General features: G+C 43.4%; 2 protein-coding genes across 2 annotated transcripts in view; both read left to right on the top strand.

Annotated features, from left to right (window-relative positions):
* The window catches only part of RHEBL1 (RHEB like 1), a 13,297-nt gene extending 9,660 nt beyond the window's left edge, over positions 1-3,637 (top strand). Inside the window, exons 5-8 of the mRNA XM_063296549.1 lie at positions 31-87; positions 806-853; positions 2,793-2,877; positions 3,398-3,637. Coding sequence (XP_063152619.1) covers positions 31-87; positions 806-853; positions 2,793-2,877; positions 3,398-3,487 — 280 coding nt within the window. The 3' untranslated portion in view covers positions 3,488-3,637. The remainder of the gene's footprint in view (positions 1-30; positions 88-805; positions 854-2,792; positions 2,878-3,397) is intronic.
* A 47,971-nt stretch (positions 3,638-51,608) lies between these two features.
* KMT2D (lysine methyltransferase 2D) lies at positions 51,609-134,407 on the top strand. The gene is made up of 55 exons (XM_063293532.1): positions 51,609-51,670; positions 57,449-57,456; positions 58,284-58,416; positions 59,331-59,548; positions 60,284-60,393; positions 64,275-64,437; positions 64,867-65,032; positions 65,132-65,246; positions 67,186-67,334; positions 69,699-69,865; positions 70,289-70,420; positions 72,094-72,989; positions 73,170-73,283; positions 74,174-74,284; positions 74,984-75,088; positions 75,980-76,161; positions 76,981-77,145; positions 78,211-78,320; positions 79,021-79,068; positions 79,164-79,403; positions 81,080-81,226; positions 81,331-81,447; positions 82,227-82,363; positions 82,866-83,049; positions 83,339-83,419; positions 86,003-86,119; positions 86,455-86,616; positions 87,460-87,547; positions 87,662-87,897; positions 89,847-89,920; positions 91,445-91,495; positions 95,384-97,120; positions 97,400-97,576; positions 98,009-98,157; positions 100,538-102,660; positions 103,656-103,779; positions 105,560-105,650; positions 106,047-106,110; positions 107,505-107,737; positions 108,279-111,197; positions 112,245-112,388; positions 115,428-115,592; positions 116,793-116,949; positions 117,708-117,789; positions 118,270-118,445; positions 121,049-121,176; positions 122,248-122,374; positions 122,491-122,615; positions 123,222-124,365; positions 126,396-126,532; positions 127,814-127,944; positions 128,981-129,266; positions 130,039-130,112; positions 131,009-131,117; positions 133,028-134,407. Exons 1-55 carry the CDS (start codon positions 51,618-51,620, stop codon positions 133,118-133,120), a joined length of 15,474 nt encoding a protein of 5,157 aa, XP_063149602.1. The 5' UTR covers positions 51,609-51,617; the 3' UTR covers positions 133,121-134,407.
* The last annotated feature ends 9,772 nt before the right edge of the window (positions 134,408-144,179 follow it).

The following is a 144,179-nucleotide window of genomic DNA, read 5'->3' as shown; positions in this document are numbered from 1 at the left end:
CTCTTCTGTTCTTCCTCTTGCCTTTTCCAGTTTTCAGGTGGTAAAGTCCCTGCACAGCAAGTTATATGAAAGCAGAGGGAAGACAAGGTAAACATTAACATGGCGGAGTCCAGGAGGAATGCCGTTCTAGGGGAAGATATTCAAGAATATGAGCATGGAAAGAACTCTTGTCTGAAAGGATGGGGTGGGGAGGGGCTTGAAGGCTTGCCATGTCCCTGTAAACATCTGTAAATGTTAACTTGTTTACCTTACTCCAGGTTCTGTCCCAGAAATAGATTCCAGACTGAACAATAGTGCTAGTAGAATAAATCACTTCTAAATGATGATACTTTTTAGGTTTATATAAAACAAAGCTTTTGCCTGGAATGTAGTGATACCGACGCCGAACTGGATTCCTCTGAGCACTTGCGCGCTGCATTTTTCCTTCTCTAGGGCAGTGTGTCTCAACCTCTGCAAGTTCAAGATCTGTGGACTTCAACTCCCAGAATTCCCCAGCCAGCACGTTGAAGTCCATACATCTTAAACTTGCAGAGGTTGAGAAACACTGCCCTAGGGAGTACGCATAGCACATGTAAAACAACTGAAAGCTTACAACCAGATGTAGGTCTTTCAAGTGTTTTCAGCCTTTGAGATACAAACCTGCAACCTAAAATTCAGAACTGTCCTCCTCATATGCCAGAGTTGTTGCATTGAGTCCGGAGCTGGTGACCCCCTCGGTTTGACGATGGAAGTTACGAGTGAAGTGGGATGACTTCTTTGTTTAGCACACAAAAGCAACCTTTAGAAATGTTCCTTCTTTTGGCAGGATGCCAGTAGTGCTTGTTGGCAATAAAGCTGATCTGTCATTAGAAAGGTAAGACCTTTGTCTATTACTTGAGAAACGGTAGCCCAGGAATAAGAATAGCTTCAATCTCTTTAAAATATCAGTTGTAATCTGACTCGTTTTTCTGTTTCAAGGTTTGAGCTCTAGAATCCAAGTAGGCAACCTTTCTGGCTGGTAGATTTTTGGGATTTTAGGAACATATTTGCAAAATAATTGAAATGGGGGAAATTGTACAGGTAGTCCTCGCTTAACAACCATTTGTTTAGTGATGGTTTGGACTTACAGTGGTGCTAAAAAAACTGACATGGCCAGTCCTCACACTTGCAACCATCGCAGCGTCCCCACAGTCGCATGACCACAATTTGGGCACTTGGCAACCAATTCTTATTTATGACCATCACAGTGTCCCGTGGTCGTGTGATCGCCATTTTCAATCTTCCCCGCCAGCTTCTGACAAGCTAAATCAATGGAGAACCACATGATTTGCTTAACAACCATGTAGTTTGCTTAGTGCCCACAGTGATTTGCTTAATGGCAGCTGCAAAAGTCATAAAATTGGGTTGGATTCATTCAATGACTGCTTTGCTTAGCAACCAAAATTCCAGTCCCAGTTGTAGTCATTAAGTAAGGACTACCTGTAGTTACTTATTCCTAAAAGGGCTTCCTTCTCCCACTCCCTCACCATACTTTATAGTAAAGGTAAAGGTTTCCCTTGACGTAAAGTCCAGTCGTGTCCGACTCTAGGGGGCGGTGCTCATCTCCGTTTCAAAGCCTTGGAGCCGGCGTTGTCCATAAGACACTTCCGGGTCATGTGGCCAGCATGACTCACGGAACGCCGTTACCTTCCCGCCGAAGCGGTACCAATTAATCTACTCACATTTGCATGTTTTCGAACTGCTTGGTGTGCAGAAGCTGGGACGAGCAACGGGAGCTCACCCCGCCGTGCGGTTTCGAACCGCCGACCTTCCGATCGACAGCTCAGCGGTTTAACCCGCAGCGCCACCGCGTCCCCATCCACCATACTTTATACCCTCTGACTTTTTTTTTTTTTTTTTAAACAAGCTTAGAACAAAGTTATGTGGCAGTCATCCACCATTTTTAAAAAATATACCTGTGGGAGATAAAAAGTGCAGGGTATTCTTGTACTAAAGACGCTGAAGCTGGCATTTACAGCATGCCTGCTTCCTATTTAATCAAAAGAATCTTTTAAAAAATTAATAGCATAGGGAGCCGGGTGGGTGTCAAGGGATGCTACACTGCTACCCCCCCAACCCAACCCTGAGGTTTGCTACTTTTATATCTTGCCAGAATTACAGGTAAAGTGAAATGACAATTGTCTTTCAATTGTATGTGACTGCAGGTGACTTCTGGCTACTTCCAGGAGAGGTGGCCATTCCCTTCTTCCAGGACATGCTTTGACTTTCCTATAACCCCAAGAGCCTTTTCTCAGATCGGTTCTTGATAGCATATGGGAAGGTCTCTTTCACACACTTCCTTTTCCTGGGCAGAAAAGTTGTCTCTCTCTGCTTTGCATGAATACCACGGTGTATGTACCAGTCCCTACATCCACATTCCTGCCATTCCAAAGAAGAATTTTATCTTAATTGATCCCTTTTGTAAATAATAAACTGTTATTGGCTCTTGCTCCAGGGATAGGGCTGTGTGTTTTTGAATGTTTATCTACATCAAATCTTGTCTCCGGAGACAACCTCAGTGCATTATTTTTAACTCCGTTCTTAGTTCTTATGGATGTAAGAAGATTTTTGAAAATTAGCATTGAGTGAAAGAATATGATTTGGATGTTTACAAGCTCCTTTATTCTGAGCAGAAAGTATTGCAGGGAAGTCCTGCAGTAGTCTTGATCCATTATGATCTTTATGTTGTGGTTATAATACATCTATAAAAGTTGCCTGCAGTATGATGGTGTTGGTGAGGTTTTGTTTTGCTTTTAATTACTTACCATTTCTAGTCGTCAGGTGAAGACAGATGAAGGCAGGAAACTTGCTGATTCTTGGGGTGCTGTGTTCTTGGAATCCTCAGCAAAAGAAAACCAGGTCTGACTCTGATTTCACCTAAATTAGGAGTGGGGAGTAAGATCTAAAAGTCATAAAAATGCCACTTCAAATGCCCACATAAATCCATTGTCTTTCTGCAGCAGACTACGGATTTTTCACTGGTTTAATTTTGAATGGAATGAGTACGTGGGTTGAGTTCCACCTTGAAGAAAAGAGTAGCTAGGAGTCTTTATCCCAGCATCTGAATATAAGCAGATAACCTTGTTGTTCTTACATTTATTATTAAAGTTTACCAATAGAAGGCAAGCACAGGCATAAAACTAATGCCTCTTAATGGGGAAATGAGTCAGATTTTTCTCTGTCTCCTCAAAATGGGAGGGGAACCTGTTCTTCCTACCATAGTAGCAAAGCTTCAACAGTGCCAGTCATTGTGGTGAGGGGTCAGCATTGATGAGGTATTGTCCACCATCCGGAATGCTGTAAGTTCTCTGCTGCTGCTTAAACACAGTGGTGAAATTTTCCCCTGGAGTGACTCTGATGCCATCTTTCTTCCCTGCAGATGACTCAAGGAATCTTCACAAAGGTCATTGAAGAAATTGATCGTGTGGACAATTCTTACGGTGAACAGCGCAATTGCACCATGATGTGATGCTCCTTTCCCCCACCTGATGCTGCTTAGCCAGTGGGAGGGTGGGGGTAAATCAGCAGATCCATGCCAACTCAGGGCAGGTATTGTGGCTACCTGGAGCTCTGAAGAGCAGGTCTGAAGTAGCTTACGGGTAACTCACATGCAGATACAATTATACCTCACCACTTGTCCTCCATGGGAGGCAGCCGTGTTTTGCACATTAGTTTGCTGGAAGCAATCCATGTATGTATTTTCTGTACATATATATATATGAGTGTGTGTTTGCGTGTGTATAGGTATTGCCAAATGTTTACAGGAGTGGGAGCCACAACAGGATCTATTTATGATTTGTGACATAGGGAGTTGTCTGTGTATTTATAACAAAATTATAATTAATCAGCACACAAGTTTACAAAAGGAACTGTTCACAACTCAATGTAACAGAGGCAGCTGAATGTAACATTTTCCCAGTGGGATCCGCTAAAGGCCAGTTCTTTGTTTGATAGTTTTGCTTTCATGATAGCTGAGCCTTGGTCCCGGATGTGTAAGTCAGTTTTCAGTTGTAGCTCTTGCAACACGTGGCCTTATTTTTATCAGGGTGAGATTTCATGCCGCAGCCAGGATCCAAAGTTGGGTTTTTCTTTGCTAGAAATCACAGTGTGGCTAATGTCTCAGCAGTGCTTAATTGACTTTTCTTTGATTATGCAAATAAACTTCTGTAAGAACAATATTTTTGTGGAGAAGGAGAGAAACTTTTGTTACATTTCAGTGTGCTAAACACTGTTCTAATTGCATTGAGCCTCTGTATATAGCAGCTACCTAGTCTGGCTTAATAGTATAAAAAAAAAAAAAGCAAGGCGTAAAATGCTGATCCAAGCTTAACATTTCCATGTCTTGCTTATAACCATGGCCTCTTTTTGGAGGCCTTTTGAAGTGCTGCAAAGAAGATTGTTGGGCAGTAGCTGTGCTATCGTAAAAGGGGCTTAAGAACTGGGCTGATCACATGTTCAGTTACAGCAGTGTTTCTCAAACTTGGCAGCTTTAAGATGTGTGGGCTCTGACTCCCAGAATTCCCCATGCTGGGTGGGGAATTCTGGGAGTCGGAGTCTCACATCTTAAGGCTGCCAAGTTTGAGAAACACTGAGTTACAGGATAGAATTGTATTTCATCCTTCACACACATTTTTGGTAGGGAAAAAACTGGAAAGGGAGGCAGATTTCATGAATGTGTTTCCATAAAATCCTGTGATGGTGCAGAAGCAAATCTAAGAACAGTTCAGGCTGAAACTCGCTGTTTTTGGCTTCCCTTTTGTGAAGCTGCCTTTTGCCTTGAATTAGGTGTGCTAGCTTAATACTGTGACATACATACATATGTGTGTGTGTTTGTGTAGATAGATATGTATATATAAGAATGAAAAATGAAGCTTTTTAAGTGGTTTCATCTTGTCTGAGAAATGGCCATTCTCTCTGGATTCAGTGCTTGGTCTGAGCCTAAACAACATTGCTGTGATTTTCCTTTTGCATCTTTGGTTCACTTCGTAGGGCACACTCGAGCCATGATGCTCAGAATGAGATTCCAGGCTAAAACTGAGTGCTGAAGGGAATCTGTGTGCATAAAGCTCATGGACTGCAGTGTGCGCCTTTGGGAACAAGCTCTCCGATGATGCACAATAAACTTTAATCTAGAAAAAGTGGGGAGAATTGCTTTGATATTGTGGAATGTATGTGCATTTTAGCCATAGTCTTATCAAAGGCACATCCTTTACTTTGATAGTTCTTCCTGCCAAAAGCTGCCCCCTCAGTTTGTGCTGAGGGGACTTGAATCTTGGGCTACCATCACATGCTTCTGCAGTCCCTACGCAGCTACATTCCAGATGAAATATTTTTTGGTTCTTTGTGCCAGTGCATATGTTTGTTTCTGTGGTGCTATTTTTCAGAAAGGCTTCTGTCTTTTAAAGGTTACTAAATGTTTGCAGAACAATGCTTTTGTGAGGCCACTAGAATGCTTTATGTATGCAGAATAAAATTGGATTCATAGGGAAAGGGATGGGTAGAGATCATTGTTGAAAATCTTGGTTGGTGTGAATAGTCTCCTTGGGATTCATCTTCAGTAGAAAAAAGAAGTGCTTTTTGGATATGAGTGTTGAGCGAGTAGAATTATTGCTCTTGGAATGAATCCATCTGATCCCTGTCCATTCCATAAGGGAGAAACAACTTTAGGGATTTCTTAGCATTTTATTGGGACTTCCAGGAATTACTGTTTCTGTTTGTTGTTGCTCCATTCCTACAGTACTAATTGTTTTTCTAAGATTTTGCTAGGAACCCTAAAGACCTTCACTTCGAATTTCTTCCCTTCCCCTGTTAGGAATAAATGTGACTATTACTGCTAGCCCTGGAGGAGAGGAGATGGGTGCCGCCTTGCCCACATCTTTCTCATCTCCTGGTCCCTTTTCAACAGGCTACAGCCAGGGCTGAAATATCTCACATATCTTATTCTTTGGATCCTGCAGGGTTTTTTCCCCCACTAAACAAGCTGCTTCTCAACAAACCCCTATACTGTATATTATTGGATAGAAAAGTAGCAGCTTGCAATCCGGCTGTCAGTTTAAGTAGGAAGAGAGTCATGATTTCCATGCCAAAATGTCTCAAATCACATTGCAGTAAATTAAAACAAATTGGCAAATTCTCTTCATGGAAAAGGTAGAAGGCAACAGGCCAGATTTAGTATTTCTAATTAAAGCGTCCCTCCAAATGTTGCTCGATTCCCCAAGAGCTGAGTTTTGAACTTCATTGTCCTTGCACTGATGAAGCCTTTCTTTCAAATAATTTGTGGGTCAAGAAAGGAGAGGGGTGGGAGATAAGCAGTGAACTGGGTGGGAGAGAAGAACTGGGCTCTAGCAAGTCCAGGTTCTGCCATTTGGGATGTTGGCTTTGCCAGCCAGCATCTCTCTCAAGGACGTGAGTGCTGGGGGCTTCTGTCCAGCAGTATCACCTCCTTCTGTTGCAAAGCCTAGTCCCGGGGTGCTCTCCCAGCCAAGATGGAGAAGATAGTGCGGGCTGCCCCTACAAGTTCACCTGTTGTGGAGTGCTTTCCTTGCTCGTCCTGAGAGGCGCACAGTAGAGCTCTGTTATGCAAGTTATGTGGTTGCTTGCATCCTTTGGAGGAAGCCCTGAATGGGGTGAAGCCTCTGTGCACTAGAACTAGTGTTACCTAGCTGTCTGCATATGAATGCCAGTTCCCTTGGGGCTGTTTTTTATGATGAAAATGCAGAGTATGTTTCCTATGAAATAACTGTAATACTGTGAATTACAGAGTGTCAACAAACCTGGAATTTATACAGTTGGGAACAGCTGTGGCACATTGGTATCCAATCCCTTTTTAGTAACGTGTAAACTAGTGACTAACAGGAGCACATCATACAAAATTGAATTTGATAAATTCATGTGTTGTTTATTTCAAATCTACTGTTAGTCTGTTTTGTGTCAGTGAAAGGCAGCCTTGTTGGTGTTCTTATAAAATGATTGATAAGGTAGAGGTTTGCTCCTCAAATGACTGCCATGCAGGCCTGGTCAATTCCCCTGCCCAGGCAGTGTTGCTGTAGGATGTGGTTTCACTCTAGCATCTCTTTCTGTGAAGCTGGACCTGCATTTCTGTTTTGCAAATAAGTATGGGGCTTAGGTGCATTGTAAGAAGCATTCTGGAAATAAAGATGATGCTAGAGTCTTGTGCTTTGCTTCATAGCATGCCAGCTTTCCATCTTAGGTTGCCATGCTTTCAGTGTAAATATTCTATTAAAGTGAAGCAAGATTCTCCTTTAAATGGAGATTTCTGTATTAAAATCAAGATCACTGGTGGGGGGGTCGTTAGACAATAGAACAAGGATTGGGAGGGAGTTTCTGTGCTTTGCTTTGTTTCTGTAATTAAGTCCTTGTTCTCCCTTATGGCATCAGCCTCCAAATTCAGGCTGCCTGTACCTTCCGATTGATATATATAAAAGGAGGAGAGACTTTCAAAATGGTTTAAGATTACAAGGATTAAATTCACACACAATAAACCATGATTTAAGAAGCCACACAATTTAACAAGCCACACAATATGGCTTAGCACAATACATGGGCCAGGTGGTCACTGATGCTACCTCAATTTGTGGAAATTGCAAAGGTTTCCTTTACCATCATGAGGACTAGAAACAGAAACTCAAGCTCGCCATTTTGAGAGTTCCAGCTAAGCTATACTTGTTCTGCTATTTCAACAGCTTTATTCCCACCATGACCTGTATGGTCAACGGCTACCTGCCTTTTTTGGCCGTAGCATGCTGGTCCTGTGTCTAATGGAAAATGCTCACACACAAGTGTACCTCTACCTTTTATCAGCTGTGTTGGGAACTTGGCCAATAATCTGCCTTGCTGAGCACCCAAAATTGAAGTAGCTCTGGGCTCGAGGCATCCTTGGTACTTGCCTTGCTTTTTCCTGCTGCCAAGCATAAAACTAATTTGGTACTAATTGCATCAATTATGTTGTTAGCAGCACAGTAGCAGTATTGAGTCACTGCCATCCTGGGTTTTGGCCTGGTTTGGTGGTAAGATAAAAAGCCTTAAAGAATTCCCTGGGAACCAGCCTGAACCCCTCTCCTCTTCCCCCCTCCCGACCCAAAGAGTGTTGGAATAATTGATTGCAGCTGTCCTTTTCAGGTGTGGTGAGCTCCCAGTCTTTAGCTGGCCTCTTCCTTAGGCATTATGCTCTGCTTGCTGTACCCAGTGCTAAAGCAGGAGATAGCTTGTGCTCTCCCATATTCAGATAAATAAGGAAAACAACGCTCACAGCTGTTTTTCTGGGTCAGGAGTGGGCAACTGGTAACCCTCCAGATGGCTGAACTATAATTGCCAGCATTCTTTTCCACGGGCACTGCTGGGAGTTGTACTTTGGCATCTGGAGGTCCTCAGGTTCTGCATCCCTGCCCGGTTTTGGAAGCAAAAGAGGGAAGGGAGAGTCCCTGTGCAGTGTATTAAAAGATATTTCTCAAGGGCTGTTGTGTTCTGTCATCACGCCAAGAACTAGAACTTAGGGCACAGAAATGCAAAATAGGGATAGTTTCATTCTAGAGAGAGCAGCCATAGTAAATTAGGCAGAAGTGGCCCTGGGATGTTAGAGGACAGAGCGGGGTGTGTCACGCCCCTTACTCTGTGTCCCTAGAGGAAAATTTCATTGTCGGATTGGTGTTTGTGTATGGAGAAATTGCTTCAATCCACTCACTGTTCTGGCCCCTTGCTTTCTGGAACCAGGATGCTCTTCTCTTTCTGGCCAACCTCACTGTGGTCCACTTAGAATCCACCCTACATTCTACGATAGGGAATGCTGTTACTTATACTCTGTTGCAAGGATGGAGGGGGTCCATCTGTTGGCAACAAGTGTACAGTTTTTTAGAGGGCAAGTCTGCAAACTTTATACTTGAAAAAGTATAACTGGTGCTCCCAGAAAATAAAAAATGTCCAGAGAGCCATGAATCCCCATTATTTGAACCCGTTCTTAATTTTATCACCTGTCTGGCGTGCATTCCCAAAATCAGATACTCAGCCAACATTGTTTAGGTAAGAATGCTTTGTAAAGAAGTGAATATGCAACTGTGTGTGTCAGATGGAGGGGGAACTGAAGTGATCTGAAATACGGATGTTCAGAATTGCAGATGAAAACACCGGTTAGAACTTCTATGTGAAGCTTGTGAGAAACTCATCGGAAAGTATAATCTAACCCTCCCAGAATCATTTGAAAAACTTCAGTTAGATATTATATACTTAAACATGTTGACTATCTTTCCAATCAGTTAGGTTCATACAGTAATGGTATAGATACGCACATTCAAAAATTTTTGAAACCATAAGAATACATTTTGTTTTAGGTTACAGATATATAAATTAAATATTGAAGTCTATTTCTTATTACCAGTTTTGGATTTGTTTTTTGTGGTAAACCCACATTTCTACTGCGCACAGAGGTCCTAAATTACTCCCCATTTGCAGATAGGCAACCAACTGCCAACCAAGAGAACAGACTAAGTAACTTCTTTTCTTTCCATCTTAGAGTTTTGTCTTTCCATTAACATGTTAATAATAAAATGGAACAAGAACATGGAACCTTCTATTACTGGAAAGTAGCCATGAAAAGAAACAGATCAAGCCAAAACCAAATAGCATTTGGTTGAATACAGGGTGGAAGCCAGACCTCTGACGCGAAGCTTTATAGGTATCCAGAAAGAGGATACTTTTTTGTTTCTACAAAATTTTGCGGTTAAATTATGCTTCTCGTGATTCTCACATTGAAATCATTTGGTAGTATCTTGCTCCACATCAGTATTTATTGTTCTAATGTGTTGCTGTACACTGTAAATAAAACAAAACACATGAGAATATGTGGGTGTGTGTGTTCTGTTTTTTTTTTTTTTTTGACTCGCTACACGAACACTTCTGGAATTTGCAGAAGTAAAACCAAAATGCTTTCCTCTTATTTCTATGAATGGGCTGTTCTCAGATCATGTATCGTAACATCTTTATAGTTCCTCAATAAACTTCAGTAAATGCTTTCCTGAACATTTGAATAGCCACTACAGATCTATCTACAGTAGGCAATTAAATGGCATTAGATATACTTAACAACTTCAAATACATTTCTCAGCAATAACAACCCTCTTCCTCGAGGCTTTTAGTCCTGCCCAACTTTGGAGTATAGGCCTTGACATGTTGCAGGAAGCCTGGTGTGGACTTGACCCAGTGGAAATTGTGTATCTCTGCCCTGTAATTTAGAAGTTCCAGAAATAAGTATATCCTTTTTTACTGGTGTAATCTGGCATCTCAGCCCAAAGATGTCTTACAAGAAAGGCTTGCTGATGGTCATGGAGAAAAATATCACCATTGCCCTCCAGATGTTTTGGAATTCCAAGTTCCATCCACCCCAGGTATACAGGTATTGACATTGAGAGCAAAAGAGACATTGACTCCAAAATATCTGAAGAGAAACAGGTTGCCTGTTTTCTGCTTTTAGAAAGCACAGGGGAAGAAACGGGTTGCACATGGTAATTATGCACATCACAGTCTACTTTGAGTTTGATTTTTAAAAAATCCCTTAGGATTTATGGTATTCTGATACAAATCAAGTATCAGGTAGATCAAGAAAGCTGCTCATCCTAGACAAAACCTGCAAGGGAGTTTGTGCTCTTTTGGTAACCAACGCATGCATTTCTCATCTAGGAAGGAGACAGCTTGTCTTAAAACAGATCTAGGCAGATGCTTCACATCTGAAAATAACATGGTGCCCTCTAGTGACTAAAAGTACCATTTAGTATCAATCTTACCATACTAGGTGTTCGTCTCTGGGTTGGGTTTACTTTACTCTGGTCAGTTGGGAACTGGGAGATAAAAGCAGGGGTGGGGAGACACCAGACTGGAAGGTGGATTATCTTTACTCTGAAATCTTCTCTTACAAGATTAGTCTTTTGAGGTTTTAACAGACCTGTAGCCTTCTTCAGGCACTTGCAAATCAGTCCTTTTGAAATGTGTGATAGGCTTGTATAAATGGCCATCACTTCAGGTATAAATCTAGATCAGCTTTCTTTAACCTGATCCTCCAGATCTAGTAGATTAAAAGCAAAAAATCCTTCCTGACTGGAAATTCTGGAGTTCAGGCCAACACATCATTGTTATAGTAGTAATAAAATAAGCACAATAACTTGCCCATACGCATGCCAGGACTGGACAGAATTCCAGTGCAAATAATTTCACTACAAAATCTAATAAGTTCTCTGCAGATGCCCATTAAAAGCTGGCTTACAGGATATCAACCCAATCATAAGACCACGGTATTGGAAAAAGAGAGATGATAGCAGAATCTCCGTTCCTGCTTAGTGCAGGAATCTAAAACATTGAGAGATGGCTGTTCAGGCTGTACCTGAACTTATCAAATGAAGAGCTCATCACCCCACTTACTAATTGATCCCCCTCTTGAACTGCTCTTATTGTTAGGGAAGCTTTTCTTAACGGTCAGCTGGAACCTGCCTGCCTGCCCGCCCGCAACTTGGCTTGGATTTCTGGGCAGTAGAGAACAGAACTTGACTCCCTCCTGCATGGGACCACCCCTTCAGGTGCTTGCCATATCACATCTGTTCAAAGGCTAAAAGTACATAAACATCTCTCTCTTGTAAAACTTAGTTTCCAACTCCCTGTCTAAAGCAGAATACGGGAACAATTACTTCCTGTGGTTTGGAAACTAGTCAGGATCAGGCTCCAATTTACTTTAAGGGTTACTTCCTTAACTGAATGCTCACATGCAAATCCAGAAAAGGGTTACAAAGTTCTAGGCGCTCTGCCTCTTTGGGTTTTTTTTCCTCAACCCCCCACAGATGTAGGGGGAAGAAGGGTAAAGCAGGTACAGAAAGGGAGGTTTTACACTGATCTGGCCACTGCAGATGTCTGTCTGTCTCTCACACAAAACCCTACAGTCAGCCAGCCAAAATGTTTGCTCCTGTTATAACCAGGGCAACTTTGGACTTCTCTAATCATTTGCCTCTTCACTGTTGGGTAAGTCATTGATTAGGAGTAATTTGAGTCTGAGGTGCCATGTGAAAACAACATTGAAAGATGTGTTCATTTCATTTAATAGGTAAAGCCTCTGTCTCATCTGGTCAACAAAAGCAATCAAATTTCCAAGACCCACATTAGGGTTCTGAGAGAGAGAGACACACACACACACACTATACTTACCTACCGTGGATAAGCTGTCAAATATAGTTGGTTATTTCTTTTCATAGCAAATGGACAGCAGGAGCAGCTAAGCATTTTTGATAGTCTAAATATCTGCCCCATTTAAAAATCTTTTTTCCTATTCCTAATTGCTCTCAGCATTTAAAAAGGCCTATAAAATTTGGCAATTATTTGCTGCTGTTGCAGGACAGATTTCTGAGTAGTTTTGGCCCCAGAATTCAACGGCCTAAATCAGCTGCCTACTTTTTGAAAAGGGCTTTGGGCCAGAGGTGCTTAGCGGTGTTTGGATCTGGAAATAATCCATGTATTAATATTTAAACAGGAGATCTGGGAGAACAGCAGATGTGGGGCTTGCTAATCTTTTTCCAGTGAGAGCACAGAGGAAACTCATCCCATTTGCTAATCCTACTGCTTGTCTGTTGACCTATTGAGCGGCATAGTTCTACGGTGTCCTGTCTGCACGCACGCTGTGAGCAACAGAAATGTCTCCTCCTTACACATTTGCCTTCCTGTTCAAGTTCCTGACAGTTAGCAACCTACACCCATTTGTCCAGGCAACTCATACCTATGGACTCCAAACCCCTACTCATAAAAATTCTCTTGAGTTCTTCACAAAGGGTCTTGAAATTCACCCAGAAAAGAGAAGATTACAGCAATGGTATTTATGCAAATTGGACCATCTAATTCAACTACTGTCAGCATGAACACATGGCTTTGTATGTGTTTGCGTCTTCCCGTCATAGTTCTTATTCAGTCCCCACATTGGATTTGGAAACGACTGATTCTAAGACAGAAATACAGTCAAACTCTTGCTTGTTCTTATGGAAGCTGTCTTTTTGTAGGAGTTGTATTTAAATGCTATTAGAGTATGATGTGCTTATTCAAAATATTTTAAAGGCAGCTTTAAAGGTATGACGGCTTCCAAATCTAAATGCAAGACAATGACAAATAATAAATAGCAAACACCAGTAAAACAAACAGCCCATCCAAGAAACTTGCGCAGTATCAACTATTCAGATAAAACCACCAACACACAGCGAGAAAACAAATAGATCTAGGATTTTAGTAAAGGTCTGGAGTGATGGGGTTTTGATGAGCCCTAGTTGGCAACATACTTTAGATATAGGGAAAAAAGCTAATGCAGCTGCCACAACAGAAACCTCATAAATAAATGCATAAATAGATTTATAAATAAAATATTTATTTTATAAATAAATAGAATAAAATATTTGTTTACTTGTTTTATGGTCCAAGACCAAACCAGTAAACATTAAAACATATACAATAGTTAAAAAGTTCATATAATATAAATTACATAGAAGCCACAAAGTTGTGAGGAAGGTATCAGCCAATTCTTGTAAGCTACAGCTACAGATTTAAAAAAATTGCCATCACCCTTGATACATTTAGAAATTGGTCACTTAAAAGGAAAGCAGTGATCTCATCATGAGGAAAATTAAATGTCGAATTAACGAGTTATAAGTTGTAATCGCCATTGTGCATAGAGTGGACGTTTTAATACAACAAGGGATACAGATTCAACCTCCATATGTAACGATTGCCTATCCTAACATACTCAGACTCACAAGCAGGAGCTTAATAATATCTGGTTTATTAAAGAATAGTATGCAAATACAAAGAAAGCTGAGAATGAGCAAAAGCGCGCCAACTACAAAACCCTCGGTGCAAATGTAATCCCTCCCCTCGCCCAACTGTTTCAAATTCCCCACCCCAGGTGCTGGTAACAAGTTCTGCTGATCTCCTGGGAAGAAAACCTTGAACACACTAGATAACCCAAACACATTCCATTCCCCTGAAGACAGATAACAAACCCAGCAGAAGGAGTCCACTCAGCCCCTCCCAAACAGAACACGCGTCAGCAACTTGACATGCGAAACGTTACGATGTACAATGCACATTGAAACGGTGAACGTGACACCATATTTGAACATATACAAATCTAATTTTCATACAGAAGGTTGAAATAACTTCCAGTTGTAGCCCTGAGGGATAGTGCATCAATTCGGGTCACAGAAAAAGGCCCCTTATGTGGAGCACACGTGATCTTAAAAATATAGCAAGGGAGAGCCCAGGATGACAAAGCAATTCTACTATAATAGAGATGGAAGACTCAGGCCCTGTCAGCCTTGCAAGGTAGTCCAGGTAAGAAGCACACCCAGGAGTACCAGCTCTATCTTTATTGTAAGGTTACATTAACAGAATCTTGCAAGTCTGAAAGTATTGCCCCCAACCCCTTTACTGTCCTGAAAAGTAGGGAGGGTTCCTTCTAAGCCGCTTTTGCCACCCCTCCTTCTTTGGTCTCAAATTTCATTTATCAGGCTGTTGTCTAGGTTGTGACTCTTCTCCTGTCTCCCAAAGTCATTCCCACGTCACATTACCTGATTGAACATCTAAGTCCCAGACCCTCTGCCTGAGTTCTCCTTAAGTTTTATTGAGGCCTAACATAAGTAAAGCTGGTACTGACAGATCACCTGTCCTGACAGTTAGGAATCACGCTGAGACGAGGAATAGGTCTCTAGTGTTTATTACTGCTATATAAGACAGAAAATCCTAACAAACTGAAGAAGCGTGGGAAAAACCCAGACAGATAAACCCCAAAAGTTAAGGCGGGTCTGATCTGTGTCTCTTTGAATGGCTGCTTAATTCCTCAGTACTACGCATGCGTTTTCCACCCTGGATAGAGGCCCCCTCCTGCTCGCCATCAGTACTCATGACACTACCATATATCAGGTCTTGATCAATTTGCCTTCAGAGTTGATACAAATCTATTGTTCAGGGTAAGATGAACCAAGGAGGTCTCCTAAAGGATTTTCTTTGCCCAGGTCCTTAAGTGGCATAGTCTTGCATGGGCCCTGAAAGAAATGCAGCCCAGTTGTAATTATGTTACAGTACATGTTAGAGTCAAGCCTGCCTCTGACTCGGAAAGTTAAACTCTTTCTGAGTCAGAGGAGGAATTGGAAACTTACTGGACTGAAACCGGGAAAATGAAACTCCAGGATGAGTCAGCAGTGCAGGAAGAGTCCAAGGCGCTGATTGGCCAAGATTTGGGGAAGGATTTGAATCCACCAATCAGCGCATGCCAACAACAGGCTGAAAAGCATGCAAAGGAAAAGGCAGCCTGATTAGCTGCAGGAGGGTCCAAGCGTGCCAAGGAGCGGGATAAAAGGCAGCCGTGCGAAGAGCGAGCTGCCAGAGACAACTGATCCTCCCAGCCTCCAGCGTTCACAGAAGAGTCCTTACCCTCATTGGAGACAGCATCTGTTGCCAAAGAGGAATCAGCACCTTTGCTCACCTCTGAAGAAGACCTGAATCCTGCTTTTGCTGCCATCAAGGATCCTTTGCCCGCCGAGCCCAGCAGTCTCAGTTTTGCCTCCAGTCTTGAAACTCCACAATCTTCCAAGTACCTTCTTCATACCTTGAAACTCCTGTGCCGCCGTGTGCCTTCAGTTCCATCCAACTGTGCTTTGTGTGCTCAGCTGAGCCCAGGAATTTCACACCTATCTTGTTCGGGATCTGAAATCCAGCCTAGTCCAGGGTTTCCAGCTGAGTCCAGTCTTGGTTGCATATTCTGAACAGGACAGATTGTCTCCGGCCTGAGGGAGCAACCAGCATGGACCACACGCAATTAGTACAGCAAGTCGCCCTGCTGACTGCCCAACTAAACCAACTACAAAACCAGCAACCTGCCGCAGTCACAGTTGCAGTTCCTCATCACAGATGTCTAGTCGCTGCACCCGAGAAGTTCGATGGAACATTAAAAGACTTCCCAGTTTTCATGGCCCAATGTCAGTTATATTTAAGTCTCCAGAAAATTTTCTGACAGATCACCACAAGGTCGGGTTCATCATTAGTCACCTTTCAGGATCTGTGGCCAAGTGGGCCTCTCCTTTGATTATTCAACCGAGCCCTTTGCTTGACAATTTTGATGGGTTTTGTCAGCAACTAAGAATGATGTTTGAAGACCCAGTGAAGATTCAAACCACCAGTAGGCAGCTGAGCGAACTGAGGCAGGGAAGGCATCCAGTAGTGGAGTACATCAATGATTTTCGTATACTTGCCCAGGACCTTACATGGAACGATGATGCACTATTAGACCAATTCCAACAAAGCCTGTCAGCAGACATCTTGGATGAACTCATGCACAATGACTATCCTTCTTCACTTCCTGCCTTCATGCAGTTATGTTTAAAAATTGGTGGGCACCTCCAACAGAGGAAGGCATTTTGGCATGCTGGAGTTGGCCTACCAATGGGCCTTCATCAAGCCTGGGCCGATGCCTCCGAAGAGCCCATGCAATTAGGGGGAGCTAGATCTAAACTGACCCCCTCAGAAAAGGATTGGAGAAGATGTGAAGGCCTGTGTCTGTACTGTGGTGAGCCTGGTCATCTGGCCAGTAATTGCTCTGCTAAACAGAAAACACAGCTGCCGTCAGGAAATGGGCCCCGACCAACTTAGAGGGGCAGTTAGGCTGGGCTAAATCTGCTTCAAATAAAACTCAGCTGCCCCGACTCCCTTCTTCCAGGCATCTTGTTGTAGAAGTGTCGTTGTACCTACCTCAGACTTCAGATATCCAAGCTCATGTCATGATAGTTTCCAGAGCCACCGTGATTTTCATGAAACTTGAATTCGCTAGACAATGGGGAATTCCTCAGAAACTTGTTCATCCTCCTCTGCTCGTAGAAACTACAGATGGTCGGCTATTGAGTTCCAGTCCTATCTCCAATGCGACCACTGGTCTAATCATGCACACTGGAGATCATTCAGAAGGAATCAAATTTCTCCTTGCTGCTACTGCCCAGTTCCCTATCGTGTTGGGAATGGAATGGCTGAAGGCTCACAAGCCCCACATAGAGTTGGCCAAGACTGCAATGTCATTTCCAAGCCCTTGGTGCTCTTCTCATCTTCCCAGTACCCTGGCGTCCAGTAGAATAGAGCCTCTGAATCCCTTGATTCCGCTGCAACTACAAGATTTTGTGGACGTTTCCAACGAGAAGGAAGCGGATCAGTTGCCGCCTCATTGCCTGTGCGATTGTGCCATCGACCTGGTTGAAGGTGCCAAGGTCCCTATGGGGAGGATCTATTCCTTGTCAGAACCTGAAAGAGCAGCCCTGAGAGAGTTCCTAGATACTAACCTGGAAAGAGGGTTCATCTGGCCTTCCACCTCTCCCTTGGCCACCCCAGTACTCTTTGTCAAAAAAAAATCTGGTGAGCTGCATCTTTGTTGAGACTATTGTTTGAATGAAATAACTGTAAAAAATCGGTACCTGCTGCCCTTAATTTCAGAACTACTGGAAAGGATTAAGGGGGCATGAGTCTTCACTAAGTTGGATCTACGTGGGGCCTACAACCTCATTCGGATAAAGAAGGGTGATGAATGGAAGACTGCATTCTGCACCCAGGATGGGCATTGCAAATATACAGTCATGCCCTTCGGACTGTCAAATGCACCAGGTGTGTTCATGCATTTCATGAATGACTTGTTTTGGGATCTGCTGGATCGGAATTTAATGATCTACCTCGATGACATCTTAATCTTCTCTTCATCCATGTCAGAACATTACCAGCACATACGTGCAGTTTTGCAACGTCTTCGGGTGAATCATTTGTATGCCAAATTAGAGAAATGTCAGTTCACCAAAGATACCATAGACTTCTTAGGATGTCGAATATTCCATGCTGGGTTGGCAATGGAACCAGGAAAAGTCGAGGCCTTGCAATCCTGGCAATCTCCTCGTAGAGCTAAGGACGTTCAGAGGTTGTTGGGGTTTGCAAATTATAGAACCTTCATACCTCAGTTTGCGAAGCTTACAGCTCCACTTTTGGAACTGCTCAGAAAGAGATCCCAGTTTCATTGAGGCGAGGCTGAGGAGCGAGCAACTTAAGGCTGCCTTCCTGACTCAGCCTATCCTTAGACATCCTGATCGCCTATCCAGGTCTACCTACAGCTCAAGAGACTGCACAATTGTATTGTCATGTTCACTGTTTCAATGTGCACTGTACATCGTAACGTTTCACATGCCATGGTGCTGACGTGCGTTGCTGTTGGGAGGGAGCTGCTGTGAAACCTTGTGCCAAGCTCTGTATCTATGTTCATTTCAATGGAATGTGTTTGGATTATGTGCTCTGCTCAAGGACTTTTCCCGCGGGCCATCAGAAGCCGTTAGGAGCACCTGGGATTGTGAGCCTGGGAAGATTCTACGGGGGGAGGGATCTCGTTTGTACCGAGGGTTTTTTAATTTGCATTTGGCGTGCTTTTTCCATTCTCAGCTTTATGTAATGATTGCCTATTCTAAACACCATCAGACTCATAAGCAGGATCACAAAGATATCTGATTTATTAAAGAACAGTATACAGGTTCACAAAGAAAGCTGAGAATGGAAAAAGTATACAATTGGAAATGTATATTTAGAATGGAAAAAATATACAATTGTATATACATATTTCGCCTACATGGACCGACTAAACGGATTATAACCGATCATGGCATGCAATTTACAGCAAAATTTTGGAAGGCGCTTCTCCAGAACCTGAAGATTCAAGGAAATCTTTCCTCCTCTCACCACCCCCAATCAGATGGAGAAACTGAACGGATTAACGTCACCTTAGAGCAATACTTAAGGTGCTACATTAACTACCAGCAGGACAATTGGCTGGAGCTTTTGGCTCTTGCTGAATTCGCTTATAATAGCTCAGTACATTCCTCAACTAAGACCACACCATTTATGGCCACTTATGGTTTCCATCCTTGTTTTATTTCCACTACAGTCATCACAGTCATCGGTTCCTGCTTCTGATCAATTCCTGGAAGAGCTCGAAGCCTGTCATCAGGTATTGCAGAATCAGTTGGAGCAAGCCAAAGACAGTTATAAAAGATTTGCTGATTGCCATTGGAAGGAAGGAAAATTATCACAGGCAGAAGGGTCTTATACTATATGGGAAAAAGAAGTGTTAGCCATTAAAGTTGTGTTCAAGGTGTGGCGACATCACCTAGAGGGAGCACATGTAATAGAAGTGAGGACTGATCACCAGAATTTGGAACACCTAAAAATGGCACGGAACCTGAACCAATGCCAAATTCGTTGGCGGTCAGAGATTACGTTGGGCTATCAACTCAGAATTTACCTTCAGCACGTCCTTCAAAGAAATTAGATCACCGTTTTGTGGGGCCATTTCCCATCGAAGCAATTGTCAATCCTGTGGCCTTTCACCTCACTTTACCCAGATAAATGAAAATACACCCCATTTTTCATTGGTCCTTGCTAGTTCCTGCCTTTGCTCCAAGTCCATTGCGAAGATCCAAGTCAGTTCCGCTGCCTGTATACATTAATGGGGAACCAGAGTATGAAGTTTCATGAATTCTAGATTCTCAAAGGAGAAGAGGTAGACTCCAATACCTCATGGAATGGAAGGGGTATGGTCCCGAGGAGAATTCTTGGGAATTGGCTTCCGACGTACACTCTCCAAGAAAGGTAGCTTAGTTTCATTCACACTACCCCCTGAAACCAGGCCCCAAACCTGTGAGGGAGGAGGGTCCTGAGGGGGGGATAGTGTCAGTCAAGCCTGCCTCTGACTTGGAAAGTGAAACTCTGAGTCAGAGGAGGAATTGGAAACTTACTGGGCTGAAACTAGGAAAACGAAACTCCAGGATGAGTCAGCAGTGTGGGAAGAGTCCAAGGTACTGATTGGCGAAGATTCGGGGAAGGAGTTGAATCCACCAATCAGCGCGCACCAATGATGGGCTGAAAAGCACGTGAAGGAAAAGCAGCCCAATTGACTGCAGGAGGGTCCAAGTGCACCAAGGAGTGGGATAAAAGGGAGCCGCACGAAGAGCGAGCTGCCAGAGACAACTGATCCTCCCAGCCTCCAGCGTTCACAGAAGAGTCCTTACCTGTGTCGGAGACAGCGTCCGTTGCTGAAGAGGAATCAGCGCCTTTGCTCTGCTCTGAAGAGGACCTGAATCCTGCTTTTGCTGCCATCAAGGATCCTTTGCCCATCAAGCCCAGCAGTCTCAGTTTTGCCTCCAGTCTTGAAACTCCACAATCTTCCAAGTGGCTTCTTCATACCTTGAAACTCCTGCACGCTGCATGCCTTCAGTTTCGTCCAACTGTGCTTCATGTGCTCAGCTGTGTCCAGGAATTTCACACCTATCTTGTTCAGGATCTGGAATCCAGCCCAGTCTGGGGCTTTCAGCTGAGTCCAGTCTTGTTCCGAGTTCCCAGCCTTGCTCCAAGTCTCCAGTCCAGAGAATCCAGCCTAGTCTGAGGCCTCCAGCTGAATCCAGTCTTGTTCCTAGTTTCCAGCCTTGCTTCAACTCACCAGACCAGGGAGTCCAGCCTAGTTCAGGGCTCTCAACTGAGTCTAGCTTTGCTCTGAGTTCTAGTCTTGCTTCAAGTCTTCAACCCAGTTCCGAGTGTCATGATCACCGTTGCGATGATTGTGACATTGCAACGGCTCGCATGACAATGCAGGGAAATGGGTCCCTGGCGGATTAAGGGAAAAAGCAACTAGGTAACAAAAGAGAGCAACAGGTGCTGGCAACAAAGGATCAACTCTAGCTGGAGGCACGGAAGAGAAAGATACAATGTTGCAAAGAAAGCAATTGACAAGACCAGACCAAGAGGCGCGCCCGAGCTGTCAAAGAGATTACGAACCTGATCGCCCAGCAATGAACCATCACCAGCCAGGAAAGCAATCGAGGAAACGCCCGGAGCACAGGAGGGGCTCCACGACCCCATACCTACCGACGACGGAACCGGCGGGGCTCGGGGCGCACCCGGAGTAAGGAGGGGTGGAGCGCTGACCGGCGCGGGCTATTTAAATCCCGTTCCGGCGCACTCCACTCACTCTCAGCTTTCTTAAAGGGCACGCATACTGTTACTTGAATAAATCCAGAACCTAAGCCTACGCTAGCGTCTGTGTTTTTACTGGGTAGCAGGCAGAGCCTGACACCGAGTTTCTAGTCAAGTCCAGCCTTATTCCCAGTTCCTAGTCCTGCTTTGAGGTTCCAGTTACTGTTTCCAGTCCAATGCAAGCTTCCAGCTATCCAGTAATCCAGCGCCAGAGCAGCTCCAGTGTTGTTCCAGTTCAAGAACTGTTGCCTTCAGCTTCCTCAGCACATTGCGTTCCAGCCTCCAGTTCCAGTGAGAAGTCCTGTTCCACTGCCTTGTTGTGGCCCAGTTGGGCTCGTTGAACCCAAGTCTTCCTATATCAAAGACTTGTTTATTGTAAATAGTTAATTAATGAAGAATATTTTTGATATTACTCTGCCTGGTTGCATAGTCTGAACAGGACATATAAGAGGTCAAGTGAGGGATGCATGCTGTTGTTTTTAGAAACTTAGCTTGTATGGAGTCAGAAATTGAGATCTTATAGACACACATATGCTCCTGGGTACCATAGAGCAACATACCCAAAACTAGTTTAATGACAGCTAGGATAAAATTATTCCCATGCTGGTTTGCCAATTTTGTAATTGCTAGAGATGCCCTTTAGGCCCTACATGGCCACCGTTATAGCTATTTCCATCTCTTGGTTGCCCCAGCAGGTACAGGATTTGAAACACGAAGACTTGTTTTTAAGCGGTTTATTTCAAAGTGTCCTCTAGCCAGGGTGATTGGCAAGAGGGGGAGGATGAAAGTTGGAGTTGGCAAAAAAGACCTCAACTATGTTGCTAATGTAAAGATTGAACAGCAAGAGGGCAAGATTGCATCCTTGCTTGACCTCTTAACAGGTAGCATTAGGCTCTGTTAGGCCCCATTGCTACTACCCTTGAGCTATATGACAGTGTCTTGGGTATAATTGTATAATCAACGCAAGGAGATGGTGATCTAATCGTTGAGGCTGTTAATTTTCTCATGAGTTTCTCTTGGGATAGAGAATCAAATGCCACATTTAGATCTATTAAGATGATGTCAAAGGCTCCATTTGGGAGATTACAGTATCAGTGGCATAGCATGGATGGGCAGTGGGAGGTGGTCCACCCCAAGTTCAGGTAATAAGGGGGTGCATTGTCTGGTAACTTGGGGATTACAAGGAGGCTTTCTGGAGAGTTGGTGGTGGGTGTGGAGGTGGGTCACTGCTGCCAGCATGTCAATTGTTTGGCAGTTGGTGGTGTGGCACAGCAGCACCAGAGGAGGGGGTGTTAATGATCCACTCTGGGTGTCATATCTAGTGTATTTGCCACTGTATAGCATTTCTCTGCTAGATGGTGTAGAATTATACACTGGTTCATTGTTGAATATGTGGACATGAAACAAGCCTGCTCAGGCCCTAAGATATTCTCAGAATGCATCCAGTCTAAGAGTTGATGAAATGAAAATCTGGCATATAATTTACTAACGACAGAAATAAGTCTAATTAAGTGATAATTGGCAGGGTCACACATATCTCCTGTTTTATGTGAGACATCACATAAGCTAATCATTCATCCTGCAGTAGTAGTTGAGTGACCAGGCTAAAGTTTCCCCTCATTCTCAAGCAACTAGAGGATTTTATGATGCCATACAGCCTGGCATGTAACCAGACTTGATGATGATGGCTATACCCACCCACATGCATACAAATGCACATCCATATTGTATTCTTGACAGCACTATAGCTATGGTTTGCCACTGCCTTCTTCTATAATTTTTTTTCAATTTCCCAGTCTAGCCAACTGTCCTGGAATCTCCTGATGGAACTCCTGACCTAGCTAAGCCCAGCCCCACTTAGTTTTGAGTCCAGACATGGGTAGCCAGGTGCCATCTGAAATTCTTAGGATGTATCTGATCAGGTATGTAATTTACCAGCAATTTACCAGCAACATTTAAACCAGAACAAAACCTTCTAATATGATATTGTACTGTAATATATTTTTTCTTCAGCAAAGGATCATTACCTTGTCGTGGTGCTGGAGCTTGAGCACCTCAATGACGCCATGAGCTAAACTGTGAAGGGCCACCCAAGACGGGAAGGTCATGACAGAGAGGTCAGACTAAGTGCAATCCCTGGGGAAGGTAATGGCAACCCACCCGAGTATTCTTGCCGTGAAAACTAAATGGATCAGTACAACCAGAGATATGTCGGTATACCATCGGAAGATGAGACTCCCAGGTTGGAAGATGGTCAAAATGCTACTGGGGAGGAACAGAGGATGAGTTCAACTAGCCCCAGACGTGATGATGCAGCTAGCTCAAAGCTGAAAGGACGGCTAGCGGCCAACGGTGCTGGTGGTAAACGGTGAATCCGATGTTCTAAGGATCAACACACCACTGGAACCTGGAATGTAAGATCTATGAGCCAGGGCAAACTGGATGTGGTTATCAGTGAGATGTCAAGCTTGAAGATAGACATTTTGGGCATCAGTGAACTGAAATGGACTGGAATGGGCCACTTCACAACAGATGACCACCAGATCTACTACTGTGGACAAGAGGACCACAGAAGAAATGGAGTAGCCTTCATAATTAATAGTAAAGTGGCTAAAGCAGTGCTCGGATACAATCCAAAAAACGATAGAATGATCTCAATTCGAATTCAGGGCAAGCCATCTAACATCACAGTGATCCAAATATATGCTCCAACCACAGATGCTGAAGAAGCTGAAGTAGAGCAGTTCTATGAGGATCTGCAGCACCTACTGAACAATACACCTAAGAGAGACGTTGTTTTCATCACAGGAGACTGGAATGCTAAGATGGGCAGTCAAATGACACCTGGAATTACCGGTAAGCATGGCCTGGGAGAACAAAACAAAGCAGGATATAGGCTGATAGAATTTTGCCAAGACAATTCACTCTGCATAACAAACACTCTCTTCCAACAACCTAAGAGACGGCTTTATACATGGACTTTACCAGATGGACAACACCGAAATCAGATTGACTACATCCTTTGCAGCCAAAGGTGGCGGACATCTATACAGTCGGTAAAAACAAGACCCGGAGCTGACTGTAGTTCAGATCACAAACTTCTTATTGCACAATTTAGGATCCGACTAAAGAGATTAGGGAAGACCCACAGATCAGCTAGATATGAGCTCACTAATATTCCTAAGGAATGTGCAGTGGAGGTGAAGAATCGATTTAAGGGAATGGACTTAGTAGATAGGGTCCCGGAAGGACTATGGACAGAAGTTCGCAACATTGTTCAGGAGGTGGCAACAAAATACATCCCAAAGAAAGAGAAAACCAAGAAGGCAAAATGGCTGTCTGCTGAGACACTAGAAGTAGCCCAAGAAAGAAGGAAAGCAAAAGGCGACAGTGATAGGGAGAGATATGCCCAATTAAATGCAAAATTCCAGAAGAAATAAGGAATTATTTTTAAACAAGCAATGCGCGGAAGTGGAAGAAGACAATAGAATAGGAAGGACAAGAGACCTCTTCCAGAAAATTAGAAACATCGGAGGTAAATTCCAGGCCAAAATGGGTATGATCAAAAACAAAGATGGCAAGGACCTAACAGAAGAAGAAGAGATCAAGAAAAGGTGGCAAGAATATACAGAAGACCTGTATAGGAAGGATAACAGTATCAGGGATAGCTTTGATGATGTGGTCAGTGAGTTAGAGCCAGACATCCTGAAGAGTGAGGTTGAATGGGCCTTGAGAAGCATTGCTAATAACAAGGCAGCAGGTGACGATGGTATCCCAACTGAATTGTTCAAAATCTCGTGAGATGATGCTGTAAAGGTAATACATGCTATATGCCAGCAAATTTGGAAAACATAAGAATGGCCATCAGACTGGAAAAAATCAACTTATATCCCCATACCAAAAAAGGGAAACACAAAAGAATGTTCAAACTATCGAACAGCGGCACTTATTTCACGTGCCCGTAAGGTAATGCTCAAGATCCTGCAAGGCAGACTTCAGCAATTCATGAAGCGAGAATTGCCAGATGTATGAGCTGGGTTTAAAAAAGGCAGAGGAACTAGGGACCAAATTGCCAATATCCGCTGGATAATGGAAAAAATCAGGGAGTTTCAGAAAAACATCTATTTCTGTTTTATTGACTATTCTAAAGCCTTTGACTGTGTGGACCATAACAAATTCTGGCAAGTTCTTAGTCTCCCCAGCCTCAAATAACATTCATTGCTGCTTCAATTCAATTTAACAAATATGCTTGTAATTCTATATTGTGAACCTTGGACAGCAATCCCAACTGATGTGCAACAGATAACTTTCTGAAATGCAACAGTTTTATGGGCCAAGATGTGGGTACAGCTCTAACTCAAGAATCAAGAATCCTGTGGGGTTCTCTCACCAGTTTTTAAGTTCTTATAAAGAGAGTAGTTCAGCCATAATTTCTAGGCATCTCTAATTTTTAATATCCCCAAAATGCCTGAGGCCCTTTAAACAAATCATTGAGCCAAATTTACATCTCATTGCCTCATGCAAAAATGGCTTGGGTTGTTGCAGCTTAATCTGATCCACAAAATCAAGAAGCCAGTCTCACTGAACTGTATAGGACTAAAGTAATGTAAATAATATAAATAATATTCAGGAAGCATGACCTTGTAATGACAACATTGCTAATAGGAACAACAATATAAAATAAAAGTCTTGAGTTCAGCTCAACTCTTGATGCCTCACGGACACATTCCTATAGTTTTCTTGGCAACAACAAGTAAGTGGATTGCCACTGCTGCCTTCCAGGAAATGCATTTATTTTATTAAATACTACCACCATGCTTATCCCCCAATTCTAAAAAACACTCAGATGCAGATCCCACTGATTCTGATCAAAGTTTCTTAATGAAACTCTGACGCTGGCTGTGGCTGAGCAGTCTGGGCTTGGTACAACCATGTAAGAATTTGAAAGCCAGAGGCTGTGATCAAAGATTAGGTAGTGATCTTTTGGAAGCGTATGTGTGTGTAAGGGGGAGGGGGTGCTTCATGGCTAAATATAGCTCAGTTTTGGATACAAGCTGAGTTTGATGAGTTCCTGTTGTCCTTGGGAGGCCAGCTGCCTGTACTCAAACCAAAACCTCAGCATGGATAGCACCTGTAGTACACAAAGTACACTAACCTGCTTGATGAGGGACCAAAATATTGGTGACCTGGGGAGTAAAGAGTCTAACCCTGGTTGTTGTTGAAGCTTGCCACTGTAGGATTAGTTCCAAGAAACATATTCAGTGTAAAGCGGTATTTTTCAATCTTGGCAACTTTAAGATGTGTGGACTTCAACTCCCAGAATTCCCCAGCCAGCCATGCATGCCATGCCATGCCATAAGTTGAAGTCCACACATCTTAAAGTTACCAAGGTTGAGAAACACTGGTGTAAGGTGTCATGCTGTTGCTGGTATAAGGCTTTTATTTAAGGACCCAAGTCATGGACAACAGATAAGCAATAATACAGAGCTATTAAGCATTGCAAAAACATGTTATTTGGTCCAAGTCTATCACCCTAACCACTAAAACTGTCCTGTCTCGTGCATCAGGGAACCTTTTTTGAAGAATAGTCGTTTATCATTGGGGAAAAAAACCCTACACCATTACACCATTCTTCTTTAGGAGAAAGCACACACATATAAAGCAAATGGCTTTACACCCCACTATAAAATGAAATTATAATGAAATAACAGCATAACTACAAATAAAAAATACCAACAGTATGAAATGCAAAGGAAATAATCATTAACAGTAGTGGATTTCCAAAAACAGAGGACCAACCCATTTGAGACAAAACAATAACACTATTTTACCCTGTTCAGTCCTCACATCTGAAAAGTGAGAGTTAGTGGTGACCACTTGGCCAGCCTTTTGCAGTGCACCCCACATGGGGTTACTTTGGAAGGCTCCTCAGAAACTGCCAGTTCAACCTGGTATAAAATGTTTTACAAATGGTATTTAACTCCATCAGGGTAGATAAATCCACCAAGGTAGACAAATCACGTAACAACAAACATTGGAAATACCATAACAAAGAAGGAACATTTTATCATCTGTGGTGGTTATGTAAAAAAACTGAAAAATATTGGAAAGAAATACATCAAAATATACAGAAAATCTTCAAATCAAAATTTAAACCGACACCACAAATATTTCACTAGGTATAATTCCAGAAAGCATAAATGAGAAACATAGTTCATTAAAATAGGTACTGACAACTGCAAGAACAAATATGGCATAATACTGGAAAAGAGGAACCTTGCTGATGGGAGACCAAAATGTGAAAATATGCAGCAATGGCAACATTGACAGTATACAGCTGGGTTCCTCAGCCAGGGTTCTGTGGAGCCCTAGGGTTCTGCAGGAGGTCACTAGGGATTCCCTGGGAGACCATGATTTATTTAAAAAAAATTTAAATTCCGGCAACTTCATATTAAAGAGGCAAGTTTCATTCTTTATTTTTAGTTTAAGAATACTGTTAATGCATATATACAGGCCTACACATGAAACAAATATAATTTTGTAACTTCTGGCCTATATTTGAGCCTGGATGTGCAGGGGTTCCCTGAGGCCTGAAAAATATTTCAAGGGTTCCTCCAGGGTCAAAAGGTTGAGAAAGGCTAGTATGCAGGGTGTACCAAAAGTCAGTGTCATGAGTATGGATGGTGAGCAGGAGGGGGCCCCTATTCAGTGGGGAAAATGCATGCGTAGTTTAGAGGCTTTGAACTGTCCTTCAAAGAAACTCAGAGCAGACGTGCCTTGAGTTTTGGGTTTATCTGTCTGGGTTTCCCACACTTCTTCAGTTTGGTAGGATTTTTCTGTCTATTAGAGCAGTTATTAAACACTAGAGACAATCTCCTTATTTCAGCGTGGTTTTCTGCTTAAGTCAGGTCAGTCAGGCTCCATAGACAATTTATTATAAATTAAATGTTTGAATTAGTTGCCATTTTCTTCTAAACACTTCCTTGTTTGAGCATAACCTTTCAACATTCCTAACTACAGTACAGTAACACTTTATCTGAAAAAAAAAATTAATAAAATGTATAAGGTCTGACTTTTGGTATACTTTGTACATCTGTAATAGGATAGCATCCATAATAGAAGTGTAACCAAATTTAAGCAGGAATGGCTCCCTTATATACTATACATGACACAGCAAGGCAAATTTAGACACTTGAAATACGGTTTCTAGGAAAAAAGTTATGAGACCAATAAAAATAACACATAAAAGGACTTAAATAGATACTAGCAATAATCTCCAAGGTTCAGTGTAAAGCGTAACTATCCAGATGTGTTCAGTTGTTGGGAAAACAAATGGAAGGGGAGAATGACTCATTAGAAAGTTTTCCCATAATGTTTTTATTTATGTTTCTCTGTTTTATTCTACTGTCGCTATCTAGTGTAGACTTTTCTTTCCTCTGTATTACACTATCCTAACAACAAAAGTAAATTAAAAACAAAAGAAACTGCTGGTTCAAAATACAGTGGCTCACTTGTTGACTGGCATTGTTACAAGAATATTATACTCAAGTGCCCCCTACCAACTCCATGATCTCCATAATATTCACATTCCCTTATTCAAGAAATGTATCTCCTGAAATTTATATAATGAGGGTTCTGTGCCAAATGCTACAGTAATCCAATATGAAGATTCCTAAAGCACAAAATTACGTATTTGTGCACATGGTAGTCAGCCTGACTCAGTTTTGTTAGGACTGTATAAGACATTTTGTTTGTGGTTGGAAATAAGCCCTGTGTTTTTGTTACTTAGAACATTTAAGGTTTTTTGTCAAATATATCATTCAAGGTATTTATTATTGCTAAAGATAACCAAAGGGTATCTCTGTATTTATATTCCACCTCAGGATGGCAAACAGAACCATCACATTAACTTATATAAAACCAATTGATCAGAAACATGTACAGTATCCAAAAAATAAAAAAGATAATTCCACAAAGTATAGTTTATCAATGAAGCCTATTATATTTTTTTCAATAATGATTAAAACAAGCCGCAGTTTAGAATGTTGCATGAACAAGGCCAAACATGTCTTTCAACAATTCCTCATTAGAAACGTCATTCCTGAAAATTACAACCCCCCAAATTACTAATGCTTCGTAATATTTACATTTAAAAATTGCCAGAACAAAAAGGTTGAAGCTAATCAATAGTAGTAGGTTTTGAGGGAGAATTCGAATGAGCCATTTACCAAAAGATCCAGAAGACTGGATATGAATTGGGGGGGGGGAACACTTTTGGAGGTCAGTTCCCAGAGACTGTATTAGTCTCTAATATTAACATTTGGAGTGTGCAGTACTTTGGAAATAATTAGGAAAAGAGGCTTTGGAATGAGCAAGAGCCCAAGAAAGGTATCTGGAACTCCTGAAAGCAGCCATGTCTTTTTTTGGGGTTGTATGGCTGCCCTCTGGGAAAGAACACGGCTGCATTAAGGAGTTACAATTAGTGGCCACGTTTAATGCCTGAACACTCTAAAGTACCCTTTTGGAGCCCAGTCCAGAACATTGCAGCGAATACGTGTACACACCACGCACCCCATCTCAAACAGAACTTTATGGCACAGTGCAAAAGCACGTGCTTTCCAAGCAGAAATCTCAGATTGCACCAGAGGGAGAATTGGTCAAATTAGAAACTCTGGAGAGCCTTGACCAGTGACGAAATACTGACCTAGATGGGGCCAATGGTTTGATTCAATTTAATGTAGCTTCCTATGTTGGCATCCTCTTCACAGATCTGGGCAACCAAGATCAATAGTCCGATCGAGGTGGATCAGTTTCCTTTGAAAGATGAACAAATCGATGTCCTTTCAAAAGAGCATAAATCGTTCCAACATCAAACCCCAACCTCCCCAATCCCCCCCAAATATTCCCCGGGAGAGTTGAAAGCTAAGACCGCTGGATGGCGCCGTGGGACCTCACTTAGCAGAAGTCCCGGAGGCAGGCGCCTGAGCGAGGGAGCGCCCCCTCCGGGGCTTGGCAAGAGTCTTTCATCCTCGGCTTGGGCCAAAGCGCCCCGAATCTTCCCTTTTCTTCTTGTTTCTTGAACATCCTTCGCGTCTACAAGGAGAAAAACGCAGCGCTCCCGTCTCTTGCGAGAGGTGCACCTGTCCCAGTCCTCTTCCAGCCTTGGACAGGGTGGAGAGAGGAGGAAGGGACCTCTGAACCCATCCCACGTGCTTTTGTAACCACCCGGCCCAGGCATCGGAGGGTTAAAGTCGGCGAAGTGATTCGCCAACAGAGCGTGCGCTGAGGCTCCGTACGGACACATTTCTCACTTCCCCCAAAGCCATTTCTGCGTGTCCTTCCGCCATCGAGGTTCCAACACAAAATAAGTACTCGGTTTCTTCCTTCTTCAAGGCATCCCACCATCTCGAGAAAAAGGCAAGGGTCTGAAATTGGATCACGCCTAAGCTAGTCCCTTCCTGTCCAAAGGGGAGAAGAAGTATAGTGAGAAACGGGGCAAAAGAGGAGGGACAAGTCCCTAACTCCGGGATCCCACCCTCCCTTTGCATAGGAGGAGGAGGAGGAGGAGGAGGGAGGGGGAGGTTAAGCAAACCCGGAGCTGGCCCAGCAGGACCTACTTTCCTCTCTGAAAATGGCTGCCTCGGTGAACACTTTCTGTTCAATTCCTTAAAGCCCTTCGTTGGGTGGGGGGGGGAGCAGAGGGGGATAAAAATCAGCCACTGATGCTTCTTTGAATCCCGTTCTCTGCTTGAGCTGAGGATTAGAGTGCGAAGGGAGAAGGTGAGAAGTTAAAAAAGGGAAGGAGAGAGCGAAACAGGAAAAGAAAGAGAAGAGGCCTGGAACAGAAGCTAGGGAGGAGATTAACGGGGGGAAAAAGAGGGGGAAATCTCCCCAAGCCGATACAAGGAGTAAAGACTGTGTTGTTGTAGCTTTTCTTGCGATAGAGGCGGTGAGTGCATTTAGTCTTCTTTGGGAAGGTTCAGCGTAGCAAATAATGATGGTGATAAGCTAAGGCTCCGGATTAGTTTGGGTCGTGTGTGTATATTGCTAGGTGAGGAAATGTACAAGGCAGGAGGAAAAGTATGAACGTTCCAGCAGACGGGAAACTCTGAACGTTCTGTTTCCCTCCATTCGCTCCCCCTCCCTCGGGAAAACCTCAGCGTTCCATCCGGAGGGTTTCATTCTTCAGCGTTCCATCCGGCCTCCCAAGCATTCTGTTTGGGCGCCTCTTGCTAGAACAGGGGGAGTGGGAGGTGTACGGAGGGAGGCCGAGGCAGCGGCAAGAAGGGGTTTCTTCCTCGGATACGGCTGTTTGAAGATCAAAGGCAAACCCGGAGCTCCCTTTGTGTGCCGTCCTAGGAAGATCTTGCTGTTCGCTCTTTCTTTTGCCTTATTTTGAAAGTCCGAAGTATCGTGGTGGAAGGAAGCAAAGCACCCTCTCCTTGTGCAAGGGGGCTGGGCAGTCTGTTTTTTCCTGGGTGGAGAAATCGTCGGATATTGGATTTAGCATCCTTTCTAAGTCCATTTTTTATGTGTTTGTGGGTTTTTGTTTTTGTTTTGTTTTTTTCTCTGAGTGGCTATAAGTAAGCATCCAGCATATATTTGGCATCTTTTTTAAAAGGAGGGAACAAATGCAAATCTTTCCTTTTCCCCCCTTTTCGATTTTTTGGATAATGATTTCTGCTGTATCTTGCCTATGGATTTTGGCGGGTGAGAATTTCTGGATCGTCTTGTAGAAGAGAGGTAGGTGAGGGTTTGCATTTTTCTAGCCCCAATGCTAATTTCTTAACTGTATTTGAATATCAATGTTCTTTGTATCTTGAGGCTGTATTTACTTCAGACTTCTAAATCTTGTTGGTTTATGTAGCATTTTGGTGCATGAGAAATCTGTTTAGAAACTGTTCAGGAGGGATGCATGGTAGAAGGCCTTAGATCACAAGCGAACTGAAAATACGTGTACGTACCCTTGAAGCCTAGGCCTCATGTCCCCATTGGCTTATATAAATAAGTGACTATGTGGTGGATGGTGGTGGTGGGAGGTATGGTTCTCCTTGCATCCTTCTTATTGAAATAATAGAGTTGGATATTTTTCAGCAGGAGGATCTGTTAATTTATTTTCCTGACAATTGCATGTCTGCTTGTAGGTTTTGCACAAAGAATTAAGCCATAGGGGACTGTACTTGTGTGGGGTCAAAATGGTTGGTCTCATTGTATTATTCTGGGTATGTGTGTGTGGAATCAAAAAGAAAGCATTTAACACAGAGGTTGAAGTATTCACTCCCCTCCCACTAATTTTACATTTCTGTTTTGTTTGATTGCGGATTTGGATTAAAATGAGAACTTTAGCTTTTAATATATGAATGTTTCTTAACTCAACTACATCTATGTGAGGGGTTTGTTTAAATGGAGGGCTTAACTGCACAGTCCTTTTCAAGAGGATACGGCTGCTCCTGGATGTGGCTGCTTCCTTCTGTCCCTTAGATAGAGCTGCCCTCTTAAAAGCAACTCTATCCAGTTTTACAGAGTGAGCTAGAAGGTGGCTTTTTCCAAAGCAGAGCAGCCAACTGGAAAGGCCTGCTTTACCCAGCAGTCCTTTGGAGACAAGTGCAGCCTGCATGGGATTATGGAGGAGCCCAGAGGGATTTGTTCTGAGAAGAGAAGGTGGGCAGAGAGGAGAATTGTACTGGCATTTTCTCTCTCCCCAAACCAGCAGACTCCAAGGTGGTTGCATGCTTGGATACAAAAAAGGTTGAAGGGGCTTTATCATCTCCAAGCTGTTGAAATTCAGATTCTTCCTGTGGGCTATTCCAAAAACAGAGTTGCATGAATGAGTGAATGACTTTCCTGTTCTATTTTAATGAGAGGCGGGGGGGGGGGCGGTACTGACTTTTGTCCCTCTGGCTGTCAAAGGGGACTTTGTGGGCCACACCTGTTGCATGTATATCTGTTAACTCACAGTTGGACCTATGCTGCCTGGGGCTTAAAAAAATGGAGAACTTTGACTTTCTTGACAATGGGAAGAGAGCAGCTGAACAGCAACTGGTTTTGAGGAGAGTGATGGTATAGATAACTTTCATTAAGATACCTCACATCAAGGAACATATCTCACTTGGGACTACACTGTATGCTTAAAATTCCACTACATACATAAATAGATTTGGGGGTGTTATTACTAGTAGAAATGGCTATATCCTAGACCTTTTGCAGGCACCGGTGTTTCCAGAGAAAAGGCATCATAATGTGTAATTTAAAAATGCAAAAATCTGTAAATATATATGTATATTTACTGTATGTATATGTATATTTACACACACTCTTTGTATGACTGCATTAGAGCAAGATCTGGTGGTGATGTGAATTTTGTGCTCAGAAGGCAGGTCAGGGAATAGAGCTGGGTGGAGCATACTCCTCTAAAGGCTGTGAGTCTTCCTTTGATATCAAGGTTGCATGCTGCTCAGAAACAATGATTGCAGTGACTGGATTTCTGTAGATATCAGATCTCTCCACTGTGACAGTTGTGCCTTAATTACATCCCAATGAGATTCTAATAGTGGGCTCTGTAGAGCTGTCTTTGAAAAGTTTTGGGAAATTTCAGTTGATCCAGATGTTGCAACTAGGTTGGACACTAAGGTTTTGTGTGTTCCATTGAGTATTATTCTGTTTTCAGGGATAATGTGAACCATTAGGTGCGACCTATACATCTCTATGCAACTTGGGACCAAGTTAATTGAAAGACCACACTTCCCTATATACCGGCCCTGCCTTTAACATCTTGATAAAAGGGCCCTTCCTCAGTCGTGGCATCATTAGAAGTACACGTGGGAGAAGACGAAGGACCTTTACAGCGGCTGCTTCTAAGTTTTGGGAGAAGTTCCTCCTCTTATTCTTTCCAGGCCAGGCAAAACCATATTTATACCACTGCCCAAGACAGTTTGCTGAATAGTTGCTTTTTGTTTTATTACAAAAATATTTTAAAATAAAACAAATTTTAATTTGTTTTAATTATTTGACAATGTGATTTGTGGGGTGCTTTCTGTTTTACTTGTTAGCCATGTTGAGCAGCAATAATTTCTGGAAATGTGCATATAAATTAATAATATCCAATAGCTTAACCTCTTTTGGCCAAGAGACCAGGGTTATGATGATAGGGAAACCAGGCAAAAATTGGAAGCCATCTTATCGCACTCTGCTGCTTTTCACTAAATCTTCAAGGAAGCAAAAACAGAATGAAAAAAATGTCTAATTGAAATGCCTCCTGAAGTTTCTTGAACAAAAATATACATTAAAAAAAATTCTGTCCAAAACATGGATGGCTACCTTTGCTTCTGGGATCTTTGGCTGTATCTGAATCCAGACCGTTAAGTGTCATGTATTTCACTGCGCATACACACAATCTAAGGCTGTGAGGTCAGTAGCTGAGGTGAAAAATTAGAATGAAAGCCTAATGCAATGTCAGTGCATTTCTAACATTTATTCCAAGTTTGGATAGATGCTTCAGGCTGTTTGCTAATAGCAGAGCTTGATGTTAATCATTTTATTTCTGCTGTATCTAAAGAGAGTGCTGCAACCAATGTGCATTGGTCCATGAAGCTTGCTATGCAAGGTCCCAGCATCAGGTTCTTGGTTTAAGTCTGTAATTGTTTTAATATTGAGAGTTTCTATGGAGAAAAATGGTTTTTGAAGAGTTCCTTGTCCGTTCCTTCATGCTTGGTAATTGCACGTACCTGTTGCCAAATTATAACGTTTGCATACCAGTCTAAGCCTATCCTATAAGCCGAGCACTACTCTTTTGGAATGGCAGGTTGATATTTTATCTTTCCCATTTAAAAGTTTGGGGGAAAGAATGTTCTGTTACGTTTCCAACATTGTAGAATAACGTATATGTATTTACACAGTACGGAATGAAGACAGAAAGAGATTTGATACGAGCTAATTGATGATGAAGTCAGCAGAACCCTTATCCAGCATTTTATCTACTGACCATACTTGTGTACTTGGGCAGTATATACTAATAGGAAGCGAAGGGGGTTGGATTGCTATGTGTAGGCAGGTATGGGATGCTGGGAGTTGTAGTTCCGCATCTGAAGGGCCACAGGTTCTGTATTACTAGGCTAGACAGGCAAATGTAGCTTGCTGAAATTTGAAAATTGGTGAATTCTGTGATGCCCTCCTAACTTGTTTTGGCAGGAGTAGAGAATTGCAACTTCTCCTCCAGAATCAAAGTTTCTGTAATTACAGATTGACAGTGTGAACTTTATATTACTTGAATATGAAGTGCTGATGTGCTGTAGGTTGTTAATTTTCTTAGATTTTAGATTCTACCTCTCAATTCAGTTAAGCTTCAAAATAATAAAATGACTTTTAAAAACCACAAATTTATATTAAAAATAACAGATTGAAGAAGAGATATTTACATCAAGTTATCACTACAAGGTGGTAGAAAAATAAAATAAAACCCTTTGTTTAATACCAGAAGAGTAAAAACTTGACACCTAGTGTGCTTTTCTGGGAAGAGTTCTACAGGTGGTTGGCACTGCTGAAAAGATCCCCAGGGTATTGCAGAAGGCAAAGGCATCTAGAGCATGGGTTCTGAGTATTACCCTGGCATATTTGGGCAGGTTCATGTATGGGCAGACTTTCCCAGGCAGTCTGAAATTTGCACGTTTAGCCTGGCAGCCATAGAATTGCATGCTGGAGAATGCAGGGAATTCCATACAAGTGGCTGGCAGAGAAGAGATTTAGAAAGTATGGAAAGAAGACAGAGCGGCTTTGCCCCCAATGCAAGTACTAGACATTTCTGAACAGTCTTCAGAGGCAGATCCGTGTACAGATTACTGCATCAATCTAACTGGGAGGATTGCAAAGAATGGGTTTGTTGTTTATTCGTTCAGTCACTTCCGACTCTTCGTGACTTCATGGACCAGCCCACGCCAGAGCTTCCTGTCAGTCGTCAACACCCCCAGCTCCCCCAGGGACGAGTCCGTCGCCTCTAGAATATCATCCATCCACCTTGCCCTTGGTCGGCCCCTCTTCCTTTTGCCTTCCACTCTCCCTAGCATCAGCATCTTCTCCAGGGTGTCCTGTCTTCTCATTATGTGGCCAAAGTATTTCAGTTTTGCCTTTAATATCATTCCCTCAGGTGAGCAGTCTGGCTTTATTTCCTGGAGTATGGACTGGTTTGATCTTCTTGCAGTCCAAGGCACTCTCAGAATTTTCCTCCAACACCACAGTTCCAAAGCATCTATCTTCCTTCTCTCAGCCTTCCCTATGGTCCAGCTCTCGCAGCCATACATTACTACGGGGAACACCATTGCTTTAACTATGCGGACCTTTGTTGTCAGTGTGATGTCTCTGCTCTTAACTATTTGATCGAGATTTGTCATTGCTCTTCTCCCAAGGATTAAGCGTCTTCTGATTTCCTGACTGCAGTCAGCATCTGCAGTAACCTTCGCACCTAGAAATACAAAGTCTTTCACTGCTTCTACATTTTCTCCCTCTATTTGCCAGTTATCAATCAAGCTGGTTGCCATAATCTTGGTCAAGCTGGTAATGGTGGGTAAATTATGGAATGGGTAATGGTGGCTGAATTATCTCTGCCTAAATGGATTTATGGTTTCCATACTATTGATGTTCCTCCCTCCGTATTCAGAACATGAGGAACATTTTTTTTTAATGATGAGAGCCTTTAGTATTTTATGAGATAGTTTGTATGTTTAAAACATAGAGGACTCAAGTCTTCGGTGCTTTAAAACAACCTTTCATATTGTTGGGTCTCTGGGCATGTAGTATTTGGACTACAACTTTCATCCCCTTGAACATAGTAGTTGGAGGTTATGGGGATATTACTTTGACGAGTTCTGGGAGTTGAAGATTAGGAAGTACCGGAGAACTGAATTATAGTTGGTAATATTTGTTGTTGTTGTTGAAAATGTCGTAAGTGGTATGCAATCTAGAAAAAATGTGTACATGTGATGTAAAGCAATTCATGATTTTGGCAGGGTGATTTGAGAAAATGTTCTTTTTAGGCTTGAAATATATATTTCTTCTTGCAATGAAAAGTCTATTATGTTCTTGATGCCTTTTCTAGTATTGACCTAGATACTTTAATGACTGTTGGAGCCAGATCCATCAAACAAGGACCAGCAAAGAATCCTAAAGATTGTATTAATATCTCTATATATTTTGTGAATGTTAAATATGTAATGCTTCTTGCTGTTAAAATTTAATATAAATGAAGCCTGCAGGTGGTGGTTGAGCTTTGCCTTGGCATGATACTGTGTGCCATGGAAGTCATAGTTTTCCTTCTAGACACAAAGAAGTGATGACGTTTTTTTCAACCAGTCATTCTGCATTACCTTGAGGCCTTGTTCTAGTATCTGAAGGAGATTCTACACATGTGTGCGTGCACGGAAACCTTTTCTGACAATCCTAGTAGTTGACATTAGATTGAGGAAAAGCTTGGGGTGATGCAGAACAAGGTGGCAGCTTGGCTTTACTTTTAGGAAAAGAAAGAAGGAATATGCTACTTCATTAAGTTGCTTCAAAGAGTGCATGGCGTGAACCTTTGTTGAAGTGAAGAACTCTTTCAAAGTTTTGCACAGCCATAATGTAAATATCTACCAACATATATGATGCAGCAGCACATTGAGAAAGTAGCAACTGCCTGTGATAAATAATGTTAGACACTCTCACATTGAGGTAATTCCCTGTGGCATTTATTTAGCAACATCATGGAAATGGTTTGCCCTTGTCTTCTTCTGGGAGTTTTTAAAATATTTTTTATAGTTCCTGGTTTAGCCTAAGCCCTGGTGATCTCTCATCCAAGTACTAACCAAGCCTGATCTTGCTTAGCTTCCAAGAGCAGGCAGGGTTGACCAGATGGTGTTACTTGTAGACACAATAATATGATAGTACAGTTCTGGGAAAAATTATTAACTTTTATATTTTCTTGATTTTTGCGTAACTTTATTGTTGGGTGTTAACAGAGCTTTGTTTGAATCTTACTGATATATGAAGGGAGCTTGAGTGAATGGATAACACTAAAGTGTGGTGCTTGTTTTATGCAAGTCATCCAGTATATGATGTGCCAGTCTGAAAAAGTAATTGCCTCCATCTCTACCCCCCCAGTTCAATTAATTCAATAAAGAAGTTAACTAGGGTCAGTTGTGTGATTATTTAACCATCAGGGTTGGTTTGGGTAACCCTTGCCCTATATAAGCCTCATAAATGGTTTTCCTCATTATAGTGATACACACACACACATATAATCATATAATACTTTTTTTATTAAGAATTTTAATTGCAATACTAAAAAGTAATAACTAAACTTAGAAGAGAATGGAAAAAAAGAATATACAGTGCAGGAAAGAAGAAAAAGAAAAGAGAATATAATAAAAAGAAAAATATATAAAGAAGTGGCTTCCAACCTTCATCACAACAAGTATAAACAGATTTAATAACTCTTCACCTCCTATAAGGTTAAACAGATATCTCTTCATCCTATATCTGTCCCTTATCTATAAACAAATCCATAAAACATTAACTTTTCAATCCTGGTGTCAGCAAAAGTCCATAAAGGGTTGTCAGAACATTGCAAAAAAAAAAAAAAGTCTTATTTTAACCTTGATCAAATAAACCAACTTTATATTCCTTTGTTTTACTGCTAACAATCTTTAATTCAATCAAACATAGTAGTAGGATTTGATTTCTCTTCAATTCTTTTTTATCCACACAGATTTCTTCAAGTGCTTAACAAGCCTCTTTTGTAGATCCAATAAGAAAACATTTTCCAAGTCATTCTCTTGGTTGATTATTTGTATTTTACTTTTAATTTTTGAAACTTCAGCCAGTTTCTTTTGTATATCCAGTACAGGTAATCCGTGACATACAACCATTCGTTCAGTGATCATTTGAAATTACAGTGGTGCTGAACGAATGGTGGTTACAACTGGTCTTTGGAGTTCTGGCTGTCCCAGCACCCCCGTGGTCATGTGATCCCATTCTAGGTGCTTGGCAACTGGTTTGCACTTATGACCAGCTGCAGGGCCCTTCGATCACATAATTGCCATTTGCAACCTTCTCTGCCATCTTCCCCAGAAATCAGTGGGAAAGCCAGCAGGGAAGGTTGCAAGTCGCTGGGGTAACTCTCCCCCACCACACATCCATCCCAACCATTGCCGTGGCTCCCTCACACTCCTGCACACCCTCACGTGCCCTCCCTGATCCACCCTGTGCCTCCCTCTCACCATTGCACACCCTCCCTGACTCAAGGAGCAGCCATCTGGAGCACATGTGGGTAATCTCCCATCCTCTCCTTATCCAGAGAGGTTCCAAAGAACCAGTTCTACTCACTGGTTCCTTGGTCTTTGCCCCAGTCATTGGCTCCACTTTAGCAGAGTTGTCTCCAGTTTACCATACCTCTCCCAGAAGCTCCCCATCACAGTGATGTTCTCACTACACAGATTCTAGAGGCATGTCACACCTCACTGTCAAGAAATGTTTGAAGACCTCTTTAAAATAATCATTGAAGTCTATTAATCTGGAGAAGGCTACACAACTATTTCTAATTTTATTTACTTATTTATTTATCACATTTCTTCACTGCCTATCTCGGCAAGCAACTCTAATGCTCTGGGGCTCCACTGATCCACAGTCAAAAACAAAATGGAGATGATTTGGGACAACAGTAAATCGTCTCAACAGTGAATCTTTTCAACAGTGGCAATTCTTTCAAAATTACTCCAAGAGTACAAGATAAAATTGTCCAGATAATCACAAAAAACTCAGAACATCCAGGGAACTGCAGGCCTCTCACCTGGTTAGTGAGTGTTCGTGACTTCACCAGCAAAAAAAGAACTGGGTAAAATTGGGGTTCATAGAGTAGCAAAATGAGATCATTGCTCCCTGAGAAAAAGCATTGATGTTTGTCTCAAGCTTGCGAAAAAGCATCTAGATGACCCTCCAGACTTCTGGACAAATGTTATATAGATAGATATGTTAAAAATGGAATTTAGAGGGCTACATGGATGTTGCTATGTCTAGTAGAAACCAAGCACTGCATTCCACAATGAGAATCTCATACCAATTATGACGTTTGGAAGAGGTAGTAGTCATCGGCTGGATGACTTGGCATCATTGAAAGAAGCATGGATTCTGCTTTGTATCAGAATTTTACAACGGAATATCATGCCATGTTTCCAACAGTGGAAACCGAAGCGTAAGTGGATCCTGTAGCAAGACAATTCCAAACATGCAAGCAAGTCTCTCGTAGACGGTAGGTGAAGAACAATGACGAAGCCAACCCCATAGAAATGTTCTGACAGAACCTGAAACGACTACAACAGTGATAAAATTCTCACATGTTAGTGAGTTGAAGTAGTTTGTCCTGGAGCTACACAGTGATGTGAAAGGCTAGTCACCAGTTATAGGAAGTGTTTGCTTATAGTTACTGCAGCTAAAAGTGATGAACTGGTTACTGAATTTAACAGGTGGGATAACTACTTTTTCACAAAGGCAGATGGCATGTTGGATGACTTTGTTTCTAAAATAAATACCAGATTTGGGCATAAAATAAATACCAGACTTGATCATTATTTGTTCATTCAGACTCCCTTTATACAATATAAGACCTGCATGAAGCACTGATGATATTTAGAGGGGAAAATATCCCAAAATTAAGAAAATCTGAAAAGTGAATATTTAAAAAAAGAACAGCATAAATTACTGTAGATCCATAAACAGTGTTTGATAATGAATTCTATTTTAAATCTCTAAAATAGACAATATTATGATCTACTATAATCACAATTCTGTGGCACAGAAATTGTTTTCGTATAGTTGATTTGTGATTGTAACATGACAGAGAGTCATGTAAGTGAAAATGGTTTAATACTTTTTGGTTAGAAGAAGACACCAGTGTTGAAAAAAAGTCACATTTGCTATTAGTGAAGTTGTAATGTTTAGCCAACTCTCTGGTTTGAATAATTCACTTAAAAGCTTTAACTAAAAATGTCTTTGGGTAGTGGGTCATTTTTATTACCAGGATTGCTGCAAATGTAAAGAGGAAGGTATATTAGAAGGAAATGCTCTTCCTTTCTCTCTCATAAGTGAGAATGCCTCTTCAGGTTGCTACTATAGATGCATGTCATATATCAAAGAAGAATGGGTGTTTTTTTAGAATTATTTTAATGCAAACGTGTTTGATTACAAAACAAAGATGTATTTAATTTATGTGACATTGCTGCGTTAGAAAGTGTGGAGAAATTAGTGATTGGATCACCAGATTTTGAAGGCAGTTTAAAATAGCAGGAATACTGCTAATTATAATAGGAAAAAAGAGGCAGTTTTGAGAATAATATTTTAACTCTAGAGAAGCTGGTACTCTAAATGCCAACATTAATTTTTGTAAAAAAAACCAAACCCTAATATTTTAGAAGGGGACTTAGTTGCAGTGGTTATAGTTTGCAGAGGAAAAATGGTTTTAGTGCCAAGATGCTGCCTTTATTTACTCTTTTAGCAAAGGAGAACTACAGCAGTGTTCCCCACTCTGGTGTCTTTCACACGTATGGTCAGTATCTCTAGCTAACTGGGATTGCGATCGTGTGACATCATTTTGAAAAAGATTGAGCTTCGGACATGCATTTGAACTCTGTGGAATCCTTTCTCTGTTATGGGGAAATTTGTATTGGCTCCTCCCTGCACAAGTAACAGCAAAGGTTTCCACTTTAGCAAATGGTAGAGCCTACCGTTTAATTTATTTGTTACTTATTTATTACAGATGCTTTTATGCTGCTTCAGTCATCAAGACTCTGATAAGCACCTCACAGCAGCAACATAATACATAATAAAACCATAATAATACAAGTTGTAATATTTAATAAACCAATTAAGTAATCATATTACCTTGAATTCTTGAACCTGGATTGCAGAACCAAGCCTGCTAAAATTTTGAATTGGACCATCCCACAGAAGCAAAGAATAGTGCCATATATCACACTGTAGTCCCAGGGTTCCCCAAACAGGTCAGTATCGACTCCCAAAGATTGTTGTGGTTTGTAGTACTATTAGTTAAATTAGTATTTATTAAATTATTTTCATATAATAAATGTTTGGGGGTTGATGAATAATCTGAAACTTCATGAAGGGTTCAGTGAGTTTGGGGACCCCTGCACTACACTGTCCATCGAGCTCAGGAGGGCAAGAAGTGTGGCATCTGGGTTGCTTGTCAGATACAACTCATAATGCCCCTGAGGCCTCCACTTCCCTAGCCCTGCTCTCATCAGTGTTTACCTGGGGCTGGAGTTCTCCTCTGTCCTTCAGCACCAGCTCACATTGACTTTCCTTCCTTCTGTCTGGTTCTACTCTTCGATTCACCCTTTTCTTCCTCCTGTTTCCCTAACTGCTTCACTTGCTCAGCATCTCTCTCACACTTTGCTTTTCTTCATAGTTCTTTTATATTTCTGTTATCCCAAATGCTGCCTGCTCCAACCCTTGCTGAACATTTGCTGAAAGCCTGAAAAGTTTCTATCACTTCTAGAAGAAAAGTTTTTTTTTCCTTTAGTAGAGGGAGCTGTGAGACTGTTTCTCTTGGGTTGAGCTTGATTCCTGGTACGATGGATGGGCCTGTATATTTTCTTGGCAACAATATTTGGCTAATAATAATATGAAAAATAAAGTAAAAAGGATTTGTACCTACTTTTAGAATATGGGCTCCAACTTGCTGCACAAAACCCTGAGCAGCCATCAAGTCACCCAAAATAGTGCAACCCTAAATTAGCCTAAAATGGGCTACTGTAATTGTTAGTCATCTCCAGGATCTCAGGCTGATGGTTGGAGTCATCACATGTTATTGACATTTTGATGGAAATGCCAAAGACTGAATCTAGAACTTTATGTATGCAGGGTATATAATGGGTCACTAAGGGACGCGGTGGCGCTGTGGGTTAAACCGCTGAGCTGCCGATCGGAAGGTCGGCGGTTCGAAACCGCGCGGCGGGGTGAGCTCCCGTTGCTCGTCCCAGCTCCTGCACACCAAGCAGTTCGAAAACATGCAAATGTGAGTAGATTAATTGGTACCGCTTCGGCGGGAAGGTAACGGCGTTCCGTGAGTCATGCTGGCCACATGACCCGGAAGTGTCCTATGGACAACGCCGGCTCCAAGGCTTTGAAACGGAGATGAGCACCGCCCCCTAGAGTCGGACACGACTGGACTTTACGTCAAGGGAAACCTTTACCTTTACCTTTAAGCTGTGGCTCTCTTCGCCCCCCCCCCACCTTCCCATCCCATTTGCCAGCAAATACCCTGCTAGGAATTGGATAGCTACAGGCTGTACTAAAAGTAGCCATTGGAAGCCAAGCCACATCCTGGGACTACAGTTTGCACTGAGCCATGGGGACCAAAAAGACCTAGGCTTCAGCTATCAAAACAGACCTATTGGCTTTGGGCCAATGACCTCTTTCAGTTCCATGTACTTCCCCAGAGGTATTGTGCTGGGGGAAGGTTGGAAGGTATGCTGCTCTGGCCTCCTGGAGAAAAGATGTGATAAAAATGTATGTGCGTATGTATGTATCGTTTATTTGATTTTGGCTTAGCATGTTGTGTTAAGTCAGCCAATTGTAATTAAGTCACAAGTCCTATTTAAAATGCACTGGCTCAGCACAGCGTTTTGCAGTGCTTCTCAGAGTCAGGAGTTGTGTGTTCTAATAATTGTGGACAGACCTCTCTTTGTGTCCATTTTGGTACTGCTATGTTGATCCTGGAATTTTTGTTTGGAGCTAGTAGTGTAAGTGGTGGTTCAGATAGCTAGAGCCCAAACCATTAACCATTTTATGGAATTAGCTCTGTATTTTATGGTCCAACTGAAAGTTGTGAACTTCGAAGCATTGATAAATGTGCGTATTCTGCACCAGCTACATCTTTAAAGCAATCAAAGTAGTGTGGTAAAACCACTTTACTCCTTACCCCCAAGCTGCAGTCCTATTCAGAATAATAAAATAGACACAGTGGCCCTTGTGTGTAGCGTTATGCTGCAAGTAATCTAATTGGGAGAGAGAATTAGTAATTGGAATAGTGATGACCTTTGCTATGATGTGTGACCTTTGACCCAGGAAAAGAATTCAGTTCTGGCTCTCATCTTTTCCCATGCTCCAATTTAAAAGTGTCCTTGAACAACTTGAGGTCCTGACAAGAAATGAGAAACAGGTTTCAGTGAAGATGTTACTTGATTTATTAAAGAGCCTCATGGCAGAAGTGAGCAGCAATCTTTTTATTCCAGTGTATTTTGGGGGGGGGGGGCTACAATGAAATGTAGCCAATGTGATCCCAGTTTTCTGTACTTCTGGGTCCATGGGAATGTGAATGATTAAGTGGAAGTAGTGATCTTCTATTTTTTCAGCCCTGGGTCTTGTCTTTAGCTTTAAACTGCAGTATTCATGCAACCTAAATGTTGTACCATAGATACATGTCTTTGTCCACCTCTCCCTCTTCTCTTAAACTTCAGAAAAAATGGCATCACTGGGATGACCCACTTCAGGTTATTAAGGTATGGGATATAACCATTAATTAAAGGCCAAATACATGGTATCTTTGGATATAGAGTAATGAATCTTAATATAATTGTCACCTACTCGTTTTTCATTTGGAAATTATAAAAGCCAAGCTACACTGATTTGCATGCAGTGCTTGTTCAAAGAATGAAATTATTTACAATACTACTTTTCTATTTCTCTGTAAGCTGCTTACTCCTGCAGCAGTTGGTGGTACCTAGCTGACCTTAGCTGATTTGAAAAATTGAGCAGGGTCAGACCTGCTTAATACTTGGATGGAAGAGCACCAGGAAATGTCAGGGCTGTAGGCTAGACTGGGAAGTCAGAAAAATATCCTGACATAAGTCAAGGATTTTGACACTGCTGCTAAGAAAGAAAACTAGATGTATGTGTCCATGAAGTCATCAGAAGTTGAGTTTGCCTTAAGGGAGATCTGGCTTGATTGACCAGCTTGTGTACACTGGTTGTATTATGTCAAGCCATAATGTTGCTTGTTCGGGCTTAGATTCTCTTTAAATGTGACCCTCACCAGTATGGCATAATCAGCAAGTCATGGTTTTAAAACCTGGTTAAACCCAATCCCAGTTGGGTTCAGGGATTTTGTATGATAAACAATTTACTAAACAGGTCTGGATTTGTGAAGGTCTTTTAGCTAATTCTGAAAATAGTGACATCACAAGATGAGTCTGGATTTGGTTTGGCTTAGCTTTATGTCAAGGTAATGAATTCTAGATTGGTGGAGGTGAACTTTGTTTGCTCCCCTCTTTTTTTTTTTTTTAGTTTGAAAAGTACCCAGTTCAATCTTTCCCTCAAAATGGAGTTTCCATTTGCAGGAGTCGAGGATTCCGCTGCTATGGCGATAGTGCAATTCAGGCCACTCCTGCTTAACGAAAAGCAAGCATCATCCTCTGAAAAAAGGGCTGAAAGAACCAAACATTTTCAGTGGGGCAGGAAAGTGGTATGGTGCAATTTGGACAGAAAAAGGGAAAGGGAGACACGCTTGTCTTTTTATTCATCCTGGCATCAGAAAGCAGGCCTGGCCTAGCTGAAGATTAAGGGAGAGTTGGGTTCTCTTGTGTTACAAGGCCATGCCTGGAACCTAGGCCCTAAAGTAACAGCTTAAGAAAAGCCTCCCCTCTGTTACCACTCTCCACAAGGTTTTAAGCAGCTGCCTTCCAAGTTATATTTCAGGGGTGGCCCAAGTTTAGATTCTCTGAGCTGCAGATACAACTTTGGAAAGTTGACAGTGCACCTAGCCTATACCAATACATGTGGCTTACCCCTTGCTAGGTAAGGTCCCAGAATTTATTTCTTTTAATGCCACTAGCTTTATTTTATTAAGTCACCCACTTCCAATGAGGGAGCATGAGACAAAATCTCTGCATCAATAAATAAACACGAATGAAGAGAATATATTCTTAGGAAACTGTAGGTTAATTCCCCTCTTGCTCTAATGCCCTGTGAAAAATGAAAAAGTTTTTGAGGAGGCAGGCTAAGCTGCCTTTCTTACACGAGGCCTGCAAAACCATGCCTGAACTGAAGTCTGCAGAGCATGGCTGGAGAAAAATGGGGTGGGAACACAGCTTGGGCCTAACACTTTGCAGAGTGACAAAAAGTACCCAGAAGGAGGCAGTACTAACTGGCCTCTTAGCCTCCTCCAGGTATTAGTACCTCCCTTCTTTCCTTCTCTCTGCCTGGCTCTGTATATGCTTTTCCTTGTCTGAATTCATTGCCCTCTCTATGCTATTCATCCTGTTTGGCAGAGCTGTGCACAAATCCAAATTACAAGAGCCCAGTGTGATTCTTAGTGCACATGGGCACTTGTTTGGCTCATGTCAGGCAGTTCATGAGCTCAGGAAAAGTCACATCTTCTTTAAGATGTTACTGACAGATGCTACGTGTGTACCCACACAGTCCCCAAATCCCATTTTTCCAGATCTCTGCACAGTACTATTCTTTGGCATTAGGGTGCTTTTGTGCTTTGCATATTATTTGCACCACTTAAACAGCTACTTTTATTCCTTTTTTGTGTATGTCTTTGTATGTCTGTGTGTGTATGCACTTTTGAGTCGGTCTTGACCCCTGGCAACAACAGAGAAGTCCGTGCAGTTTTCTTAGCAATATTTTCAAAAGTGGTTTGCTGTTGCCGCCTTTTTAGTGCTGAGAATGAGTGTCTGGCCCAATGTCACCCAGCTGGCTTTGTCCTAAGGAAGGACTAGAACTCACAGCCCAGTGCCTTAAACCACTACACCATACTGACTCTTTAGTTATAATTCTACCTTTCCATATATCTCTGACATCTGTTGAGACCCTTAAGGATCCAATGAGGATGATTCAATAAGGACGGAAACTCAGTTAAACTGTCAAGACATATCATTGCGTCTTCTGAGCCGTGATTTCCAATGAGTACTGTTTCTTGGAGTCTGTCACATTTTCTTATAGTCAGATCAAAATGACTGAACAAAAAGCATAGCTGGAGATGGTCCCCAGGTATCTGATTTCTAGTTCTTTCTCTAATCACCTTGGCTTAATGTGCTATGCAGATATCCATTCTGTGATGGACATCCTGCTGGTGCAGCATGGGGGTAGGGATCCCTGGCTTTTTCTATAGTTTTCAGGCTGCCTTTTGTCTTTCATACCCTTTCTCAGCCCTGCCTCTTCTTGGGGGTACCTCAGCTGAGATGTTTTCTGCTGCTTTCTGCATGTTTTAGTTGAGGTCAGTCTGTATAAATGCCAAAGAACCTTGTACAGTTTTGCCTACTTGGGAAGTCCTGTTCCTGATAATGGCTTCTTCCTGTTCCCTTAATAAGCCAGTTCTTCCACTGGGAATCATTGCTATGAAAGATAGCAGTGAAGCAGGTGCCACTTGCCTGGATTATAACAAATGTTATTTGTTATCTCTTGCAGGTAGGCGTAGAGGCTATCCTAAAATGACCAGTTGCTTATGGGTAGTTTTATTGCCTTGTAACTTTCTTTGTTGGGGTTGCAGAATCTACATTAGAGGCAATGATTAGAGAGGAGTAGAGAAGGGTTAAATTGTGAAATGAAATTCAGTGGCCTTGGTCATGTTTGGGAATTCAATAGTAGATTTTCATTCTCCATAAATTCAGTGTAATGTTATGCTGTTACAAGAGATCTTGGGAATTTTTAAAGCAATAAGGATTAGTAAGTTCTTACTATCCTTGTTGCCTGTTTGCTTTTTGGTCTAGCTCTCGGGTCCCCAACTTAATACCAATGTGCTCAGCATTACCTCCCTTGCCTTCCTGTATCACCTGATTTTATTTTTATTTTATTTATTTTATTTTAATTAAATGGGAAAACAGTATTGCTGTAAAGTTTTGAGCATCATCTTTATTTAAATGACCTAAACATTCTTGGAAAATAAAAAAGATGCGTGGCTGTAGCTCAGTATTTTCTTTTAGAAGCATGGCCATCTGCCCCCCTCCCAGAGACAAAGATAAGTTAAGATCGTAGACAGTATTTTAAAGGCTTGGAATGAGGGAGAATGATGGAATGAGGGAGAAGAGACCACTGAATCCAACAGAGAGCAATCCCACAGTTTGCCTTTTGGTAAATGGATATATTGTAATTGGCTGTGTTCTCCATGGCAGTTATTTTGTGAGAATGCCCATGAATTGCTAACAAAATTCTGGATGTGTCTGTTCACTTAAAAATAATTTGTAATTTTCACAAGATGTGTGAACAGAGTTAGTGAATTAACCACAGTTTGTTTTAGGACTGTAATTTATTGTTTGGTGTTGCCTTACTGATTGCAACCATAGTTTGTTTGGGTGATGGGTAAACATAAAATGCAGTTTATGGTTTCCTGGTTTAATTCTAGTTTGCTTTTGTATCCTGCCCAAACCTGAAATGTTAAAAGAATGGAAAATAAATCAGAAATACTACTTTTCTGCAAGACTGAATCTGGTTTGTTTAACGAACTGTGACCTGGTTTAAGTGACAATATCAGCATGAGCATAGGAATAGGAAATCCACAGATAACTTTGCTTAAGCATGTTGCAAGTTTTTTATACAAGATCTTTAAATGGTGCATTAAACAAACTGATTGCTCTAGTAACAGCAGGATGATCTCTGAAGGTCACTTTCAGGTAATTTATGTGAACATGCCTATCAGAGGGTAAATGGAATCCATTTCCACATTTACTTTTTGTTTGCCATAACAAATAGGCATGCTTCTTATTTACTGAAGGGACATTAATTTGAGAGGGGCAGATACCACTTCTTAGTTTATCATTCATATTTATCACAGAATATATTTGGAATTGGCTAGAGATTATAGGAGTTTTAATCCAACACACCTGGAATGTTGTATGTTTCTGCGTTTCCTTCTGACTTTTTAACATTGTCAGTCTTTTGTCTTTGATTTTTCTTTTTGTGGAAATAGTGTGATCTAGACTTGTTTCAGTTGTAATTGCGTGTTTGGGATTTTGGAGTTTTAGCCCTGAAAATTTTGAGTTTCTGCTTTGGAAAACTGTGTCTTTGTATATGTTTTGGATTTATCTCACGTCCTTGTACTGAAAGCTGGAGTTGTTGTAATGCAAAGACAAGCACATCTAATACGATTACTGTAATATTATATATTATCAGTTTAATAATATATAATATTTCAGTAATCCTATTAGATTACTGATTAAAGATAAACTGATATTCTGTGAGGGAAGTTCATCTAGTGGGACCATGAAAAAGAGCATTCTCTGTGGTGGCTCCCTCCCTGTGGAACCTCATTCCCCCGGTGATTAGATTGGCCTCCAGCTTTATACTTTTCTGAAAGACCCTGAAGATGCTTTCTCAGCAGGCCTGATCAAGTGGCTGATCTGATTGTATTTGTAGCTGCTGCAGGGGGTGGGGGGGTCATAGGTTTTTTTATGTTGTGGATTTTATAATTTTGTAAGCTGCCTGGAGTCACTGTGTGTGAGTTGGGTGGCCATGTAAATTTATTGAATGAATGAATGAGTTAAAATCCACCTGAGAAACTGAGTTCCAATAAATTACATTCAGAAGCCTTTTAGCTAGACTGTTTGCTCCCTCCCCACAAGGCCTTTATTACCAACTGCCCTTTAGGAAGATTCCCTAGAATTTTGGGGGGTAAATTTTAAAAAAATTACAGTTGTTTTTTCTCATATTTGTTGCTTGGGAGGATAGGGAGTCTTGTCCTGGAAGACAGGATAGAGATAATTTTAGTAAATAAATGAAATGTCTTGCTAGAGCTTGAGTCAAGATACAGTTTGCAGTTTTACATGTCTCAGTGTTGGTTGCACAGTAATGCAGAATGCCCATTTTCATACAAGGAACTTAATACAAAGTTGTGAAGTCTACTTTTATGGCTGGAGCTCATAAATTAAATTGAGAGAAATCAAGAAAGGAGGGGGAACTTATTTTTTCCATACCACTGACAATCCTTTTGAGCATGAGATTTCTCTCCAATAGCAGTTTTTTAAATATTTGATTTATATTTGATTTTATAATGCACTTTAAAAAGTCCAAAAGTTGTGATATTAAAGGCAAAGGTTACAAGAGTCTCAAGTTTTCATTTGCATTTGACATGTAGTAGCAAGAATATCAAACTAAATATACTGTGTTATACACAGTGGATGTTTGTGTTTATGCTTGATTCAAAATCTTGCAATTACATTTAAGATATCATTTTAAAAATGCTAAGAATCTCTGTACACTAAGAATGGACATATTACTTCTATGAAACTATCATAGTGTTTAGAATTTAACACTAAATTCAAAATTCCATAAATACATTTAGTTGCATAAAGATCTTACTTGTGCCTAGATATCCCAAACTTTATACCAGACTTTCCCACCCTGGACACCTCCAGATATGTGGACTTCAAAGGAAGAGTGCCCAGGTTGGAGAAGGCTGCTTTATACTAAACTGTGATAGAGACTTAGTTGTATTTCTTTCAGTATAAATATTCAAAATTAAGCTTTGCCATAAGTAATATTGAAGGGAGAGGGATATTTTCTTAATATTTATGTTGATTAGGATAAAATAACTCTAATGTATTTGTAGTCCAGCATTTGTACCTAACACAGTTGCATACCAGGGCAAGTGCTAATTATTAAAACGAGAACATTCTCTTACATAGTTCTTAATCTCTGGCAACTCTGATCCAATTGTTCTTTGGTTCAGAACAGACATTTGCTTCTTTTGAATTATTAGGAAAAAACCCCACAAAAGTCCTGGAAATTTGTACTGTGTTTCAGGGACTGGGTGAATGTATGTCCCCTGGTTTACTGCATGAGTTAGGGATCTGCTTGCAAATTTGATACATAAGAAATTCACAGTTTGTTTTATTTCCAGTATGATTCTACTTGCCTTTGTGTAGAAAAGTTTGGTAATATGTATGCAGGCATGCTTGGGTGTTACTGATCAGGATTTCCAATAGCAGAGAGGCCAGTGCCCTGATCCTCCTTTTTGTTGTTCTCCCACAGCTGTTGTTCTTCGTTACGCTGCCTATGTTGTTGTCCAGCCTTCCCCAACCTGATACCCTCTAGATGTGTTGAACTACAACACCTGAACATCGAAGCCAGCATGGCAGCGAATGAAGAGGGTTGTAGTTATCACATCTAACAGACTGCAGGTCAAGGAAGGCTGCCCTAGCTCCAATTCTCGTGCCTATCCTCTTTTTGTATCCTCACATCATCATTCAGATAGTAGACTTCCATAATCATGGAAAACAAGTGGCTATAAAAGTGACAGACATAGCTAAGTGCCTGGGTTAACACAGTCCTATTATATGTATCTTTATATTATATTTGTACCTTACCGCAGCCAAACAACTCTCATCGATTAACACAGTATAAAGAAAAATAATAGCACAATAGCAGCACAAAATATGTAATTTTGAAATTGAGAAAGAAGCTAAGTGAAAAAAGGGCAGCTTCTTAATGGAGCTGGGGGAAAAGAATGAAATAAGCTGTTTTCTCTGTTCTCTAGGTCTCTTTGAGACAGGATGGATGATCAGAAACCACCTGGTGAGGACAAATGCTCTGGTACACCAGGTAGGTATGCCCATTTTGGACATTGCTATTGATGAGTGGTTTTAGGCAGATATATTACGTAATGCAGCATGAAAGTGGGTGGTAAATAGTAGTATTTACAAAACATGCAAGCTGCCACTATAGAACAAATGACATCCTCCTCCAAATTCCATGTACAATGGCTAGTCAGAATTTTTTTTCGACGCTGATGAAATGGCAGTAGCCTGTACCATACCTGAGGACAGCAGGCTAGTTTAGGGAGGATAGGGCAGGCTATGGGGCCAGGATCTGCTGTCTGGCAGAAGTGACTGCTTCACTCTAATAGCTGGGCTTGCTTTGCTGTCACCAATAATTTGTGCTTATGAAGAGGGTGCATTTACATATCTCTTGGACTACAGGTAATCCACTTTCTAGCATAGCCAAATAGATGGGAGATGACACAATGGGGGGCATGTTTTAGGCTGAAGAAGATAAAGAATCTGCCTTATACTTCAACACTGAAAAAATGACAGATGAAAATGGTATATGCTTTAGTCTTAGTAAGAGTATACTGTGGTGAATAACAGCTATTCTCAATTATTTGTCATACTGATCGACCTTGTTGGCAGAGTGCTAGAAAAGAATTTGGCCCAGGAGAGATCAGAAAAGTCACACACCAGGCATTTCTATAAAAATAATTTTATTTACAGAAAATAAACATATTTAAAGGCTGTTTGCTGAGAGGAGAGATTTCTCTCAGCTGCATATTCTCTGCAAGCCTACACAGAAGGGAAACTGAAACTAAAACAAGTTCAGGCAAGTTCCTCCCTTAGGCAATGCAACCATTAACACGTGAAAAGGGGACAATTACATTCGACCTCTTCACCCGGCCAGAATGATCAGTTACCATAGTAACCTTAATCTGTAGTAGAAAACATATTAACACTCCCCTTTTTATACTACAGAATAAGATGCAAACCAATTTGCTTTGTTAACTCTTTGTGTCTTGGTACAGCAAGAGGTTTGGTTAAAATATCAGCAATCATGTCTTTTGATTCACAATATTTCAACATTATTTCTCCTTTGCTTATCATATCTTTGATATATTGATATCTAATATTGATATGTTTTGTCCTATTTTTGCAGGCTTCAGATTTTGCCATAGCAATGCAAGCTTGATTATCCTCATAAACAGTTATAGGCTGGTTTACTTCCTTGCCTATGTCTTTTAACAAATGTTTAAACCATATAACCTCATTACAGGTTTGTGTTAGAGAATAAAACTCTGCTTCTGCAGTGGAAAGAGCAACAAGTGTTTGCTTTCTAGAATGCCAGCCTAAGCTAGACCCAGCAAATTGAATTAAAATCCCAGAAGTGGATTTCCTGTCACTGACATCTGCTCCCCAGTCAGAATCACAAAAGCCTGCAATTTCTCTGTTCCAGAGGCATTTAGCTTCAGGCAATAATTCTTTGTTCCTTGCAAATACCTCATTAACCTCTTCAGTGCTGCTTTTCCAGTAGATGTAGGCTTCTCTACCTGTCTACTTAAAATGGCCACAGAATTTGAGATATCTGGGCGAGAGTGATTTGCAATGTACAGTAAACTTCCAATTGCAGATCTATATTTCTCTGCCTCAGTTAATTGAGTTTCTCCTATATCTTTCTGAAAATCTGTTATCATCGGAGTAGAGACTGGTTTACAGTCTTGCATGTTAAAATCCTCTAGGAGCTTTTGAATTTTACTACATTGGTTTAACAGAAAGCTACCATCCTTCTCCCTGTGTATTTCCAAACCTAGGTAATTTGTTATAGTTCCAAGGCTTTTTAATGTGAAATGGCTTTTCATGCAGGCTTCAAAATCAAGCCTTTGTTTTTCTGTTGGTGTGAACAGCAGCAAATCATCAACATAAATGCACAGATACATACAGCCTTGTTTGTCTTTCTTCATATATACACATGGATCTGCTTTTCCTTTTTCAAAACCAAAATTCTGCAGTTTTTCATCTAATTTTTGGTTCCAGGATCTAGCAGCTTGTTTTAACCCATAGATTGACTTCTGCAGTTCACAGACTAGATTCTCCCCTTTTTCATAGCCAGGGGGTTGCTGCATGTATAATTTGTGGTCTGAATCACCATAGAGAAATGCAGTTTGAATGTCATAGTGGTGAACTGACATTCTTTGGAGTGCAGCCATTTTTAACAGTAATCTAATTGATTCACCTTTAGTAACTGGTGCAAAAGTCTTGTCAAAGTCTAAATCTTTCCTTTGAGTGAACCCTTTTGCAACTAACCTTGCTTTATATTTCTGGATTTTGCCATCAGCATCCCTTTTCAATTTGAAAACTCACCTGCAACCTAGACAGCGTTCATTGGGAGGTAGATTTACCAGTTTCCATGTTTTATTTTCTTTCAAGGATGCTAACTCCTGTTGCATGGCAGAATGCTAATTTTGTGCAATCTCGGGTGGTAAAGCATTCACTTGTTCTAAAGACTCAGGTTCTGTGAATATGTGAAAAGCCTTTACTGTTCCAGCCTGAAAACGTGATGGAGGAACGCCTTTATTACTTTTCTGAGATCCGCGAGGTAATACAGGGCTTAAATTTTGACTCCTATCACTTTCCTGAGAAGCATCTGTCTCATCAGACAGATCTTCAGTTTGCTTTTCTGGTTTAATGTCCTCATCAGGCAAAAGATCACCATCAGCAAGTCCTTGCTGTTATCTTGTGGTGGTCAGATCAACTGGAGAGCTAGAATTTAATATCCCCCAGTTTTGTTCAGCAAAAGAAGCGCTTTTGCTAATTATTAATTTCTCTCCCATTATGAACCTGTAGCTCCTTTGGCTTTGTTCATAGCCAACAAAGATGGCTTTCTTTGTTGTGGGGCCTCCTTTCCTTCTCTGCTGTTTTGGAATATGAACCCAAGCAGTGCTACCAAACACTCTAAGATGGTTTACCTTTGGTTTCATACCATAAAACAAATGGAATGGAGTGTCCTTAATCACAGAGTTATACAATCTGTTTTGTACATAACAGGCAGTAGATATTGCCTCTCCCCAATACTTAAAAGATAAATGTGAATCTTTAAGCATGCATTCCACCGCATTTTGCAAGGTTCTGCCCTTTCTTTCAGCAATACCATTTTGCTGAGGGGTGTAAAGGTTAGAAAGAATTTGTTCTATCCCCTTTTCGGCTAGGAACCTTTTGAATTTGTGAGAAAGGTACTCTCCTCCTCTATCACATTGGAGTGCAGATACAGGCCTAGGGAATTTTCTATTTGCCCATGTCACAAAACCTTTAAATTTCTCAAATGCCTCATCTTTATGTTTTAAGATGTAGATAAATGTGTATCTTGAGAAATCATCAATGATGGTCATTGCATACCTTGCTTGTCCAAGACTTGGAGCAAAAGGACCAATAATGTCAGAGTGTACAATTTCCAAAGGTCTAGTTGTAACTCTGTCACTGTGCTTACTCACAGGAGCTTTTAGTGTTTTGCATTCTTTGCAAACTACACAATCTAAGTATTTGTCACAGGGTTTTATCTTTAGGTCAGCACACAGCTGTGGCATTTGTGCTATATACTTGAAATTAGCATGACCCAATCTCCTATGCATCAGGTCATGATATGGAGTGTTGCCAACTGCAGCCTTGCAGCTTGGCTTCCTTGCATTTTGCACAATGTACAAGGAGTCTTTTAATATTCCAGTAGCACACAATTTTCCATTTTTACGTATCTCACAACCATTTTTCTTAAATGTTATGACATACCCTGTTGCAGCCAATTGTGCCACAGATAAAAGGTTTGATTGTAAATTTGGCACATACAACACACCTTTTACAGTTTCTCCCAAGCAGGATAAATACAAGTCACCTTGTCCCATAATTTTGGTGACAGACCCATCAGCCAAAGATACACTTTGTCTTTCAGTTTTAGACAGTGACACAAAAGGGCTTTTACAATTACATAAATGGCAATTGGCCCCAGAACCTAACACCCATACATCAGAATTACCCTTCTCAGCAACCTGTGCAATTTGGGTTGTCTGAAGAGCCTTCTTCTGTGTTGCCCTTGTGTTCTTCTTCTCTGTCTTTCTACTCTTGGGTCTCAAGGCACAGTCTTTCTGCAAATGTCCAGCTGAACCACAAGTGAAGCATCGCTGGCTGGCTAGCGCTGTGGCCTCAGCTTCCTTTCCCTTCTTTTCCCTTGTTTTCTGGTACTTCAGCTTTCCAGAAGAGATGGGGGGGGATCTTTCCTCTCTCTTCTCCCATTCAGCGAGTAAGCGCTGTGTAACATACGATGGGGTGAGGTCTGCTTCAGGCATAGCCTCCAGGGTACAAATCAGCGTGTCCCACATTTCATTCAGTGAGGACAGGAGGATATAGGATTTTGTGAGAGGTGTAAATTCCATTCCTCTCTCCTGCAACTCAATAAACAGCTGCTGAATATAATGCAGGTGCTCAGGAAGGCTATTTCCTTCTGCAAGGTAGGCTTTGTACAGCTTTTTTGTCAGGGTAGCTCTACTCCATGCTGTTGCCTTTACATACAAGTCTCTCAAAGTGTCCCAAAGTTGCTTTGCAGACTGCATACCTCGCACGTGGACTAGCTGATTGTCCTCAACTCCCAGGATAATGGTGGCTCTAGCCCGCTCATCCTGTCTCAGCCATTCAGCACTGGGATTTTGGGGGGTTTGCTCACCAATTGACAGCCAAAGATTCTCTCTGCGAAGATACATCTCCATCTTCAGGGCCCAATTCAAATAGTTGGTCTCTGATAGGTGCTCCAGAGGTAGCCATGGCTTCTTCCTTCTTTTGCAAGTTACCTCAGCTGGCTTTTTTGTCCTGTAGACTGGCAATTGCTGGGGAAAATCTCCAGGTGGCTCCAAAGAAAATCTTCACAGGTCTTTGCTACCTGCCTTTAAATTGTGCATGAGGTGTGGAGCTGATCTCTCTATTCTCTCTGGATTTTACTGGGCTGCTTACTGGGCCCATAACCTGTTGGCAGATTGCTAGGAAAGCCTTTGGCCCAGGAGAGATCAGAAAAGACACACACCAGGCATTTCTATAAAAATAATTTTATTTACAGAAAACAAACATATTTAAAGGCTGTTTGCTGAGGGGAGAGATTTCTCTCAGCTGCATATTCTCTGCAAGCCTACACAGAAGGGAAACTGAAACTAAAACAAGTTCAGGCAAGTTCCTCCCTTAGGCAATGCAACCATTAACACGTGAAAAGGGGACAATTAAATTCAACCTCTTCACCTGGCCAAAATGATTAGTTACCATAGTAACCTTAATCTGTAGTAGAAAACATATTAAGAGACCTGGCCATATGAATAGAATTCAGTTTTTTTAATCTCCAGTCCAGTACTGATGATTAGGTTCTTAATATGCTTTAGTACAGGGGCAGGTTGTTTAGGCTATTTACTATTTGTTGTCTTTTTCAAGGGGCATTCAGCTTATCAGAGGTTTAGCATACTTTATTTCTCCTTTAATTTCCACTGGAAAATTCCAGAAATCCAGCTTTATTTGATAACCTGCTGCTGAATTTCAGCAATATGTTCTTGGAGGCTCCAGGATGGTGAAAAGGGGCTTTGGGTGATGCATATGAGCTTGAGATTGTCTGTCTCTACTTCAACAGATGGGTGCTTTTCATGTTAGAATTTTGAGCGATTGCTCTTCCCTTTCAAAATTAAAATGTCAAAAGGTTTAGATGTTCCAAGTCAGTAGCCCTTTGATCTTAGTCACTTTCTCCTCATTTCTAAGCAAAGCTTTGTGTAGACTGTAGGGCTTTATTTCATCATGCTAAGTGACTTCTTCATGGGAAGGATTGAGGGTGGTGGAGGCTTAATTGACAGAAAAACTTCACCCTTGAGAGAATGGGCTTTTATGAGATAGGATTGAATGGAACAGGAATATAAAGAACAATATATGTTACTGATTCTGTGGTCTCATTTTCCTAGCTAAAAAGCAATAGTTTTGGCTTTTCATCTTATGACACCCTTCTTCAGCCTGGTGCCTTTCAAATACTGCAACTTCTACAATTTCCTACAAGCATGGTGACCATATGAGAATGTTAGGAGTTGCAGTCCCAATACATCCAGAAGCTGCCCAGTTGGGGAAGGCTGTCTTATGGAATGGTTCCAGTACTTCGTTTAAGTAATTTGTAAAGGTGTATTTTACTCCACTTTTGCTGGACAGGAATGGTAGTGGCTCATGTCCTTTCCTCATGAAGGGTAACTGAAGAATTTTTCTGCTTTGCATTATTACATATGTCAACATGGTCTCCATGTAGTTTTCTTCTTTTTTGCAATTTGGAGAAGAAAAACAGGCTGCAAACAACTTGTGGGTATGGTGAAATGCTGTTAAATTTCCTTTCCCCCCCCCCTTTTCTAATCTGCAACTCAGTCTGTCCTGCATCCTGATTCCTGTAATTTATATGTTACACATCCTCCACTTTCAGTTATTGGTTTCATAGTTTGGAGCTAAGGAAATGGCCATCATTATTTGTCAGGATACATTGAAATAGATACAGACTTGCCAGTTTGGAGGACGATCCCCATATGCTTTGTGACATCCTCAAGCAGAGCAGGCAGTGTGGCAGAAATGATGAGTCTTATACCAGGGTGCCACACCAAGCTCTTAACGGATGTCCTCTTGCAGCAGCAGATGGAATTGTGTCCTCAGAAGAGCAGGGCAGCGTGGAAGCTGATCCTCTGAAGCCGCCAGAAGAGGGCCTTGTGAGAGAAGCATTGGATACAGTGGCTGTTAAAGAGGAACTTCTCCAGACCTGCAGGTGAGAAATTGCTTAAAACCATGCAGTGTAGTTTGGCTCCTTGATTAACTCTGAACACAGGAGGTAGATTAGCCTGGATGAATGCCAGAGGTTCAACCTGAGGTTTGTAGAGCCTTGCTTGTACCAGCTTCCTAGCCACTATAGCACTGAATGTGAAGGAGAGTATACATGTGGAGTCCTGGGTGCTCTCTGAGCTTGGTTGTTTGCTTGCAGATGTTTCATTACCCGACTAGGTAACATCATCAGTGCTAGTGAGTGTGGGGTTTGCTCCCTGTCTGTATACAGTAGCTTGCCCTGCCAGTGTTGGTGGGGGTGTGGTTTTCTTCTTGGCAGTTCCTCGATCTGTCCATGTGTTGTGCGATTAAGGAGTTTTCATTGTGTCTTCTGATGGCTAGTTGGTGTTCATGGATGCACTCTGCTAGTCTTCTGCCTGCCTGTCCTACATAGTGGCTGTTACAGTCCTTACACTATATGTTTTTCTGCTGTTCTGGGTTGCTGCAGTGCGTTTGGTTGGTGTGGGTTGTTTTTTGATAGACATGTTTCTAATTTGCCGTCATTTCCTCTACTGATGAGGATATCTGGGAACGGTATTGTCAACCCACACTGATGATGTTACTTAGTTGGGTAATGAAACTTGTTGTCAGCAAGCAAACAACCAAGCTCAGAGAGCACCAAGGACTCCACAGTTGAACCCTGAGCTACATATATTCTCTTCTGTGGGTAAGAGTATACATGGCTGTACCAAGGATGCCTGGAGTGTTTATGTGCTATGAGTCTTGGTGGGATCCCACAGATATTTTGATCAGGATGGCTACTCCTGAGAAAGCTTGGTGTTTTGGTTGCTTGTGGAATCGGAGAGATTTTCATTCCTTTGCAATGATGAGCTCTTTTTCTTTACTGCTTGCCCTCTTCAGCCTCCCACCCAAACGCTGTGCGTTCTGTAACTGCAGCAAGTGGAGCTTGCATGGGCAGCGAGAACTGCTGCGGTTTGATCCTGCACCTGGCTGGACAGCAGATCTTTCTCAGTTGCCAGAAGGGAAGCAGCCTGGCTCTACAGAAGCTGGAAATGATGATCTCACCCTGATTGGCTTTGCAGACAGTGTGTCAGCACAGGAGGTGTTTGAGCCAACAGGTGAGTGGTAGGTGTGGAGAAGCTTCCATCAAGAGAAGCCTGGTTTTTATATTCACTATGATGTTCAGTTGTAACACCCAAGACTGTTATGCTCCACTGAAAGCTCCATCATGTCCACTCTATATCTGTAGAATAGTATCAGTAAAATGGAATGGCAATTCTTGCAGCTCCTTAGCTTCTTATTTTTCTTTCTGTTTTCCTTTCTCTCTCTCTCTTGCTCTCCTATTTATTACCAATTTTTGTGTGTGTTGTGTGTTCATCAGGGTAAATTTTGTGAGGAGAGGGCAGCCTGATAGGCTCAGCTTCCTATTAAATGGAATCCAAGGCCTCCATACTGGACTCAGATGACAAATAGTGGACTGGAACCATGTCTAAAGAACCAGAACTTTGCCAGCATATACTCAATCCCAGAAGTCTTTTTTTTCCATGCCAGAGCCCGGCTCCCAGTCCTTTCAAAGATAACTTCCAAATTTCTCTCTTCGCCCCGTGTTCACATCAACAGTTTAATAGAAGAGGTTTGGGAACAGCAGCTATTTTTGAATAATTAGGAATCTGAAATGCTGATTCGATTACTGAGGTGTAGCAGCAGATCTTGTAATAATATATTCCTCCTCTTCAATTATATCTCCATGTTTATTCCAAATTCTCTAGTTTACCAGCTACCCAAAACCTTAGGTCTCCCTCCTCGGCTGAACTTCTTCTATCATAAGAGTTTCATTTGCCTTTCTTTTACAGGGCACTTCTGGGCTCATCATTGGTGTGTGGTGTGGTCAGCTGGAGTTGTACGTGCAGAAGGGTCATGGCTGAGCCTTGTGAACAAAGCTGTCATCTCAGGGATTGCACAGGTCTGTCCTGGTGGAGGGAGAAGGGGAGAGTTCCTTTCTAACTGCTGCACAGTGAACAAGGGCAGTCTTTGTGGAGCAGCCTCGGAGGGGTTCCACAGGGTACAGTTTTAGGCCCTGAGAAATAATTGTATGCTACGCTGAAATGCATAATCTAATCCTCAGCCATGTCTTCACCCAACCTATAGATACCTTGGGAATCAGGACTTTGATTTGGTTCCCTGTGATACAGATAGATTCCCTCCCAACATTTGCTAGGGAAGGGATCAGAATCAGAAGGGGTTCCCTGTTTCCTATCACATGCTGATACATTCTACCAAATTAAGTTTGCCTTGCCATAATACAACAACCTCCTCTTCAATTCAAATTCTCTTCAAATTCAGATTTAGCTGAATTTGCCACGCTACCTAAAAATGAAGACTTAAAAGGAATACATTCATTCTTTATTTAGCAGCTGAGCTCCATTCCAACAACCAGGTTGTTAAGTGAAATGGTCGCTAAGTGAACATGTCACAGTGAGAGAGACATTGTAAAGATCACTGGTTGGTGTTGTCTTGTTCAGATAAAAGTCTCTCGTATAGCTATGCCAGCGTTACTCTCACTCTGGCGTGTATTGTTGTCAGGCACACATTTCATCATAAATGCATGCATTGGTCAGAAAATGAATTTTTTTATTACTGTTGTATTTGTGAATGGTCACTAACTGAGGTAGTTGCTAAATGAGGAATGGATGTAATGTTGGAGTCAGGTGAACAGATTGAGTAGAATTGCCAGCTCATTCTCTCTAACTTTTCAACTGTTCCTGCAAACAATCTGTACTGCCCCCAGCAAATTGGGTCCTTACATGCTCACCATTGCCAAACAAAGCAAAATGAAACCCAAGTTGGAACCAGATTATGTTTCATGTATGCAAGTTAATTCATTCTAATAGCAACATTCTGTTTTTGTTTTATTTTTGCCTGCAAGCTTTTATCAAAAGAGTGTTATTCTCTTTTGAAGCAAATAAGATTTGAAAATGCCAGATTCTGGGAATGTTGTGCAGAATAATTAGGATAAGCGTCCATACTTTTTTGCTTTGAGGCAACCCGGAGATCAGATAAGGCAGCAAATGATTTCTACTTAAATGGGCTGCAGCCCATTTAAATAGGATCTAGCAGTTTTGGAAAGTTTCTCAGTACTGTAGATGAATTTTAGGTGAATTAAACTATACCAGGTCAGAAGTAGGCAATCTGGTATCCTCCTGATGTTTTTTAGGTAACATCTGCAGTTCCTTACCAATGGCCATGCAAGGAGACAGATTGGAATTCCAAACACCTGCAGTAGGTGTCAGCAACTTTTTCAGTCAGTGAGAACCACCATGCAATTTCATGTGATGGCCAAGGCTTCCCCAATTTTTTAAAAAAGTTAAAATTATATTTAAAAATAATTTTAAAATCTTGAAAGGGTAGAGCTGCAGTTATATCACTGCATGCTAGAAAAGTCTTTTAAAAATCACAGCCAATGTATGTTCAGTACACTAGCTAAATTTGGATTTTGTGAAGAATTTATAAATTTGAACTGGATTCTGAATGCTACTGCTGTATCTTGAGTGAAAATAATGGATTTTTATTAATCCACTTCATAAAGGTAATAGATAAAGACATCTATTTTTCCCTTTGGCTTTTAATATTTGTTTTGAATCCTTAGTTTGTGGTGTTAGACATTACAATATTTATGGTTTATATCATAATTCCTCAGAATAAAAATTAATGGTATATGGTGATGATATTTTATTATTTATATTTATTCTACATGCCTCAATTTCAGCTTTATTTAATAAATGTGTTTGGGAAAATAGAATATTCAGTTAACTGTTCCGAGTTAGATTTGATGCCATTAGGTAAAAATCTCTTTGTTAATTCAATCAGTTATCAGTTTCATATTTCTAATAACTGTATTGACTCAGTTTCAAATTTATTATGACCCTGAACCTGCAAATAACTATATTTACTATCAGGGTTCTTACTCCATGTGATGTTTCGCTCGTAAATATGAATAAAATATATAAAGAGATCTCTTTGGATCTTGATAGATCACAGTCTTTAAATCGTGTCCTTTGAGGCAAGATTAGACTCTTAAAATGGATGTATTTCCTAGAATATTCTATATTTTGCATGGAATTCCGATACTGTACATGCATCTGTAAAATATTTTCAAAAATTTGATATACTGCTTCATAAATTTTTAGGGAGGATCTTCAATTCCAAAGATATATATTTTAAAAGATGCAGCTGTCTGTTAAAAAGGTGAGATTTGGTTTTCCAAATCTTGAACTGCATCATTCTGCATATCTCTTGGCTAATATCAAATTTTAGATGGCTCCCCCTGGTGGAAATTCTCCTTCTTGGGTCCCTCTAGAATATTCATATATTATACCCTTAGTTAATTGGAGTGTTTTGGGATGGAAATATAATAGATATAAAATAGTTTCCCTTACTATTACATCAATTTGAAGATTGTGGTATATTATTTATAGGAAATGATGTTTGGATACTTTTACTCATCCTAAGTTGACACCATGGGGTAATCAAGATCTTGGAATTAATTAAAGAAACCTCCCAATTACGCAGAAAATTTGGATGGGAGCTAAAATTTTATACTATGGATCAGTTAGATGAAAATGATGCATTTTTATCATGTTCCACTTTAAAGGACAAACATTACCTGCCCAATATAGTTCAGTGGCGATACAAATTCACAATGGTTTGCGTTAATTATGCAATACTATTTATACAGTATTATGCAATATTCAACTTAAGGACAGACCTTGGGAATGGAACTTGGTCTTAAACTAGGGACTACCTGTATGTACAATTACAACATCTGTTCACATCCCTGTTTGCACCTGCAGCATCTTCAGTCTTGGAAATACCTATTCTACTACAAACAGTTATTAAATCTAAGACACAAATCCCCCTACTGTTACTGTTCGTAAAATTCTGTTGGTGGTGAATCAATTTGGAATAAAGAATTGGACATTCCTTTTTTTTGCCCTGAAAATGGGAAGCAATGTTAACATCAGTATCCAAAAAGGTCTTGGATTATGTCTTATTCAACAAACAATAATATTTCAGATATGTTGGACTCCATTGTGTTTACATAGAAAAAGCTATAAATCATGTTGGAAATGCAGTGAGATTATTGTTTCATTTAAATATACTGTATGTTTATGCAGTGTCCTGATGGTTCCATTTTCGGAGGAAGTTGTTACATGTAATTCAACTTTGAGACAAGATTTTATTTTCAGATGTTCATACTCCTTTTGCCTGCAAATTGACATCTGGGCAAAGACAGTGGATTCTCCATGCGCTGTTTATTCAGCGTTGGAAACCACACCATGGTCTGCTGAGTAGCTGTTATTAGCAACGTATGAATGAATCCCTTACCAATGTAGATTAGCTATGTATGATAATAATAGAATATGGTTACCATTCATTAAAATGATTATGTAGCATATGTACCTGTGGATATATGCCCTTTGTGTTTTGTTTTTTTCCCCATCTTTTTTAAACCACCATGTTTCGTTTATTTGTTGCGTGTGTTTCTTTTTTGTATTCAATTAAAAAAAGCCAAAAAAAAAAGCCAGTGAGGATACTGGCATCGTGTAACCCTCCCAAGCCTGCAGAGGGTCTTTGGTTCACATCTTGCAAGCAGTGGCCAAAGTGAACTAATAATGGTGTCATCCTGAAGTACGTTGATGCCTCATTCCCCCTTAAATACCGTTGCCTGGCCGCAGTTATTTCAGCACTGGCTACTTGACGTATTTCTGGCCTGTTACGGCTGCTTTTCTGTGCAGGAAGAGCACTTTTGTTCCGTTAGCCATAATCTGGTCTTGCTCCTTTCAGAAATGTGAACACTGTAACAGGCAGGGTGCTACTATTCCATGCCACGCAGAAGGGTGCCAGCGCCACTATCACTTCCCCTGTGCAGCGGCCAGCGGCTGCTTCCAGTCCATGAAGAGTTTGAAACTTCTGTGCCCAGAGCATCTCGATCAGGCTGTACAGATGGGTAAGCCTTTGCAGGAAGGACTGTGCCAAGAGCAGCTGCTCTCGTGAGCGTTTCACCGTGGCTTGCTGGGATTGTGACCAGATCTACTCTTTGGATTGTGTATAGCCAAATGGAAGTCACTCTAAGGCAGGGTTTCTGAACCCTGGCAACTTTAAGATGTGTGGACTTCAGCTCCCAGAATTCCCCAATGAGCATGGCTGGCTGGGGAATTCTGGGAGCTGAAGTCCACACATCTTAAAGTGGCCAAGGTTGAGAAACCTTGCTCTAATGGGTACAGTTGGCATGAGAGGATTAGAACAAGAGAGGTCCAGAGTGAATAAGGTGTTTCTGGATCTGGCTCTAAACGGGGTTAGGATTAATGGGAGAGGCCTTTGACGCCAGCATCTTTTTCTTTAGTGGCTTCAGTCCTGCTGCCTTTTCTTTCCACAGAGGATTCGCGCTGCATGGTATGCGATGCCCCAGGGGAACTTCGTGACCTGCTCTTCTGCACTAGCTGTGGCTTGCACTATCATGGCACCTGCTTGGAGATCACGGTAACGCCACGGAAACGCTCGGGCTGGCAGTGTCATGAATGCAAGGTTTGCCAAACCTGCAGGTGCGTGTAAAGGCCCTCAGTCTGTGCTGAGTACCTCAGGAAGGACTGATTATGAGGGCACATTGATTTTACTGGGTATGTGATCTCTCTTCCTTTCAGGCTGTCTGGTGAGGACAGCAGGATGTTAGTGTGCGAAGCCTGTGAAAAATGCTACCACACCTACTGCTTGAAACCTGCTATCGAGAGCCTCCCCACAGACTTCTGGAAGTGCAGAGTAAGCCGTGCCTTCTTGAACAGATAAGCAAAAAACATTGTGCCAAGTTGGGTAATTCCCCTCTTCAATCCTTACAACCTCAAATGATTAGGCAAAAATGTGCATAGTTGCTGATTTTGTTCGTTTGCTTTGGACAGATATTTGAGGAGAGTGGTGGCAATGCAACTCTTCCTTCTGTCCAGCGGGTATCTGGAGAGACTCCCATAATTTATCTGTATGTTCTGTGGCCTAAGGATTAGAAGCAATGTTCTTTCACTGCTATGAACTTCTTCCTTAGCAAAATACATTCCTTATAAATTACCATCTTTAAGTCCTACCATGTTTGTATTCATGGGCTTGTGCGGGATGTGACACCAAACAGTTCAGTGTGAACAAGCCATCACCACCTCCCTGCCCCCTCCTTTTTGACATGGCTGCAAAAGGTGATTGTAGCATTCACTTCCAAGTTTTGACTAGCTGAAGATCATAACTCCATTCAGAAAGAGAAGGTATTGCTTAATATTGGTTAAAGTTTATTGAAAGAAGCCAGGAACAAAATGGATTACTGTCCTGGCTCTTACAATGCTCTATTGTTAAAATTAACTGGAGTTATTATAGGGATAAACTCTCCTTAGTTTAAAGTGTAAAGCAAATCCTTCTAGTCTCCTTTTCATTACACTTCTGAAAGTGGGAGAGGTGTGTGTGTGTGTACATGCAAGGCTGAGGCTTTCATGGGTTATATTTGACCTGTTCTATAGTGTAGATAAAGGGAAATGCTGGGGGAATGTTGATAGGTCTGTTGCATGGGGATTTTGAGCAATGCTACTTTGGCGGCAAGAACCAGTTTGGTGTCGTGGTTAAGGCGTCAGGCTAGAAACTGGGAGACTGTGAGTTCTAGTCCTGCCATAGGCATAAAGCCAGCTGGGTGACCTTGGGCCAGTCACTTTCTCTCAGCCCTGGGAAGGAGACAATGGCAAACCACTTCAGAAAAACCTTGCCAAGAAAACTGCAGTCTCAGAGAATTGGACATGACTGAAGGGTTAAAAAAAAAATTGGCGACAAAGAAAACCATCAGTGAACTTTCAGAAATTCTCGGGGGAAAAAAAGCTATGAATGTCAGTTTTAAGCAGTCTAAAAGATTGTCCAGAGTCCAGATGATTTCTGAATGTAAGGCAATGCACCATGTTTGGCTGTGGCTCTTTACTGCGAGAATTCTTACGCTGAGCCTGAGCAGAACTGGTTTGCCTACTGAAGAGTTGGAAACTTGTATTACAAGATGACAGAATTTTGGAATCTCTGAAAGAGTTGGTAGTGGGAGCAGAGTTTTGAGACTGTTGGTTGTATTTTTAAGTAAGTTCCTGTCCTTTTACTGTTGCAGAGACATCCTAGAAAACATTCCAATAGCATCTCAGACAGTGTATTCAAACAGTGAGACTGCTGTGGTAGCACAATTTGTTGGGTTTTTGAGATTTGGCAAACCTCAGATGTTTACTACATATGTAGATTGAAAGCATTTTCATAAATTAATCTCTCTCTATGGGGGAGGGAAGCCTCCACCGTGATAGGCCAGGGAAATCCTGCAGTGGGGATAAGAGGTTTCCTCACATAAGTGTACCTGAAGTATTTTGTACTAGAATTTCTGACCTATACCACCTTAACCGTGGTTCAATTTACATAAATTCTACAATGCCTGCATAAGAAGAAGTCCCATAGCCTTCCTCAATCCAGTCAGATGGAATAGATTGCCCCAATGAAAGAGAAGATCCTTGCTCCCTAGTAGGCCTACATTCATTTCTCAGTGCTTCAGTAGGGTCCAGTTACTTGCACTACCAAAATACACATTACCCCATCCTAGTTTATTAGTCACAAATTGTGGGAAAATCAAAATCAGTCTGTCTGCGAAAGACTCTTGTGCTGTTTTTTCCTGTTTCGGAATGCCTGTATTTCTCCTTTCCTCCAGAGCTGCCGTGTTTGTTCTGACTGCGGCTTCCGCCCATCCTCATTGGAGTCCAGCATCCAGTGGTACGAGAACTACTCTCTATGTGAAGGATGTCGTGAGCAGCGCTGCAACAAAGCTAACAGTACAGAGGCTGTGCAGCACAGACAGGAGTGAGTTCCTTCATCTGAACTAATCCTCATCTCTTTGGCCTCAGTTAAATGGGTTGTATGCAGTGATGGCCCACCTCACTATCTGGTGGTGAGGGGGATCACGAGATATGTTTGCACTAAAAATAAATTTAAACCTCATATACTAAGCCACAGAACCTTTCCGTCCTTGCATCCATCACATTCATCCATCATTTCATATGTGACCTTTTATTCTCTTAGACTTTTCAACATTTTCTTGAGGATTTCATCAATTCCATCTAACGCTTCTTCTCAGTCGTTCACTCTCCCTTCATATATTGGTTTTGCGATTTGGCCCACATTCATTCTTTGTATATGATCAAAGTACGTATACGCTTCATACAAAGTGTGATTTTCATATTCAGTTCACATTCACTCATCACCCTTTCATTCTTGACCCTATCTTGCCCTGTTTTACCATGCACACTTAAGTATCCCATTCCTACTACATTCAACATACTTTTATGTTTTCCTCACTGTATAACAGAGGGAGCCGGCACACACTTTTATATACAACCATTTTTAGTTCTTTTGACAAACATTCATTCTTCACAACTGTCATGAGCACTGATGGCGAGCAGGAGGGGGCCCCTATCCAGGGGGGAAAACGCATGCGTAGTACTGAGGAGTTAAGCAGCCATTCAAAGAGACACAGATCAGACCCGCCTTGATTTTGGGGTTTATCTGTCTGGGTTTTTCCCATGCTTCTTCAGTTTGTTAGGATTTTCTGTCTAATGTAGCAGTAATAAAGCACTAGAGACCTATTCCACGTCTCAGCGTGGTTCCTGGCTGTTAGGACAACAACAGATCATATAATTTCCACTACTTTTCCACCTGTATTTACACATCTTAAGGTATCTCATATCTTTAGTAAACATTCTACCTGTTTTTGCTTTTTATAATGTATTTTTTAACTTGCAACCCTTCACTCTATTTTCCCTGTCAAACACTACTACTGTGTGTTTGACTACAACTACCAGATACATTAATTTTCAGGTCTGTGTTCTTTGTTGCATCATACAGTCTAATATTCATGGTCAGTCATTTGGGGTTGCAGCTGACAACATGGCATCAACTACGTACAAAAAGACAACATGGCATGTGACTCCTTGTACGTTTGTCCACAACTATTTCATTACATATTATAAAACCTGTATCTTTACCTCAAGTGATACACTTTTTTCATGTGGAAAGAATTGCCACTATTTGTGCAGCTGGGAGAGATGTAGTCCAACTCTGCTAAGGTTGATTGAGTGACCGCTATTTGAACCTCCTGCAAAGGGGTATCTTTTACCCTTCTTTCTGAGCTGTGGTGGAACACTGGACTTTCTGATAATGGTTCCTTTGGCTCATATGGAGCTGGGAATCCAGATGCTTCTGGCAGAATATAGGTTTTGACATTTTCTCAGTTAATAGGATTCGTTTTTTCACCTTTCACACTACTAAAACTGAAAGAGTATCTCCCCCTGGTGGAAGCTTAAAGCTCTTACAAGCTTTTTTTCCATTGGCGATAGGAGTTCCCATACTGTGACTGAATTTCCTATGCCTTATCAGTACAAAGAACATTGACAGTAAATTCAGGTTTTCATCCCAGTCCAGAGTGCTTTCAGGAGAGTGAAAGTTCCTCTTCACTCTTTTAGATGAAATGTTGGGTTTTGCTTGGTCAAGGAAAGCAGAAATTCGGTTTCTCCTCATTCATATTGACATAGATCCATCGGACATTAGTCATATACCCTTTGCTCCAAGTATGACTGTAGAGCAAATTACCAATGCTGTCCAATAAATCTTATGCCAATATGTATGGGGAGAGACTGAATCTCTGCTTTCCTTGACCTCCAAATATGACTGCTGCCATCATGCTTTGGACACATTAGGCAAAGACCCAGTTCCCTTGAGAAGTACATAATGCTGGAAAAGGTGGAAGGAAAGAGAAGAAGATGATAACCAGTAGCAAAGTGGATTTACTCAGTTACAGTGATGATGGCTGGTCTGGGGTGCACCAAGAAGAACTGAAGGCCCCGGTTTGGGACAGATCATGCTGGAAAAAGTCTATGTCATTGCTACGAATTGACACTGACTTGATGGCCCATCTCTGTGAATGACTTTGAGAGAGAATATGGCAATGGCTTACAAGCCTGAGTTATAACCAGTTATTATGTCTGCCACAATATTCACCAAGTAGCCTAAGGCTATCACTCTCCATCCCTCTGAAGCTACAACACAGGAGTAGTAATAAAGGTATGCTTCATAGGATTATTATAAGGAATATTTATAGAGAAATCTGAGATGAAAGCAACTTGTGGTCTCAAACAATTCATCTCAAATGCTTTCTCTTGAACACCATAGGCATATTCCCCCAGCAAGGAGCATCCCCACAACTGACAAGGTGGTTTCCCCCCAACCCCTGGAAGAAGTTGGTGTGGCCAGTCAGGGACAACTAGAAGGTAATGTCAGCACTGTCAGCATGCAACAAGAAGAACAAGTGCCGCTGGAGACTGGCCAGCAGCCCCTTGGTGAGTCACCTTCTCCCTACTTACATATATACCTTTCGTGGCTATATTGAATCTGAGAAGAGCCATTATTGGTTCATGCTTTTTATAGCAACTGGCTAAGCTGAAACAAATGACATGTGCCTGAATTATACACAAGCTTCAGTACAAACCTTACTTGGCAAATTGTTTTTGTTTGTGCCTTGGTGGCTTCAGATTGCAAACTCTTGCATGAACAGGCTCAGAAATCATTGAATCACAATTCTAGAGCAAGAAAACTTTGCTGCTGTCCTGATTTCCCTCCCTGCATTCATTTATCCATGAGTTGTAGATCAGGAGAAGCCTTGAAGTCCAGCTTTGGGAAGAACCGGGCAGGGAGACAGTAGATTTAAAGTGTGTGCAAGTTCTTTGAAGCAAGCTGCCCCACGGCGCATGTTTCTGTTCCAGGTGCAGACAGACCTTTAGAACTGTGTGGTGTGGATCTGGAGGCCGCTATAGGGCAGGAGCAAATGGAAGTGGAAACAGCGCTAGAGCCTGAAAAGGCCCCCTCTCCACCACCCCCTCCCCCAGTACCACCAGGTGAGTTCAAGTGCCATATCTTGGATAGTGCTAAAGTTTAGAACACAAAAAACTTTCCATCAAAGTCAAGTCAGATTCTACACACTGAATTAATCTTGCAAATACTCAGTTTTGTATTCATTTTTTTTCTTAAGTTATGGCTAGTTGGTTTTGGTTTGTATTGTCTTGGTGTATTCCTGTCAAAAGTGCCATTTGATCTAGCATCCTGCAAAACCACATAGCTCAAACTCTGCTAAAAAAGCCTAATTCAGATTGTGTAGCCAGAACACACAGTCAATTTGGGAACAGAGATATGTACAGATTAGCTCTTATGCAACAAGATGGAGAATAGACAGATTTGGGATTGTTAAAAAAAGAAAGAAAATGTGAGGTATAAATAAGTCGTAAACACGAAGACTGGGGCAAGAATGCACAGTAGAGGCAATTAAGCAGCGTCTCAAGGACATCGCTATTCAAACAGACTTGATCTCCCCAAAGATGTATTTTTAGTTAGGCCTTGCACTCCTTACAGACCTGCTAGATATTTATATCAAATCTCTGTTTCTAAACTAAGGGATGGTTAGCATGGTTCAATGCACATTAGTGGTTTTAGAGGAGAGAAATAAAGGGATTCCATTTAAATCCAGACTCTGCACATACAGTGAAGGAGCCACAGAAACCTCCAAACATGCCTTACTGTACTGTCCATTTTATGCCAACACTCACTGTGAACTGCTAATTTGACACCTAATTAAATATCCTGGCCACTCTGATCAGTTCTGTTTAAACTTCTTACTCTCAGATTCAGATGACTCCATTTCCCTAAGTGTGGCCAACTTCTGTCACATAATATGTAAGATGCAAAGCAGTTTGACTGACAAAGTTGTTACTTAACTAGCTAATCTATATCATTTGGTATCCAAATGTTTTATGGACTGGTAATTGACTAAAAAAGGCTCTGGCTCTTGATTCCTAAATATGAAGAAATGAAGAAATTGAGTTTATTGTAGTAGTGGCCTAGGGTGGCAGTGCAGAATGTAATGGAGACTGATGCCATAAATGATAGCAAGGAAGGAATACTTTCTCAGCGTGTAGAAGTCTAAGAAAGACCTGATGACAGATGGCCAGTAACATACTGGAGCCAGCTACCTACCACTTCAAAATAAAAATTCAAAGAATTTTACTAAAATTAGCAGTCAGAGTGTTTGAGGAATCTTCCTGGTTTTTAAAAAAGACCAGTGGAGAGGCAGCCTGTTGGTCTCCAAATTTTGGACTCCAGTTTTTAGAAGAGAATAGGAGAATTGTACTCCAAAATGTGGTGGTGGTGGTGGCTTATTTACTACCTTACTGCATGCTGTGTGTTGGAGGTGCCACATTTAGACTCTCCTTCTCTGGTAGCAGTAATAGCAAGGTCCGTGGAAGATTTCAGGAGCTGGGTACCTGTTCCAAGTCAACTTCTGCCGGTTGGTTGGGAATATAATTGGAAGGCACCAGGTTAGGGAAGGTTGCTGTAGAACTGACACTTTTTACATGACAATAAGCCTGGTCCACAGTCTGATATTTAAGAGATGGTGAGGACAGTAGTAGTTCATTGTTTTGACTTTGTTAGTGGGAACATGTTTTTCCCATATGTGAGTTTGGCTCCTTTCTTCTTAGAGTTACTTATCTTCCTCTCGTCTTTCTTCCTACATCAGATCCAGTGTTTTCTGCTCACCCAGAGGAGTCACCGCTTGGTGCCAAAGAGCATCCTGCCTTTGAACTGCTGCCCACAGAGCCAGAACCCACAGAGAGTCACATTGCATCCGCACTCTTGGCCCAGGAAGCAGAGTCCTCTCCAAGGAGCCCTCTGCTTGGTGTACTCCACCGTGGTTCTTCAGGAAATGTTGAAGGAGAGCCCAGTGAAGAGCCCATGGACACGGAGGTGGAAGTGCCAGGCCTTGACAGTCCTGACAAGAATAGAATCCAGCCCAACCAAGAGGAGGAGGAGGAGGAGGAGGTGGAAGAAGAGGTAGAGGTAGAGGTGGCAACAGCACCCAAGATGGAACATGAACAGGGATTCTCCCCACAGCTGAGTGAAGAGGAGGCATTAGACGAAGGGCATGTCACAGTTGGATCAGAACCCAGTGAAATTCACCTCAGCTTTGCCAATGAATCTAAGAGTTCTCCTTCCCCAGTGGAGGTGGAATTGCTGGGCAGAACGTCTCTTCCAGTGGAAGCCTATGGATCTGCCATCCCACTTGAGGGAGGGGCTGTTGGAGAGGAGGAACTAGGACCAGCACCCCCATCCCCAAGGCCTCACCACTTAGTGAAGTCGGATATTGTGAATGAGATCTCAAACCTGAGTCAGGGTGACGCCAGTGCCAGCAGTTTTCCAGGCTCAGAGCTCCCATTTGCCTCCCCGTATCACGAAGGTGGAGGCTCGCTTTCCCTAGAGATGGCTGGCTTAACCTCCACAGATGTCAGTCTGCAGAGGGAAGATGGAGCCTCTTTGCCCCTGGGCGAAATGGATGATTCCCTGCTATTTGATGTAAAAGGCGAATGTGAGAAGGGACGACGGCGAAGCTCCCCAGCCCGTTCTCGTGTCAAGCAGGTAACTGGATACCTTCTGCCAGCTAATTTTGACCGTTATTTGCTCTTTCCTTCCCACACTGCATAACCCCCACTTGCATGAAGGGGGAGTCCTGGAGGAAGGGTGGTGAAATGGAGCATGTCTATAACTCCCCTATATCTCCAGCCATTATTCTCCCCCCTTTTTTTCTTTTGGTCGTAGGGTCGCAGCAGCAGTTTTCCTGGGAGGAGACGGCCTCGGGGAGGGTCTCACACGGGCCGAGGGCGGGGCCGATCACGTTTGAAATCCACCACTTCTTCCATCGAGACACTGGCGGTAGGGGCAGCTTTGAGAAGGCAGGATAATATTTGGGACTGGGATCGGATGGGATGAACGGGATCCAGTACAAGAGACCTTACAGTTGCCGTAAACGTGAGACTGGCTGATATAGAGAGCAAGCAAGGCCCTCCGTTTTAATTCTTTCTGTGGCTCAGACATAGAGGCAGGGAGCAAACCTTTACTGATCCAGTTGACTGGCCCTGTACTCACACCAATAATGATTGGAACCACTGGTCTGAGTTTTCTCATCTCCCTTCCTTATTTTAAATGGGTTTTCTAGGTGATTCCTCCTCAGTTGGCTGGTTGTATTCTAGCTGTGATGGGGCTTCTCCCCTTTTAAGTGTTTTGGAGCACGGCAGTGTCAGGAGATGGAGAAGCTATACCTCTTGAAATCTTTGCCTTCCTCTTGAGCTCTTTAAAGGGTAGGATTTGGAGCAGGGACATCCTACCGAGGGATAGCCTCTAGCATCATATTGAGAGAGAAGGAGGGCAGATTGTTTGGGTAGTTGGTAGGCCTCCTCTTCTGTAGTATGGGCAGGGACCTGGTGCATCATTAGGAGGGTGAAACTATGTGTCCATCTGCAGTCAGCTGTGAATACTTACTAAAACAGCAGTGCATAAGTTCTGTCAGCAGAAGGCCACAGCAGGTTCTGCGTAGCATGCCAAGGGCCACATTCCCCAAATGGAATGCATTCAGGAGCAGTGTCTTGAGAATGTTAATTGGTAATATAGGCAAAAAAGACCTGAGAAATTTGCCCCCCCCGCCCCCCCCCCATTCTGGGGCTGGAAAAGGGATGGCAGACCATTTTTTGCATGCCTGTTCTAAATGGCATTTCAAGCATTGGCAGCAATGCCTTACCATGTGCTTCTGCTCTCTCTTCTGCAAGCTTGCTGATATTGACAGTTCCCCAAGCAAAGAGGAGGAAGAGGATGATGATGACACAATGCAAAACACAGTGGTGCTCTTCTCCAACACAGACAAATTTGTGCTAATGCAGGTGGGTCTGCTAACTTCAGTCGGTTTCTAATTGCATTAATTAAATCACTGGCAGGAAAGATATACTCAGATTGATTTCTTTTGTTTGTATGGGTAGGATGCAAGGGAGGGCAGAAACAAGTGCAAACTTTACTTATGTAAACCCTGTACCATGCAGAGCTCTGGAGTGGTGCTCCCTGCTTCAAAGATGGAGGAGGCTGCCTTCCAGGGTGAAGCTCTATCTGTTTCTAATAAGACATCCCGTAGTTGATTGATAGCACCCAGCTGAAGTCAGTATCTTTCTGTCTTTTTGAACTTGGATTTTCCACAGTTAGAATAGGCTTCAAAGTTAATGCGGAAGTGTATTCAGTTTGTCACATTATAATTGGGTGTGTTCCATTCTTCTGTGATTTGCTTTGTTAGAGAGGGAGCTTTTTCATTCTAGTGGTAAATGGCAGATTTCATTTACTACTCTGAAATCAGATAAATTTTCCAGTTGAGATATATTGTAGACCTGGAAATTACAATTTAACCAGTTAAAAGCCAGACGTCAGCTTTTTATGGCCAACTATCAATGGATTATGGCAGCAGGCGGGGGCGGTAATAAAATACCTACCCTCAACAGAGTAAGCAGAATATTAATATAACAGAAAAGTAGGGGTGGGTAAGTAGAAGCTTTCCCTAGGCTTGGAGAGACTGATTATTCTTCCTTCCTGGATAGGACATGTGCGTCGTGTGTGGTAGTTTTGGCCGTGGTGCAGAGGGCCATCTTCTGGCTTGCTCTCAGTGTTCTCAGTGTTACCATCCTTATTGTGTAAACAGCAAGGTAAGACCTGTTTATAGCTGCTCTCCTTCCCGAAAGTATAAAAAATGGACTTAACAGCTTCAGGTTCTGCCCAACACATTCCTAGTTATGCAATACAATTGGAATTGCAAGTTTATTTAATATATATTGTGGACCACGGCATCTCTCCCATAACTAACATGGCAAACAAAGGATGAGAATTAGAATCTAGCAATCTGGAGGGTGTCAGAGGAGGAAAGCTTTGAAAAATAGGGTTCTACTTCTCAGGTGTAGTAGGTGTCATTTAGTTTCTCATGGGGTTGGGGACTTGCGTGTTTGGAGAGAAGTAATAGGTATACAGGAAGGACTGGGGTGGGACCATTTTTTTAAAGAAAGGAAACTGAGTGTATCTGTCACATATCTGGCTCGTAGAAGTCTTATTAGACCCCTAGGACTTGAACTATAATGACCTAGCATAACATTGGAATTGATTAGGAAATAAAATTCTTTAAAAATCCATTTATATGGTGTAAGGAGAATTTTTGCTCTATTCTCTATCATCTTGCACAGTTAGCAGGCTTAAAGAGTTGTCTATGCTTATCTATGTGCAGTAAACCGTATGGGATAGCAGTCACACAACAGATTTACAAGCAGTAAGTCCCAAACATCCCATCCCACTGTCACTGTACTGCAGCTTCCATCATCCATAGCCAGTATGGGGCATGGTGCCTTGGGATGATAGATCTTTTGTCCTACAACGTTAGCAGGCAAGTCTGAGAACCACCAACACAAAGGAGTGCCAGATGTTCTGAAATCCATATGCCTTGGATCCCAGTAAAACAGCACTGCATGCTCTCAATAACCTTTCCCACCAATCTTTCAACTATGTGTGGATCTCCCTTTATACACATCTGTCTCTCTTTCTGTGTTAAGATTACTAAGGTGATGCTACTGAAGGGTTGGCGTTGCGTCGAATGCATTGTGTGTGAGGTATGTGGCAAGGCGTCTGACCCCTCCCGTCTTCTGCTCTGCGATGATTGTGACATCAGCTACCACACGTATTGCCTGGATCCACCTCTCAACACTGTGCCCAAGGGTGGCTGGAAATGTAAATGGTGAGAGACAGATCAAAATTTCTATAGGGAGCTCTAAAGGGCAGATCACACTGTATGTTAACCCATAATATGATTAGTGTGGGTTGTTGGCTTAGAACAATGTATGAACCCATGTGTTGTAGCTTAGCATATGCAAGAACAACACCCCTGATTATTTAATGAGTCATGCTTTAATAGTGTTTCATTAACATGATATGCAAATTCAGCCTATATATTTTGCTGCAAATAAAGTGGAAATCAGGTATCGCAATAAACTCTTTTTCTCCCGATTTTTGCCCTTGCCCTTGGATGATATACTTAATTCCTAGTAAAAATAAGGCTAAGTACATTTTCAGCTATATATAAAATCAGATATTTTGAAATGCATTATAAAGTAACATATGTATTTTCCAATAACATGCCTGTAATTTTCTAAAACCAGGGCATTATCTCCATGCATTATTTATTTAATAGAACCGTTATTTTCTAAAAAACAACATTCTGATATATTTGCATAGTTATGCAACTTTTAGTGGTGTACTTGTAATGAAAAATCAAACTTCCACAATCTAATGCCCTTCAGATATTCTGCAATTACAGCTCTCATAAATTCCCACCATCACAACTATGAATTCTGCCATCTGGGCATTATGGCAGTTCCCATCCAACAGAACCGGAAGGCAGGCACTAATGGATGCACATACAGAATCCTGAATGTAGAAGAGAGAATTCCTGAGCTGCTCTTGTCACTTCAACGTATTTATGGATTTCTGTTCTTAAGAGATGATGGGAAGATAGATTGATTGAGCATTAATTGTTTGCCCATCTCTCTCTTAACAGGTGTGTGTGCTGTATGCAGTGTGGAGCAGTTTCACCTGGCTTCCACTGTGAATGGCAGAGCAATTACACTCACTGTGCTCCCTGTGCCAGCCTTGTCACTTGTCCCATCTGCCATGTGAAGTATGTTGAAGATGACCTCTTAATTCAGTGTCAGCATTGTGAACGGTAAGTCCCCATTTTATAATGGTGTTGTATGCATGTAAATGTTTTTGGACCCTGGCCCCTGCTTTTTTTCCTGGAACATCATCTTAATGTAGTTGCCTTACTCATGAACATTTCAACTTGCGAAAGGATGTTAATATATTTTAGAATTTTCCTTTATGTTCTTTTCATTATTCATTACAAATTCTTAGTAGCCTTATTACATTGGTGAGTGACACAGATTAGACGGTGCGTTGAAGCCATGAAAGTGAGAAAGAAGGGGAACCGCTTCTTGAGAATTTAATATGTGGCACTTATGTGAGCAACAGGATGGGTGTTAACCTATGGATCAGTCTTCCCCAGCCTAATGTCTCTAGATGTGTTAGATTTCCATCCTGGCTTAGGGATAATGGGAGCTGAAATCCAGCACACCAGGAGAACTGCCAGTAAAGGGAAGACTGATCTCCAGCTGTTCACTGTTAACCTCATAATCAATCACCATAATCACATGGGCAAAAGAATATGGTATGGTAACACTGTGGTTTATTTCTTGGCGAGAAGCCACAGGTTCTGGCTGTGATGTGTCACTATGTGGCTCCTAGTTCTGTGAACCCATTCATCGTGCTACCCTGCCCTGGTGGTGCACAAGATCACCCTGGGAAGGGAGTAGGAGATTTCCTTCACAGGTTGGGGAACAGGCTGTTTGTCCTTTGAGGACTCAGTATTCTTCTTTGACCCCTCGTGAGAACGGAGGAAGAACTAACATGAACAACGAAAGGTGTGGGAAAGAGCATGTGCAGTGGCAGTGTGGATTTGCAGCAGTGGGTCAGGTGTTACAGCTTCCTCCCTTTCCTCTTAAAATGTACTAGGATGCTTGAAGTGGTGTGTGCGTGTGTGTGTTTTCCCTTCGCCCTTTTCTCTTACCTTGTACTTTCTGTCCTCAAAGTGATCATTGCAGGAACAGACTTGCTCCTAGAGGGACACACCTTAAGGCAAGAGCAGCACCTACTTTTAGCATTTAACGGTAGCCATGTCCACCAAACCGGAGAGCCGGTGGTACTGCTCCCTGACTGTCTGTGTGTTTCTCAGGTGGATGCATGCTGTATGTGACCACCTGTTCAGCGAGGAGGAAGTAGAACAGGCAGCAGACGAGGGATTCGATTGCACTTCATGCCAGCCGTATATAGTCAAGCCTGTTGGTGAGTACTGGGGTGAGTGAGAACCTTTTGATCCTCCTGTCAGCGTCCCTCCCACAAGATAGGCCCACACGGACCACTTTGAGAGGACGCTTTATCCAAGTTCTCCCGAACCTGGAGCCACCCTACGAAAGATGCCCCGCTTCTTAGAGTTGGCAGAACATATCTGTTTCACTTACGGTGTAACCGTATCCAGGTGATCACCCACCACACCCACTTCTGAAAAGTCTTTTTTCAGTGAAGTGTTTCAGATGGAGGAGCAAGGGTTACTGATGGCCTCTAGATGTGTGTTATCTTTAAATGGCCTGAAGAGATTGACCTCCAGATATTAGAGCACAAAAAGGAAAGAAGCAGATCATGGCTACGTGAGAGCTACGGCAAAATTATTTGGGGTGACCATTCGGAGGCTATGCATTGAAAAAAAAGTAGCTGGAAATGATGAACCAGTGGGTAGTAACACAGGTACAAGAGGACAACGCTCAAGCTGCTGGGATGGGAAGTGAAGAGGATACAGTTGGGTGTCACTGGTAGAGAACTCTGCATGGGAGCAGCTGAGGGGAGAGGCTGGGTGTGAGTGAGGTACGCTCTTAGAACATTTAAAATGGGACATCTGGGTTTCTTACATTTGTCTAGGGGACACAAATAGTACTAGTAAATTGACTTACTGCCCCCAGCAACGTTTTACCTTTGGTTTTCTTACAAGTTCCAGTTCCCCTTCCGGAAATCATCCCAGTGAAGATCAAGGAACCAGGTAAGTTGCTTAACTTTAAATACCTTAAATTCCATACATCTACCTTGCAACCAGGTGGGTAACGAACAAGCTTTTCTTTTATCCTGTCCATGCAGAGCCCCAGTATTTTCGCTTTGAAGGTGTTTGGTTAACAGAGACAGGCATGGCAGTGCTACGTAACTTGTCTCTGTCACCGCTGCACAAGCGTCGGCCGCGCAAGACGACACCAACCACACCAGTGATGCCACAGCCAGGCATTCTTAATGGTGAAGGTGGGCTAGATTGCATTGGCCCTCTGGGTGCAGATTTGAAAAAGGATGGTGACGTGGAGGCAGATGAGATCCTGAAAGCTGAAGGTTTGTGCTCACCCTGCCAGTTCTTTAGAAACGTCGGGAGGGCATGGGGTGGCAGCTCCATTGTCTCTGCAAAATGATACCGATTGAGATTAGGTGCCGCGGCTTCATACTTGAGTTCTTGGACTCAGAGGCCCTGCTGGTCCAGTCGTCTGACCCCGACTGGCAGTAGAAGCTAGGATGTGATTGGCATGGTTGTAAACTAGAGGAGTTTGGTTTGGTTTGGCTGGGTTTTGTTTTTGTTTTTTTCCTGCTATGGAGAAATTAGATTTTTCCCAACTGGTTAATTCTGGGTAGTGAGCTTGGGGCTTGCTGTTTCAAGCAGAGGCTGGACAGGTGTTTGTCCAGATGCTGTAATTTGAATTCCTGGGCTCAGCAAGGGTTTGGACTGGATGGCCTATGGCCTCTTCTAACTCTGCATTTTTGAGATTCTGTGACTGAACAATTTTATCCGTTTGCAATCATAATCTGACTTCTCGATGAAAGATTGTTTATTTTTCTGTTACAGCTTTAGTCCCAATTGATTTGTAGTAGAAGGAAAACTGGGACCCCAACCCCACCTCCCATCCCCAAATTAGCTCGGAGTGCATATGGCAAACTCCATTACAGTAAAGCCTCATTTTGTGGACTGCTATTCAGCAGGCCTCAGATGTGAGGGACAAATTTCAACTGCAGATCCCCAATAATGGAAAAGGCTGTTTGTTTTTTTTAACAAATCAGTCTGGACAGCTGCATAAAGTACATAAATGTACAGGTAGTCCTCAAGTTATGACAGCAATTGGGACTGGAAGTTCCATCGCTAGGTGATGTGGTTGTAAAGCGTGACATCACGTGACCATGTTGCTTAGCAATGGCAATCCCTGCAGTCCCTGTTGCCGTCATTAAGTGAGGATCATGGGTTGTTAAGTGATCATCTCACAACTTCCTGCCAGCGTCCAACAATCAAAGTCAGTGGGGAAGCTGGCAGGAAGTTGCAAGTTCCAGGCAGCTCGCAAGCAGGCCAACAGGAAGGCAAATGGCTGCTGACAGGTGGGAGAGGGAACAAGGGGCTGCGTGGGTGGCTGGGGAGGTGCAGCATGAGAGCTGTGGGTTTTGGGGTGGCTGCTGCTGGGTGGGAGGGTGCACGAGTGGCTGGGGAGTATGCACAAGTGGGGAGAGTACACAAGTGGCCAGGGAGGCATGGTGTGAGCACAACAAGGTTTGGAGAGGGTGCACGAGAGTGTGCAGGTAGCCGGTATGGCACAAGTGCAGGGGGACTGGGGAGGGTGCACAGGTGGGGGAGGTTCTCCTGAGCAAATTGTGACCTTCCCTGCTGGCTTCCCCGTTGACTTTGCTTGTGGGAAGCTGATGGGGAAGTTTGCAAATTGTGATCACGTGACTGTAGGATGCTGCAACCATTGTAAATGCAAGCTGGTTGTCAAGCACCCAGATCACGATCACATGACCGTGGGGTTGCTGGGATGGCCAGAGCTTTGAGGACCAATCATAACCACCAATTGTTCAGTGCCATTGTAACTTTGAATGGTTGCTGAACAAGTGGTTGTTAACTGAGGACTGCCTGTATGTAAATTAGGTGATTTTACACAAATTGTATAACTCTCAATTTAATGGATATCTCTTCTGTATAAAGACAGTGGGAAACTTTGAAAGGTTTGTTTTCGTTTTCCCTCCCATTGCAGTTAGCGTTGAGCACATGGAGTGTGAGATCAAATTAGAAGCCCCACCTACTCCAGACAGAGAAACTACAGCCGAGGCTGATATTGGAAAAGGCCTTTTGGAGGACTCTGAGGAGGTCAAGAAGCGGAAGCGGAAGCCCTATCGCCCAGGTAAATGCTCCCTGCTTTGGTCAAGTGCTAAAGAGCACGTATTCCTTCCCGGTTCCGTTTCCTAGCTCTGTCCCTGACCTGTTTCTCCTTGGCCTCCGGAATAGGTATTGGAGGTTTCATGGTGCGACAGCGGAAATCACACACGCGGTTGAAAAAGGGTTCGGTTCTCTTGGCGGAAGTCTCTCGTGAGCTGACCACTGCGGAAGGGCAACTGGAAGAGGGCAAGTGCCGCATTTGTATTTGTACTTCTCCCGTGCTTCCTCCAAATAGCCTGAGGCTGAGCATGAGTGTGAGGAATTTCCTTTTAATCTAGAGCAGACTCACCAACATGGCACCCTCTAGCCCCACTCACTGGAGGGTGCAAGTTTGGGAAGGCTGTGAAAACTCCCCTGATATCCATAATATATCTTCCCTCCCTCCCTCCCTCCCTCCCTCCCTCCTTCCTTCCTTCCTTCCTTCCTTCCTTCCTTCCTTCCTTCCTTCCTTCCTTCCTTTTTTAAAAAAAGAGGATTGCATTTCCAGACACTCCTCAGTTTTCTGGCTGAATCATTTACATCTAGTGTTCAGTTACGCATATTTTTCCTTTAAATTACGGTGCATATTCTGACTTACAGACCTGCACTCTCCAATTTGGAGTAAGAGTTGGGGAGGGGAGGGAGGAGTGTCAGAAACTAGGACAAAAATAAATGATGGGAACAATAAAAGGCAGGAGTAGGGAACCTTCTGGGCTCAGTGTTCATCATCCTTGACTTTTGGTCTTGGTGGATGGGGTTCCTGGGAACAGACATCCAACCAGCTTTGGCCCCAGAATTTGCTGCTGGGAGAAAGACTAGTAAGGAGCAATAATCATCAATGCCCTGTGCGCTTTTTCTCCTTTCCCTTCCTAACTTGCCACTGAACCTGAAAGTTAGTGCAGCAAAGCCTGCAAATGGGCTTAGCGTTCCCAGGCTGTGTTTGTTCATACAGGGCCTTGATAAACTCAACCTTCTCTCCTTACCAGGAGTGCAGCCCAATCCACCTGCTGAAAACCCCGCTGAGACCTTGGCTGAACAGGGAGTGGTTGAAGCTGACGAAAAGAAGAAACGGCGGGGGCGGAAGAAGAGCAAGCTAGAAGACATGTTCCCTGCCTATCTTCAGGTAAGAGTGATGTTTTAGTGCAGCAGTCCCCAATCTCTTGGCCTTCCAGCTTGTTGGGTTACAGAATCTCATCACCCAAATGCTTGGTAGGTGTGGATAATGTGAGTTTTAGTTCCACACACCTGAGAAAAAAACAAGCCTAGGAGAGGGCTAGCTTGGTGAGAGATAAACGTCTCTGGGCCAGGATGACCAAAGTTCTTTTAGTCCAGTTCTTGTTTTAGCAGCAGTGAGGAAGGGCAGAGAAAGGGGATGTGGGTATCATGGATCAGTGTAGAAGTGGAAGGAACAATGATGCCGTTGCAAGTAATGGAAGTAGATCTCTATGGACTTTTTAAAAAGGAAGTCTGCTGGGGCGGCTGGGTAGCTTGGAAGATGTTTATTGTGAATTAAGGCGTTAGCTCCAGAGCAATTGGAATGAGGGAGTTTGGTGTTCCACAAATTCATTCAAGTAATAATCTGGGCCTTTATTGTATTTTTGTTCCTTCTTCAACCTCTTTGACAGGAAGCATTTTTTGGCAAAGCACTCCTAGACCTGAGCAGACAGGCCCTGTTGGCTGCTGGTGGTGTGGGTGGAGATGGAACTGCCCATCCTCCTGTCGGCCAGGGAGCTCCCAGGCCCAAGGTGGATTCCAGCATGCTCCAAAAAGGGCCTGAGGATGGGAAGGCAGCTTTAGTTCAGCCCAAAGGTAAGTGGATGGCTGGTTTGGATCCGAGGGAGGGCTAACAAAAAGTTTACGTTCTAGATACATTTGCTTGGGAATTCAGAAGAAAATTCCATTTGATTTTGAAGAAACATTGGTCAAAGAAAATGTGCTTAGGCTCACAGGTGGAGGCAAGGTGTGGAGTGAACTTGCACTGTGCAGGAATAAATAGTTGGCCCCTAGGAGCCAAGAACCATTTTTAAAGTCAGTATGAGGACATTAGCTGTCTGTTCTATTCTAGTAGATCAACTTCTTTCTGTCTTTACTTCTCCAGGGAATGAATGTCTTAGCAGCAGGGAAACAGCAGCTCCTGAAAGCAACTTGAAAGCAGCCGATGCCAAGACCGAGAATACTGGTGGGTATGAGAATTTTTAAAAGAGCGTAGAAGGCTTGTTGATCATCAGGATATATGCCATGTCACTTTTGAGGTTGTAATCCTCCGCCTATGTACTTTTTTTTTAATCCCTCCTTTATTATTTTTATAAATAACTCAAGGCGGCGAACATACCTAATACTTCCTCCTCCTATCAATATGCATGTGTAGAATTGTGCTACAGAGTACTTGAAATGATTATTTTTAATGTTTTTAACATATTTGCCTCATATTAATCTGTACAGCTTTTATACATACACACCAAACATGTTTGTTCGTTTATTTATTTATATTTCAAATTTAGTCATTGCACATCTCACTCAGAGCAACTCTGGGTGGTTTATAATAAAACTAGAATAAATAATCATTAAAATACAATAAAACAATATTCTTAAAAAATATAGTCCAAGACATAGATGTTAAAAAGTTCTTAATGTTCCTTTTTGTGGTAAGGAAAGTTATGTGACGTGCACAAAAATCAATAAGAAATAGTAAGCCAAAGAAACTGAAGACATGAGAAAGAAAAAAAAATAGTTCAGACTAGTTTATCTCTAAATACTATGTCATATATTGCCTTTTGTTCTTTAAACTTCTTACCTCTCTCCTGTTGAGGATCTCATCAACTCCATCCAACCACAATTTGCTTGTTCTTCATCAGTTCCACTGCACAGGATCAGATCACTGTTACATTCTTTCCTTTTCAGTTAATTTCACAAACACACAGCACATCTGTTTTTCTTTATTTCATTTGATCTGTTAGTTTATGCTCTTTATTCTTGTTACATTCCAGATTGCAGTCTTTCCTATATTATGGCAGATGGACCCGTATGTATTGACCACGGCCACCATCGTGGCTTTGGCCTATTGAGGCTTTCAAATAACACTTTAGTAATCCTGAGATGATGGCGCCTAGGTTACTAGTCTTAGTCACACTGGTGCCACAAGCAGTATTCCTTGCTAAAGGTTAGTATGGGCCTGGTCAGTTAGGGCACATTTTGGCCAGCAGGCCCCAAGAACTTCCAGAGCCCAGTTTTACCCCAAGCATGGCCATTCTCTTCTATGGAAGCCAGGTTGTCAAATCTAGGGCCTACTTTGCAATCAAACATACAGCTTAAAAGCCCACAGCCCAGCAACTGGGGGAGACGTGGAGTGTACCGACATATGCTCAGGATGCTTAGGACACAGGATAGTTTCTTACAGTCTAGCTTAAATCCAACACCTATTGTAGCTATACTTGATTCTTGAAAGTTGCAAATACAGATGTAGCTCATACAGTTGGTACTTGTTTGTTCTAGCAGTAGCATTGGCTCCCATTAATGGAAAGAGAGCACAGAATAATTTCTTTGACACATAAGATGAAAGAAGATGGATTTGCTGCTGCTGCTCCTCTCTCCTGGCATTTGGTTCAAAGTCTTGGGAATGGAATGAGAGGTTCCCACTTTGTCTGCCAGTGCAGTAATATTTAGCTGGAAGCTTCTGAGTGTGGCCTAGACACGGTCACAATGAGCATCAGTTTGTCGAGAAATACTTACCAGGAGGCAGCTTTCCCTAAAAGAAATGGTTTGGCTCATGATTAGAGGAGAAGGCACAACTTAGTTCCTTTTTAAAAGAATAGGGTAATGCCCACAACATAACTGCAGTGTTCAACAATAAAATCATATTGTCCATATAAAGCAACACTCACTAAAATGCTAAGACAAATAAAAAGCTCTCTTCAACATGAATCTGAATTGTAACAGTCAGGACCTATCTTATTTCTGAGGGACTAGCGAGTCATAGTAGCTGGGCAGTTCTGTGTAAGAAAAGCTTTCTGTTCCAGTATCTTAGTCACAATTGTTCTGACCCTAGGTTACCGTCAAAACCCTTAAACCTAGCCCGGTAGCAGTTTAGCACCCGGTGTACGATTGTCAGCAAGTGTGTTAGTTGGTAGTGCCTAAACATATGACACAGTAAATTTATTGTTACATCTTTCACTGTCGACAGTAACTAGACTGAGCATCAAAGCAGTCTGTGATGGAGTATGAAGCAGTAATCAAGGTTTATCATTAAGACTTGTCAGTGCACAGATCTGTAGTTAAGCTAACTCCTGTCTAAGAATAGCTGTAGTGAGCGCACTGACTGAAGGTGGCACAAAGCATTCCTTGTCATTATCGTCACTGGTCCCTCTTCTTTAGCTCAGCCTTTGCCTTGCCTCCACTGCAAACAAATGTGGGCATCTTTCAGATTCCATTGAACGTTCAGCTGATGCAAAAATAAGCGCACGCACACACAAAATCTGGGGTAGCCCCAACTCTAGAGCACCTGACTTTGACACTTGCTTTTTTATCTAAGGAGAAAGTGCCTTGCTTTCTAAATATCTAGCTGCAGGAGGTTTGGGACCAGAATTTTTCACAAACGCAGCTAGTTCCTATAAGAATGCAGCCAGCTAACTTTTCATTTCAAGGAGTAAGCCATCCTTCCAAACATCTCAAGATGCAGAGGTCAGACATCTTGCCCACAGTCTGGCCTCTTCATACTGTCAGTAATGCCTTGTGCTGATTGACATGGTGTGCTTGCCCTCTACAGGCACAGAAGAGCAGATGGTGCCCAAGACCTCTCCAGAACCTACAGGTGCCGAGAACCCAGCCACACCCCTGGGGGAGGGGGTGCTCAGCTCCGACCTTGACAAAATCCCCACCGAAGGTCAGGCGGGTCTTTTGAACAGACCCCACTGTCCCCATCCCCCTGCCAAGCATCTGCTCCGTGGAGAGCAGCAGAGAAGGAAAGCTAGGTGTCTCTCCTGGCTTCTCTTCTGACTGCTAGGGAAAGGGTAGATACTAGTGGCTTAAAATCAGTCTAGGTGCTCTTGTATCCCATGTTCCTTGTTCTCACCCTCCTCATTTCCCATTCATGACTCACTCCCCTGATAATTCAGCCTGTGGTTATGGGAGACTATCAGGTTCCCTACTTTACTGAGGTTGCTCCAAATGAACTTCACTGCCTTGTGATTTCACTGTGACTTTCTTCCTTTTTAACAGAGTTACCGAAGATGGAGAGCAAGGATGTTCAGCAGCTCTTTAAAGATGTCCTGGGTTCTACTGAACGAGAGCAGCAGCTTAACTCTGTTGGGGTAGACGCTGAGGCCAGAGGCATCCGTGACTCGAACTGCTCACAGCTTGCCCAAAGACCTTTTCTTCAAGGTGAGCTATGAATACTGAGGTGGGGTGTTCTACAGATTCTTATCTTCCTCAGGTGTTTTGGATTTTCTATCAGAAAAAGGGGACTTAAATTACGTAGGAATTTTATTCAACAATTTGAAAACTGAATTAACCTAAACATCAGTGGTTGATAGAAGATACGGTTGAGATATTGTGATTCACTTGGGACACAGATTTGCACTTCCAGTTCTCTGTGCTGTTCTGTTCTGTTCTGTGCTGTTCCTGTTCTCTGTTCTCTCCTAAGCAGCCCTTACTTTCTGCAGTGAAATGCAGTCACTACAGCTGACAGCCCATTAGAGATGCAGGTGCAAAATTTTTGCTTTGGGAGCTTAGTGAATACAGGAGATTGGAGAGCAGGAGTGTGGTCCTCTTAGGCTTTCTGTTCTCTCTGCATAATGTAACGTGCAAAAAGCTTGTGGCTGATGGAGAGGCCCTTCCAGCTGTTCCATGTAAATTCAATGGAAATTGGTGGCATGGCTTTTAGCTATAATTCACAGTAGCCAGTCATGGCTAAATTTCTTGTACTTGTCTAAGACTGCTGTCAGAAGATGATTGCATTAATACTGGCTGATAAGTGCTCACTAAGACAGTTGGCCAAATAAATATACTTTCCTATAATAAGGCCCAAAAGCATTATTTATTTTGTATGCAGCACATATTTGTGGGTTCTTTTGTCCTTGATCTGTTATTAAGATTACTTCAGACCTCAGCTGCTTAAGCTCACATCTTCTTATTTTTGGTGGTATTCACTGGGATATCTGGATCGTAGTATGCATATGTGAGCTCTTTTTGATTCAAGCTCTGCATGTCTTTACTCATTTATAGGTGGTAGTGCATCCCTTGGGCCCCTGCAGCCTGCTGTACCCATGGAGACTTACTCAGGAGTTTGCCAGTCCCCATTCCTTGATAACAAGTAAGTCACCTGCACAGCATCATCTCTTGGCCCGGCCCGGCCCAATCCCTTGACAATACCCCCACTACACCCTGCTGTTAATGTGTTTCCCTATCTTCCCTCACCTCCATGTAGGGAGAGGAGTGGCTTCTTCAGCCCTGAGCAGTGTGAACCAGAGAGTCCTTGGGCCAGCAGCTCTGCAGCTTCCACACCAACCACACCCACCACAGAGGGGGAAAGTGATGGACTCTCATACAACCAGCGGAGCCTGCAACGTTGGGAGAAGGATGAGGAACTGGGAGAGCTTTCTACCATCTCACCTGTTCTTTATGCCAACATGAACTTCCCCAGCCTGAAGCAGGATTACCCAGGTTAGTTAGTTGTCTCTCACCCTTTCTTCCTTTGTTTTTGAGGCTCATCTCCCTTTTCACTAATCTCTCAGTCAGATCTGTAAAGATGGAAACAATATGCTTCCCTTCAGCTGTGGGTCTTCTGTGCAGCAAAAGCCAAAGTCTGCAGCTCAAGGATCCCAAGCTGCTGCTTCAAGAAACCAAAAATTGTGTGGTTCAAAGGATCCAGGTGATACCACTAGGATCAAATAAATTTGAGGTGTATACCATACCCACACCATACCCTTACTTTGGGGGTCCTCTGCTGCCATTGTCAGTGAAGGTGTATTATCATTGTGTGTCCCACTATTGCCAAGTGCTAATAGATCTCATTCAATTGTGTTACTACAGCATGATCTCAAAATATATACAGCTCTACATTTGTCAGTTTGGATCAGCTGTTCTTAAGCTCCATATCCTCCTAGAATATATATGGAATCATTAATGTTGCCAGTGCAGAAATTCTTGGTTGAATCAGAGTTTTTCCTAAGTGATAATATGCTAAATGGAAAAGAAATTTCTCCTTAGCTCATCATACCCCAAATTTGTTTCCAAATTGCATATCTCATTTTCCCAATCACTGTCTATATACTTCCTATCAAGCAGATCCCTAGGAAGTGATTTGTGAGCTACTTGAGAGTTAGTGGCTGTGTTGGTTTCAGACCTTTTTTTTAATGAAGCCTGAGTTCTCTGCGATGTGGTTATTTATGAAGGAGAGATGTCCAGAGACTGCTCCATCTTAGATTTATCCAGGTGGTTAAAAAGCCAGTCCTGGGAGGAGTCCATGGCTGTTTATAGGAATATGCTCAGAACAGCTGGTTTTGGATATTTTGGTCAGAAATGGTTGGGGGAGAAGTGGGGTTTGGGAAGAAGCCATGGACATTGATGGCTGTGCAGAGGCGGGGAGGGAGGACAGGGAAAGTGCTGGGAAGATTGAGGAGGCAGGCCTGTGGGATATGGTGTTCTGGGATATTGGTGGTAGCAGCTGAGGGGATGGAGGGAGGGCACAAGAAAGATCAGCAGGGGCAGGCAGACCATGATATGTTTGGAACTGTGGAGTGGTGGGAGGGGGGTTGGCTGTGTGTTGTGCAACCACCTAGCCCTGCTGGACTTGTTCAGATCTGTTTTTTCTGAAATCTGAAACAACCAAAGTGTTCTGGGTTTCAGTTGATGTAAAATTAGTTTGGCAAAATCTCTGGAAGTTAACAAATCGTTCCAGGTTCAAAACAAAAGATTTCCCATTTCATGGACGCTTCTAAGTGCTTCTCATAATCTGTGAAACAAATTCTACTGTTTGTCTCACTGCTGAATCCTTGTGTTACCATTATGACTGCTACTAAGAGATAGTGGTTCTGAAACCTCATTTGTCTTTTTCATTGTACTTTCTTATGCAATGTTCTGGCATGTGTTGCTTTCCAGATATGTTGAGCTTCTAGTACCATTATGGCAGTTAAAAATCCAACACATCTGGAAGGCACTGATTGCGGAAAACTGACATAGTCTATTATCTGCCTGTAGCAGGATACAGAATTTGTTGTTCTCCAGATGTTGCTGAGTATGATCAATGTTGAGGGATACTAGGCGATGCTGTATCCTGTAGTATTCTCAGGTTGACAAAAAGGGTTGGCTGTTCTTGTTTCCTGAGATGAATTTAACAAATCCATTGGGAGATACATGGGTTGAATAAGCAGAGATCATGGAGATACTGACTAGGCAGATGTGCTGCAATAATAATAGAATTCTGTTACCTGGGTGGAACAGAGTGAATCTTTCCCTAAGTAGACTCCTACGTCCAACCTTGGCCTTATTATAAAATGTTTTTGTAGAATCCCTGGACAAAACTAACTGGCCTTGGCATATGGGTGTTTTCATTTCATTTCATTTCATTTCAGTTGTTGTTGTTGTTATTGTTGTTGTTTTTCCCCTTCCAGACTGGTCTAGCCGTTGCAAGCAGATCATGAAGCTTTGGCGAAAGGTGCCAGCTCCAGACAAAGCTCCTTATTTGGTAAGTGGCCCATGTAAATATGAGTTCAGCATTTGATGTCTTGTATGGCTTTTAAAAATTAGTTAATTTTTTTTTCTCTTATATTTAACAGAATTCATCAGATTTCTTAAGGGGAGAGTGTATACGCTCTCGGTGTCCTTTTATCAGTGTAACTCCTACGTTGTTAGCACAACCGCTACAGAATGTTGTACTGTAGAGTGTTTGTGTTCAGCCACCCGCTCTTTCATACACCCTATTCTGTTTTCTCCTAATTGTCAGCATACCTTTTTTTGTACTTCTCAATCCTGGTTGCCCTGGATCGGGTGATCCCACTCCTGCTTGTGAGCAGATAGCTTATGCTGAGATCCACACTCGGAAGATGAGATTGCTAATAAATTAAGAGAGTGGGCAGGCAACCTATAAATCCTGGGGACAGTGTTTCACTCAGAGGAGCCAGAGGGACCCAGTTAACATGAAGAATTTGAAACAAAGGCAGTTTCTTCAAACTGTAATCATCTAGTAGTCCAAGGGTCTTTGTAGCCTGACTGGCCTGCCGAAAGAGATTTCTAACGAGGTCTTCTTCTGTTATGATGGTAGCCAAAGCTATTCGGCTCTGTGGAAATGGCAAGACCTCTCGTGTTCTATCATGCCTGGTATTTTGTGCAGCCTCCTAGTATTTCTTGGATGGCTCCCCTGCTTCTGCACACCCAGAGCAGAGCAGTTTTGCACTGTCACCTTCTCAAGTCCTTTCTTGTCCTGAGGATAGCTGTAGCCTCTGTCATTTGCTTAGGTGTGCAACAACTGCTCAGGAATCCTTTTTTTTTCCTGTGTTGAATGTCTGCTGCACCAACCATGGCAGAGAAACTGGGGTTAGAGGAGATAGCCCCTGCTGCCCTCCTCTGCTACAATACCTATTCAGTTTTGTCTGACTTTGTGTAGATGCAAACAGACATACGACTTTTAAAACATTAAACCATTCTTTTGACAAGTCATTTTGGATCCCAGAAGGATGCTACATACTTAAAAGTATATGTGTCATGAGTACTGATGGTGAGCAGGAGGGGGCCCCTATCCAGGGCGGAAAACGCATGCGTATTACTGAGGAGTTAAGCAGCCATTCAAAGAGACACAGATCAAACCCACCTTAACTTTTGGGGTTTATTGGTCTGGGTTTTTCCCACGCTGCTTCAGTTTGTTAGGATTTTCTGTCTAATGTAGCAGTAATAAAACACTAGAGACCTACTCCTCGTCTCAGCGTGGTTCCTGGCTGTTAGGACATCATGTTTTAGAGCGACTAGAAAAATAAATAAAAGCTTAGAGACAAAAATATTTTAGCTTTTTCTTTTTTTCAAGTGTTCTGAATTGATAGCCAGTATCACTAGTCAATCATATATTTTATATTACACACACCTATTAATTTTAATGATTTGAAAGTAATAATTATGTGACTTAGTAGCATAAGGAGAGAACACTGGGTGACTTTGGAGTGTGGGGGGGGAGATATTTTTCTTTCCTTTTCTCATCTTATATTTATTTCTCTGACAGCAAAAGGCCAAAGATAACCGGGCAGCCCACCGCATCAACAAGGTGCAGAAGGTAGGCAAGACAATTAAAAAAAAAATGAATTGGGACAGGTTGAGACCAGGGCAGGGAAGTTCTTTTTGGGAAGCTAGCCCTGACGTGCCCCGGTACCTGCTGTCATAGTATGTGGAACCTGTTCCTGCCAAGGTTGTATGTCATTCTCTGCCTAGAAAAGCTGAACCCTTTTTTTCAGTACATATGAACCAAATTTAGAGGCAGAAGGACTTTCCTTCCCTATTAATCTAAATTATTTCTTAACACCATCATCTGAGGCTTTGTTCCAAATATCCCCATCTTCCATGGCTTCCCCTGGATGTATAATGATGCACTTTTTGGGTGGCTTCACTTTATATTAATTTTTTTATATACAGTTCTGTGAAAAAATATTCACCTCCTTTCAGATTTTTGAAAGTTTTGTATATTTTTGTATGGAATATTATAATTGAAATTATTCAACCCCCATTGCAAATCAGGCTGATTGTCAAAATGTACAGGCTTTCAGCTGTTTGCAATGAACAAAGCAAACAAAAGCAATTGAAATAGCTCAACACAACAAGTGCTTCAAGTGGTGTCCCAAATTCAACTGAAAATGCAACTTATAATGACTTCTCCAGTCTCAAAATTATTCAACCCCTGAATAGAATCCGTCACAACAGCACACATACAGTATGCAAAACAGGTGTTGTCTCAAGCACACCTGATGCAACGAATCAAGGGCTTCATTAGTTGCACTAGGTGTGTTTGAGCTGGAACACATGAAATACCTGAAGTGGCTAGGGGTTTGTTGAGTGTCATGTTTGAGTGCAAGTTAGACATAAAGTATGGCTAAGTCAAAAGAATGGTCCAGAAAGGTAAGAGAAGAGATCATCGCCCTTCACAAACAAGGAACAGGATACAAAAAGATAGCAAAGGCACTGAATGTTCCTAGAGACACCATTGGAAGCATAGTTCGCAAGTTCAAAGTTAAAGGAACAGTGATGACTCTGCTTGGACGGGGCAGAAAAAGGAAGCTGTCAGTGGCTGCAACCAGATTTCTGAGCAGGCAGGTGGAGAGAAACCCTCGAGTGACTGCAAAAGACCTGCAGCAAGACGGTGGTAACAGGCACTGAGGTTTCAGTGAGCACAGTAAGGCGCGTACTAAACACAGAAGGTTTCCATGCCAGAACCCCAGGACATACACCACTACTGACCCAAAGCACAAGAAAAGTCGGCTCCAATATGCTCAAAATCATATAAATAATCCACAGAAGTTTTGGGATTCTGTTCTATGGAGCGATGAAACAAAACTGGAACTTTTCAGCCCGATGGATCAGCGGTATGTCTGGAGGAAGAAGAATGAAGCATATGCTGAAAAGAACACTGCCTACTGTTAAGCATGGTGGTGGCTCAGTGATGCTCTGGGGCTGCTTTGCATCCTCTGGCACTGGAAACCTGCAGCGTGTGGACGGCACGATGGATTCATTGAAGTATCAGGAAATCCTAGGAGAAAATGTCATGCCGTCTGTAAGGAAGCTGAAGCTTGGGCGTCATTGGACCTTCCAACAGGACAATGATCCCAAGCATACCTCAAATTCCACTAAGGCTTGGATGCAGAAGTAGTCCTGGAAGATTCTACAGTGGCCATCACAGTCACCTGACTTGAACCCTATATAAAATCTCTGGTGGGATTTGAAGAAGGCGGTTGCAGCACGCAAACCCAAGAATATTACTGAACTGGAGGCCACTGCTCATGAGGAATGGGCCACGATTCCTCAGGAACACTGCCAGAAGCTGGTGTCTGGCTATGCATCTCGTTTGCAGCAGGTCATAACAGCAAAAGGGTGCTCTACTAAGTACTGAAGATGCCTGCCATGAAGAGGTTGAATAATTCTCAGACTGGAGAAGTCATTATAAGTTGCATTTTCAGTTGAATTTGGGGACACCACTTGAAACATTTGTTGTGTTGAGCTATTTCAATTGCTTTTGTTTGCTTTGTTCATTGCAAACAGCTGAAAGCCTGTACATTTTGACGATCAACCTGATTTGCAATGGGGGTTGAATAATTTCGATTACAACTGTAAATGTTTCATATAGATCATATTAATACATGTAAGGAATCTGAGTGAACACCAGAGTTAGGCTTTTTAAAATTTCTTTCAAAACCAAAGTCACCCCAAATGTAATGTGCCAGTGTGATAAAGTAATCACAGGAACATACGTGCACATTCTTCAGTTCAGTCAGTTAAACTAAAGGGAGAACTGTGGCCAGTTGTGTGAGTACTTCATTAAAAATTAGGTTTTGGAGAGCCATCTATATAACAATATATATAATTTTTTAAAATAATCTATATATCTATATCACACATTCTAGTGCCACTCATCACAGTGAAATTCTCAATAGAGTTTTGGAGACACAGCACGCTCAGCTGAGAACATATTTCTGAAGAGCTCTGTAAAAAATTCACTAATGCTTATCAGTTTAGAGGAGCTTGCAAAACCATTTCTAAAGCTTGGGAGTGCCACAAATTGGCAATTGGACTCACTGCCTTGAAATGGAGAAAAATTTAGACCAATAATGAATCTTCTGTCAAAACCACTCCTAGAATGCAGTGAAAAATTGTTCAGGAAGTTGCAGAGAACACAGAATAGCATCTAGAGATCTACAAGCTGCGATTGTCTTGATTAAAGTCAGCATTCATGATTCCACCAGCAGAAAAGCAGTAGGTAATGGGAGTCATAGGAGAGTAGCCAGGTGGAAGCTACTGCTCAGTATGAAGAACATTGATGTTTGTCTAAAGTTTGCCAAAAGCACAAGGTGGCCCTCCAGCCTGTTGGAGGAATGTTTATGGATGTTTCAGAAGTGGAACTTTGGGGGCAATGAGGGTGTTGTTAGGTCTGTGGAAACCAAATGCTGCATTTCCCAATGAGAACCTCATACCAATTCTCAAGCATGGAGATGGCAGTGCCCATTGGGGGTTTCTCAGGGCCTGGATAACTTGCCATCATTGAAGGAAGCGTGAATTCTTTTTTGTATTGTAAAATTCTACAGGAGGATATCAGATAATCTGTCATCTGAAGCACAAGCGGATCATGCAGTAAGACAGTAATCCCAAATGTGCAGGCAAGATAATGGATGATGAGGAAATGCAGTGTTTGGGAATGGCCAACTCAGCCCCATAGAAACATTTTGACAGGACTTAAAAAGAACAGTTCATGTGCGAAAACCCTCAGAACATTGATTTGAAGTAGTTTGCCCTGAAAGAGTGGGGCAACATTCCTATGCACCATGTGAAAGATTGACCCCCAGTTTCAAGATGTATTTGGTTGCAGTTACAGAAGCTAAGGGGGCTGGGGTGGGGTCAGCCAGTTCCTGAATTTACGGGGTGGAGGCCATTCGTTTTTCACACAGGCTTATTCCATGTTGGATTACTTTGTTTATGAAGTAAATGAAGCCAGTATCAAAAGGTTATTTATTCATTCAGACCCCTTTTATGTATCTATAGCATGCACAGGAACCTCTGACAATGTTTTACGGTAAAGACATGTAAAAATTGAGAAAACCTTGAAAGGCAAATACTTTTTCACAGAACTTTGAGATTTTTAAATTTTAAATTTTATGTTTAATTTGTTCTCTTGTTTTGGAAGCAGGATACAAATGTCCCAAATAAGGAGTGAGCAGTTTATGCAAAGACAAAGAGGCTCCCGTTTATCTAAAACGCGGAAACCGCTGACAGTGACAGCGCCTCAGGGGTTTCCAAGGGCCACTCAGATATGCTTCCTCTCCTCCCTCCCTAGGAAACACCTCATGTCCCCTTCCCATTCAACTTTAAACTGTGCACGTTTTGCCTTTGTGTGTGCTCTTCTGGCACTGACGAAGCCTTTGACAGTGTGCTTCTGGGGCACTTTCTTCTCCCTTTTTCACAGCAAGCTGAGAGCCAGATCAGCAAGCAGACCAAAGTGGAGGTGCTACGAAGGCCAGACCGCCCCACACTTCATCTGCGCATACCATCCCAGCAGGGGGTGCTGTCTGGTGCCACACAGCCATTGCCGCCTCCTTCCTCTGCTGCCTCAGCATCGGGGCAGCCTCACTACATCAATCATGCTGCAGCTTTGCCAAGTGGGTCAGGCGTTGAGTCGCCCAATGAGCTCTTCCTCAAGCTTCCTGCTTCTGCCACCAGTGCCCAGCCCCCAGTGCAAGTGCCTTTGCACGAGCCCTATGGCATGGCCTCTGCTTGCCCCCCACCAGATCCAGGTTTCCCTTCCCCCTCCTTGGTGGGCCAGAGTCCTACAGTGCCTGGTGGCTTTGTCTCTTCCTCTTCCGCCTCCTCTGGACAATCTCCACTCCTACCAAACCCTCGTCCAGCCCCACAAACTGGGGAGTTGCAGCCCACCCCACCTGGAACCCCAAGGCACCAGCCCTCTACCCCGGACCCCTTCCTTAAGCCCCGCTGCCCCAGTGGATCCTTGGAAAACTTGTCTGTGCCTGGAAGCCCTCAGCGAGCGGCACTTATGCTTTCCCCGCCACCCTTTGGGGAGCAGCAGAAGAAAGGATTGGAGGTCAAGAAGGAGGACACCGGTCCAGCGATCAGCTCTCCTAGTTACAGCTCCAGCTATAGCAACTCCCCTTCCAGCACTCACCCCTCCAGTGAAATGAAGGCCCCTGATGTTTTTAAAGCCCCACTCACCCCACGCCAGTCCCAGGTGGAGCCGCAAAGCCCAGGCTTAGGGCATCGGCCCCCAGATCCTCACCCTCTGGCTGCTTCCCCACCCAGCCAGGCTGACCTCTACAGGCAGTCGCCTTACCCAGATCCCTATGCCCAGCCCCCGCTGACCCCAAGGCCTCAGCCTGCACCCCCACCCCCAGAGGCCTGCTGCGTTTTGCCTCCTCGCTCACTGCCTTCTGACCCCTTCTCACGTATACCTGCCAGCCCACAGTCTCAGTCCAGCTCCCAGTCCCCTCTCACTCCCCGCCCGCTCTCCAATGAAGCATTCTGCCAGTCTCCTGTCACTCCTCGCTTTCAGTCCCCTGACCCCTACTCCCGACCTCCCTCCCGGCCCCAGTCCCGGGACCCCTTTGCCCCACTGCACAAGCCCCCTCGAGCTCAAATTCCAGATGCTGGCTTCAAGCCGATGCCTGTCTCCCACAACACCCTGTCAGTTGGGAGTTTCTCAACAGGGCCACCCTCCTCTGAGTCCCACCCAAAGGCCAGCCAGCAGTCTCCATTTATTCGCTCCCCTGGCGCCAGTGTCTTTCCCGGTGCTCAGCCGCAGATGCGGTTCACCTTCCCTCCCAATGAGCCAGTCAAGAGTTCTCCTTCCCAAGGGGTCAACAGCCATTTTGCTCCTGGCAAACCACAAAGCACAAGCTATGTTTCTTCACCGGGCTTCCACCAGGCTGGGAGCCCCCTGGGCCCAAGCAAGAATACCCCAGACTCCTACACGGTCTCCCCACTGCGACCTCCGTCGGTGCTGCCCCAGCAGCCACCTTCACAGCAAGATGGTGCTTTGTCCTTCCTGCCACGAGGAGGCGTGCCCTCAAATGACAAGAGGGAGGAGGGGACAATAGGACCCCCCAGTAGGGAGCTGCAAGAACTGACAGCTGGCCAGGAGGGGGCCATTGGCAGCAGCACCACCCAGACGGAGATGGAAAAACAGCGCCAAGTGAGTTGATTGCATTGGGGGGTTGTACCAGGGGAGTTGGACTTTAGCGTAGCTAAACCTAATGGGAACTATAGCAGGTGGACTGATAGGCAGGAAGGGCCTTAATGGCGGTCTTCCAGGCCTAGTATCTGAGTGCATCCAATGAGGTGAAGGAGGGTAGTGAAGAACGATGTGTGTCCTGAAGGAGGAGAGAAAGGCAGATTTGCTTAGAGGCAGATTTGTTTCTGAGCACAAGGCATTCATAACTGTCTGTGCCCTGTTACTTTGGTACTCTACCAGCGCCAGAGGCTCCGGGAGTTGCTTATCCGTCAGCAGATCCAGAGGAATAACCTGAGGCAAGAAAAAGAGAGTGCAGCAGCTGCAGCCACCAGCGTTCAGGCCTCCTGGAATGCCGAGAGTGCTGGGCCAGCCTTTGAGCAGATCAATCGCAGCATGACTCCTTACCCATCACCACAGGTGGGCCTATTTCCACAGAGAGGGCCCAGGTTCAACTGCCCTGTGAATTGTGGAATCTGACTTTCCATTCAGCTTTTGATACATCATTGAAAGGGTTCCGTTCAAAGAGGTCCTCTTTTTGACGTTCTGGAACAGACAGTACCAGGGGCCTGACCTGGTCTAAATCTGCTTTATAATGTGCTATGTGTATAACCTTTTATGTGTGCTGTTAGGTCTGGTGTTTAAAAATTTGACATTGCCCTGATGGTTTAAACCTATAGTTATTTTAGGTCTGGTAAGATAAATGTTTAAATGGATGGAATTGAGTGATGGCCCTTATTGCACTAAACTTTGTACATTATGGCTTTCCTGAAAGTATTTTTCCATAATGTAGAACTCATACAGTTCTGTCAGACAGTAACAATCTTGCGTGTTGACTCTTCCTTTCCATAGGACAAGGGACTATTTGGCAGCCTGGGGAGCACCCCAGGAGGCAGCAAACTGCCCAGTGGTGTCATGGTACAGGCGCCTTACATGCAGGATGAACGACTGGCCCGGCCACCTCCAGCAGCAACACCCTCTGCCATGGATATCAATGGCAGGTAAGGCTCTAGCTGGTGTTAGAAAAGCTGATCGTCACAACAGCAAGATGAACAGAAGGAACGAGGCAAATTATTGATTGGTAGAATTCTCTTTCTGGCCAAGAGGAGGTATTGTGCAGGGTGTGACTCACTCCACCTGCATTTTTGCACTCCCCAAGGCACAGAAATTCAGTGATAAAATTATGATTTTGAGTAGCAGAAGCAAGCATTGCATATTATATGTTTGTTTGTTTGTGTTAAATTTATATGCCACCCAACTCTCAGCAACCCTGGGTGATTTACAAATGATTTAAAACATGAAAAACATGACAATAACAAAAACATGACAGAAGGGAGTGGAGATGGCAGAATAACGAACTGGGTGAAAACAAAACAACCTAAGTTAAAAGGAGGCTTCAGTCAACCCCACCAAAGGCCTGGGTAAAGATCCAGGACTTTGGGCCCCTTCGAAACACTAGCAGGGTGGGGGCCATTTGGATCTTGGGGGGAACCTCATTCCATAAGGCAGGCACTGCGACAGAGAAGGTACACTTCCAGGGCCCTGATAGATGGCATTGTTTAACTGAAGGAACCCAGAGCATGCCAATCCTGTCAGATAGGAATCATTCAGGCAGATACTATGGGAGATAAGTAGCCCCTCAAGTAACCAGGCCCTATGTCAAGTAGGACTTTATAAATGATAACCAGCACCTTGAATCGCACCCAAAAGAAACAGGCAACCATTGCAGCTCACGAAGCAGAGATGTTACATGGGCATACCGAGGCATGTCCATTACTTCTCACCCCACTGTATTCTGGACAGGTTGGAGCTTCAAGGGCAGCCCCATGTAGAGTGCATTGCAGTAGTCAATGATGAGGTGACCAGGGCAGAAGGGACCATCTGAGGGGCCCCCTGATCTAGGAAAGGGCACAACTGGCACACCAGATGTAGCTGTGCAAAGGCCTTCCTGGCCACAGCTGCCACCTGCTCATTGAGCAGAAGCTGTGAGTCCAGGAAGACCCCCAAGTTGTACACCACCTGTGAATGGGGAAGTACCACCCCATCCGAGGTAAGACATGAAATATCCCCAAATGTGGGTGGCCCAAACAGCAGCTGTGAATCCAGAAGGACCCCCAAGTTGCACACCAGTCTTGAATAAGGAAGTGCGACCCCATCCAAGACCAATGATGGTAACATCCCTGGCCCTGGGGGTCCAAACAGCTACAGCCACTCAGTTTTGTTATGATTTTGCTGAAGCCTGTTCTGCCCCATCCAAGCCTGAACAGCCTCCATATACTGGGTCCATACATCAACAAGTACACCTGTGCCACTCAGAGTTGAGATGTATTGCTGGGTATCATCAGCATACTGATGATACCGAACCCTGAAATGGCAGTTGACTCACCCAGAACATTCATGTAGATGTTGAACAGGAGAGGGGAGATCGTCAAGCCCTGAGGCACCCCACACGTGTAGAGCTGCGGATGCGATCTCTCTCCCCTGTCAACACCAACTGGAACCAACCGCTAAGGAAGGAGGTGAACCACTGGAGCTCAGTGCCTCCCACTCCTAACCCTCGCAGCCGGTCCCGAAGGACAGTATTGAAAGATACTGAAAGATTAAGGAGCACTAGGATAGATGCACAACCCCCATCCTGGGTCACCAAAGGTCATCAGCAACTTCCTGCCTTTCCAAGTGCTACAGGGGGATTGGCAGATGAAGTAACAGCACTGGAATGGGTAGGGTTGAATTTTTCTGATCTTTTTTTTTAATGAGGGTACAAAATTTGCCAAAAATTGAGAATTAGGATATATTAACACAAGTATTTGGGAATTTTAAGTAGTCCAGAAGAGACCAAAAATACTTCAGAATGCACATAGTAGCACTTGGTTGGCAAAGTGGCAGAATGCAGGCCATTTGCTGCTTCACGACAGGCTTCTCAGGTGCCTGTAAGAGTATTTGTATGTCGGATAAGAATTTCTCTCTGAGTAGATCATTAATTTGACCGTTATTTATGGGTCTTCCCCAGATGAAACAGGATAGGCCTGGCAAACTGTTGCTTCAGGTAAGAGTGGTCAGTGGGTGGGCCACATCCAAGCATTATTTTGTGGTGTTGAGGGGTCCCCAAGGCTGCAGTGCTGAAGTTTGGTGGTAAACCAGTTTTTCTGCAGGAAATTACATACAGTAAATGAGTCTTCAGCTGCATTAAACAAAATGCAAAATCCTTATAAATAGGGGACAGAGGGACTCAGTCCCCTATTTTTGAAGATTTCTTCCTATTGGCATCATTACTGTATGTTGCCAGCCATAAAAAAAACAAGTTATAAAAGGTAGCTTGCCACCTCAGGATGAATGGTAGCAGGCTACCTAACCCACTTTTTAAAATTTCTCATTTTTCAGGCCATCAGTGACAGCAGCTGCACAGCCATTTTATGCCCGCAGTGTCTTCCAAACTCCACCTGCACAGCAGCAGATATGGCAGCAGCAGCAACAAGCAGCATCCATGCGTCTCCCAATTTCTTCACGCTTCCCACAGCCCCCCACCCAAGACGTAGGTCGCCAGACTTTGGGAGGCCTGGTTCCACGCCTGCCTGGTCCCAGTGAACAGTTTCAGACTTCATCTGGCCCACTGGGAGCCCAGTTCATTGAGTTACGGCACAACATCCCAAAGGGAGTGCTAGGAAGTGGAGCTGGCCCTCCCTTTGTTCAACAGAATCTACAGGCTCGACCCAGATTCTTCTTGCCTGGAAATGACAACACCAATCAGGCTTTGAAAGCTTCCATTATGCCTGTGCAGGCCCCTGTCCTGGGAAGCCAAGGAATACAAACACAGAAGATCCCTATTTCATCCTCCCTTCAGGGTTCAGAGATGAGCAATAATCATCACTCTCATGCCAAGGCCATTCCCCAGTTGATATTGCCTCCTGGCAATATGGAGGTGCGACATATCCCAGCCCGAACACCCTCTTCATCTGTCCCTAAAGATGTTCCCCTCACCTCAACCAACATTGACGCTACCCCAGCCACTGGCAAGAATCAGCTAGGTCTGGTGAGTAGGCCATTAGCTTGCGAGGTCCCAGTGGAACCGGATTTAGATGATGAGTTTGATTCTCACAAGGACCTTGTTGAAGATGATGATGACTTGGCCAACTTAAGCCTTGATCCAGATGTTGCCAAGGGTGATGATGATCTTGACAACCTGGATAACCTGGAAACCAATGACCCACACCTTGATGATCTATTAAATGGTGATGAGTTTGACTTGCTAGCATATACAGACCCAGAACTGGACACTGGAGATAAGAAGGATATCTTCAATGAGCATCTGCGGTTGGTGGAATCTGCGAACGAAAAGGCTGAACGTGAGGATCGGCTAAAAAAAGAGCCCTCTGTAGGTCCCTACCTCAAAGATGCTCCTTCTGCTGGTGCTGGCAAGCCAGGTGAACAGAAGGCACCATTAATGCCCAGAGATGATGTTCCCAAAGTGAAAGAGGGGCTTGGTCTTCTCCAAGTTCCCTCTTCATCTTCTGCAAGGGTGTCTCCACCACCCCTCCTTGCAACCTTCAAGGCCCAAAGTGACATGCTGGACAGCAAGATGGCTAGCCTGCCAGCTGATATCAAACCCAAGCTAGAGGAAGGCTGTTTAAAGCCCTCAGCCTGCCAGTTTAATACTAGCACTGCAGAGAAACTTCCTGTCAAATCTGAAGGTACAGAGAAAATGATTGCTACCTTAGGAGTAAACATCAAAGCCAGCCAAAATCTCATGAGTCCTGGTGGAGTGCAACTTGGCATGACTCAGTTCCACAGCAACAATCACACTTCCATGTCAGATAAGGTCCTCTACAGCACCCAAACCCGTCCATCACTTATTCCTGTCTCAATGCCCAACAACACTAATCCTATCCTGCAAAAGTTTGAGTTAGATGGAGGGCCCTTGGGTCTGACTAGTAGTCAGCAGCATTCTCCAGCTGATGAACTAGACAAAATGGAAAGCTCCTTGGTGGCCAGTGAGCTCCCTCTCCTAATTGAAGATCTGCTGGAACATGAAAAGAAGGAACTGCAGAAGAAGCAGCAGATGTCTGCCCAAATACCCGGGAGCTCCCAGCACCTCCAGTCCCACACTGTGTTAGCACATTCTGCTCCCCCTTCCCAACCTCATGATGGGCAGCTAGTAGGCCCTCAGCAACAGCTTCAGTTGAGCCTTGTGGCCAGACCACAGGGCATGGTGGGCAACCAGCAACTGATGCAGCAGCAGCAACAACGTCTGGCTGGTCCCCAGCAAAACCAAGGGCTAGCAGCACACCTGGGAGTACCTCAGAACCAGACTCACATGCTTACCCCTCAGCATGGCATACAGGCAACTCATAGCCAACAGAGCCAACAGCAGGTCTTAGCCCAGAAGAATATGCAAGGTGTCCAGCAGCAGCAGATGATGGGACTTAAGCCCCAGCAGATTGTGATGCAGCAGCAGCAGCAGCAGCAGCAGCAGCAGCAGCTGGCTAACAGCTTCTTCCCTGATACAGGTATAGGAACTGTATTAGCCTATTTATTTAGTTTTCACCAGGATACCTAGAGTTCTTAATTGTCATTAAGCAAGTACTGCTTTAGTTGCATGTTAAAATTTGCTGTTCTACTGATTGGTAGGGGCTAACTGGAAGGGAAACATTCTGAGAATTAGAACTCATCAGTTGGCATTTTTCAAAAAGTAGACAGTGCATTTCATCAGGCCAAATCTAATCTAAATTTAAATGCAGCCTTTTGCTAATCTGTTAAGAAAAGCTCATAGCTTAATATGAATAACAAAAGTTCAAGAGTGCAATATATGTTTGTGTCTACATTCTATTTTAAATGTGATATGAGTGAATCAATGGCCACTCCTAGCCTTTAATTTAATTTTATCAGTCCTAATTACTGATTTAAATAATCTGGATCTCTTGGGGCTGCAGTTCCCAGACGTTCCAGCCATCTGTGGACTATGCAGCAATACATCTGGGAAGCACATCAAAATTGCATGGGGCATAGCTATACATACTCTTAACTGGTTGTCTGTAGTGAGGGTATCACTGGGTAGAAAACTAGGTGTAACTTATATGTATGAGCAAGAGAAGGCTTAGGAAGTTTACCTTTCCCATATGGTTGGGGCCTTAGCTCTGAAGAGTTAGTTCTCTGTGAACTTGGAGCTGTCATGTGGTGAGTTCAGTTCACTCCCATATTAGAAGTGATAGCCTGAAGCCACTGTGGACTGTATATTGGTGCTGGTTTGTTTAGGTTTACCATACATGGGCAATAGAAATCCAGGTGATCACTAAATGGCAGTAAAGAATTGGAGTTTAATATTTCCAGGAAGTCTTTGGCAAGGAGTGGTTTTCCAGTCAACCAGCTATTCAATTTAGTGAAGTATGCATTAGATCACAAATGCTTTAATGTTGAGATAACAGCAGTGCATGGCCTCCTCATGTCTTGGTCTCTTTTCTCTCTGTTTATACCTCCCCCTTCCTATCCCCATGTGCTTGTACAGATCTAGATAAATTTGCTACTGAGGACATAATGGATCCCATTGCCAAAGCCAAGATGGTGGCTCTAAAGGGTATCAAGAAGGTCATGGCACAAGGCAGCATTGGGGTTGCTCCAGGCATGAATAGGTAAGCAACAGACTAGGGCACTGATGGAGCTGAAAGTTTTGAGGCAGGATTCCCATGTAACAGTGATAGCAGTTGTTTGACGTGGTTTGAGCGTCTTCCTTACTTTTTGAAGCGAATATTTGTAGCTCAGGGTTGAAATGTGGAGTCCTTGGTGCTCTCCGAGCCTTGTTGTTTTCTTGCAGATGTTTCATTGCCAGACACAGTCTGGCAAAGAAACGTCTGCAAGAAAACAAGGCTCGGAGAGCACCAAGGATTCCACAGTTCCTTACTTTTATCACCAAATTCAAATAACTAAGTTTTATTTTCATTACTGCCAAAGATAGATGATAGATCTGCCCCAGCCCTCCTGTCTGAGTTGATATAGTAGTCTGGTGCCTCCTAAACTGGAAATTTTGAGTGCTGTGCTGCAGAACAAGTTGAGAAGGGCCGCTCTAGCATAAGTAGCTAAGTTTCTTTTGATTACTGGTCTGCTAGAAGAGATAAAGTAACATTAATGTTCTGAAGTCAAAGAAGGTGGCTTTCTGGCTGTGAGACCCTTTCATTACAATGATGAAAACATAAAAAGTCAACATGCCATTTGTCCCCCACTCCTAGTCTATTTTTTTTCAAAAAATAAGGTGTTTTTATTTCACTTAACAAATTTTACAGAAAGAAATTAAAAAACAAAAAACAAAAAAGGGAAAACAAATTTATGAAAAATAATAAAAATGCTAGTCAACAAACTACTAAATAAAAAGAATTAAAATGAGGAAAACGATCATTTATATGTGTGTGTGTGTGTATCACTTAACCATTTGTTTAGTGACGGTTCAGACATACAACAGTGCTGAAAAAACAGACAACTGGTGCTCACAGTTACGACCATCGCAGTGTCCCCATAGTCACATGATCACAATTTGGGTGCTTGGCAACTGGTTCGCATTTATGACCATTGCAGCATCCTGTTGTCATGTGATCGCCATTTTTGACCTTTCTGGCTGGCTTCTGGCAAGCAAAATCAATGAGGAACCACATGATTTGCTTAACGACCACATGGTTCGCTTAACAACTGCGGTGATTTGCGTAATGGCTGCTGCAAAAAAGGTAATAAAATTGGGTCAGATTCGCTTAATGACCGCTTTGCTTAGCAACCAAAGTTCTGGTCTCAATTGTGGTCATTAAGCGGAGACTAGCTGTATCACATAATCAAATGTCAAGAAAGTTTCTAAATCTACATTAAAGAAGAAACATGGTTCTCTAATAGTAGATATAATGACTTACAAAATTAAAAAAACCAAATCTCCTTGATAATATATTCAGAGTCCATAAATCTCTGATGATTTTCTGTTACTATTTGAGAAATTATATATTTTTTATTTATTTATTCGATTCACATTTGTGACTCTGGATGGCTTACAATTAAAACATAAACACATTTTGGGTAGGATATTCCAATCCATATAAAAATCAAAGGCATGGCTGGGATCACCACCAAAAATTATGAAGTCATACTGAATTTTGAAAACAAAGCTTGTTTCTTTGTTTGGGGAGGCTTACTTTGAAACACTGTGTCTTAAAATCTAAACGCTCTGTTTCCTAGTTCAGGGATGAACTCTGGATTTTGCTGAAATCTAGCTGCCATTCGCCCCAGACAATAATGTAATCAGGGAAGCAAGATGGGAATGGCAGTCCAGAAACGTACAGAGGGGCAGAGGTTGTCCATCCGGTCCTAGACTGTAGTCATTGTATTTATGTGGTGTCTTCCAACCCTCTCCCTGCCCTGCATCCTTCCTCCTTCCAGGCAACAAGTCTCCTTGCTGGCTCAGAGGTTATCTGGAGCCTCGTCTTCATCTGAAATGACAAACCACATTTTACCGATACCTGGAGGACAGGTGAGCAGTGACTGGCAGGCAATGGGAGGTCTGCATTTCCCAACTTTCTGTTGGTAGGTTTGGGGAGAGTTGGCCATGGGGAAAAGGGTTTAGCTCACCACTGGGTGAATAGCAGGTGCAGAGAAAAGTGGCCCTCCCTGTAAGGGACCCCATGTGTCATAGCGATTACAGTGCTGGACTGGGACTGGGGAAACCCAGATTCAAGTTCATTTTTGGCCATGAAGGTTTATTAAGTTACTCTGTCTCAGGGAAGAAAGTATGGAGGAGAATTGGAGAAGGGAGGGCTTTGTGTATCCCATCTTGAGGTGGTTTGGGTGTAAATGAAATGACTACTGTAAAATATAAATAAAGTAAGTAAGACTGCATGTAGTTCTTGTAATTTAAAATTCTTTCCAGGAGCGGAACAGTGATCCAGCACAGGCTCGTCCAAACCCTCCAACTTTTGCTCAAGGCGTCATCAGTGAGTAGCTGGCAGTCCAGGCTGGGTTCTGCGTGGTGGAGCTTTTCTTGACAGTCCCTTCTTGCTCATCTTGCATGCAATACAATTATGTGCCGAGGTCATTTTGGACTGCTTAATCTGGAATAACTACTGCTTTCTGGTTCCAAACACTATTTCTGTGCTATATAAATACTTCTGTTCATTCTTGTGGAAGGTTGAGACAAAAGGCTAGCAGCAACATCACCATCGTCGTCGTCGTCATTATTTTGTATTGGTTTGTTGTGTTAAAAGTAGGCATCCATGTCCTTTCAGCTGTTCATAGAAAGACAAGCAAGGTGTGGGTGGACGCCATCCTCAGGAATAATCAAGGAAGTCGTTTTCAAGGTCCCACATAAGTTCTCAGCAGAGCCGTCTTCTGGGAAATTTATGAGTTCTGAAGTAATGGACCAAACTGGACTTAGTATATGCTAAAGAGAAAATAGGGAACTGTTTGGAAGCATAGTTCCTAACCTTCATTGTTATGTATTGTGTCCTCAATTGGCATGAAAGCAGGCTGTGAATATTTTTCAAAACTGGCTCAAGTCTGCTGAGAAATAATCTGTAACCTTGAAAATGACTTCTGTAATTCAGTCATATTTTCTTTTTTACTCTACATGCAATTGATAGATCCAGTAACTTTCTAAAGCACTTACTGGATGCTAGTTGGCCTAATAAGAAATGGGGGAGAGATGTCTGTCTTCTGTAGCACTATGGAATAAGTAGTTTGTTTGCCAGTACAAACAAGTATTTTTAAGGGCAGCTACGAATTTGTGACATTTCTGGGGCGCCTTAGCTACCCACAGATATGCCTGAACAGGAGAACGGCTTGCACTCAAACTGGACTGTCACATTGCACTGTGCAGTAATGTGGTTTGCTGAGTTTTGGCTTAGCAGGATGTGTGAAGCCAGTCATTGTAGCTTGGTAGCCAGGGTGTATCACTTAATGCACCGTGTAAACCAGGTCATTATGACTTATTCAAGAAACCATGTTTTAATCAAGGCTTGCTATAATGTATCTTGTGACTCAGTAACATTAGGGTGATGGAGGCGGCAGCAGCAGACAATACAGTATGTTCATAGTTTTTGTGTTCCTTCTTTCTGACCTTGAGATACTCATCCCACTCACGTTTGCTCAGTGCTTTTTCTTTATCCGTGTTCCTTGCTGTTCCTTGCACCAAAAAAAAAAAATAGAATCTGAAATAGAGACTGAAGACTTTGATATCAAACAAATATCAGAAGTGCGTATCCTGTACTGCTTCCTGCAGTGTTCAGTCTTGACTTGCTGCAGATGTTAGTGCTTTTCTCCTGTGCAAGGTATGATTCGTAGGCATGGCTCTCCAGCTACCAAATTCACCGTCTCCTGTTCTCACCTCCAGATGAGGCTGATCAGCGTCAGTATGAAGAGTGGCTTTTCCACACCCAGCAGCTTCTCCAGATGCAGCTAAAGGTGCTGGAGGAGCAAATCGGGGTGCACCGCAAGTCCCGCAAGGCACTGTGTGCCAAGCAGCGGACAGCTAAAAAGGCTGGCCGTGAGTTCCCTGAGGCTGATGCTGAGAAGCTCAAGCTAGTAACTGAGCAACAAAGCAAGATCCAAAAGCAGCTGGATCAGGTATGTTATCCAAGCAAGCTTGGATAGTATTGGATCTCTATGTACACACAGTTCTTAATTTGACCAAGAAAGTTGCACATGTGCATGTGTGTGTGTGTGTGTGCACATGTGTACAATATTAGCAGGCCCTGGATTATTTATTCATTTGTATTTTAGTTCACCCAATAACCAGAGCTCTCTGTGCAATTTAAACTCTGGATAAATTATCATAAATGATGATCACCGACTACGGAAACAGAACAAGAGTAACCTGATAGTTAACTTGTTGTCTCTTCTGGAGTGAGTGGCACTAAAAGAGGAAGAGTGGGAGCTTGAACAGATTGAGATGTCCAGTGAGAACAGGGAGGGGGAAATTGCATAGCGAACTGGGGCAATTGCTAGGTGGAGAAACAGGCGGAGATGGTATATTTGCAGGGAGGAGATTAGGGCTCAGAGAGGTGTAAGTCTCTGTCCTTGACCCTTCAGAGCAAAGTTGCCCTCTCCTGGGGAAGAGAAGATGAGCAGCAGGATTCCTCCTGACATTCTCTTTCCTACTCAACAGGTCCGGAAACAGCAGAAGGAGCACACCAACCTCATGGCCGAATACCGCAACAAGCAGCAGCAGCACCAGCAGCAGACCTCCACCGTCATGGCCCTCAGCCCCTCCCAAAGCCCTCGCCTCATGACCAAGCTCCCTGGCCAGCTGCTTTCTGCTCACGGCCTCCCGCAGGGGACACAGGGCCTGCCAGGTCAGGCAGGGGGCCTGCGCCTCCCACAGGCTGCGCCCCTGGCGGTGCAGCAGGGCCTGCCGTTCATGAGCCAGCAGCAGCCGCCATTGCCACCGCCATCTGGGCCCACCACTGCCAGTAGTTTCTTTCCTGGCAGTCGCCTGTTACAGGAGAGACAGCTGCAGCAGCAGCAGCAGCACAGGTTGCAGCTGGCCCAGAAGCTACAGCAGCAGAACCTCTTGGGACAAATGACCATGCAGCAGCAGCAGCAGCAGCAAGGCCTGATGGGACAGGTGTCTGTGCAGCAGCAGCAGCAGCAGCAACCACAAAGCACAATAAGCCAGTCTGGTTTGATGGGTCAGCCGCCGCCACCGCCACCCACGCCACAGCCAAACCAGAACCTGCTGCCTAAGCAACAAGGGCTGCTGAACAGCCAGCCAGGAGCTGTGGTCCAGCAACTCTCTCCGCAGCAGCAGCAGCAGCAGCAAGTTATACTAGGGCACTCCATGCTGCAGCAGCATCAGGGTGTGTTAGGCCATCAGGCTGCCCAGAGGCCAATGCTACTGACTCCTCAGCAACATCGGGCCCTGGGTTGTCCCCAGCAGCTGGCCCAGCAGACTCAAGGGATGATGGGGCATCGGCTTCTTTTGTCTCCTCAGCAGCAGCAGCCGCCGCCGCCGCCGCCACCACATCAGGCAGGGCTCCTTGGCCAGCAGAGGAATTTGCTGGGCCAGCAGCAGCAGCAGCAGCAGCAGCAGAATTCTATAGCCCAGCACCAGGCACTCCTCAGCCAGGGACAGGACACACAGCCAGGAATGTTGGGCCAGGCCACTCAACCAGGTGCCCTGAGCCAAGGGCAGGGAATAGCTGCCGAGCCTATCCAGCACTTTGCGCAGCATGGGTCTCTGAACCAGCCGCTGCACTCAAGTCAGGGAATGCAGTCAGCCCTGCCAGCACAGCAGCAGCAGCAGCAGCAGGGCTTGGCTGTGAAAGAACAGCAGGGAGGGCCAGAAGGCCCCAGTGTGCTTCCCCAGGAGGGAGCAGGTGGTGTACTGCAGCAGCAACTTCGGCCCCATTTAGGAGGTCAGGAGCTGGGAGGGCAGATGAATGCCCCTGAGCAGCAAGGGATGCCCAGCCACGGAGCCCCTCTGCAAGAGCAGTCCTCTCAGCTGATGCTCCAGCAGCATGGGGAGCCCCAGAAGCAGCCAGCTGATACGGGCCAAGCACAGCAGCTTCTCCTGGACTCTCAACAGCAGAGCCTGTTGGGCCCTCTGCAGCTACAGATGCAGCAACAGCAGCAAAACAGTAACCTACAGCAGCAAAGCAACCACCTGCAGCAGCCCCTGCGGGCCCACCCAGCTATGGATGGTGTCCTGCAGCAAGAGGTGTCTCCCCAGCAACAACACCACCACCATCAGCAGCAGCAGCACCGAGATACCACTCAGCCTCCCCACTTGCTCAACCAGCAAATGGAGCAGCAAAGCCAAGGGCAGAATGCAATGGCCCCGCAGCAAAGGATTGTGGGCCAAAACCTGGAACAAGCTTCCAAAGGCTTATCAGGCCAGCTTGCTCTCCAGCAGCAGCAGCAGCAGCGCCTTCAAAGCCCAGCTGGAACTTCCAAAACACCTGGGCTGACGATGTCGTTGCAGCAGCAGCAGCAGCAGCAGCAAGGCATGATAGTCCCACAGCCATCACCCCAAGGCCAAAACATCCTGGCCAGCCCTGTAATGGGTCAGATCCGGGCTCAGCTTCAGGGAGTCATCTCTAAAAATCCACAGTTCCGGAACCTCACTCCTCAGCAGCAACAGCAGTTGCAGGCTCTGCTGATGCAGCGGCATCAGCAGAACTTGCTGCAGCAGAACCAAGCGTTGCGGCAAGCCAGCCCTTATCCGGTGCAGGCACAAGTATCGCTTGACCAGGGCCGGCCAGCTGCTCCACAGCTTCCCCTTCCCAGCAACGTGGGACAGCAGATCCCAAGGCAGCCCCCTCTTGCTGTATTCCAGATTCGTCCAGAGCAGGGGTTTGCTGTGTCCGCCGAGCAGCAGAAGGTCCCAGTGAACCAGCAGGTTGCCAGCAGTCCTCACCAGCAGGGGGCACCAAGGCTTCCTGCTCCCTTGAGCGTTGCTGGCATGGTCTCTCTACCACAGCATCAGCCTGGCCTGTCAGAGCCAAAGAGACCATCCCCTTTGCTCCTGGCTAAAAGCCCCGAACAGCAGCCAACCCCCAGCCAGAAACACCAGCCCACCACTCCCAGTCCCCTATTCTCCCCTGACCCAGCGTCTTTCATTGCAAACACAAAGGAAACAGCTCTTGGTCCTGGTAGCCTCAGAGACTTAGAGCGCCCCACCAAAGTGCCCACAGAGCCAGTAGCAGTCAAGGGGCAGGCGGGGAAGCTAGCTTCCTTAGTCGCAGGAAGAGTTTTGCCCCTATCAGGAGACCCTCCCCTTGTTTGTATCAAACAGGAACCCAAGGAAGAAGTGGCGCAGTGTGCGCTGATGAGTGGTCCCCAGCCAGTCAAGCGGGAAGCAACTGGGGAACCTGTGCCACAAGGAGCTGCTGTTGCCACTGCTGTTGTGTCCACTAACAGTAACAGCCTCACCCGCACTGAAGCTGGCCACCTCTTGCTGCAGAAGTTGCTGCGAGCCAAGAATGTGACACTGGGGACTCAGCGCTCGGGTGACGTCAACGGACACATGGATGGCAAATTTGCTGGGACAGAGGGCCGATTGCAGATGGTGCCAGACATACGAGAGGTGAGGAGCATCAAGGGAAGGGGAATAGCGGCTGCTATGGTCACGGAAAAGTGAATCTCAGTTTTTGACCCCACCTACTTTTGTGATGTCACTGTGGCCGCTGACTGCCCGAATTGCAAACTAAATCAGAAGGCCCGTCCCACCTACCCAATGGCAGAGAAGGCAAAGAAGGTGCTTTTCCCCCATGGAATGGATTTTACTAAGAATCTATTCAAAAAGCATAGCAGACCTTTTTGGCTAAGAAATCCTTTATAAAGAAGAGCGACATGACATGGTGCCATCCTTAATTTTTGGGCATTGGTTCTCTGCCACTGGCTAGACTGGGCCGCCCTTTTATTATTAAATGGTTAGCAGCCACAGTAGGTGGAGCAATGACATCGCTAAAAGGGGCTGGGGTCAGAATGTCCAGAAGCCCACCCCCCAAAAAAAATAACCCAGAAGGAAGTTTCTTGATTGATTGCTTTTGAAATTCAGTAGTGTGATTTCTGCAAATTCTAGGTGGTCACGTGAGGCTGTAGGTTGCCGCCTCCTGCCTTTTTTCACAGGCTTCAAAGAACATTGCCTTTCATTCTGGTCTTGAAGTAACATGTTTCTGTCCCCATAATGTGAAAGAAAAGGGCTTTCTGCCTTTCACTTGCTAACCATTTTACATTGGGATGAGGCGTCTAAAATAGGGAGATATCTCCCTTCCCCATTTTTTAAAAAAGTTACCTTGCCTGAACGTGGTTGAATGTGTAGATTCTCTAGTAAACCAGCAAACAGAGGAGCGGTTCAGCCTCACCATCTGCAGTGTTCTGATTCTGGACGCATGAGGAAGCAACATTTAGAACACCTCCCCTTCACCTGCAGTGTAAAATAGTGCCGCCTGTAATTCTGTCCCTCCTGCTCAGGCTTCTTGGTGTTTTTGCTTGTGACTGACCTGGCCCGACTGAGGTGAGGAGGGTGGAGTGGGTGAGCTTTGATAGCTCCATGAAGTAACACTCCTGGGAACTCGAGGAAGTTTGCCGGGGAGAAAAACGGACTTCCTCCTGCCTCTCTCCTCTCCAGGATGCACTCTCAGCAAAAAAACCTCCCCCACCAAAGCCAAAGCGATCCCAGAAAGCTGGGGAGCGACTTGTCAATTCCCGCAAGAAACTGCGCAAGGAGGATGGAGTGAAGTCCAATGAAGCCCTAATGAAACAGCTAAAGCAGGTACAACACATTTGGACTTTCGGCTGAAAGGCTGAGTCAAAATTGAGTGTGTGTGTGTGCTGTGTGAAAAAGACCATGACAGCCCTAACCAGATAAATAGGGCTTTGTTTTTCTGACAGTAGTCACATGGTTTTTTTCCTGCTACTATTTGTGATGTCAAATATTAATATCTGAATACACTGAATATACATTGACTTGTTAATATTATATACACAGAGCAGTTAAAGGTACATTAATTAATACAGTAATTAGTAGTCAGCACACTGCCTTTTGACAATTTCTGAATTGTCTCCTGATGAAATTTGGAAAACAATTCTAAGACAGATTCTATATGAATTTATAACAGGATTTCCCATCCTATTAGTCCTGGGAACAAATTACTATTTTAATTTGGGAATTGTGTTTTCTCCTGTTTTCTTTCTACTCCACTGCATGTAGTGGGGCTATCCTAAACTCAAGCATGCCCCAATTTTTCCTCATGTTTTTAATTTATTTTAAGAATCTAACAAAACATGTTGATTTTTTTCTGTCTTTTCATTTGGGGTTGATTTTTGATTGGTCAGTGTTTGATTTTGAAAAAAATATATATATTGGACCAATACAGTTGAAGTCATTTTACAAATCAGTTTGTTTTTCATTGCAAACTCATAAAATTACATCTCCAAAAATCTGAAGCCATTTTCCCTTATTAATTCACCCTTAATAAACAAAGTAACCAGGTAGCTCAATAAGTTGCACTAGAGTAGAGCGTGCAGCTTTTGCTGAGTGTCAGCTTAACATGTCTTTCGGCATAATGGGGGCTGTACACACTTCACTGTCATGGTTTTAGGCCACAGACCTGAAAACTTAGATCTGATTTTAGGAATGATCCCCTACTTTTTGTAATTCATCTTTTGAATGTGAGATGCTAATGATGATACATTACCATTTCCTTTCAAAGACATTAGATTGGAATCTCATAATACATTTAGCAATTGTCATCAGTTACCACAGATGCAGCCCCGGAATCAATACTATTTTTAATTTGTAATCCATATCTCTAGTTAGCATATTATCTATACTTAGGTAGTCAACATGAAAGATGGGGGAGGAATTCAGAAGAGGAAAACCATTTTTTTTTAAGATATGGGAGGTATTTACTATGCCCAACTAATAAAGAGTGTATTTTTCCCATTAGCTAGCATAATTGTATTTGGATTATTTTTTTCCTAACCATAACTGATGGCTGCAAAGAAATAATAGTATCTGTCCACACCCAAGTGGCTTCCTTATCCAGGTAAACCTTGCTTAACGGCTGCCCTGTTTAGTGACCATTCAAAGTTATGATGGTGCTGAAAAAGTAACTTTAGGACCAGTCCTTGCATTTATGACCAGTGCAGCATTCCTGCAGTCACGTGATTGCCATTTGCATGCTTCACAACGGGCGTCCAACGAGCAGAGTCAATGGAGAAGCCAGCAGTGAAATTGCAAATCATGGTCATCTGATGTCTCACTTAGCGACCCGCAGTGACTCACTTAAGGACTGAATGGGAAGTGACTTAAGTCCACCATGGTCACATGATGTTTTCTTAGCGACTGCATCACTTAGTGATGGAATTGCTGGTCCCAGTTGTGGTCACTAAGCAAGGACTACCTGTAGATGGAAACTTTTCTTAAAGAATACTTGGTGTTTGGATGCTTCCTGGTTAAACTATGGTAATTTAATGTTTTAAAAGCAAATGCGTATATGCGTCAACAATATTATATTATACACGAATGTTCATTTTAAATGCTCGTTAAAATCCTCATGTGTTATTGAATGGGTAGCATGTAAGGCATATGAAAAAGAAAAGGGCATTACAAGAAGAGAAATTAAACAGGAAGTTAAAGCTTTTGTTCCCTCCATTTGTTGTTCATTTCTCCCCAGATTTTTACAAGGAATTACAGAATGCTAAGCATAAATTGCTTTTTGCTAGAGTAGGCTATGCACAAACGTGTCTACAGCAAAGGTATTGAAAATCAGATTATTTTCTTACAGAATAATATAAGGCAGAGGTAGATAAATTGCTTCCTACATGTGTAAACTTTTATTACAGAGTGTTTGAATCTGATGTTCCAGTTTCTTTTAATGAAGCTTATATTACTGTAATTTCTAAATCAGAAAAATACCATAAATGTTGGGCTAATTGTAGAATCAGACTAGTATGTGGGATTCTTTCTAATTAATTCCAAAAGTAGTCGTCGACATCGTCATCATCATCATCCTGTTCAACCAGGATTTATTTGTCATAGACAAGGATTTGATAATTCTGTGCGTCATATTTACAGCCCTTTTGATTTTAAAAAAATCAATACGCATTTTTCATTCCTCCCAGATTTTCTTTTCATGCAGATTTCTTATTGCAGCTCACAATTTTATATTTTTGAAAAGTATAGGTGAAAACAATTGGTGTTATATCTCAACCTTTTTTATAGGAGAGTGTTCTGCAACAGGGTGTTCTCCTTTTCTGCCTGCTTTGTGCTTAGAATCTGGAGGGTGTGTGATTTTGGTAGAGTGTGGATACATGCTAGCAAGTGATACAGTTGTTCCCAGATGACATGTTGGTGTTCATTTTATGAATCTTGAATCTTCTATATCTAAATAAAATAATGGATAGGTTTGGAATCCTTTCTGGGTATAATATCAGGAATTCAGAGACAGCACAAACAAGTCCTAATTCAGCTGCACAAGCATACACTGTCTTAGAGAAAGACCTGAGCTGTTTGGACTAATCTAATGTAGCTTCTTGTTGCCTTCAGCAAAATCTCACCAGACCTGGATAGTATGGATACAAAGAAATGTCTTTTCAGAAATCATGCGGGAGCTACGCGACCTCAGGATTTTTCCCATTAAAGTAATGGGGGAATAAGCCTAGATAGGAGCCCACTAGATCTCCGGGCCCCGTGAAATCATACGGTTCCCTTTCACAAGTATTTACACCAGAGGATCCCTCTAACACAGTCGGCAGGATGTGTCAGCATATGAAGAAACATTTGTTTGATTCGGTTCTTTCACCTTAGGAACTCTCCTTGCTGCCTCTGATGGAACCAGTTATCACAGCCAATTTCAATCTCTTTCCCCCCTTTGGAAGCAGCCCAATCAATGGCAAGAGCCAGCTGAAAGGCTCATTTGGTAATGCCGCCTTGGACAGCATTCCGGATTACTACTCACAGCTGCTCACCAAAGTAAGGCCAGCCCTGTGGCAGTTTCTATTTTTCTTTTCAATTAGCTGAATACAAAAAAACAAAGAAAAGGAAAACACAATTATAAAAAAGGGGGGGGAAAGCTGGGGGAAAAAAAAGAAAACCACTCCTATATTTACAGACACGCATTTATCAATAAATTGAAACCATGATCCATGCTACTTAAATATGATACGGAGACAGAACAAATAAAAAACTATATGATAAAATGGATGCAAAATTTCAAAGAAGCAATAACAGTGGGTCAGTGGGAAGAATTATGAGGAAAAAAAATCAATAAACTTTACACCAAGGGAAAATTGGTACAATTAGTGGTGTTTCCTATGTGCTGGAGCAGCTGGCTGAGTCCTGCCCAATATTTTTTTTTTTAAATTAATTAATTAATTTAGTTTATACATGCACAATCAACAAAACAATCTTTAATCTTAAGGAAAACGTTTTGTTTTTTTTAAATTAAAAGTACAAACTAAAACTACAAACCAGTTTTGCCTAATAGTGATGAACACTCAATATGTGTTTGATATGCCGGGTGACCCAAGATTCTCCCTATTTGTCAGTAAAGGAGAATTGGTAGCCCTTCAGATGTGCTGCGCTGAAGTCACTCGGATCCTTTGTCATTGGCCATAGGGGATGAAGTTCCTGAGAGTTCAGTTCTTTCATAAACTTCAGATGTGATCTTGGGAAGGCCAGAGAGGAGAAAGGAATGGTATTTGTGTTGTGCCGTGCTTGAATAAAGAACTAAAGGCTTGCACGTGTTTCCAGTCAGGGGTAAATATAAAATCCGGCTCAGTAATTGTTTAACAGAAAAATATTTTTTTTAAAGGGAGGGATGTAGATTGGTAGACCAGGCCTCCAGAGAAGAGTTGTTGGCAAATCTCCATGGTCACAATGATCACTCCTAAATCCTGGGTAATCTTTAAGCCTTGAATTTCAGCTGGCTGTGTGCACCTGCAAACCTGACAGTTTTTTTAAAAAAAATCATGATTTAAAATGTGTTCATTTCTTCGCATTACTTACAAGCTGCCCCATGACAATTTTGGAGTGGCTCAACCAGTAAAAGAACCGATGGAAATGCAGAATGTGAGGGGGTAGTCTATCAGATATCTGCGGCTTTGGAAATGAAGGGGGGAAAAAACAAGCGGGGGACTGTGGTGGGAGTTGATTCCTCTGTTCTCTGCCTAGAACAACTTGAGCAACCCTCCAACACCACCTTCCTCACTGCCCCCCACACCCCCACCCTCTGTGCAGCAGAAGCTGGTGAATGGCGTTCTGTCTTCTGAGGAGCTGACCGGGCAGTCCAAAGAGCCAGACCTACCCCATGAGCCTGAAGGGCAGAAGGGTGAGAGCTATTGCTGAGTATGGGTGTCACTGTCACGTTCTGAAATGTTCAGGGAGGCCCTTGAATGCTGTAGCATGATGGATATTCAGCATGGGCTCTGTTCCATATCTGGGTGGGAGATCACCAGGAGCTTCTGATTTTAATCTTTATATTGGGGAGAAGAGATAATTAAATGAATTGGTTCAGTAAAAGGTGCTGTGATTCAAAAGGGTTTATCTTGGCAGCAAACTGCATTGTAAGCAAAACAGCAAACATTAAGACAACGTTGGCAGGTATGGAGAAGGCAGAGACCAAGGGCTTTGACAAGATGACTGGAAATGATTTTCTACATGTTGAGCCCTGAAAAATGCCAAATCAAGAGCATTTATAAATTGCTGTTATGATTTCTTCAGAAACATTTTAGCCCCATCTTCTGAGGATCCTTCACTTTTTTTGTTTACATTTTATAAGAAATGTAAAAGCAAAATGTAAAAAAATGATAAACAGTGGACAACAGAAAATGATTGCAGCTTTCTGAAACATAAATGGTGGTTTATCTCTTCCTGGTTATAGAATGGCATTCAGCAAGGTACTACCACAGGCCTTCTTCTTGCTTGCCATTTATCTCTTCTTTGCCAAGGATTGGGGGAATAAATAGAAAAAAGGCTCCTGGTGTAAGAGCAGAACCAGGCTGTGAATTTTCATGCTGTAGGCACGGTTAATGGCACTTCTGGGGCATCCTAATATTTGATCCTTTCTTTCTTATTCCATGTTTTCAGATGCTCTCCCTGTGGAAGTGAAAAGCTTAGATCTCCTTGCAGCTCTGCCTACCCCACCACACAACCAGACTGAGGACGTCAGGTGAGAAAAGAAGTCTGACTGAGCAGGAACACAAAAGACAAATTGGAAAAGACAAGCTGTTTAGCTGACATCCCAAATCTCCTCCGACCTGGTTCCTTCCAGATGTGTTGATCATTAATTCACACAATTCCCAACTAGTGTTACAAAGTCCGTACATCTGGAGGGTATGAAATTAGGGACAATTGCTTTAGTTTATAGGAAGCAAATGAGACCTAGTGTGTAATTTTTTGAACTTGGAAAATGTAAAGCTTCTTTTTGGGGGCTTTAGCCTTTGTCTGGGTGAAGTTGGAGCCCCTTGCTAATTTACCACAGTTCACCCAATTCCCTATCAGTAGGTCTGTATCTACATTTTGCCCAGCCCTGACCTTGGGAATGGCAAGTTAAGCTGGTATTCCCCAGCACTCCCATACTGTCCCTAAATCACTTACACAAAAACTAGGTAGGAGCAGAAGCTTCCTAAATTCTCCAATATCTCTGCAGGATGGAGAGTGATGAGGAAAGTGACTCCCCTGATACCATTGTCCCAGCATCATCCCCAGAGAGTGTCTTGGGAGAAGAGATACCACGCTTTCCATTGCTGGTTGGAGCCAAGTCTGAAGTGGAGGAGTGCCCCATGTCCCCTGTCATACCCATAATTCCAAAGGCCAGCATCCCAGGTTTGTGAAAAGTAGAGACTTGTATGGAAGGTAACTTATTGAGCATGAGCTAGGATAATCTTTAAACTTTGTTGCATCTGCATTTCCCAGAGGAGAAGTTCTCTATAATCCAGACTGTTTTGATCTAAAAAAGATTCTAAACGTTATACACCTGAGCAATGAGAACAATATACCAATGTTTATAACTATCATAATAAATAGTTGCATTGTAAACATTATAAATGTAACAATAACAATACCAGTTTGGCATTAGACATAAACTCTAAAGACCTCTCAAAAGAGCCAGGCCTTCAGAAGGCTAAGAGAGTGGGAGCCACCTGGGCGGGGGGTGGGGGGACACACAATTCTAGAAGAGAGGGGCTTCTGTGACTCTTCCTGTGATGTCTCATTATAGATGAAGACCTTCAGCAGGCATTAAGTGGCTGCTCAGATGGACAGGCAGAATCTCGCTGGGAAAAAAGCCAATTTGGACTAGTGGTTAAGGCACCAGGCTAGGATCCAGGAGACTGAGAGTTCCAGTCCCACCTTAGGCATGAAAGCCAGCTGGTGACCTTGGGCCAGTCACTCTCTCTCAGCCCAACTCACCTCACAGGGCTGTTGTTGTGGGGAAAATGGGAGGAGGAAGGAGTATTAGGTATGTTTGCCGCCTTGAGTTATTTATAAAATAATAAAGGTGGGATAAGACATAAAAAAAAATAGTCTTGCAGACAGCTAGGCCCTTGTGCTTCCTCCATCCAAGTACCACCACAAATTATCCATGAAAGTAATCAGTGTAGTTTCACCCAGGCCTGAATCCTGACTGCCATGGGTTCAGATAATGTTTTTTCCAGAGCTCTTCAAAAGGAGAGGTGGAGATAGGATGATAGTTGAACAATAGAAAAAGACCCAGGCAGGTCTCTTAAGGACAAGATGGACAAATGCTTTTTTCAAGGCCATTGGCACCTCCCTGTCTTGCATAGATGCTTTGAATGTAGCCTGGGTCCAGATCCCTGTTCCTTTTCTGATCATTTTAATCAGCCAGGAGGGGCAGGTATCAAGTCCACAAGTGGTGGACAAAGAACCTTGTCCGCTTCCTTCAGATCTACAGATTCTAAAACCTCCCAGTTAGCATCACAAGATGTCACCTCTTGGATCCTGTCCAGCTGGCTTCTAATTTGGGGCAAATATGAGCATTTTATCTGCAAAATGGTGAGCCAGACAATTGCAAGTAACACTCAGTCGATTTTCTGGGCTATCCCTTCCAGTTAGGGAGCTGGTCAATCTGAAGAGTGCAGCTGGCTGATACTCCATGGATGCAATAATGGTGGCGACATAGTTCTATTTCGCCACCCTTTTTGCCACAGAGTAGGTTTGATATTTTGCTCATGCCAACATCTAGTCATAGTTGCTCCTCATCTTCCACCAGCATTGCTCTAGGCATCTTTTCATTTCCTCTTGTACCTCAGAGAACCAAGAAATCACCAGGATGAGCAAGTGGGAAGAGGCTGCTCAAGAGCAATCCTATCTAATGCTCTGCCCACCTCTGTATTCTAGAGGTTAGCGAAGTGTTCAACATTGCTGCACCCTAGGTTCCTGGGGAAGTCCCCAATCACTGTCTGAAAATATTGTGGATCCATCAGATGCCTGGGCAGTTTGTTCTCCCTACAGAGGCTGGTGGCTCCAGATAACCCCATAGTCACAAGGAAGTTATTTGTCCAGGATAAGGGACTAATGGAAATATCCCCCAGTACCACTTCATGTTTTATCTGCTCTAAGATAAATGCTAGCCCTAATGGTGGATAGCAATGTGGGTAGAACCAACAGTAACCTAGGGTGTGCCCACAGCTGTTAAGTAACCATGAACACTGGAGCCACCTCCAGCTTCAAGGAGGGGAGGGAAAATTGCCCAGAGCTGTGAATCCACAGCTACCCTCACAATGAGATCAAAACATCTTGGAGAATATGCTTAGCTGCGAGTATGGTACTATGGCCGCATCTCCAGCTTGTACTCTGGTCCAGCCTCACATCCAGCCACTTGTGGAACAGTGCTCCTCGCAGCTGCTGACAGACTATCTGAAACCCAGCCAGGTCTCAGGGACTGGTACGTCTCTCCCTTTGTCATCCAGGTCTTGATGATACATGTCAGATCTGCCCATGGATGAGGTTAGATTTATTGCAGCATCAGACCTGGCTCTGGGGCACCCAGTGATGTGAATGCCCAATTCACATGTTGAGACTGGGGAGCCAGACAAAGGGATTGGCAATAAATTTACAATCCCTCTTCCCTGGAATGGCTTGCACTCCATCTCCTGCCATAGTTCCCCTTGCTCATCCCTACCATTATCTTCCCCTTCATCTCTGACCTTCTGCTCAGCTTAATTTTTAATGTCCCTTCTCACAGTCACACAGGCTGACACTGGACAACCACACCTTCTAGAAAACATTGGCATATTCCCTCTCAACCGTTTGCGTTGGTTGATATACGACTAATTCTTGCAATTCAGGCACGGGATTCCAGACTGGGTGCTGAATTACTCTACCTTTGATAAATGATTTGAATTTCTGGAATAGGATTTGAGCAGCTGCTTCTGACTGTTTTTTTCCCCTTGCTTTGCTTCCTTCAGCTTTCCCAGATTCCAAGCCCTATGGGACTGTAGAGCCAGTGGGGAAGGAGACACCAGGCACTTCCTGGGACAGAGCCAAAGGGAGTGAGGTCTCCGTCATGCTCACTGTATCTGCAGCTGCTGCCAAGGTATGGAGCAAGCACAGAAAGTTGTCTTGAGCCTTAGGAATTATAGTGCAAGGCACTTGAAGGCCACGAGTTGGAAACAGTTGCTGTATAGGTGTCATGAGTAAGGATGGCGAGCAGGGGGCTCCCATCCAGACTGTTAAGCGCATGCGTAGCACTGAGGAATTAGGTAGCCATTCAAAGAGACACAGATCGGGACCGCCTTAACCTTTGGGGTTTATATGGCTGGGTTTTTCCCACGCTTCTTCAGTTTGTTAGGATTCCTGTTATGTACAAGCAATAAAACATTAGAGACCAGTTCCTTATCTCAGCGTGTTTCCTGGCAGTTAGGACATTAGGTGTGATAAAGTCCTCCTGAAGTGACTTACTGCACTAGTTCCTTAACGGTTTCTTTTCCTCCTGAATTTAATGCTGTTAGTGGTGCTGTTGTTTGGGTTGGGTCATGGGGCACAATTCTAAGCTCCACAGCTTAGAGGTCCCCAGATTCAGAGTTATACATGTCTTTTAAGAAATTAACAGCACTCCTTTCTTTCCCTCTACTTCCCTAAAGACATTCTAGATTTGCGCAGGGGGCAATTGCAGCTTTGCTCTGCATTCCTGTTTGTTTTAAAAATTATGAAAAAGGGGAGAAAAAAAGATGCTAGTGCCACTACAGAGTCAGAGAGCGGGAAAGACAGTGTTTGTCTCAGGGCCCTATCAACTGTAGCAGCATCACCAATTTTCCACATTTGGTGGAAATGCATAAAGCCTCTCGTCTTGTTTTGTGCCACAGTCCTTTATACTGAGTTGAATGGTGCCCATCAGCTATTGTGACAGCTTATCCTGAGTGTGAAAATCTCCTATTCTTGCTACTTTTCTGGGACTCATTACTAAACAGCTGTCAAGCACTTGGCAGGTGTTCAGCTTGATGGATCCCCACATTGACAAGTTATTGACTTTCTTCTGTCACGTGACCTGTGCTACGGATACTTTAAACAAAACTTATTTGGTGATTATGATACAGCGAATGGTTTGGGGTTACATTTCTTAAATCTCCTCAAATACTTTCCTGACCATTCCCACCATCTTCTCCAGAATCTGAATGGTGTCATGGTGGCAGTGGCTGAGCTGTTGAGCATGAAGATTCCCAGTTCTTATGAAGTGTTGTTTCCAGAGCGAAGTGTAACCAGTGAACCCAGAAAAGGTGAAACTGATGCACAGAGTGAGTATCCTCGTCAAGATGGCCCCTCAGTAGTACATCTTTTTTGATTTTCCAATCTGTCATTTATTGGTCCCTGTTTCTCCTCTCTCTTCCTTCCTCCATCCCAACCTTCTTAGGCAAAGAGAAGCCAGTAGTTCCAAAGGGCCAAGAAGGTGGACCAGAGTGGCTGAAGCAGTTTGATGCCATGTTGCCTGGTTACAGTCTCAAGAATGAGCTGGACATCTTAACTTTGCTCAAACAGGTGAAGGAGGGGCTGCGGGCTTTTTCCATAAACTTTTCTCCTTTGTCACTGAACAGTTTTGAACCACTTGCAGAAAGTTTATTTGAAGGAAAATAGTTCAAGCCTTTGGCATAATTCCTCTTCCTTTTTCAGACATTATCACCACAAACCATATATTTTGATATGTATTTTGTTCAAGTTAGAAAAAAGATACTGAAAGAAGATAAAGTTACTTTACAATAGGGACACGTCCCCCCCCCATTTCACCCTTTGCACAGGGACCTTACTGAGAGAAGAGGTTGATTACCACAAGTAGCATTTCTAATCTTCCACAGACTTCATTGTTTTCAGGGTGGAACTCCTATTTCCTGTCTGAGGACACGCATGCTCCTCTTTCATGACATTCAGTCAGTTCCCCATGCCAGCCATCTCTGTTTACCCAGCTCTAAAGGAAAAGGGAAATACCAGATTTCTGATGACCAACTGGCTTTGGTATGATGGAATAGTACTTGTATTAGAGCCATATATCTTGTTATGCTGGTAAGATGTCTACTAGCAAACATGCTGGCTGGTAGCCTTAGCTGCCTCTGTTCCTGTTTCAAAGAAGTTTCCTTTTGTCCTCTCTAGGAGAGTCCAGTTCCAGAAAAAGCTGCTCAACACTGCTACATCAACAATGTTGCCAATCTGGATGTCCGGCAGCTCTTGACGCTTCCTGAAGAGCCATCTCCTCCTCTGTCCCCTTTTGCACCCTCTCCACCAAGCCCACCCAAAGCTCCTGAGCCACTCCCTGAGCCTGAAGCACCACCTCCACCTGTGACATCTCCTCCACCATCATCTCCAAAGGAGGAAGCTCCTCAGTCTTCACCGAAAGCCAAGCCTCGCTCCAGGCCCCTGGAAGACAATGAGGAGAGCAAGCCAAGGCTAAAAAAATGGAAAGGGGTGCGATGGAAACGACTACGTTTCCTCATTACCATTCAGAAGGGTGGTACCAAACGTGATGGGGATAGAGAAATTGCGGAGTTCATTGAGCGCTTGGCCACCACGCTTCGGCCTGAGAAAGTGCCACGTGATTTACGGAAGTGCTGCTTTTGCCATGAGGAAGGCGATGGGGCCACAGATGGTCCAGCCCGCCTCCTTAATCTTGACCTGGACTTATGGGTGCATCTCAACTGTGCACTCTGGTCCACGGAGGTTTACGAGACTCAGGGTGGGGCCCTCATTAATGTGGAAGTAGCACTGCACCGGGGCCTGCTCACCAAATGCTCACTTTGCCAGAAGACTGGTGCCACTAACAGCTGCAACCGTATCCGCTGCCCCAATGTCTATCACTTTGCTTGTGCTATCCGTGCCAAGTGTATGTTCTTTAAAGACAAGACGATGCTGTGCCCGCTGCACAAGCTCAAGGGCCCCTGTGACCAGGAGCTCAGCAACTTTACTGTCTTCCGACGGGTTTACATCGAGCGGGATGAGGTCAAGCAGATTGCCAGTATCATCCAGCGCGGGGAGCGCCTCCACATGTTCCGAGTGGGAGGCCTGGTCTTCCATGCCATAGGGCAGCTCTTACCCCACCAAATGGCAGACTTTCACAGTGCCACAGCACTCTATCCTGTGGGCTATGAGGCCACCCGCATCTATTGGAGTTTGCGGACCAACAACCGGCGTTGCTGCTATCGTTGTACCATTTGCGAGAACAATGGCCGGCCAGAGTTTGTGGTTCAAGTGATGGAACATGGTTTGGAGGATTTGGTCTTCACGGATTCCTCGCCACAGGGTAGAGATCAGCTTGGGCTCTAGGCACTGTTTTCATGAGTATGCTGGTTATGAGCTTTTGAGCAGGACCAGAAACTTTCCTCTGACATCCCTAAATGTCTAGAATTCTGCTAGGTTAACTTGAGAAAATGCACTTCCTCTGCCCAGAATTGTGTGAAAAGCACATCATTTGTAGTTCAAATCAGTCTGTTTTCCAATGCACTGATCTTATTTCATATGTTTTGAGAGTAGGAGGAAGACATGCAAAACTCAGCAGAATCCAAGGATGTTCTCTTGGATGCATGTAAAATTATTAAGTGTGCCTTAAAATAGTTGCTGCATTGGAAATCATACTTTTCAGACAACCATTGTCTTCGAAGTAGCTAAGTGGGCCTGTTTTCATGTTTGGAATGAAGGTGGAGAGCAGTATGCTGGCATATATAGGCAGTTCAGGCTGGAGTGACCATTCTTTGTGAAGTTCCCATGGAAGTGACAACCTGTGTCCTTGTTTCTTTGGCCCAGGCCTAAGTATACTGCCCTTCAGTCTTCTGACAAGGGACTGGGGGCATGGCACGTTCCCTGCAGGAACTCTTTTTTTCTGGCTGAGAGCTAACTAGGGCTGAAGCAGTATTTACTGATGTGGGGGCAGTCTTTTCCCCAAGCCTAAACAAACAAACAATCTCCACCCAAATTAAAAGAGAGGGGTAACTAGTGCAAATACTTTCTGTTTCTCTCTCACTCTTTCCTAATTAGGAAGGAGAGTCACCCCCCCTGCTTACTAGAACCAAACATACTATTAGTTGAGAAACACAGTTGTATGTACATATATATCAAAGCACTGTTCTGTTTGGGGGTAAACTTCATTTCCCAGAGAGCAGATTGCCTTAAAATTAAAACAGCTTTCACTCACTTCCAAATTTTTGGTCGTCTTCATGTCCTCTTCCATGTTTGCAGTTAGAATGCACAGTATAAATTATATCAGCATACAGGTAGTCCTCCTCTAGCAGCCACTCACTCGTGCAGCTACCATTCAAAGTTACAACAGTGCTGAACGAGCGGTACTTATGACTGGTCCTCAAAGTTCAGGCCATCCCAGGAACCCTGCAGTCCCGTGATCATGATTTGGGCGCTTGGCAACCAGCTCACACTTTCGACGGTTGCAGCATCCAACGGTCGCGCGATCACATTGGCGACCTTCCCTATCGGCTTCCCACAAGCAAAGTCAATGGGGAAGGGGAAGCCGGCAGGGAAGGTGGCAAGTTGCTCTGGTAAGTTGCTTCCACTCTCCCCCACCCGGCAGCAGCCGGCCCTGCCCCACTCACCCTTGTGCTGCACCTCACCTGTCAGCCACACACACTCTCCCACCCGGCAGCAACCAGCCCCACTGCGCTCACACTTTGCTGGCCACCCACACGTGCTCCCCCCCCCAGCTTCATCAGCCACTTGCCTGCCTGCTGGCTTGCTTGTGAACCACCTGGCTCACTTAGCGACCTGTGATCCTCGCTTAAGGATGGCAACGGGGAGTGTTGGGGTTGCCATCGCCAAGTGATGTGGTCACATGACATCACACTTTACTACTGCATCACTTAGCGATGGAAATTCCAGTCCCAATTACCATTGTTAATCGAAGACTACCTGTACTCTTTATAATACTACATGGAGTTTTAATATTTAGATAATTAGTTGGAAAATGGGTAATAAGGTGGAACAAATTGTTTTGGTGGAGCAAATATATGGTGGATGCCTTTTGGCATGAACATGAGAAAGTCTTATGCTCAAGTCTGCCCTGCCGTCAATCGGTTTTTAGGGAGCCTGGCCACATGGATCCGCTTACCAGTTGTTGAAGGTTGCCATCTTTGTTTTTTGCATATTTATGCATGAATTCCTGAAAACCTGTCTGAGATCATAGAGGACTGTCCTGTGGCCAAGCATTTTGATACATTTGGAGTCTGGTTTCTGATTCCCCCCCCCCAACAGATACGTGCGTGTCTGCCTCAGATGAATGGACATGTCTCATCTTCAATTCTTCCTCGTTTTCCTCTGTTATAACAGCTGTCTGGAACCGCATCATCGAACCAGTGGCTATGATGCGCAAGGAAGCTGACATGCTGCGACTTTTCCCGGAATATCTCAAGGGAGAAGAGCTCTTTGGCTTGACAGTGCATGCTGTTCTACGCATTGCAGAGTCTGTATGTACCAAATACAAGAAATTGGAACTCTGAATCAGGAAGTGCAACTGGTACCATCAGCCCAAATCTTGCCAGGAAATGACCTAATCATAATGGGATTGCTCAACCCTTTTATGTTCCTCTCCCATCTACCAGCTAAACCAGGTTTAAGATGTACCCTTCCTTCTGCATGGGCAGAATGACAAATGGGGGAGTTCCCATGACTGTCACGGAGGCCATAAAATGCCAAGTTAACAATAGTCTCAGCGTGGATATTGAAGCCCCCCAAGACCATTGCCGTCACGTCTAGGATTGCCCCAGCCAGCTTCTCAGAAATACAGCAGTGAGGTGGCGTGGGTAGTGCAGTAACAACATCTGAAACTTACCCCTGCGGTCCGTTGCTAGATACAGGCCCCTCAGATTCTAGACCTAAGGAAAGAGAACAACTAGCCAGATGGACCCCAGTAACTCCTCACCCATGAGCCCTCCAGCCTCCATTGACAGAGAACCCGGTGGTCAAACTGGCTAACATCCCCATTCCAAATCCACCAGTGTGCATGATCATATCTAATTAAACGTACTCAGGTCAGCGTAAAGCACACGCTATCAGCTTAGAATAAATTGTGCATGTTTTCTTGGCTTACAGTAACAAACTGAAGATGACTTATAACTCGGTCCCATCCTCACCCCCTTTTTTAGTGGGGTCCACACCATTAATGTGTCGTCCTGGTAGCATTCTAGTGCTCACTAAGGGGACTTTACGTTACCTGAGAGATACTCTTAGTGTTGTGCCTGGATTCATCCACAGTTCATAGAAAGCTCAGCTAAAAGTCCCAGTCCCAGAAATACAGCACAAAGCATGCTTTCCTTTCCAATTAATATCGATAAACTGGTTGATGAGGCCGGTTCTGGAAGCGAGGGCGCTAAAGTTGCTCATATCTTATTTTTACCACTTGAACTTGGTGCTGCAGGAATGGATTTGCTTTAGCTCAGCGGGCATATCCGAGGGAGTGGCTTATTCTCCATTCATACTGTCTTTTCTGCAGGAACCCTAGCAAGGTTGATAACGCTTTCTCCTTCCTTGTTTTCCCATACTGACAACCCCATGGGGTAGATTAAGCTGACACTGAGTTGCAGGTAGTTACCCGGCGAGCCTCTCTAATTGAGGGTAGACTTGGCTCTGGGTCTTCCGGTGTCTTATTCGGCACCTTGGCCTCTATACTGCTCCAGGAGAAAGGTACTGCTCATGCAGTAGGACTATATTAAGGAGGTGGAAAAAAATATGTCCCCTTCTCTTCCCAGCTGCCTGGTGTAGAGAGCTGCCAGAATTACCTGTTTCGCTATGGACGCCATCCACTCATGGAACTGCCACTCATGATCAATCCCACTGGCTGTGCCCGATCGGAACCCAAAATCCTTACACACTATAAACGGTGAGTGAACAGCATCTACATTGCTCCTTTGTTTGCTGATCTTCAAGGAGAGAATCCATGTTGAGACATCAAGTTGAGAGAGTTGAAACAGGAGAATGTACCAGTGGTAGGCTCCCTGCCTTTGTATGCAGAAAGTTCTGGGACACAGTCATATTTGATATGAAAGACTGTGGCCAGCCATTCGTAATTTGAAACAAGGGAGCTTCCTCTGTTTCTGTGGCTCTGATGTAACGGCACAAGAACTTAGGCAAGAGCAGCCACTGAGAAGCTTGCAAAGCACAGAAAGAATCCAGTATTTCTTACCTTCTCTTCCAAATCTGGAGTACAACTGTATCTGAAATACCATGTTCAGTTCTGGTCACCACCTTTGAAAAGGATATAATACAGCGGTAAAAGAGGACAACCGAAACAATCAGAGGGAACAAACACTTATCAGAAAAAGCTAGAACTTTCGAGACTGTTTAGTTTAGAAAGAGGTGACATGTTGTGTACAAAATCATGCATGACATGGAGGAAAATAATAGGAATAAATGTTTCCTTTCTTGTGGTCACTACACTAATACCAGCAGTCACCCAGTGAAAGTAATTAGGAGATTTAGGGCAGATGAAAGAGAGCATATAGTGCAAAATTAAGTCGTGGAATTCATTGGCACAAGGTGTAGTGAGTGGCCACTAACTTAGATGGTTTGACAAGACTGGATAAATTCATGGTCTTTGAAGATTTATTTCCCAGCTCTATGATACAACATAGGCAGATACTAGATTGTTTTCTCAGATTTGGGAGACAGGTTTTTCTTTTAAACTATATGCCTAGTTCACAGTTTAGAGGTCTTTTTTCCATCTTGAAATGACAAAGAACTTTGTCAATGGTTTTCAGCGATGAGGATCAGAAGAAGCTGGGTACCGCATATCCAACACAGCCCCAATGATAGTTGCATCTCAGAATCTCTGTATTTTATCCTAATACTTCACTACCCTTGCTGATAGGCTTCATATGCATTTCTTTTTCTCCCCTCTCCCCCTATTTATTTTGAAGGCCCCACACTCTGAACAGCACCAGCATGTCCAAAGCTTACCAGAGTACATTCACAGGTGAAACAAACACACCTTATAGCAAGCAGTTTGTGCACTCCAAGTCCTCCCAGTACCGCCGTCTCAAGACAGAATGGAAGAACAATGTGTACCTGGCCCGCTCCCGCATCCAGGGGCTCGGGCTTTATGCTGCCAAGGATCTTGAGAAGCACACAATGGTTATTGAATACATTGGCACCATCATCCGCAACGAGGTTGCTAACAGGCGGGAGAAGATCTACGAGGAGCAGGTAGGAGGTGGAGCAAGGCCTCTCTTCTGGAATATAGTTGTGGTAGGGAAATAGAAACATCCACCTCTAATTACAGGATGGGTGGGTGATGCTAGCTCAGGAAGCAGGAATTTGTGGAGGGCGATACATACTGGTATTCTAGACTAACATTTATAGTGAGAAATGGTGCTTTGGTGCTTGGCAACTGGCTCGCACTTAGGATGGTTGCAGTGTCCTGTGGTCACGTGATCACCATTTGTGACCTTCCCTACCAGCTTCCCACAAGCAAAGTCAAAGGCCTCCCCTGCCCGGCAACAGCTACCCCCAGCCCCACCATGCACTACACCTTAACTGCCTGCTGGCCTGCTTGCAAGCCACATGGGACTCGCTTAATGACCCATGATCTTCACTTAACAGCAGTGGGGAGTGCCAGGATTGCTGTCGCTAAGCGATGCGGTCACATGACACCACACTTAGGGCTGCATCAGTTAGGACGAAAAGTCCCATCCCAATTACCAGCATTAATTCCAGACAACCTGTATATATTTAAACATACATTGATGTTTCTTCAGCCAGTGGATGAATAGATTTCAGTCTAAACATTTTGGTGCTGGATGTGGATCAAGTCAGATCACATTAGAGTTTTTCCAAAGAGGGCAATCTCATGCATGTCCCCCAGCATTCATGCTGCCAAGGTAGTCAATATAAATTCAGCTGAGTTTGATGGTTAGACTGTGGGGCATGAAGGAAACATAAAACACGCTGTGTCATTTCTCTTTTCATGCTTTTCCAGAACCGAGGCATCTACATGTTCCGTATCAATAATGAGCATGTCATTGATGCCACCCTGACAGGTGGCCCTGCCAGGTGAGTGAATTTGTATTTACAAAGTATTTGTTTCCAGAATTCAAGACTATTAGCTCTGTTGATCCATTTACAGGCTTTGTGGATCAGAGGAGGTTGATCTTAAATGGGAAGATTTCTCTTCAGTTCTCAAGCTCTCACTTGAAGTAGAGGAAAAACAACCTATGTAAAATTCATAGGTTTAAATATTCCTGTTTGTGTTTTTCATTACAGGTCAATACTGGTTATTCATTACTGGTCAGAACATTTTTTTCAGGGAGAAAAAGGAATGATAGAGTGTCATAAATACTTCAGGACTGCTGCAGCTAAAAGCTGCACAGCCTGTTGGCCAATTAATTCTTGGGTTCACAATTAATACACAACTGTCAGATTTTGTTCAACAGAAAACCATTATTTCCTTTAAAACTACAAGTTTTTTTTTAAAATAAAATAAGATTGCTCATATTTTTATTAATTGATTTTATTGTATTTTACTCCAGTAAAATCTGGACAGTGTGCAAATGAATTAAAACATATTAGAAAAACAAAATGTAGATGCCAAGATAGAAAGCGTTCAATAAGCAAAGTGATAGTAACAGTAAGAATAATAATAAAAATAAAGGTAATATAAACAATCATCATTAAATTCTGCCCAAGGTGTTTCCTTCAGGACCTAGGGTTCTTAATATACTACATACTTTTTCATAAGTTCTTTGTCCTCATAAACCCTTAGTCCTGTTAATGTTAAGAATAGAAGGCAAGAATCCTGGTACAATTATCGTCATCAAGCACCATTCCAGAGTTTCAAGAACATTCTGAAGAATTCCACACTGAGCTCTTCTGATACTTAATGGAACGGGTTTCCACAGTGAAGGACCCAGTGCCCCCTTATATGATTTTCCTTCTTCTTCCCGTGCAAGGTACATTAATCATTCCTGTGCACCGAATTGTGTGGCTGAGGTGGTGACTTTTGACAAGGAGGACAAGATAATAATAATCTCAAGTCGCCGAATACCTAAAGGAGAGGAGGTAAATATTGGATTATTGTACATACAAATAGCACAAAAATGGGCATACAGATAGTCCTTGACCTATGACCATTTAATCAGTGACCATTCCAAGTTATGATGGTGCTGAATGAATGGTAGTTATGACCAGTCCTTGGAGTTCCAGCCGTACCAACACCCCTGCAGTCACATGAACACGATCTGGGTGCTTGATAACCTGTTCACACTTACGACCGGTTGTCAAGTGCCATACGATTGCCATTTGCAACCTTCCCTGCCAGCTTCTCCAGAAAGTCAGTGGTGAAGCTGTCAGGGAAGGTCACAAGTTGCTGGGTAAGTCTCCTCCACCCTCCCACAGCCCCTCTGCACTTGTGCTGCACCAGCCGCTTGTGCATCCGACCCGCACCACACCCCCGCGCACCCTCCCTGACCCATGCAGCACCTCTTGAGCATCCTCCCCGACCCGCACTATGCCTCTTGCGCACCCCCTCACACCCTTCCTGACCCATGCCAATCACTCACCCTCCCCACACCGTGGGATGCCTCTCACACACCTTTCCCGACCCTCCATTGAACCCCTGCATATCCTCTTGCTCCTTCCCCCACCCAGCAGCAGTCACTTACCTGCCTGCGGGCCTGGGACTTGAAACTTCCAGCTGGCTTCCACACTGACTTTGGTTCTGGGAAGCCGGCAAGAAGTTGCCTCGCCTAATGTCTCTGGGATTCAGTTAATGATGGCAACTGGGACCACAGGGATTGCCGTCGCTAAGTGATGTGGTCGCTTTTTACGATCACTTCCCTTAGCGACAGAAATTCTGGTCCCAATTTCTGTCATAAGTCGAGGGCTACCTGTATTGTGCATAATTTCCCAATCCTTGAAATGTTTGCAAAGAAAATACCTGTCTGATAATAACAGGATACTTTTCATGTTCTAATACTCTTTGAGCTTATTTACTTAGAATGTTTTATTTTTCATCATTTATTGTCAAACTCAAACTAGTACATACAGGCTTCCAATTTATATATTGATAAAATTCTGAACTGCTAAGCTTCAACAAAGTTGCTACGTTATGTTCCCTCAGATTGTGCCTTGGAGAAAGTTTTCCAACTTTCTCCCATAGCACATTGCTTTTAAATAATAGGAGCCATATGTATCCTAAATGAGGGGAGAGGCACACATCAAAAAAAGGTAGAGCTTATTTCACTTTGGTTTTAGTGCTGCACAGTCTCCTAACTTGGCCTGCTTATTCTGGAGGTGGGGATATGAAAATCTTACTTTATGTGTATGCATTCAATCTATTCCTAGTTTGTACCAATTTCTGACAGGTGTATGTATAGAGAGAGTCATGTGAAGAAGTAAGTACACCCCATTGAAATGTTTGACTTTTTCAACATACCAGCAATACCAGGTATTAGAGCCAAGGGTGCACTTACTTTTTCTACAAAAGGCAATGGCATATCTGTTGATTTTTTGTTGAATAAATGATTGCAAAGTCGATTTTTTCATAAGGTTTTTTTTGTTCAATTACATCACCTTTATGTTTATGTATTGTTTGAATGAAGATAACCTATTGATATATCCACAAACGTTAAAAAAGAAGAAACTTTACATGGCGTGTACTTCTTTTCCACATGGCTCTGTATGCATGTTTTTGTTATAGTTCAGGAATAGAAATATGTCCGAGGGAAGGCCGTTTTGCTTTTCTACCATTGCTGGTAGAAAACAGAGTGGATCTACTGTAAGACCTTATGAAACAGAAACAACTCTTAGAGCAGCTTTCCTCATCCTGGCATCCTCTGCAAGGGCTTGGATTTCCCATCCAAACCCCCCCAGGGGGCCAGCCATTGGGGATTGCTGTGTAGAAGTGGTGCCAGAGAAAAGCCTGCATTAAGCCTGAGCCTTCTTATTGTTCCAATGTCCTTCTTCTGCAGCTGACGTATGACTACCAATTTGACTTTGAAGATGATCAGCACAAAATCCCGTGCCATTGTGGAGCCTGGAACTGCAGGAAGTGGATGAACTAGCCCCAAGAGGCTCTTTGACAAGGCAGAGGCCACCCCTGATTTCCTGGCACAAACGGTGCCATGTGCTCGGTGAGAGAGGCTTTTTCTGCCAGCTCTCCCAACCAGCCAGTGTGGCCGAAAGTCACCCAGGGAAAGCATGATTGGACCTTGCCATCCCAACATGCTCGTGGGGTAGCCAGGACTCAGATTTAAAGGGGGCAATGTCAGCCTACCTACCTGCCCCTGTAAGCCAATATTGGTGGAGGTTTATATCAAGTTGGTTCTTTTGGCAGTTGGGTCCAGTTGCCTCCTGCTTCTTGATGAGGCAACCAACTTTTCCCCCAACAAAAGGCAACAGCCGCTAGCAACTCCATCTGGGGTGGGAAACCGATAAACTGGAACTCAGGGTTTTCTTTTTAGTATTTTTCTTTTGTGGCCGAAATGGGGATCCTTCTACCCCTGTGCACCTGTAAATAATGGACTATCAGAAATATACGGGGTGGGGGGAGAGACTGGGGCATTCTGTCTAGCAGAGCTGGGGAAAGAGGGCTGCAGCATGGCTATTGAATCCCCAGGGAAGAATTTGTAGGGTTTTTTTCCCCTTTGTGTGTGCGTGTGTTGGGTGCAAGAAGAATTAAAAAAAAAAACCCTAATCTCTATTGCTTGCTAATCTACCAAGGTAACAAGAGACTTCAAAGAGACTTGTTTTAGCTTGACAATCCACCTTCCAGAGCACCTCCCTCTGGATTTTGTTTAATTTAGGTGTTGGATTTAAAATGTGTGTGAGTGTGGGTGTATATATGTGTGCTTTTTGGAAAAAGTCTGTTTCCTAGAGAAAGCAGGCACTGCCTTGCAGAAATTGGAAACAGAACTCCCCTGTCTCTAGCCCCCCCCCCCCCATCTTCCATGTGCGAGGAGCATCTGCACTTGAACCTACCTCATTTAAAGCATTAGATTTTGGTGTCTTTGTTTTATTTTTCTCTCTCTCTAATGTGAGCCCCTCGCTGTGCTACCCTTCTTTCTAAGCCCTCTTCCCTGAACATGGAGAGCCACAGTTGCCCTGTCACACGTGGGAAACTATTATGAGGTGAGGTGAGAAATGTCTTCTTCTGGACTTGTCCTTTGCCTTTTTTCCTTTTCTCTCCCCAGTCTCCCTGCAACCCCAGGAAGCATTCAGTCTCCTAGGACTCTTTTGAGGCTGAACTGCAGAGCTCTGGGAATCCCCATCCATTAACGGAAGAGCCGAATGCACTGCCAAGTATGAGGTGGTTTGAACATGCCAGTGCATCACCAGGGGAGAGAACTCCAGGTCACCAGAGGCCAACCCCAGCAGAGCTGCTTTGCTGGTAGCCCAGACCCAATAAATTATTTTGCCTGTGGGCAGAAAAGGGAAATGTTCATTGGATTAGGAAGCCAGGGGTTAGGACTGGTGAACTCTGGCATTGTTGGGCAGGGGAGAGCTGGTTCCTAGTTAGACCCATCTCCTCCAATAAAGAGGCAGTTCCCTCTCTAGTCTCCCATGATCAACTTGCTGCTCTGAAGGCTCATGGTATGGATGTGTATGAGTGTGTGCGTGTAATTATGTATGTATATATAAATGGAGGAGATTGAGAGATGTGGGCACATTGCAGAGTTTGGGATTATTTATCTATTTATATAAATAAATAAATATATAAATATATATATATAAATATATATATATATAAATATATATATATATATATATTGTGTATATATTTGAAATAGCATGGGGAGGAATACCCTGCCTGCAGGGTTTTCTGGACTGCTGGGTGGATCTCTGCAGAACCTTTCCCCCCTCCACTGGGCGGGACAGGAACTATGGGAGACAGACACTTGTTTATTTGCAGAACTTTGGGTAGGAAGGGGAAGCGTGTAAAGAGCTTGTTTCTATGCTTCCTCTCTGTGTGTATATACATATATTTTTTCCTTTTTTAAAAAATAAGAAAAAAATCAGTTTATAACCAGTATCTAAAGAGCCATCTGCCCAGCAGCATCTCCCCCCCCACCCACTTACAGGGAAATTCCTTATTAACCGAAGGCAAACTATGGGCATTATACAGGGGAGACAGTCAGACATGTGTTTTCATCCTCTAAAATGTACACATGTTTTCCCTGCTGTTGAATGAAACTTTGGAAGACTGCTGTACCCTTGAACTGAAGTTGGCATGCAAGAGGGGCAAAGGTCGAAGGGTCTTGATGGATAAGGCTCTCTTGACTGACTATGTATAGTTCAGATCTTTTAACGCACAATTGCACCACTTCCCCTCTCCAGTTTTCAAACACACATCCCCCTATGCCCAGAAGTGTGGCTTTAAGACATCTAACAGGCCGCAGTTCACAGATGATCAACAGGACAGTGCAAAGAGAATGTGCATAGTCATAGTCAGAAGAAGGACGGGGGGGGGGATAAAATCAGGGTTAGCATGCAAAAGTGTCTTTTTTTTTTAAACTTGTGGCAAGATGAGAACCATGTTCTTGAGTGAAAAAGCTGCTTCTGCAAAACCGATCTAAGCTATGACGGTTAAAAACAGTGGGAGGTAATGACATTATTAAAAAAAAGTAATTAAAACTGTATATAAGATGACATTTGTGTAGAGAAGGGGGGAATTTTTATCATTTACAAAACCACTGGACATTGTTTTAAAATAAAGGTTTGAGTTAAAGCCAGTATACATTTTTGTCTCTTTGAATTTTGTTTCTGTGTCTTTCCATTAATTTGGAAGGCTGTAAAGATGTAAAAAAAAATAAATTTTAAAGAATTGCTACAAAGGTTTAAAAGCTTGAGAGAGATTTTAAAGATGATAAAATGACTGATTATAATAGATTGTCAAGATTTTTTGGGATGACGGTTAGAGTTTAAGATAATTCTGTAGATTTTAGCTGATGAAGAAAAAGACTATACAATTTTTAATTTTTATATAAACTATAACCTGGTCTTGAAGCTAAAAAATTTTTTAAAGTTCTCTGCCTGTATAACCGCATTTGACGCCTTGTCCCATACATCTGTTTACAGTTGCACATATTATATATATTAAGTTTTAACCCTTTTATGAACCCAAATAATCACTTTTTTAAAAATAAAGTGTGGACTTTGTGAGGAATAATATTTTGTGTTGGGGATTTTATTACTTTGTGTGTGTGAGTTCTGTATAGCAAAGTTATCTTTCATAATGAAAGAACTGAAAACACAATAAGCCTATTCCTTAAAAAGAATAAATAAAGCAAAAGAAACCCCATCCTTGTTCCTGCTATGTTCTGTATTCAGTACAGCTTTGAAATATATTTAATTTGGGTTCAAAGATGAAAAAAAATATTCTCAAGGTTGCTTATCTGAGAAGGCTTTTTAAAGCAAGAGATTTCTTAAAAATGCTAAATGACAAGTCTGATTTTCTATGCTTAATATGTGTGGGTGGAAAGTAGGCTCACGACACATGTGCAGTTGCATCTGATGTTAAACATGGGTAAATTATTTTCTTTTGAGCCCTGTGCCAGACAGTAGAGCAAATCGAGACCAGCCTTGGTTTGCCAATAAGCATATATTTTGGGCAGTATCTGAGTTACCTTTTTTGGTGGCCAGTCAGTAGATACTTCCTGTTCTTCTCTACTGTTTGATGTAAAAGACCCTTGGGTGGCCTGCTTGGGTACTGAATGAGAGCCCCCATGGACGGGAAGAACAGACAATGAATTTAATTTCTCTGCTGGGCTGCCAATGCCTAATCATTGTCTCCCCCATGGAGTAACAGCTATCAATTGACACTGTCCCCATTCCCCCTATTCCTCTGCAAACAGTGCAAGTTTAGCAAGTCTAATGCTTAACAGGCGGGAAGTCCCCTTTAAAACAGAAATGTCCTTCAGCCTCACCACTATAGGGCAGCTCCCTCTGGTGATCACCTTTGAAATCATTTTCTGCATCTCTACCACTTTCTTGTTTAAAATCCTTCATCACCATGAGCACCTTTTGGATGATGGAATTTAAGCCAGCTGTGCCTATTCAAAGAGGTCTTCAGAGCCAGACCAGCAGAAGATAGATGTATGTGGCTTAAGATCTTCAATTTCCCCAAACCAGCTTTGCAAAATGTCTCCCTGTCTCATCACCTGCCAAGGTGGGTAGACAATTGTAGTTCCACACACTACCTCATGTCACTTCTGTTGCCCTTCTTTCCTTCTATGAGCATTACAGAAGAGCTAATGGAGGGGTAAACCTGGTTGTGATTTAAAACATGGCAAAGTCAAACATATTAAAGTCACAATTAGCAGGGACACAGAAGCATCTCAGCCCTTGAAAACTGAGGTAAAAATGCAACCCAGTGCACTGGGAGTCATGCCAACTGAAAGTGTCCTCTTTTCTACCAAACAAACTGATGAAGTGAAAGATCTACTAAAAAAGGACTAAAAGACATGGAATTTTTTTTCTTTTGAAATTTCCCTGGGGATTTTGCACTTCAAGGAAGGGGTTTTCAAAGTGGGCAAGGGTGACCAGAATATGACTTCAAGTATATTGCATTACTCTACAGTATATTAAATAACACAAGGACAGTGAAATTCATTTTTTGGCAGTTCCTGGGCAGCTAACTGCAAACTACCCTTAGACTGATTCAGTGATAAGCTTTCATACCTGGTTATAAGTGAGACTCTGTATAAATGTGAGTGTGTGTATAAAAGCTGCATACAATACATTAATTCTCTTCTGGCACTGTTCACCATCCTGTTGCGTTGTGTCCTATGCAGCCCTAAACATCGGCTTGATCCTACTTTTCCACTGAATCTGTATCTGTTCTGGCAGGCTCCAGCTGTTTCTCTGTGAAAGCCACCTTTTTTGCTTCATTCGGTAATGCTGGAAGTTGATTCCAACAATATTCACATTAAACACCAAGGCAGTTTACAAGGAAGCACAAGATGGATCACGTACAGCCGATCAAGGATAGCATTACCCAGCAATGGGTGACACTCGTATTTAGAAAGGTGGAGCAAAGAATTTTGCCCTGTTTCCACGGTTCCTATGTCTTGGGGTATATTTACCCTGCACCCTTAAGCTGCTCTTGTCTTGTGTCCATGCTGGCTTGACTAAACCAGATTAAGAAAATCTTGTCCAGATTGACACACTTTGGCAACAGCTTGCAAGGTATTCAGTCAAGCAGCAGGCTCCCATGCCACCCGGTTGGAGAATTCCCCTGCTGCTATGTCCTCCCACCGTTCTGTTCCAGGAAAGCAATTACCCCTCACTTCTTTCCTGTGGTTGGGTCTTACTGGACATGCATACTTGTGAAATAAATTCTATTTAACACAAAGGTTAAATAGAATTTATATATACACATTTAAGCATTAAAATGCACTTATATGGAGGCACAAGAACCAGCATTAACCTTTCTGAATCCTTTTTTGGTTTTCCACGGCTACCTTTATCAGGAATGCTATAATAGCAGAGGGACATTTGCCTTCCCAGTAGAAGCTTGCTGGTTTGAACCCTGCAGAATTGTTCTATTCTCTGAGCTAGCTAATTTCATCTTTTTCCCAGTCACTTGAGGTAGAAGCACTTCTCCTGAATGAAATTCTTGTCAAGGGACTGGATAAAGCAGCATACCACTGGACTTAAACATTTTAAAAAGCTCAGGGGGAAATAGCTAGCAAAACCAATAAGCAGGTTCCTGGAGCAGTTCCTTCTATTCTTACCCAACTATTTTCAGGGGCCAGTTTATCTGAGACCAAGGACTTGGTGAAATGGGCAAAATTGCAGAGAAATTTGCAGAGGTGAAGCCACAACTCTAGTCGAAGCCTATCTCACAGGCACCTGAATGATCAAAGCGCGCACAAAGCCAGGGGCAAAAACTGCCTGAATCCGCCCAAGCAGGAGGAAACTTAGTAGCCAGGTTGGAAGCTAGTATGGATTGGCCGATCCCGGAGACAAAAAGGTTCCGCTGTCTGGGACTGACAGGGTCCCATCATACATTTGTGCCCCTGTTCAGCAGAGATCTCCCAACTATATCATCTCACTAAAAGTAAAAACTCAAATGAAGTGGGAGAAAGAACTTCAAGCAGCCTTTGACCAGTTAAAGGCAACCACGAGCAGTTGCCCAGGATTACCTGACTGCGTAAAGCAGGGGTTCCTAAACCTTTTGGCATCACACCTCCCTTAGTGTAATTTTAATGTACATGCCTTCCTAACAATCCAAACACCAAAATGAACACAAATGGACAATGAAAACCATACAATGAAACTTTGGGAAAGGTGGATTTATTTTAACAATGTACAACTAAAGGTTCTTCACAACTCCTCCAGACTTCGTCTGCACCTCCCCAAGGAAGGGACCCCTCACTGTTTGGGACACCCCAGCTTAAAGCCATTCACCATAACAATGGCTGTGTCAGAAAGAGGCACTGGAGTGGTTCTGACTTAGATAGGAACTCACCAAATCCAACATCTGGTTTTGCACTTAAGCAGAATGTTACCAGAGAGAGAATCCCACTGGAGCATTGCAGGATGGGAGCGCTATGGCATTGGTTATGCCTTAGAGAAGCTGCTCCACTTCTTGCGGGGCCAGAGAGTCCCACTGCATATAGACTGTGCTGTGCTGCGGTGGATGAAGGAGGCCCAACTCAAGAGGTAATTCATCCGCTGAAGCCTAATACTGGAAGAGTATCATTTCAGGTAGACTACATATAAGGAAAGAGATGCTTTATCCAGGTAATTGTTTAATGAATGGAACTAAAATGGACCTTGGGACTCAAAGAGAATTGATCTCTAATTCTCCTCATTGCTAATTCCCCTCATACTAAGATGTCTTGTTTCTCTGACCTGAGTTAGCTGAGGTTAAAAACAGCAACAGAAGGAGCCAAACATACTTTCTCCCTGGGTTTAATTTTATTTATAAGCTGCTCTAATCAAAGCCAACTCTGAGCAGCATGGACCCCAACCATTGTAAATTGGGTTAAAAACATACGTGACAGTAAAACAGAAGTAACTATAACGCATAAAAACAGTACATAGTAACATATAGCCCAGAATCTAATCCAGTCAACCACCACCAGGCAAAAGACCGTTTTATTGCTAGAGAGAACAGATGTACCATTCCAGCCCCCAAAGCCTGATGGCGTAACCATCTTTTGATGGGGTTCCTAAAAACCAGGAGGGAGGGGGCCATTTGGATATGTGGGCAAATACTGTTCCATAAAAGGGGGGCAGCAGCTAAGAAGGTTGATTGATTGTTGTGTATGCATAACAAAGAGGGAGAAATATAATCAAAAGGTCTATTATGACTTAAAGGATGGGCAGAGACCATCAAAATGCCAAACAGCCTATCGGGAGCAGAAAGATTCTGCTCTTAGATGAGCCGAGAGGCAACAGGAAATGAGAGTTTTATTTTGCCTTTTGCCTGTTTTCTCATGTGAGGGAGCAACTCTTCCAGAGGTGGCTCAGAGCAAGATAAGCAGAAGCCCCCAGTCCACAGGAATTTGGAATTTTAAATCCAGGAAAAATGTAGGGACCAATGAATTAGAATTTTATGGAAGAGGATTTTAGCAGTGATGCCTTTCTTATAGTTAGGGCCAGGGTTAGGTTTTTGTTCTACCTGTTCAGTGTGTCTATGCATGTCCACGTGCCTGGCTGAAGGAACAGCAGCTGGGATGATCATTTAGAAGACTTTATTTTTCTCCCTTGGCCTTTCAACCCTGGTATAGTTCCTTAACCTTAATATATATAATAAAGGCTTGAATGAACATGCTAATTCTGAAATAATTTAATCTTAGCACATGCAGCCCCCTGCTCAGTTAAGCTGCAAAAAAGAAGGAAAACACGAGATCATTTCACCTATCCTAAGTAATTCAGCACTACAGAGCACTTATCTGTGGAAAAGTGGTCCATGGCACCATTTTCTACAGTGTGTCTCAAACTTGGCAACTTTAAGACATGTGGACTTCAACTGGCTGGGGAATCCTGGTTGTTGAGGTCCACATGTCTTAAAGTTGCCAAGTTTGAGAAATACTGATTTACTAGGTAGGCTTTTTCTAGGAGGAAAAGACTTTGGGAAGGTGCAAGCGTGATTATGGGGGAAGGGCTTAGAGAACCCCTGCTCATGGAAGCCAAAGGGTCCAACCCACCACACTTCAGCCATCCATGTGTTCAGTTTGTTGTGAGAGTACTCCAAGAGATGTCTTTAAGCTTACCAAAGTTACACCACTCTTATTTGGTGATTCTTGGGTGGCTCCAGGAAGCACAAGAGGGCTGCCCACCTCTAGCTTACCATTTCAGTATTCATATTCCCCCAGTAAGTTCTCTTGACCCTTTTTATGTAACAGTAGACAACAGGACCTTCCAACCGCTGAAATGTGGTAATATGAATATTGATGGTACAGAGACCCATTGAGTGCTTCCCCACTTTTTATATGGAATGTGCTTAAGAAGGTGCAAGTGGGAGGATTCCCCAGGTATCAAGCCATCTCCAGTAATTACTTTTCCCATTTGCCACAATGAATAAATAGTGTAACATGACCCCCATATCCCTGTATAACTTGAACTGGGGAGTCATGGCCAATCTAACTTCTATGGTGCAAGTACTAGTATGCATCTCCTGTCAGGCTCTGCCTGCTACCCAGTAAAAACACAGACGCTAGTGTAGGCTTAGGTTCTGGTTTTATTTGAGTAACAGTATGCATGCCCTTTAAGAAAGCTGAGAGTGAGTGGAGCGCACTGGAATGGGATTTAAATAGCCCGCGCCGGTCAGCGCTTCACCCCTTCTTACTCCGGGTGCACCCCCGAGCCCCGTCGGTTCCGTCTTCGGTAGGTGAGGGGTCGTGGAGCCCCTCCTGTGCTCTGGGCGTTTCCTTGATTGCTTCCCTGGCCGGTGATGGTTCATTGCCGGGCGATCAGGTTCGTAATCTCTTTGACAGCTTGGGTGCGCCTCGTGGTCTGGTCTTGTCAATTGCTTTCTTTGCAACATTGTATCTTTCTCTTCCGTGCCTCCGGCTAGAGTTGATACTTTGTTGCCAGCACCCGTTGCTCTCTTTTGTTACCTAGTTGCCTTTTCCCTTAATCCGCCCAGGACCCATTTCCCTGCATTGTCATGCGAGCCGTTGCGATGTCACAAGCATCGCAATGGTGATCATGACATACTGCCCCCCTTTGAGAAGGTTAAGCCGCAGGTTTGGAGGGATAGGCGGTATGGAAGGTGCAGAGCAGGTCGGGGGCCTGGACGTCACAGGCAGCGACCCACTCAGGGTGTGGAAAGTGTTTCCACTTTACTAGGTATTGGAGGGAGCCCCGCCGCTTGCGGGAGTCAAGTACCTCCTTCACTTCGAAATGTTGTTGCCCGTCTATCATCACTGGGGGGAGGGGGCATGCGTGGGTGCCACCGGGAGGGATCACTTGCCGCTTGAGTAAGCTGCAGTGAAATACCGGGTGCAGTCTCTTTAAATTATGGGGCAGGTCCAAGCGCACCGTGACTGGGTTCACGATTTGTGTCACCTGGAATGGTCCAATAAACTTGGGGGCCAGCTTCTTTGACGGTTGCAGCGATTTTATGAATCTGGTGGATAGATAGACCATGTCCCCCACCTGAAACGTTGGTTGCTGGTGCTGGTGTTTGTCCGCTTGCAATTTGTACGCGGTTTGTGCCTCTTTAAGTGCATCCTTGATGACCGGCCAGGAATCTGCGAATTTCTCACCCCAATCACAGGCGGCCACTTCTGGGGACGGAGGCTGAGGTAGTTCAGGGATGGGGACGAACTCCCAACCCGACACCACCCCAAAGGGGTTTTTTCCCGTGCTTTGGTGTATCGCGTTGTTGTATGCGACCTCTGCAAACGGGAGGAGGTCCACCCAGTCATCCTGGTGGTAGTTTATGTAGGAGCGGAGGAATTGCTCCAGTGTGGCATTAGGGATCTCTGTGGATCCGTCCGTCTGGGGATGCCAGGAGGTTGACAGGGCTTGCTGGGTACCTATCAGTTTCAAAAAAGCCTGCCAAAACCTTGAGGTAAATTGTGTGCCCCCATCGGTCACCAAGCCGTGTAGGTGGTACACGTGGACTAGGAACAGTTTCGCCAGCTGTTGGGCTGACGGGATCGAGGTGCAGGGGATGAAATGCGCTTGTTTTGAAAAGTAGTCTTTTACAACCCAAATGACCATTTTCTTTTGGCTGGGCGGTAAGTCTACTATGAAGTCCATTGAGATTTCATCCCAAGGGCAGGAGGGTTCAGCCATGGGTTGCAGCAACCCCTGGGGTTTGCCAGCCGGTCGCTTGGCCATAGCGCACACTGGGCAGGATGCCACATACGTCTTGACGTCCTTCCTCAGCGAGGGCCACCAAAACTGTCTCCGAGTTAGGTGTAGGGTTTTCAAAAACCCGAAGTGACCAGCCTGTTTGCTGTCATGCGATCTGTTGAGGATCGCCTGCCGTTGTGAGTCGGGTACATATAACCTTCCCTCCACCCATGCGAGGTCCTGTGCCATAGTGACCTTGTTGGGGTTGGCGAGGAGCCAGGGGTCAGATTTTAACGCCATTGTAAAATCTGCCCGTAACCCACCTGGCATTTGAGGTTGCCTGCGTCTAGGGGCGGGTTGCGCAGTAGTTGTTTGCGAGGGGGGGCAGGTTATCCCTGAGCGCGTCCCCGGGTGACAGCTGCCATACCCAGTTGGGAATCGGAGACCACCGTCCCTACGATGTCGGCGATAGGCTCTGCATCCTGGGGCAGTCGGGAGAGTGCGTCTGCTAGGAAATTCTTTTTGCCTGGTATGAACTTCAGCTGGAAGTTGAACCGGCTGAAGAACTGAGCCCAGCGTATCTGTTTGGGGCTGAGGCGCCGGGGCGTACGGAGCGCCTTGGGGTTGCGGTGGTCTGTCCAGACCTCAAACGGGCAAGTCATCCCTTCCAAAAGGTGACGCCAAGCCTCCAGTGCTGCTTTAACCACAAATGCTTCCTTTTCCCACACGTGCCAGCGCCTCTCTGTCTCTGAGAATTTCCTCGAGAGATAGGCGCATGGCTTCAGGATTCCAGCGGCATCCTTTTACAGCAGGATGGCGCCTATTGAGAAGTCAGAGGCGTCCACCTGCACCACAAAAGGCCGTTCA

The sequence above is a fragment of the Candoia aspera genome, chromosome 2 (assembly GCF_035149785.1).
Source record: "Candoia aspera isolate rCanAsp1 chromosome 2, rCanAsp1.hap2, whole genome shotgun sequence".
Taxonomy (NCBI): domain Eukaryota; kingdom Metazoa; phylum Chordata; class Lepidosauria; order Squamata; family Boidae; genus Candoia; species Candoia aspera.
The sequence above is the reverse complement of the archived record's forward strand: the minus strand, read 5'-3'. Positions and strand labels throughout refer to the sequence as shown.

Bases quoted from the DNA above. Each gene is read 5' to 3' on its own strand.
- KMT2D (XM_063293532.1), top strand. From the start codon at position 51,618: ATGGATGATCAGAAACCACCTGGTGAGGACAAATGCTCTGGTACACCA. The intron at 89,921-91,444 runs GTAAGTGGCCCA...TTTCTCTGACAG, and splicing joins CAGACAAAGCTCCTTATTTG to CAAAAGGCCAAAGATAACCG. The intron at 121,177-122,247 runs GTATGGAGCAAG...CATCTTCTCCAG, and splicing joins TATCTGCAGCTGCTGCCAAG to AATCTGAATGGTGTCATGGT.